The sequence below is a fragment of the Erythrolamprus reginae genome, unplaced genomic scaffold (genome assembly GCF_031021105.1).
Source record: "Erythrolamprus reginae isolate rEryReg1 unplaced genomic scaffold, rEryReg1.hap1 H_59, whole genome shotgun sequence".
Classification (NCBI taxonomy): domain Eukaryota; kingdom Metazoa; phylum Chordata; class Lepidosauria; order Squamata; family Dipsadidae; genus Erythrolamprus; species Erythrolamprus reginae.
The window spans coordinates 1402-111944 of record NW_027248516.1 but is presented as its reverse complement, the minus strand read 5'-3'; the positions used below and the strand labels follow the sequence as shown (position 1 = coordinate 111944).

General features: G+C 45.1%; 1 protein-coding gene and 1 long non-coding RNA gene across 2 annotated transcripts; one reads left to right on the top strand and one right to left on the bottom strand.

Annotated features, from left to right (window-relative positions):
- The first annotated feature begins 25751 nt into the window (after nucleotides 1-25751).
- On the top strand, nucleotides 25752-82014 carry LOC139155788 (uncharacterized). Its single transcript, XR_011557117.1, has 3 exons — nucleotides 25752-25871; nucleotides 29901-30062; nucleotides 81997-82014. It is a non-coding gene; the product is annotated as an uncharacterized lncRNA (long non-coding RNA).
- Nucleotides 39575-105191, bottom strand: LOC139155786 (signal transducer and activator of transcription 4-like). The gene is given in 18 exon segments (XM_070731060.1): nucleotides 39575-41817; nucleotides 44243-44434; nucleotides 61626-61678; nucleotides 71419-71527; nucleotides 74633-74716; nucleotides 75589-75633; nucleotides 76332-76425; nucleotides 76523-76540; nucleotides 78127-78186; nucleotides 80852-80944; nucleotides 81177-81335; nucleotides 89770-89921; nucleotides 92605-92690; nucleotides 93604-93682; nucleotides 94628-94720; nucleotides 100024-100122; nucleotides 102972-103116; nucleotides 105064-105191. Coding segments are annotated over 18 exon segments (2064 nt in total). The 3' UTR covers nucleotides 39575-41442.
- Between the last annotated feature and the right edge of the window lie 5352 nt (nucleotides 105192-110543).

The following is a 110543-nucleotide window of genomic DNA, read 5'->3' as shown; positions in this document are numbered from 1 at the left end:
TAACTTTAGTCTCGCTATATCTTAGAACATGGTGACACACTTAACACGACAACAATAGAGACACCAGCTGCACACCACTTCACTGTCATGCTTCATCAGGACTGGAAAGGCTTTTCAAAAGGCCAGGAAGAGAACCAGACAAAAAAAAAATACAGAATACTCTTTCCTTCCCAAATGCAACAAGCAACAGATACGTTTAACCAGGGGTCCCCAAACTTGACAACTTTAAGATTTGTGGACTTCAACTCCCAGAATTCTCCAGCCAGCATAGCTGGCTGGAGAATTCTAGAAATTGAAGTCCACAAGTCTTAAAAGTTGTCAAGTTTGAAGACCTCTGCCTTTAACCAATGGCACAAGCAGAGTAGTACTACTCTTCAGCAGTTAACACACCCTTTCCTGAAGCTTTGTTAAGCCAGCATCGTTTGCCCCTAAGGATAATCTCTTCCTTGCTCTCAGATCACTAAATTCTCTTGCTCCAGGGAAGTGAAGCTACTTCCTCACCCTTGAATGGCAAAACCTAGCAGATAATTTTAAGCGGGGGAAGGAGGCAGAAGGAAGGACCAACAAAGCCTTTATGACCGGATCCGAAGCTGAAGAAGAAATCCTGCAGGTGAAGAGTGGTGGGCCACTGGAATAGGACAGGCTGCCAGCCTGTGGAGATTCAGTCCTAGTTTGGAAAGAGAGGTCTCTGTTTATCCAGCTGCCTCCTCGCCATGCTGCAAATCATGACAGCTCTTTTTTAAAACAACCAAGAGCACTTCCTCTTACAGCAGCTACTAGTGAGGGATGCTACTGCTAGAAGGGGCGGGAATGGAAAGCCGGAGACGTGCAGGCTTACTGATCTTGGCTAAGCTGGGGCAAACGGTCTTTGCTGAATTAAGGCTACATGCAAGAGCTATGCTAACGTGAGATCAGATTAGTTATATTTTGTCCGCTCCTGTTTTTAATACTATGGAAGCTCGCAGCTGGCAACTGACTGCGGGTTACTCACGAATCCAATGTAAGAGAAAAAACCTCAGACAAGAAACTTAAAAACAACTTTTTCTCTTTGGTGGGGCAACCTGGATTTTCTCTCTGGTGAAGCAACCTGGATTTTCTCTCTGGTGAAGCAACCCAGATTAAATCCAGGATGACCCTTTTATTGAAAGCAAACAAAGAAAGGCAGGCTTCTGTGATGCTACATTTCACATGGGTCTGTTACACCAATTCAAATTTATAACGTATTAAGCGTACAAAATATAACCAATAAAAATCACACAACTTGTGCTACATTTCAAAGTGCTGATTCATGAGAAAAATGAAGCAAGAGCGAGAGAAGGGCCCCATCAGCCCACCTCATGATATATAATGTTGCACTTTTCTTAGGCTAGCAGCAAGGAAAGCAAGATAAGAGTGCAGGGAAGGAGAATGTTGCTAGAGAAACTGGGTCATCATACGTGTCATGCTCAAGGTCTATGCTTTTCGCACACACATTCCAAGACACTAGTTCCCGCGTTCCCACATCTCCCCTGTTTTTATTTTTTAAAAGATAGACTTTTTCTCCTTGCTGGGCAGAGAGAAAGGTTGCTTCTTTGATATAGCTTCCTGCTGATGCAATTGGGCCTCTATGTCCAGAAGGGGTTTAATTTCCCTAGTGAGAATGACCTTCCTATTAGAGGGCAGAAAACTTTTAAAGATTTGTAGTAATGATGGAATGCATTGAATACAGCAGCAAAGTGTTACAGGAACTATTACCACAACAATCACAGCAGTTAGGATAATACGTAGCCAAGAGCCATCTGGAAGCCAGGACCAAAGGGCATCCCACCAGGAAGGTAACACATCCTCTCGAATGTGAGATGCAAGATCCTTTAAGTTGTCCAATTGCTTTTTTATCAAATGTGAGTTGTCTGAGATGTTAAAGCAACACATGTTTTTTACAGACTCACATCCTAGATGATGTAACAATAATAAAAAGTCTATAGCAGCTCTATTCTCCAAAATTGCATGTCGGAGCTCTATTTGTTCTTGTGTTAATGCAGCAATGGCTATTGATGTAGCGTTAATGGTTTTTGCTAAAGAACAGGCAATGCGATGCGCTGTTCGTTGGTTGCCTGCGGCCAAACCAGGTACCCCCACTAGGGATACCGAAAGTGAAACATACTCAGCTTTGCTCAAAAGTTTTATCTCATCATTGCATGAAGCGTCAAGGGGTTTAGAGGACCTTTTTGTACGGGTAAGGATGTCTTCCTTTTTGGGCAAAACTGCTGTAAGTCTACTCAAACAACACTGAGTGTTAGAAAGATATGAAGGAATATAATTAAATGTACGTTGGCCACATGTGAAAAACCAACCAGTGGGCAATATGATGTGTGCTCTGTTGTAAAATATGGTTTCATAGTGAGAGCAGTTCCATAAAGCATGGCCAGTTTCTAGACAGTGTGCTTTAGATGGAGAGGATTCACAACCTATGACACGTGCACAGGAAACATGTGCACCACTGGCAACATTTGGTGTATAAAGAGATACTGCAAATGAGGGAAGGATCCTAGTAATAGGACCCCAATGTGGTGAATCACGATATCGAATTTCGCGATTCTTCAAAAACATTCCCAAGGTAGTGTCATTGAGGATTAGAGAAAGAGGAGTACATACAGGAATTAAACAATTGCCGAGCAATGTATGCATGTCCACAGTTTCACTTAAACAAAATGTGGATACATTAATTTGTTGAGCCAAACGCACCCACAGGTTATAGGTAAGGCGTTGCGATAGCTCATGAGGATTAGAGGACATGTGTGGTTGAGGAATATGTCTTCTTACTCTATTGAGGGACCCATTGGGGTATGTGAAGAGCTTAGAACCCACCAGACCCCTCTGTTCTATAATGTATAATATTGCATAAGAAAAAAATAGCAAAACTAACAAACAATTCAATAAGAACACAAGGGAAAAAAAGGAATGATGATTAGGTGTTTTTTGATGAAGCAACAAATATCCCTTGGGAGATTCTTCACGTTCTTCGTAAGGCAGTGGTTGTGGGTGCCCCTGCCCAGTCTCCAGGTCAGGCAGGGGGTCAGCCAGTTGTTGGAGTGCTGTCATCTCTGGAGGTTCCCGCAGGAAGGGGAGGTGTGTGTGAATGTCCATGTCCCCCTTTTGTGCCTGCATGTTTAAGAAGATATGGTCTTACGTGTCTTCCTAGTACCCACAGCACCCGATCGTCAAGCTGTACTGCAGCGTAGCCTCATCACCAAGTGATGGTGACAGATAGGAATCAAAAATGGAAGAAACAATTTGAGTGACATACAAACTGTCAAGAATCAAATTAAAAGGTTCCTTAGAAAAAATTGTAAATGCCAAAATAGATGCAGCCAATTCAGCCCTCTGAGCAGAGGTCTGAGGGGGAGTAATTTTTGTTAACCACTTACCCTCGTGCAGCCAGGCACATGCCCCATAAGTCTTGCTACCATCTGCGAATACAGTGACAGCGTCAGAAATGGGATCAGGGGACTGTGGGGAGCACCATTGAAAAGAGACTGTCCTTACAAGTGACAGTCTTGGGTCAGGGGGCGCATGACAAGAGACCTCCCCAGGCCAATCAGCCAGTGAGAACTGAAGATGATCAGAGTTCACAAACAAAGGATCCCATGCTGATAAAGAAAAGGGTATATATAACACAGAAGGTTCAATTCCAGCCAACAATTTTGCTCTGTGCTGGCATTTTGACAATGAGTGTAGCAAAAAGATGAAGCTTCTGAGAGACAGTGGTGCGTGGGGTATGAGAAAGATGAATCCATTCCAGAATTAATAATTTTGAGGACTTTTGTGCAAGAACTGCAGTGGGGAGACCCACAGTGTTTAATAAAATCATGACAAGAGGAAGATTGGCTTCCATCCTGTCCACCCACATGTGCTGTAAAGCAGCATTGACTTGTTGCAAGGCTTCTAAATGAATGGCAGTTAATTGAATGAGATCATGGGGTGCTGAACCCAAAGTGAGTGCAGAAAATAAAGGAGCCAATTGAGAGGTGGTAAGTCCCACATAGGGACGCACCCAATTTATGGATCCCAAATATTGTTGCAATTTAACCAAAGTAGTGGGTGAAGTTAATTTCAAACAAGGTAACTCAGGAGAAGCATGAGAAGCAAGCAATTTGTGACCCAAATAAGAAAAAGGTTCAGATTTTTGTATTTTTTCTGGAGCTATGTGCAAACCATGTTGATGTAATATGGCTGTTAATTCTTTTAAGGTTTGCTGTACTAAGACAATCAACAAACACAAATAACAAAAATGCCTTTTTAAATGCAGGATTAGTGCAAAATCTCACCCCACATGTTAACATGCAAAGGCAAAACAACAGGTTTAATGTAAACAAATAATGGCAAAGCAGGAGGAAAAGAGACAGCTTCTACAATCTTGCTAGCTACAAACAAAACAGAGACCAAAGAAGGCTCATATGACATAACAAAAACAATCTTTGGAGCGGGCTGACTGCATGCCCCCCCCCCTCTTCTAGTTTCCCAATTAAAACCCTTTTTGCACCGGGATATACAGTTTTTGGCTTGCTAGTTTTTAAAGTGCCTTTAGCAGCACCTCCCCCGGGGGCTCTGCATTGAGATTTCCCCACATTTTGCAGTGCCAATGCAAGTGTTTCCATATTATAAGCAATAGTTCCAACTGTATGATACATTTAAATGTAATCAGCCAAACCCACATCAATTTTACTAAGCAAAGTTTAAATTATGCATTTGTAACAGTTTCAATAAGACCTGAGACATAATGATTAGTGATTCCACACAAAACATATTAGACAAAATAAAATAATAAAATAAAGCTACTGCTTGCTTAAAATCTCTAATTAGTTTCATAAGAAACAGCTCAATGTTAGTAATTCTCTAAAACATAGAAAAACAATAACTATATTCATCCACCAGCAGCTCCCCCATTTCTTTTGCCTGTTGGAAACCTTGTCTCACTTGTTTTTCCCTTCAGAACAGAGGCTATCAGGGAGCTTTCAGCAGCAGGGGGCAATTTAGAATCAGATTTAGAGTCAGATTGATAGGATGGCAGAGTGTCCGAAACCCTGTTTAGTGCACTGTCGTGAGACTGAAGACAGTCCATGACTACCCTCCAAGTGAACAATACCTCATGAAGGCATGTTCCCAATTTAGCCCAAACAAAAGATTTAAGAGAGCCTTTCTCAGGATAAGCAAGACAGTTTTTATAAATATATTTGAGAAGGCTTTTGAGGTCAGTTTTAGAGGGACTATACAAATTTTTCCCATTAGGTTTTAAAATTATTGAAGCCTTGACTAATAGTCTAAGTTCTTGAAGGTGCGCAACCTGGGGCTTAGAAAATGGTGCCCCCATACTCACGTAAGGGTTCTTCGTGCTCTGACGACCGGCCCTGGGTGCGGGAGAAGGGCCCCATCAGCCCACCTCATGATATATAATGTTGCACTTTTCTTAGGCTAGCAGCAAGGAAAGCAAGATAAGAGTGCAGGGAAGGAGAATGTTGCTAGAGAAACTGGGTCATCATCCGTGTCATGCTCAAGGTCTATGCTTTTCGCACACACATTCCAAGACACTAGTTCCCGCGTTCCCACAAATACAGACAACAAGTGGTCAAAATAGGAAGCACCATATCCACCCCCGTCCCAGTTAAAAGCGGTGTTCCCCAAAGTAGTGTACTGGGACCAACGCTCTTCATTCTCTACATCAATGACCTTTGCGATTACATCACAAGCAACTTTGTCCTGTTCGCCGACGATGTGAAACTCTTCAACACCACCGATAACACAACTACTCTCCAAAAAGACCTTGACGCTGTTTCTGAGTGGTCTAACACATGGCAACTCCAAATCTCAACTAGCAAATTCTCTGTCCTACACATTGGGAAGAAGAATCTGAACTCCAAATACGAACTGAATAATCAAATTATCACAGATAATCCCCACTCAGTTAAAGACCTTGGTATACTAATAACAAAAGATTTAAGTGCCAAAGCCCACTGCAACAATATAGCCAAGAAGGCTTCAAGAGTTGTAAACCTAATCCTACGTAGCTTCTGCTCTGGCAATCTCACACTACTTACCAGAGCTTACAAAACTTTTGCCAGACCCATCCTCGAATACAGCTCATCTGTTGGGAACCCATATCGCATCTCAGACATTAACACCCTTGAAAATGTCCAAAGATACTTCATCAGAAGAGCCCTTCACTCCTCCACTCGAAATAGAATACCCTATGAGACTAGACTTTCAATCCTGGGCCTAGAAAGTTTAGAACGGAGATGCCTTAAACAAGATCTAAGTATTGCCCACAAGATCATAGGCTGCAACGTCCTGCCTGTTGGCAACTACTTCAGCTTCAACCACAACAACACAGGAGCACACAACAGATTTAAACTTAATATTAACCGCTCCAAACTTGACTGTAAAAAATATGACTTTAGCAATTGAATTGTCAAAGCGTGGAACTCATTACCGGACTCCATAGTGTCATCCCCAAACCCCCAACACTTTACCCTTAGATTATCTACAGTGGACCTATCCAGATTCCTAAGAGGTCAGTAAGGGCTGAGTACAAGTGCACTAGAGTGCCTTCCGTCCCCTGTCCTATTGCTCTCCTATATCTCCTATACTTTTCTTCTATTCCTATATCTCTTCTTCTATTCTTTCATTGATATGTTCCATTACTATATCTTCTTTTCTATTATTTCTTAGATATATTTTACTATGAGTATCTCCTCTATAACCTTCATCATGTATTTTACTATGTGTATATAGATATATACCCACTAAAACCCTCATTGTGTATTGGACAAAATAAATAAAAAAATAAATAAAAAAATAAAAAAGTAACGTAACATAAGAGGAAGTGAGATATAATGACGCATATACCTCCAGATACATGTCTTGATAAACTTTGCAGACACTGCACATTACAAAGGAAAAAACCTAATTCCCAGGACTACATATCGTAGGATTTCGCTCCCGTGCTTTTGGGATACTTTCATTTTCCGGGTTTTGAAAGACTATACTGGAAAGTCAAAGGGGTGTGTGTGTATACCAGATAGTGAAGTGGGAAAAAAATCCCAAAACTATCACAAAACGGTAAAGGCAAAAATGAAGTCCTCCTTACCTAATTCTTCTTGCATTGAATATCCGCTTTTTCTTCTTGTAAATAGTGCTATAACTTGACCTGATTTTGCCTCAGTAAAAGGTCATCCTCCTACTTCATTTCCGTTCCTCTGTGAGCAATTCTTCCATTTAAACAGACCCTGTTATCAATGACAACAGCTATTAGCAAGCGAAGCTATTGCTAGAAGGGGCGGGAATGGAAAGCTTATCAGCCATGCCTTTTGATCTTGAAAATGAGCAGATTATTCTATTTGGGGAAAGCAAGCCCAAATAGCATCACACCCTAATACATTATTTCTTGGTTCTAAATACACCGTAGTAATATTTTATTTTCTGTTATCAGGATAAACAATAACAGATGAACTAAGTCTAAACCAGTGTTTCCCAACTGTGGCAACTTGAAGATATTTGGACTTCAACTCCCAGAATTCCCCAGCCAGCGAATGCTGGCTGGGGAATTCTGGGAGTTGAAGTCCAAATACCTGTATCTTCAAGTTGCCAAGGTTGGGAAACACTGGTCTAAACCACTGCATCAGCAACCCCTCCAATTCCAAAATGCCATGGGAGAGCATTTGTTTTCTTGAAGGCCCCTTCATTCCCTCTTCTGATGTTTCAACTCATTTTGCAGGTTATTTGGGGCAGACTGGTTCATTTCTCTCAACAATGAAAACATGGATTGCAGTGTGTGCCAAGCATATTCTAGGTGGAAAAAGGATAATGTGCAATTTGCATCTCATTTGACAGTTATGGCCATGTGGTTCTTAAAGACTGACATGTTATCACAAAAGATTTCTTGAATTATCATCCACTTCATCATTCAAATATGTGTGTATACATATTCTTTAAACATAACAAAGTGTTACAAATTAATCTTGCATGAGTTTTATTTAGTGAAATGTGCACAAAAAGTGTTTTCGAATAAGCTTTATTCCACCTTTCCCCCAACCTTTTTCTTCTTTCTTCTTTATCAGTATGTATATTTTAGAATAGAATAGAATAGAATTTTATTGGCCAAATGTGATTGGACACACAAGAAATTGGTCTTGTTGCATATGCTCTCAGCGTACAAAGAAAAAGATACATTTGTCAATTTTACATTTTGATACATACACTGATACATTTTATCAGTGCTCTTCTCAAAAGCTTCCTTCTTTATTAAATATCAAAACATTTGTATTCTTTGATAAGGAAAAAAAACCCACATGGGCCTCTCTGCACGTGTATTACCCTTTTTGTAGAGCGCTGAGCAATCTTATATTTTCAAAATCAGATAAATAATCTGTAGTGCGGTATCTAAACATTGAAGTTTCCCCAAAATAATTTTTCCAGCCTTTTAAGAGAAAACAATTGGAAATATTTTTTGTGCCGCAACAGGCATAGCTGTTTTTTTTGCTATGCATGTTAGATCATTACAGTAACATGTCTTGTTAACATGTGCATGGAGTACAAGAGAGACTTGCAAAAAAATGCCTAAAATGCATCTCCCCCTCCCCCTCCAAAAAAGATTCTGAGTATGTTTTCCCCTCTCCCTACACTGCTTTCAGAAATGCCCAATTTTGCATCTGCTCTTAAGCATTAAGTATAAATCTGGGGTGACACATGGTAACATTATTCATCTTACTATTTTGGTCCTGGGTTTCAAATCCAATGCACCAAATTTGCTATTGGAAGCAGTGGTCACATGCATATGAATATATCTTTACATAATTTGGGGGGTGAAGCACTGGATGTTATCATAAATATGTGGTGTTAAATTCTGAGTAACTCTGAGGTGTGTGCTGCAGTCACATTTGTTCCAAGAAACATTCAACATGGTCCCCTTTGTAGCACCATCTAGCAATCAGAAGTTGAGTGGTTGGAGACAAGTTATTACTCAGATTTTAAACATTTCATATTGCCAGCGACATTCATTTGGGAAAAAAGACTGCTACGAAGTAGGAATTTTTTTTTCAATTTTGCTATTCATTTTAACAGATTAAGACTAGGATAATATATACTAATGTACCTTAGAAAGGAAAAAGGTGGGGGTCCCTCATAAATAAGCTATGTGTTAAAAAAGCCATCATACAATGTTAGCAGTGAAGGGCTGTAAAAAAAAATTTCTACCACACTGTGGGCGTGGCTAATTGTGTGGGTGTGGCTTGATGGTCATGTGACCAGGTAGGAGTGGCTTGACAATCATGTGACCAGGGGTTACTTAAAGGTCATGTTTCTGGGTGGGAGTGGCTTACTGACCAAGAATTTTTTTCAAATAGGTGCTTGGATTCTTTTTCAGTTGATTAAATCACATTATTTGAATAGCCACAAAAAGGACAAATGATAGAGAGCATTATTTTTTGAGGAGCCCAGTAACATTTTAAGGTTTTGTACTGAACCCAGAAGGTTCAGCATGATAACAGATTAGGCAAGTAGCTCATTGTTCTTTAATTTTTTTAAATTTTCTCTGAGTCCTCGGAGAGCGGCAGCATACAAATCTAATAAATTATTATTATTATTATTATTATTATTATTATTATTTGCTATAAAAGTTCAGTTCTAGATAATGATTAAAATGATTAAAGCGCTTATGGGTAAAAACATACTATCTAATTATTTCCTATTTTAAAAGTAATTAAGGATCATACTAAGGTACTAGAAAAGGAAGGACAATAAAAAAAAACTATTAAGTATTCAATAAATAGTGTATAAACGTACTAGCCCCACTGCGTGTGTGTCCCCCACCCCACCCCATAGTGGCAGCAGTCCATTACTGAATGTTAGCTAGGTTAGTTAGCTAGATAATAATCCCTAAGCCTATCACAGACTGGACAGAATGGAAGCTCTTATTCTCTTCCTACCAAATATAAGGGGAGAAAAGGTTAGGCAATCAAGCAATTATCATGGCTATGTTCCACAGGTGAACCTGGTAAAGAGAATCATTAACCTAAGTAGAGAGATGGATCCAGTTCTAGAGCAGTTAGCATTATATAAGAATAAACAATACCAAGTGAAAATATATAATGCTACAGTAGTAAAAAGCCAAAAGCCATTTTCACATCATTTGATGAAGGCTGCCAGTGCAGGATGCAAACAATCTTTCATATTCCAGCTAACAGTTTCAAGAAGATAATACTTTTGCTTATTAAAAAAAGGAAGTGTAAAAAAAGATACACTCCACAGATTTCTAAAGTCCTCTATTCTGTATAAAAATTTGATATACCCTTTCTTATATTTCTTTTTCTGTTGCATATTCTTTTTTCTCTTGCTTTTTTTAAAAGTTTCTTTTTTTCCATTATTTTGTATTTTATGAGTTTTGAAAATTCAGTAAAGCTATGTTTAAAAAGGGAAGTGTGTTACCACCCAGAGAAACAGCAAACAGAAATGGTCTGTTAATTTTTAAAATCGTTTTATACTGCCTTTTACAAGTCAGTTCACAATGGGTCTTAAAAACAATAAAGAATTATTAGATCTTTAAAAAGTAACATAACAAAAGTTGCTGATAACAGAGCTACCCTAAGAACCATCACGGCAAAATTAAACAAAAAGCACACACTCAAAATAAGAATGAAAACCTATAAACATATCGTCAGCATCATCTGTAGAGTTTTTCAAATGGTAATACCACGATAAACACGCCCTTTCCTTGTAGCCAACCCACCTCTCCTTAGACTAACTTCACGAAAAGGGCTTCTCAATGTAATACAGCACGTTAATATGGGGAAAGATTTAATTAAGATAGCAAATCTAAAATGATCCACATGGATCAGTTTAATGAAAAGTAAATACATCAAATGTTAGATGGATACAGGACCTTTCTTGATGTTCATAAAAATTGGACTAGTGTAATTATCTCATTCCCAATTCAGATAAAGCCATTTTTCGGATTCCGTTTTCAAATTCTGAGATAAGGAAATAAAATAGAAGATAATGGAATTCTGAGCATATTTTTTATTGTCACTGTGACAGTTGTCTTGTGAGGAAAAAAATGCAGCTAGAAAAAAATATCTCTGCTTCCTTCAGACTCTTGTCCTGGGGCACTGGTGACAATGAAGCTTCCCTATGTAACCTACTTCGATCACAATTGAAATAACAGGAATAAAGTTATATTAAAAGTGGGATGTTATTTTCATTTTCTTTCTATCTCCTTTTCCATCTGTGGCACGTCTTTTTAGACTGGAAGCCTGAGAACAGGAAATGCCTGTCTTTTATTATTAGATAATCTGCTATGGAATGTAATAACAACAACAACAACAACAACAACAACAACAACAACAACAACAGAGTTGGAAGGGACCTTGAAGGTCTCCTAGTCTAATGTTTTTAAAAACATTTAAATAATAATAATAATAATAATAATAATAATTTATTAGATTTGTATGCCGCCCCTCTCCGAGGACTTGGAGCGGCTCACAACAAACAATACAAAACCAATATTAAAAAAAAAATTAAAAAAAACCCTTATAAAAAACAATCATACAGTTCAGACAAACCATAAATCGGAACAGCTAGGGGTATGTCAATTTCCCCATGCCTGGTGACATAAGATGTGTTTTCAGGAGTTTGCGAAAGGCAAGGAGGGCGGGGGCAGTCCTAATTTCCGGGGGGAGTTGATTCCAGAGGGCCAGGGCCGCCACAGAGAAGGTTCTTCCCCTGGGTCCCGCCAGATGACATTGTTTTGTTGACGGGACCCGGAGAAGGCCAGCTCTGTGGGACCTAATCGGTCACTGGGATTCGTGCGGCAGAAGGTGGTCCCAGAGGTATTCTGGTCCAATGCCATGTAGGGCATTATCGGCAGCTAGTGCAGGCCACTGAGTGTTGAAGAGACATGAGCATAACTAGGAAGGCCCATGATTGCTCTTGTGGCCGCATTCTACACAATCTGAAGTTTCCAAACACTTTTTAGAGGTAGCCCCACGTAGAGAGCGTTGCAGTAGTCGAACCTCGAGGTGATGAGGGCCTGAGTGACTGTAAGCAGTGACTCCCTGTCCAAATAGGGCCGCAACTGATGCACCAGGCAAACCTGGGCAAACGCCCTCCTCGCCACAGCTGAAAGATGGTGCTCTAATGTGAGCTGTGGATCGAGTAGGACACCAAGTTGCGGACCCACTCCGAGGGGTTCAATAACTCCCTCCCTAGGGTAATGGATGGACAGATGGGCTTGTCCTTGGGAAGCAAAATCCACAGCCACTCTGTCTTGTCAGGGTTGAGTTTGAGCCTGTTGACACCCATCCAGACCCCAACAGCATCCAGGTACTGACACATCACTTCCATCGCTTCACTGACTGGACATGGGGTGGAGATGTACAACTGGGTATGATCAGCGTACTAATGATACCTCACCCCATGCCCTTTGATGATCTCGCCCAGCGGTTTCATGTAGATATTAAATAGCAGGGGGGAGAGGACCGAACCCTGAGGCACTCCACAAGGGAGAAGCCTAGAGGTCGACCTCTGACCCCCCACTAACACTGACTGCGACTGATCAGAGAGGTAGGAAGATAACCACTGGTGAACAGTGCCTCCCACTCCAATGCCCTCCAGCCGGCACAGAAGGATACCATGGTTGATGGTATCGAAGTATATCAAACAAATATACTGCTCAAAAAATTAAAGGGAACACTCAAATAACACATCCTAGATCTAGAGACTTCGGAGAGGGGCGGCATACAAATCTAATAAATTGAATAAATTGAATTGAATGAATGAAATATTCTCATTGAATATTTCATTTGCACTACTATTCAACTGCACAACAGCATGTAAAATTGACTGTCAATCAGTGTTGCTTCCTAAGTGGACAGTTTGATTTCACAGATGTTTGATTTACTTGAAGTTATATTGTTTTTTAAGTGTTCCCTTTATTTTTTGAGCAGTGTACATTTCCTTAAATATTCTAAGCCGATTCAGTAACTCATAACTGCTTTTGCTTAAGGTTTCAAGGAGCACAGGGGAAAGGGGAAAAAAAAGAATTGTATAGACAAAAGCAAATTATTATATCTCAACTCATCTTTATTCATCTCTGTGTCCTCATGATGTGTTGGCTGTGCCAGCTGGGAATTCTGGGAACTGAAGCTGAAAACATCTGGAGAACTCTACAGCAAGCCCTAACAACTCACAGAGTTATAAAACGGACAGTTTCCATGCAGTTTTCCCTGAGCATCTGGGGAAGAAGAAAAGGTTTGTGGACCTGGTGAGCAACGTGACTGCCAAAGCTGGCATAAGCAAGCTTTCACTTGACCTTTTCCAAACCTCCACCCTCTTTTCCCCAAATGAAAGAGGATTATGCTGGGTAAACAGATCTGTGGTTGACTCATCAACACGCACATTTCAGAGAGAGATTTTCTAAAAGAACAGGACCTTTTTCTTTTAAAGGTCTCATAAAATTCAAGAAGTGATAGTAGAATTTTTTTCCTTGGTCGAAGACTCAAAATAAAATAGCAGCAAGGACAATAGAAAAGAGAAAGTGCATTCCAACCATCCAAAATTTTAACCCATAAAAAACACTAATTGGATTTGTGATATCCATAACATTTTTAGCATACAGGCATACCTCAGAGAAGTTTGCTGGTTCTACTCCAGATCACTGCAATAAAGCGAATATTGCAATAAAGTGACTCACACATATATAGTTCCTATAAAAATATGTTTACTCTATACTGTAATCTATCAAATGTGTAATAGCATTTATTCTAAAACACAATCTACATACCTTAATTAAAAATACTTTGTTGCTAAATATGGCAAGTCATCATCTGAACCTTCACCGAGTTGTAATCTTTTTGCTCCTGCCAATACAGTACTTGCCAAAAGCAGTAAGGCAAAGCACAATAAAATAAGATAGGCCTTTACGTGAATGTCCTAAAGCAGTAGAATAGGCAACTTTTTAAATATCATAGTTGATGCATAGTTGGCCTTTAAGCAGTGTGCTTAAAGGAGCTCATTACAAAACTTGGAGGGATTGAGACAAAAACTATAATTTTATTTGATTTCATTATAATTAAATAGTTAGTAGAATTACTCACATATGTGGCATTTAATCATTTTCTTATGTTATGTAACAAATTACTGTAATGAGCTTTAGAGTCCTTGGGGGCACTTTCAAGACTTCTCCAGGTTCCATGCCACTCTGGGGCCTTAAACTATACATCTAAAGAAGGAACTGAAAGATTACCACAAAATTAATTCATGAGTTTGTAATTAACATTTTTCAGGAATAATTATGTTTAAATAATAATTTAAATAATTATGTTTAAACAAAAATAAGCAAGAAATCCATATGTACATAATGCATACTGAAAAGGATTGGATTTTTCTTTATACATTTATTAACCAGTAGAAAATAGGCATATTGTCAACATTTTAATTAGGTTATGTTTTATTTAATTAGCCCAAGAGTTTAAGTTAAATCATAGGTAATTCAGGAAAAAGATGAAATCTGTACTAATTATTCATAATTACATTTATTTGCATATTGACTTGACTAGGATCATAGGGACTGAGCTCATCATAGTTTGCACAATAGTTTAATTACAATAACCATAATTATATTCCAAAGGTAAAGTAATTCAGTATTTCCTGACTACCTATGTATATGCTAGATTTCAATAATTTCTTATGGTCTTACAAACATCCTATTATTAATATCAGATCCACCACAAATTAAGGAAGTTCATGAATACATATATTATTGTACTTTTAATTTAGCCGTGTAATAGTTACTATTATTAGAGGAGGACAAAATAGAAATAATTTGCAAAGGTTGATATAGCAACCTACTTTCCTTTCAGAAAGAACTGTATTAGTTATATTTTTATCGCATCTTTCTCCAAAAAGCTCAAGGTGACATACATACAGTAGCATCTCCTCCTCCAATTTCTTTCCCTTAAAAGAAAAGATTCTCCCCAGGATTTACCTCCCAGGATTACTACCATATTATCTGTGCAATGAAAGGAAACGGTGGGAAGAATAAGAGTTCCACAGAAAAGCTGAATATTTTTCCTTAAAAATCCATTAATTTTTCAATTGCTCCTTAAGCATATTTAACCTGGAGGTAAAATTAAAGTTAGTCCTTTTCCTTTAAAAAAACAGCAACAAACATTTATAGGTTGGATAGAGACTGAAACTATACTGCTCAAAAAAATAAACGGAACACTCAAAAATCACATCCTAGCTCTGAATGAATAAAATATTCTCATTGAATACTTTGTTCTGTACAAAGTTGAATGTGTTGACAACATGTGAAATTGATTGTCAATCAGTGTTGCTTCCTAACTGGACAGTTTGATTTCACAAAAGTTTGATTTACTTGGAGTTATATTATATTGTTTAAGTGTTCCTTTTATTTTTTTGAGCAGTATACATTTTCATCTCTTAAATCGCTTGTACAAGTTGGAGAAGAAGAAAAAATCCACAAGACTTAACAAATGATTCCCTAAATAAAATGCAAATTGGAAACAACTTCCCAGATATGAAGGCCAAGATGTAATTCTCAAAAAATTTATTTTTATTTTATTTATTTATTTATTACTTGGATTTGTATGCCGCCCCTCTCCGAAGACTCGGGGCGGCTCACAACATGTAGAAACAAATCATAAGTAATCAAACAATTTAAAATTTTAAAGATTTAAAAACCGCACAAACTAACAGACACACACACAAGCATACCATATATAAATTAAACGTGCCCAGGGGGAGATGTTTCAATTCCCCCATGCCTGACGGCAAAGGTGGGTTTTAAGAAGTTTACGGAAGGCAGGAAGAGTAGGGGCAGTTCTAATCTCCGGGGGGAGTTGGTTCCAGAGGGCCGGTGCCGCCACAGAGAAGGCTCTTCCCCTGGGGCCCGCCAACCGACATTGCTTAGTTGACGGGACCTGGAGAAGGCCCAGTCTGTGGGACCTAATTGGTTCGCTGGGATTCGTGCGACAGGAGGCGGTCTCGGAGATATTCTGGTCCAGTGCCATGAAGGGCTTTAAAGGTCATAACCAACACTTTGAATTGTGACCGGAAACTGATCGGCAGCCAGTGCAGACTGCGGAGTGATGGTGAAACATGGGCATACCTGGGTAAGCCCATGACTGCTCTCGCAGCCGCATTCTGCACGATCTGGAGTTTCCGAACACTTTTCAAAGGTAGCCCCATGTAGAGAGCATTACAGTAGTCGAACCTCGAGGTGATGAGGGCATGAGTGACTGTGAGCAATGAGTCCCGGTCCAGATAGGGCCGCAACTGGTGCACCAGGCGAACCTGGGCAAACGCCCCCCTCGCCACAGCTGAGAGATGTTGTTCTAATGTGAGCTGTGGATCGAGGAGGACGCCCAAGTTGCGGACCCTCTCTGAGGGGGTCAGTAATTCCCCCCCCCAGGGTAATGGACGGACAGATGGAGTTGTCCTTGGGAGGCAAAACCCACAGCCACTCCGTCTTATCCGGGTTGAGCTTGAGTCTGTTGACACCCATCCAGGCCCCAACAGCCTCCAGGCACCGGCACATCACTTCCACCGCTTCGTTGACTGGGCATGGGGTGGAGATGTAAAGCTGGGTATCATCCGCATATTGATGATACCTCACCCCATGTCCTTGGATGATCTCACCCAGCGGTTTCATGTAGATGTTAAATAGCAGGGGGGAGAGGACCGACCCCTGAGGCACCCCACAAGGGAGAGACCTAGGAGTCGACCTCTGTCCCCCCACTAACACCGACTGCGACCGGCCAGAGAGGTAGGAGGAGAACCACTGAAGAACAGTGCCTCCCACTCCCAATCCCTCCAGCCAGTGCAGAAGGATACCATGGTCGATGGTATCGAAAGCCGCTGAGAGGTCAAGGAGCACCAGGACAGAGGATAAACCCCTGTCCCGGGCCCGCCAGAGATCATCCATCAACGCGACTAAAGCGGTTTCCGTGCTGTAACCGGGCCTGAAACCCGACTGTTGGGGACCTAGATAATTGGCTTCTTCCAAGGACCGCTGGAGCTGGAGTGCCACCACCTTCTCAACAACCTTCCCCATAAAGGGAAGGTTGGAGACTGGACGGTAGTTATTAAGCACAGCTGGGTCCAGGGAGGGCTTCTTGAGGAGGGGGCGCACAAGCGCTTCTTTATAGAGTGATGGAAAAACTCCCCTCCCCAAGCAAGCGTTGGTAATCTCCTGGGCCCAGCTCCGTGTCACCTCCCTGCTGGCCGAGACCAACCAGGAGGGACACGGATCCAGTAAGCAGGTGGCGGAACTCACAGCTCCAATGGCCTTGTCCACTTCATCAGGTGTCACCAGATCAAACTCTTCCCAGACAGGTGGACAAGTACGTGCCCCAGTCACCTCAACTGACTCGTTGTCAGTCGACTCTGCTTTACAATTGGAGTCGAGGTCGGCCCGAATCCGAGCGACTTTATCAGCGAAAAACGAGTTAAAGTCCTCGGCACTACTCTGCAAGGGCTCCCCAACTCCCCCCTGATTAAGAAGGGAGCGGGTCACCCTAAACAGAGCGGCCGGGCGGGATTCCGCTGATGCAATCAAGGCGGCATGGTACGCGCATCTTGCCACCTTGAGCGCCACTTTGTAAGTCTTAATAAAAGCTCTTACAAGTGTTCGATCAGATTCAGACCTACTCTTCCTCCATCGCTTCTCTAGACGTCTCTTCTGGCGTTTCAACTCCCGGAGCTCCTCGTTGAACCATGGAGCTCTACGGGGTCTAGCGCCACGGAGAGGTCGCAAAGGCGCAATCCGGTCAAGGGCCTCTGCTGCAGCCTCGTTCCAGGCTTTCGCAAGAGACTCTGCCGAACTGTGGACAAGTGCCTCTGGTATAACCCCAAGCGCCGTCTGAAAGCCCTCTGGGTCCATCAGGCGTCTGGGGCGGAACATCTTAATTGGTTCCGCCTCCCTGCGGGGAAGGATTGGAGCCAGGAAGTCAAGCCGTAGTAGAAAATGGTCTGACCATGACAAAGGCACTGCTTCTAAGCCCCTTAGTCTCAGACCATTACTCAATTGCTCGGAAAGGAATACCATGTCGGGTGCGTGCCCCCCCTCATGAGTCGGACCCCGTACTACTTGAGTCAGGTCCATGGCTGTCATGTGGCCATGAACTCCTGTGCCAACCCAGAGGTTTCGCCGAGTGACGGCAGGTTGAAGTCCCCCAAGACAATAAGTCTGGGGAACTCCACCGCCAACCCGGCTACCTCCTCGAGTAGCACAGGCAGGGCTTTTGACACACAGCTGGGAGGCAGGTACGTGAGAAATAAGCCCACCTGAACCCCTAAGTCCAACTTCATCAAGAGTGACTCGCAACCCGCAATTTCCGGAGCAATGAGTCCACGTAGGCAAAGGCTCTCCCTGGCTATAATAGCCACTCCTCCCCCCCTTCCCTGGGGTCGAGGTTGATGCCATATCTGAAACCCGGCTGGGCAAATTTCAGAGAGAGGAACACCTCCCTCTGGGCCCAGCCAGGTTTCAGTAATACATGCCGTTCCAGTAATACATGCCGTTCCAGGGAAAGGAGGGATCGCTGCTTAGTAGCAATCCCTTCTTCCGGCTCCATGAGCTTAACTCAAGGCACTGGTGATGAGTGTGATTCTGGCCCTGGGCTCAAGTTGTTGCTACTCAATGCCAGGTCGGTGGTAAATAAAGCTCTCCTCATCCGGGATTTAATCCTGGATGAGGAGGCCGACCTGGCTTGTGTGACCGAAACCTGGCTGGGCCCGGAGGGAGGAGTTCCTCTCTCTGAAATTTGCCCAGCTGGGTTTCGGGTCTGGCACCAACCTCGACCTCAGGGAAGGGGGGGAGGAGTGGCTATTATAGCCAGGGAGAGTCTTGGCCTGCGTAGGCTCATTGCTCCAGAGGTTGCGGGTTGCGAGTCCCTCCTGGTGAAGTTGGACTTAGGGGTTCAGGTGGGCTTGTTACTCACGTACCTGCCTCCCAGCTGCGTGTCAACAGCCCTGCCTGTGCTGCTCGAGGAGGTGGCCGGGTTGGCGGTGGAGTTCCCCGGACTTATCGTCCTGGGGGACTTCAATCTACCGTCACTCGGCGGTTCCTCTGGACTGGCACAGGAGTTCATGGCCACCATGACAGCCATGGACCTGACTCAAGTAATTCAGGGTCCGACTCACGAGGGTGGACACGCACCCGATATGATATTCCTCTCTGAGCAACTGAGTAATGATCTGAGATTAAGGGGCTTAGAAATGTTGCCTGTGTCGTGGTCAGATCATTTCCTACTGCGGCTTAACTTCCTGGCTCCAATCCTTCCCCGCAGGGAGGCGGAACCAATTAGGAGGTTCCGCCCCAGACGCCTGATGGATCCAGATGGTTTCCAGACGGCGCTTGGGGTTATTCCAGATACACTCGTCCACAGTTCGGCAGAGTCTCTTGCTGAGGCCTGGAACAAGGCTGCAGTGGAGGCTCTTGACCGGATTGCGCCGTTGCGACCTCTCCGTGGCACTAGACCCCGTAGAGCTCCATGGTTCAACGAGGAGCTCCGGGTGTTGAAACGCCAGAAGAGACGTCTAGAGAAGCGATGGAGGAAGAGTAAGTCCGAATCCGACCGAACACTTGTAAGAGCTCATATTAAGACTTACAAAGTGGCGCTCAAGGCGGCAAGATGCGCGTATCATTCCGCCTTGATTGCGTCAGCGGAATCCCGCCCGGCCGCTCTGTTTAGGGTGACCCGCTCCCTTCTTAATCAGAGGGGGGTTGGGGAGCCCTTGCAGAGTAGTGCCGAGGATTTTAACACGTTTTTCGCTGATAAAATCGCTCGGATCCGAGCGGACCTCGACTCCAATTGTAAAACAGAGTCGACTGACAACGAGTCAGTCGAGGTGACTGGGGCTAAACGTCTTTATCCATCTGTCTGGGAGGAGTTTGACTTGGTGACACCTGATGAAGTGGACAAGGCCATTGGAGCTGTGAGTTCCGCCACCTGTTTACTGGATCCGTGTCCCTCCTGGTTGGTTTCGGCCAGCAGGGAGGTGACACGGAGCTGGGCCCAGGAGATTACCAACGCTTCCTTGGGGAGGGGAGTTTTTCCATCTCTCTATAAAGAAGCGCTTGTGCGCCCCCTCCTCAAGAAGCCCTCCCTGGACCCAGCCGTGCTTAATAACTACCGTCCAGTCTCCAACCTTCCCTTTATGGGGAAGGTTGTTGAGAAGGTGGTGGCACTCCAACTCCAGCGGTCCTTGGAAGAAGCCGATTATCTAGGTCCCCAGCAGTCTGGATTCAGGCCCGGCTACAGCACGGAAACTGCTTTGGTCGCGTTGATGGATGATCTCTGGCGGGCCCGGGACAGGGGCTTGTCCTCTGTCCTGGTGCTCCTTGACCTCTCAGCGGCTTTCGATACCATCGACCATGGTATCCTTCTGCGCCGGCTGGAGGGGCTGAGAGTGGGAGGCACTGTCCTTCAGTGGTTCTCCTCCTACCTCTCTGGTCGGTCGCAGTCGGTGTTAGTGGGGGGTCAGAGGTCGACCTCTAGGTTTCTCCCTTGTGGGGTGCCTCAGGGGTCGATCCTCTCCCCCCTGCTATTTAATATCTACATGAAACCGCTGGGTGAGATCATCCAAGGACATGGGGTGAGGTATCATCAATACGCTGATGATACCCAGTTGTACATCTCCACCCCATGTCCAGTCAACGAAGCAGTGGAAGTGATGTGCCGGTGCCTGGAGGCTGTTGGGGCCTGGATGGGTGTCAACAAACTCAAACTCAACCCAGACAAGACGGAGTGGCTGTGGGTTTTGCCTCCCAAGGACAATTCTATCTGTCCGTCCATTACCCTGGGGGGGGAATTATTGACCCCCTCAGAGAGGGTCCGCAACTTGGGCGTCCTCCTCGATCCACAGCTCTCATTAGAGAAACATCTTTCAGCTGTGGCGAGGGGGGCGTTTGCCCAGGTTCGCCTGGTGCGACAGTTGCGGCCCTATTTGGACCGGGAGTCATTGCTCACAGTCACTCATGCCCTCATCACCTCGAGGCTCGACTACTGTAACGCTCTCTACATGGGGCTACCTTTGAAAAGTGTTCGGAAACTTCAGATCGTGCAGAATGCAGCTGCGAGAGCAATTATGGGCGTTTCTAAGTATGCCCATATCACTCCAACACTCCGCAGTCTGCATTGGTTGCCGATCAGTTTCCGGTCACAATTCAAAGTGTTGGTTATGACCTATAAAGCCCTTCATGGCACCGGACCAGAATATCTTCGGGACCGCCTCCTGCCGCACGAATCCCAGCGACCGGTTAGGTCCCACAGAGTCGGCCTTCTCCGGGTCCCGTCGACCAAACAATGCCGTCTGGCGGGACCCAGGGGAAGAGCCTTCTCTGTGGGGGCCCCGACCCTCTGGAACCAGCTCCCCCCTGAGATTAGGACTGCCCCCACCCTCCCTGCCTTTCGTAAACTCCTTAAGACCCACCTCTGCCGTCAGGCATGGGGGAACTAAACATCCCCCCTTGCCCATGTTGTTTTGCCATTGATTGATTGACTGTGTGTCTGTTTTTATATATATCGGGATTGTTTTATAAATTTATTAATTTTAAACTGTAATTAGATTGGTGGGCATTGGATTTGTTATTATGTACTGTTTTATTGTTGTTGTGAGCCGCCCCGAGTTTGCGGAGAGGGGCGGCATATAAATCCAATAAATCTAATCTAATCATCCAGGATCAGATCCCGGATGAGGAGAGCTTTATTTACCACCGACTTGGCATTGAGCAGCAGCAACCTGAGTCCAGGGCCAGAGTTACACTCATCACCAGTACCCAAGATTGGGCTCACGGAGCCAGAACAAGGGATCGTTATTAAGCAACGGTCCCTCGTTCCCCTGGAACGGCTAACTCCGCGGCCCCCGCCATATCTGCCTCTCCCCAGCAACACAGGAATGTTCCGACCTTCTGCCACCCCAGAGATCGATGCCCCATCCCCTCCCGCCTCTTGAGCGTCAGGTGGGCCAAATCTAACATTCATACTCCCACCATTCATCTCATCCATACCGTGACCCCACCCACCCCAGTCATCCCAATCATACCAGCCATTCAGCTCATGCACACAAGTAATTCTGTCCCAGTCATCCATTTAAATTTAGAACCCCCAATACTAAAAATAGATTAAATTGATAACAGTTTAAAACACTAATAAATATGTAAAAAATGCAATTCCCAGTTAATTAATTAGTTAGTTAAATATTAAACAGATAAAAATATAAAAATATAAAAATAGCTAAGAATAAAATGTATTAAGATGTATTAAAAATATAGAAAAATATAGAAAAAAGGAGCCAGTCAGCAGTTCTTAAATAGTCAATAGCGAGGTGGTACCAAAGTCTAGGTAAATGGCTTCTTAAGATTTTATATAATTGTCCACTTAGCAATTTTCCAGGTTTCTGGGGAAAAAGATCACCAAAGTGCTGGCCCTGACCACTGACCAGCATCCCCAGTCCAAGTCTATATGGTTTAGTTATTGTTTCCCCCAACTTCCTCAACCTTATGTTCTTCTTTTTTCTTGTCGTTTGTTTCAATTGCCTTCCAATGCCCGCTGTTCATCCTGGGTGGCATCTCCCCTCACAATAGTCTCTCCGGCTCCAGGCCTGCACCATGGCCTCCGTTTCAGTAGTCCCCCTGACGACGGGCGCCCCCACCATTTGGCGCCACAGCGTCCCGGGACCAGATTTAACACTGAAGGGTCCAGCCTTGTTCAATCTTGGTGCTCAGTCTCGGTAGTATTTCCCAACAACAACCACCCGAAAGACACTCCAGAGCCGCAGGTATCAAGGTCTTATTGGGGGTGCTCTCCCTCCAGCCTCCAAATCTCCCCATCCTATCGAGCGCGGCAACAGAGGAAGGCAACATGCAGCGGGTGGGGGGGGCGGCTGAGTTCTAATTTGCCGCCGCCATTCCCGCTTCCCAGCTGATCGGTCTGACGGTCTTTACAGCAAGGAGACAGCGAAGAAGACAGAAGACACGCAGTAAATTTTCACCCTCCGAGCCACCGGGCTGCAAACGAGCTGCAAACGGGCTGTCCGATGCCTCCGACTCCCTCCCGACAGCACAACCCAGCTCAGCTGTAAACAGCAGCCGCCATTCCGCCGCGTCTCTGTCAGTCCGGCTCCAGGCGTGTTCGCGGCCAAACAGCTCACCCCTGTCGCGAACAACGCCGAATTCAGGTCTTCAGAAGCAGGGACACCTCACCTCCAAGCAGGTTGCTGACTTGACGTGGAGGGGTTTCTATATTCTCTATATTTTCTGATGTTTCAGCCGTAGTCCGGTGGAGCTATGATTCCACCCTCCTTCCCCCACCGGAACCGGAAATGGTCATAACCCATAAATGCATGGGTCTTACCCAGGACAACCAGATATTGATGGAATAGTGTAACTACACTCTTTTAGACAAAGGTAAAACTGTCATATATTCATTTGCATCTGATCTCCTACAAATGTGCTGCAGTTATTTTTGCCACACTCCACATGCGAGTAAAACTACACTGCTAACTTCATGAAAGAACTGGCCTTATTTTAAAGCATAAATAAATGCAAAACAATAGCTTTAAATAAAGTTGGCTCAAAGGAATTGTACTTTTTATATAATATATTTTTTTATTGGACAAGTGTGATTGGACACACAAGGAATTTGTCTTGGGACATATGCTCTCAGTGTACATAAAAGAAAAAGATACGTTTTTCAAGAACCATCTGGTATATAATATAGCTTTTTAAAAATACATGCACATTCAACAAATATATTTTAATTATATATAGCAGATGGGCAGGATTGTTCTGTGCTATTTTTATTAGCATACAGGATATGGCATAACCATAGCTGTCTCTTTTTAATCCTCTCTTTAGTTTTTAAAAGCTGCTCTACAAATTGAATTTATTCCGCACATTGGGATATTTCCAAGGACACATTTAAGCACTCAAGTTACACTGTGCAACATATTATCCGTTCCATTGAAATTTTTTTTGCAAGTGATAATACAAATAAGCAAACAAAAATCTAAGGCAGAAATTCCATGCATGCTGATTTGAGAGTTAAGACTGGTTCTTATTCCATTCTTAAATTTTCTGAACATTATTAAAATTAGAATTTAATACTGAACACTTAATACAACCAAGTCAAGTGATGCACTGACCAAATATAAAGAAACCTGGTTGTTACAAACTCCTTTGAATGTTCCATGTCATGTTCTTTCCTTTGATTCTAACAAGCAGGAAGAAAAAAAAGAGTGTTCCAGAAAACTGGTACAGTGGTGCCTCTACTTACAAACTTAATTTGTTCCGTGACCGGGTTCTTAAGTTGAAAAGTTCATAAGAAGAAGCTATTTTCCACATAGGAATCAATGTAAAAGCAAATAATGTGTGAGATTGGGGAAACCACAGGGAGGGGGGAGGCCTTGTTTCCTCCAAGGAGATTCCTAGAGAGGCACCACAGAGGCTTCTTTCCGCCTTTTCCGGCCCTGTTTCCTCCTAGGAGATTCCTAGAGAGGCCCCACGGAGGCTTCTCCCTGCCTTTTCTGATTACAGCTTCAGAGGCTTGTAAGTGGAAAATGGTTCGTGAGAAGAGGCAAACAAATCTTGAACATCTGGTTCATATCCAGAAAAGTTTGTAAAATTTGTATAGGCATTTGTAGGTAGAGTTAACATTGTATAGATCAAATATAATACATAAATGTAATATAATACCAAAAATGGGTCACAGGGGGGCCTGCCGTACCCCATATGCCCTATTTTGGGCCTAGTAATCCTCCCTACAGCCTCTTGGGACCAAAACTGGGCCATAAACAGGCACCGAATCCTCCCCCCACTGTTTTGGGCCTAGCAGGCCTCCCTGCAGTCTCCTGGGATCAAAAGGAGGGTCGTGGGGGAGGCTGTCCCCCAGCACTCCCCGCACATGTGCATATGACTCCTACTCCCAGTACACACACTTGTCTCCTGCATTTGCTCTGCCCTTTGCGCATGTGCGGCAGAGACCCCAAAATCAGCTGAACGGCGGGAAGTGGATGCGCATACACGGTGGAGCTGATCTGGGTGACAGCTCGTGTGCCCACAGAGAAGGATCTGCATTCGGCATCGAATGGCATTGGACCAGATTACTTACGGGACTGCCTTTTGCTGCATGTATCCCAGCAACCGGTAGATCCCACAGAAGTGGTCTTCTCCGGGTCCTGCCAACTAGACAATGTCATCTGGGGGGGCCCAGGGGAAGAGCCTTCTCTGTGGCAGCCCCGGCCCTCTGGGATCAGCTCCCTCCAGAGATTCGCACTGCCCTCACTGTAATAAGTGCGATACACAATTTCTAAGTATTTCTTCTTTTATTCACAGCAGGAGGTTAACAAGCGGCTGTAACACTTTCGCTTAGGCGCGCTCTCTACAGAAGACGCGTAATACCAGAAGCCGTCCTATTTATAACATTTAGCCCAGCAACAAGCGGCGGCTGACAGCTATCTGATCTTTGCGCCAAATACAACGACCAATAGGAAACAGGTAAACATTTTACATTACATTTGATGCTTTCTGCTTAACAACAACTATTAGAAATGTACCTAGATACAATTCCTTATTAATAACTTCGGACATAACACCCCTCCCCCTTCTGGTTAGTTTTTTGTTACCGATTATTCTGACAAATAAGTAATGTAATCATCCAACCGGGCAGGTCTTCTGGGTGTCCTTTCTGATCGGCGAGGATCATGGGATACTTGGGTGTCTACGGAAGAGGAGGGTTCCTCCTGTCCTGATGAATACGATCCTCCACGGCTGGCATGCGGCGGAGAAGGGGCAGCACTGGAGAGGTCAGTGTGCCCAGGTAAGTCCCAGTCTATTTGCTCTTGGTTTCTGCCCGGTCTGTTATAACTCCCTGCGGGGAGTGAAGGAGTAGAGACCCCATTATTATTATTACCCCCATTTTGTCTCATACTGGCTGTCTCCTGTCTTCCCCTTATGTGATCTATGTGTCGTTTCCATAGGCGTCCATCAGTTAACTTGATCATATAAGTCTTTGGGCCAGATTGCTCGGTCACCGTGCCACGTTCCCATTGTTGGCCCCTGTCAAAATTTTTAACAAATACTGGTTGACCTATGCACATTTCCCTTTCTGGCATAGACATATTTACATTTTTGAATTGTACAAAAGAGGGGTGCAGTCTGTCCAGGGGAGACCTCAACTTCCTCCCCATAAGCAGTTCAGCTGGACTCTTGTTGGTGGTTGAACTGGGTGTAATATGTTGAGTAAGGAGAAAGGTATCCAGCCTCTCTTGCATCTCCCCTGGTGATGATCTTTTAATGGCCTCTTTGGCCACACGGACATATCTCTCTGCCATCCCATTAGACCACGCTGCGTGGGGCGATGTCAAAGCATGTCTGACCCCTAAATGTGCCAAAAACACCTCAAACTGCCTTGAAGTGAATTGGGGTCCATTGTCCGACACTAGAACGTCTGGACACCCATGTATTGAAAATAATTTTCTTAAAGCAGTTATAACAGCAGTGGAGGTAGTGGACCCCAACAAAAGAATGTCTAACCACTTAGAATATGCATCCACTACAATTAGAAACATATGGTTGCCTACCGGTCCTGCCAGGTCTATGTGTACCCTTGACCATGCACTTTGGGGCATGTCCCACTGTGCAGGGGTGGTTTTCGGTGGATTTGGCCTAGTTTCTTGACACTGTGCGCACATGGCAACCCAATCCTCAATTGTTTTATCCAATCCTGGCCACCATACATAGCCTCTGGCCAGGGCTTTCATCCTGACCACTCCCGGGTGACCCAGATGTAGCATCTTTATTACCTGTAGCCTTAGAGTAGTGGGAATGACTACTCTGTCACCCCACAGAATACAATCATGCATGACTGACAGCTCCAACCGTTTAGCTTTGTATTCCTCCACCCCGGGGTCTTCTCCATTGGGTGGCCACCCTTTTAAAATATATTGTAGCACTCTGTGTAAGGTAGGATCCTTCTCCGTTTCAATAGCCACTTCTTTGGCCGTAACCAAGGGGTCAGTATTTAAATCTAAGAGGAGAACATCAGCTGCAGGGGCTGGGTCGTCTACCCTCTGACCTAAGGGGCAGCGGCTAAGTCCATCTGCATGGTTTATCATTGAGCCTCCTTTATGAATGAGAACATAATCATACCCAGCTAAGAATATTGCCCACCTAGACATTTGGGGGGACATAAATGGAGGAGTAGGGCGAGCAGTGGCTAGCAGACCTAATAGAGGTTTGTGGTCAGTGACCAATTGGAAGGGTCGTCCTAATAAATAGTGGTGAAATTTCTTCACCCCAGCCACCAGTGCCAATGCTTCCCTGTCAATCTGGGCATAGTTCCGTTCGGCCATGGATAACGTCCTTGAGAAATAAGCCACTGGGGCTTCTTGTCCGTTAGGGAATACATGGGCGAGTATCCCCCCCACACCGTATGGTGAGGCATCGCACGTGAGTCTAAGTGGTAGGGTCGAGCTGTATTGAATAACAACACTATTCGATGTCAAAAGATTTTTGACAGCTGTGAAAGCTAGATGTTCTTTTTCACCCCATTCCCAAGCTGCCCCCTTGTGGAGGAGCCGATGAAGCGGCTCAGCTGCAGATGCCTTTTGTCGTAAAAAAACGGAATAAAAATTTAATAGCCCCAAGAAGGCTTGCAGCTCTGCTTTTCATGTGGGGGCTGGTGCATCCTTGATAGCCTTAATTTTATCGTCAGTGGGGTGGATGCCTTGTGCATATATACGGAATCCCCAAAAATCAAGGGAGGGTGTCTCCCACACACATTTCTCAGGCTTAAGTCGTAAATCCTTATCCCGTAGACGAGAAAGTACTTGTCTAATTCTACCATGCAACTGCCCAGGGTTGTCCCCACAAATTAGGATGTCATCAAAATAGGGGACTACCCCTTTAAGTCCACTTAGCAGTCTTTCCATCAACCTTTGAAAAATACCAGGGGCCACACTGACCCCGAATTGTAACTGTGTACACTTAAAGGCACCTCGGTGCGTAACAATTGTTTGTGCCATTGCTGTGGCATCATCGACGGTTAATTGCTGGTATGCTTGGGCAAGGTCCAGCCTTGCAAACAATTTCCCAGCCCCTAGGGTATGCAGCAACTGCTGTACAACTGGGATGGGGTAAGAGTTGTGCTGCAACGCTTTGTTAAGGGTCGATTTATAATCTGCACATACTCTGAGTGAGCCATCTGGTTTTAAGGGGGTCACTATAGGGGTCTCCCAAGGGGCATGTTCCACAGGGACTAGAATACCTTGGACCTGTAGTTTCTGTAATTGTGCATCTAGCTTCTCCAATAAGGGCAGTGGTACCCTCCGTGGCTTTAAACGAAGGGGAGGAACAGTGGGATCCAAGGAAAAGGAAATAGGAGGACCCTTGTACGTACCCAAACCTTCTTGAAATACCTCCGGAAACTCGTGGATGAAATTAGGCACCCCCCAGGTGGTTATTTTGTGGAGGCCAGTGACAGCCAACCCCAAGGGAGCCATCCAATCTAGTCCCAACAAGGAGTGATTTGCCCCTTCAATAACTAAGATTGGCAACACATGGTGGACATTTTTAAAAGTGACAGGTATTCTGGTTCTCCCCAATATCTGAATAGGGTGTCCCTGAAAGTCATTAATGGCAATGTCCAGTGGCTGTAAAGAGTTTCGAGACAACGCTGGCACATAGAGCCGCAACTTATGCCACGGCATTAAAGTAAACTTTGAGCCAGTGTCAAGTTCCATGTGGCAAGGCTGGTGATTTAAGAGGAGTGGGACAACAATTTTATTAGGGGGGGAGAAATAGGTGCCACAGTCGGTGTATTTTTTGTTACCTCGGGGGTTCCATGGACGTCTGTTTCCTCTGCCTTGCTGTCTGAAGGGGCGATAATAGCGCTGGGAAGAAAAGGCGGGTAGCAAATCTTGGTTGCTAGAGAGGTCATCAGGTAGAGTGGCCCGGCAGACGGCGGCAATGTGGCCTCGCTTGTCGCATCGGTGGCAGAAGGCGTCCTTGAAGGGGCATCGGGATCTTGAGTGCTGGCCGCGGCATCTGGCACAGGGCTGGAATGGTTGACGGGGCTGCCTCGCTGGTGGTCCACGAATTTGACAGCAGTAATCTTCAAAGGTGTCGAGGTCTTGAGGATGGTAGTCATGGGGACGTGTCCCTGGGGTACGAGGAGCGTCCGAAATTTTACAAACTGTTGGCAGCTTGTCGTTGGATTTCAGGTCAGCTGCAGCGGCTTCGGCTACCTCAGCTGTTTGAGCAGCTTTGATGACATCCTGTAGGGTTGACTCCTCCGCTGCCAGCAGTTTGTTCCTAATAGTGACATTTCGCATGCCAAAAATGATGGCATCCGTTAATCGTGCTTCAGGATTCTCGAATTGGCATTTTGCTAAAACTGTCCTAAGACGAGTAGCAAATTGGTTGATAGACTCGCCTTCAGCCTGGGCTGTGCGCGAGAACTGATGCCTGTAAACCCTTGCAGGTTTCGTGGGTTTGAAATGAGATGCCAATTTTTCCCTCAACGTGTCCCATGGCACGGAGTTAGCGGGTTCTGGATCAGTCAGGGTATCCGCTAAATCAAAAATTTGGGAGCCGCAGTAATTGAGAAATAAAGCTCGTTTTCTGCCGTCTTCAGCATCCTTCATTCCTGCTGCCTCAAGGAATATTTCAAATTTTGCCATATAGGCAGTCCAAGTTGACCTCTCGGGGTCAAATAGCTCAGGAGGTTGAATGATCGATGGGGTCGACATTATGATTTTTTGTGGGAAAAAAAATCACCTCTAGACCCTCGTCGCCACTGTAATAAGTGCGATACACAATTTCTAAATATTTCTTCTTTTATTCACAGCAGGAGGTTAACAAGCGGCTGTAACACTTTCGCTTAGGTGCTCTCTCTACAGAAGACGCGTAATACCAGAAGCCGTCCTATTTATAACATTTAGCCCAGCAACAAGCGGCGGCTGACAGCTATCTGATCTTGGCGCCAAATACAACGACCAATAGGAAACAGGTAAACATTTTACATTGCATTTGATGCTTTCTGCTTAACAACAACTATTAGAAATTTACCTAGATACAATTCCTTATTAATAACTTCGGACATAACACTCACCCTCCTCGCCTTTTGCAAGGGCCTCAAAACTCATTTATGTCGCCAGGCATGGGGCAATTAGATCAAGGTCCCCTCCGTTTATGAGACGTAATGTGTGGTTGTGAATGAATTGGTTGACTGTTTTTTATTACATGGGATTTTAGTAGTAACTTTTAATTAATTAGATTTGTTGCTGTGTTGCTTTTGTACCCTGTGAGCTGCCCCGAGTCTTTGGAGAAGGGCAGCATACAAATCTTATAAATAATAATAATAATAATAATAATGATAATAATAATAATAATAATAATAATAATAATAATAATAATAATAATAATTCCACCCGTGGCATGTATGCCATAGATTCGCCATCATGGGTAAAGACTCTCTTCCACTGCTTGAAAAGAATTTTATTGATTGATTGATTGATTGATTGGACTTCTATGCCTCCCTTCTCTGTAGACTCAGGGTGGCCCCCCTTCCCAAAACCAAACTTGGAATATAATGTCTTTCTAGGCTTCAGAAAAATCCTGACTGTGACTAATAACTGCCACTAGTGCAGGTGCTACAGAGTTAACTGCATTGACCCTAATAACAGGGAGTTCCCAGGAGGGAAGCAGACAAGTTCTCATTAATGGCTTCCTTTTTTTAAATGAACTTCCCCTGAGACCAAGCAAGGCTGAGTGTCAAGGTAGAAGCTAATGAATAAACGCTATAGAAGGTGCTGTGCTCTACCAAGGAATCCAACAGTATCCTCCTCTCTTCTCAGGGAGGCATCTGCAGGGATTTCCCCCCATAGGACTCATTCTGACAATGACCTGACTCTGTTAAATGAAGAAGGAACAAAGAAAGGTGTGACTAGCTATGAATACTTGAAAGGAAACAATGATTAATGCAGCGAAATTATGTAATGTAATGCATTTGATCTCAGCCTCTGTCTCTCTCCTATCTCATTGCCAAACTGGTAAGGTAAAAACACTGCTTACCAGAACACTATATTGTTGAAGACAATAACAACATCTTTGCTTTTGATATTAAAATAAAACCTAACCTCTCAAAAAAGGTCCATATAACTGAATAGGATTATTCTCCCTCTAGTGTTTAAAATTCAGAATTACACCTCCCATCACATTTCAAAATTAACAGCAGGGAACTCTTAAATCTTTCCCAACCCGATATCCTCCAGATGTATTGGGACTGCGAATCTCAACATCTCATTAGAGCTCTGTAGTATTGATTTTGTTTTCTGTTCTACACACTGATGAAATCGCAACTCCAGCTGTCCTATGACAATAAAATATGTGTGTGTGTGTGTGTGTGTGTGTGTGTGTGTGTGTGTGTGTGCACCCTTCCTTACTGGGATTCAACCTGGCAGTTTCTGCCTTGTAAGGCAGAGAATTAACAGTTGAGCCACCAGACCTTGATCCCTCCAGCTCTGTACCAGGGAGGGGCTATATGTTTTTTTATGTCGGATCACCCTGGTATATTTGATACATACAGAATATAGTTGTCGTCTATGAATAAATTAACTGCCTTGAAATGGTCCTGGGTTGGGCCTAGAGGCAAAAAGGAGCTGTGACGTTCCTTCAATATACCAGGGTGATCTGACATAAAAAAACATATAGCCCCTCCCTGGTACATATTTTTATTTTATTTATTTATTTATTTTGTTCAATACACTATGAGGGTTTTAGTGGGTATATATCTATATACACATAGTAAAATACATGATGAAGGTTATAGAGGAGATTCTCATAGTAAAATATATCTAAGAAAGAATAGAAGAGAAGGTATAGTAATAGAACATATCAATGAAAGAATAGAAGAAGAGATATAGGAATAGAAGAAAAGTATAGGAGATATAGGAGAGCAATCGGACAGGGGACGGAAGGCACTCTAGTGCACTTGTACTCGGCCCTTACAGGGCTGCGTTTGAGTTGCTACTGTCAGAAAGCACAGAATTATGCTGTCGTAGAAAAGGTGATCCAGAGGGATTTATGATTTACAGCATGAAAAAAAAATCCAACGAGATGCAGAAGAAGTAATACTCCCCTATGCCCATTTCCTGGCATCAACACAGAGCTGTTCCCATCCTGAATCTTCTCTGGAAAGCAGATTGGAACAGATCTAAAGCACTGGTTTCCTTCAAGGCTGCCAGAAGCTGAGATACTAATTCATTTTCCGTCATTATGCTGAAGAAATGAATGTTTTGACATTGGCGGTAGATATCTTCACCATACATCATACACCCCCCCCCCCTAGGTACAGATTTTACCACTGGATTTTAAAACAGCAAGACTTACGGTTTTTATGAGCCAAGCAGGTTTTGAGAAATATACCCTGCACATTTTACACAAACTGAAAGATACCTAAAGCAATATATCCACATAATGTCTAATCTGCATCCATTTTTTGGCTTGATTGTACAATGGCATATCCAAATAAATGTGATTAGTGGACTTTCCAAGAGTCAGTCAATATATCACCTGAGCATCTATGAAAAGATCTTAACTGCTAGCCTTGGTTATTAGCATTCTGCTGATACTAGGATAAGCAAAGGAAGAGGAGAGAGTTGCTACTAACCCCCCCACCCGAAAAAAAGTATTTTAGTAATTCTACATCGCTGTTTGATTCTGCTTATCACAAAATGTCTATCATTCGTGCCCTAGAAATTGACCCAGTTGTTTTACTGTCATACCTCTACAAAATACCAGGAAATGTATGTGTTTCCATAATGGGTTGAGAAATGTTTTGATTGATTGATTGATCCATCCATCCATCGATCCATCCCATCTCTACCCCACCATCTCACCTACGTGATTCTGAGTGACAACAAACGTCTCATAATATAAAACATATATAAGAAACAAGTTAAAACAGAATGAAAAAGATTACAACAAAGATATTTAAATATCTTTTAATATCTATTAAAAATATTAAAAGTTAAAAAGTGAAAAAATTTAAAAGGCAGAGAAAACATCACACGACACCATCCATCACCAGGTTTTTATAGCACTGTCCGAGCCCCCAGGCCAATTGGCAGAACCAGGCATTCATACTCTTTCTGAAAGCTAGAAGGGGTGGGGGGCTGGTTCCCCTCTGGGAGTAAGTCCTTCCAAGGGACATATCTTTGGCTGGACTGTGCCAGTCAAAATCCTATAACTGATGTGGGATCCATAACAAACCCTCCCTTCCTGACTTGGAATGGATTGATATAATTGGGACAAGACTGTTTATCAAGTAACCTGGTCCTATGCAATGAAGGGCTTTAAAGGTGACAACCATCAATCACCCTGAATTGGACCCAGAAACAAACTGACACCCAATGTAGCTTGAATAGCAGAGGTCTCATATGCGCAACCCTAGGGGCACCCTAGGGTTGGGAAAAAAACCTTTGGAGGGAGGAGGAATGGAAACAAGCCTGAAAAGACTTAGGGCTGGGGGGAAAAACCTTCTTTGGAGAGAGTAGGAATGAAAAAATCCTGCAAGCAGAGAAGAGCATTTGCACCTTGTTAGGGCTGAAAAAAACCTTTTTTTTTGGAGGAAGGAGCAATGAAAACAAGCCTGCAAACCGATTGTTAGCACCTCATTAGGGCTGGGGGGGGGGGGAAGAAAGCGTTGGAAAAGCTACATTCGGAGTGTAAGACGCACCCAAATTTTCAGGCTCCTTGGGGGGGGGGGGGAGGTACATTAACCGAATGAATTAAGCATCTTCCAACAAAATATCCTTAACAATCAATTGATCATGAATTCAAACATAATTCTACAATTTTTAAAAAAATGTACATACATAAGCACAAACACACACACACACTTCAAATCTGCATGTTTAACTCTGGCACTGAATACTGTGGCCTGACCCGAAAGCCAGCAAGACATGCAGAGTCCATAAAGCGTCTTTGGATCCAAGCCCCCAGTTAGTAGTGCAGGTTCTAGAGCAGTGTTTCCCAACCTTGGCAACTTGAAGATATCTGGACTTCAACTCCCAGAATTCCCCAGCCAATGAATGCTGGCTGGGGACTTCTGGGAGTTGAAGTCCAGATATCTTCAAGTTGCCAAGGTTGGGAAACACTGTGCTAGAGGGGTGCAGAGCTTTGTTCAGCAGGAGCTGGAACTACAGAGAGCAGCATTACAAAGCTTGGGCAAGCTAGTAAAAATACCACATACTTATACATTGCTGGCCTGTGCTTTATCCTGTGGACTCCCCAATGACCAGGTTGGTTGACCTGAGGACAAGATAGGACATCCCTGTGGAGTCTGAGAATACAAAGAGATAAATCACCATAGCCACGTCATGTCCCTTATTCTGACAAACCATTTTCTTACTGTGAGCACATCCATGTATACCAGTGGTCCCCAACGTTTTTTCCACCAGGGACCAGTTTCAGCAAGACAATTTTTCTATGGCCCGGTGGGGGCGGAAAGGGGTGTGGTTGGGGGTGGGATTAAGCATGGGGGTGCTGGTCCTCCCTGCCCCTCTTTCCCACCATCGCCCTGTTGCCGGCAGAACCTGCCTCCCAAGCCCTCTTGCCCAGCGGGAGCTAAGCGCTGGAGAGAGGGGGTCAGGCTGGCCCTCCTGCCTCCCCCCAGCCAAAAACGCAAAAGCGCCCCGCCGCAGAAGCCAAAAGAGACTTGAGCCTCTCGATCCTTCCCACCCCTCTGTCCCATCCATCGTCCTGTGGCCGGCAGAACCTGCCTCCCAAGGCCTCTTGCCCGGCGGGAGGCGAAGCGCTGGAGGGAGGGGGTGGCGGGATGAGGGCCGGTAGCTGCTGACTCCATGGACCGGTGCAACATGCCCTGCGGCCCGGTACTGGTCCACGGCCTGGTGGTTGGGGACCCCTGATGTATACAACACACACACACTAACATAATACAGGAGGAGTACAAATCAGCAGACAATTCTCTTTTTCTGTTCTGAATTAAGACTAGTTGTTCCCTACTCCAAATACTCCCAAACATAGTTCCCTCTAAGCTGAGCAGTGAGCAATCGCTCACTTAAAAATCATCATCAACTCAGAGTTTTCCAAACCTGCCCAGAAGCCGAGAGGGAAAGAGTGAGAGGGAAGGAGAGAGAGAGGAAGAGAGGAAGAGAGAGAAACAGATAGAAAAAAGAGAGGAAGGAAAAGAGAAAAAAAAGAATGGGAGTAAGGAAGAGAGAAAGAAAATCAAAATCTAGTTTGAAACTAGCTCAACTATTTAAGTGGCATTTTGATATTGATAGAGTTGCCCTATTATGAGCTCACTGTTATAGACACACAATACAGTATTTTATTTTGAAATTCCCTGAGGCAAAACAGGGTGGGTTTTTTATTTGTTTGTTTGTTTATTTATTTATTATTTCTGTGCCGCCCAGTACTGCCGCTCAGACACTATACTTTTCTGCCCACCCACCCCAAAAATTAGAGGGAACACTGCTCCCAAATAAGCACCCCTAAACTAGAGGTGTCCAACATCAGTAACAATAGGACTATACCTTCAATGGCTAATTTTCTGAAGTGTTAAAAGAGGCCATCTGCTAACATAACATACGGTCTTTTAATTTTGCTGCACTGACAGTTCAGGATGAGAAAGGGAGCAAGAAGGCCCATATGGTGCATTATCCTGGGATGTCAGAGGCCATCTGATGCATTATCTTGTGAGGCTAGGCCAGCGGGGAAGCGAGGAGCTACATGTGGCTGAGGGTTGCCAACTTTTTATTTTACCAAAGAAAATCTCTTTTGAAATTACGAGGGTTATCCGGAAAGTAAAGTTACAAGGCACGTAGCTCTCGCGGGGAATGTTCGCAGGGGAAGTTGTTATTATTAATTGTTATTAATATCTCCAGGAGCGCCTTCTGCCGCACGAATCCCAGCGACCGGTTAGGTCCCACAGAGTGGGCCTTGTCTGGGTCCCGTCGACTAAACAATGTCGTCTGGCGGGACCCAGGGGAAGAGTCTTCTCTGTGGTGGCCCCAACCCTCTGGAATCAGCTTCCCCCGGAGATTAGAATTGCCCCCACCCTCCTTGCCTTTCGTAAACTTCTTAAAACCCACCTCTGCCATCAGGCATGGGGGAATTGAGACATCTCCCCCGGGCCTATACAATTTATGCATGGTATGTTTATGTGTATACTTTGCTTTTTTTTAATAAGGGTTTTTTTTAGTGATTTTTAAATTATTAGATTTGTTGCATATTGTTTTGTTGTTGTGAGCCGCCCCGAGTCTATGGAGAGGGGCAGCATACAAATCTAATAAATAAATAAATAAATAAATAAATAAATAAATAAATAATTATTGTGTAGCCAGCGGAAGAGAACGAGCAGTGCCAGTGGTCAGTAGATCATCGACTGGCATTGGGGTGAAGGTTAGAGATGAGCATTCTCATTCCGTTTCCCTCCAAGTGCAAAGTGGGCGCTGTAATACGCTACCTCAGCTGTCCCCAAACTACGGCCCGCGGGCCGGATGCGGCCCGCTGAGGCTATTTACCCAGCCCGCAGCAGCGTACAAGATTTTACCATATATAATATACTAAGTTCCCGAATCTCCCCTCCACTCTGCTGCTGAGCGTCTGGCGGCGGCAAGGAAGAGGAAAGCCAGGGGGCGGGGAGGAAAGCACCCTATGGCAGAGCAGCAACAGTTCCTCTCCCTAAAGGTGAGAAAGAAATTGGCCAATTGCTTTCCTCCCCGCCCCCTGGCTTTCCACCTCCTCCTCCAGACGCTCAGCTGCAGATCGTCTTGGTCCCTCCAGTGCCGCTTTTTTGCTTTTTTTTTTGCACCGGTGAGGTTTGCGCGCGTTTGGGCACTTTTGGTGTTGGGGGGGTCTGCTGCGGAGAGGGAGAGAGACAGAGAAAGAGGGAGACATAGAAAGGGAGTGCGAGAGAAAAATAAAGCAAGAAAGAGAGGGAGAGAGAGAGCGGGAGAGTGCTGCTTTTTTGCTTCTTCGCTGCCCTGCAGGGAGCCTGGAAGCCCTGTAAGAGCGTCTGGAGTGGGCAGTAAACAAGCCATCAGGACCCCCTGCGCACTAACTTGTTAACAGCCACACCGTCCTGGCCAGGCGACAGGGAGGCCCTCCCGATACTTGCCCGCCGCCCAGGCCCTGCGCTTGGAGCCGGGGGCGACGGGCCTAGCCTCGGCTTACTTGGCCCTGGCGCCGCCGAAGCGCGGGGTGGAGTAGGCGGCGACGGCTGCTTCAGGCCCGCCCCCGAGCTGAGCTTCCTTTAGCTTCCTTCGAGGCAAAGCTGCAAAGCTCACCTGCCGCCTTGAAGGAAGCCAAAGGAAGATCAGCTCAACGAGGACCGGCTGTTCGTCCCTTGAAGCTGCTGCCGCCGCTGCCCACTGCAGAGATCCCTTCGCCCAAACGGAGGCGGCAGGCTCAAAGGACCAAGAGCCGTTCTTTCTCGGCGCTGAATTGTTGCAGCCTCTGAGGCCGCCTCCGCCTCCGGGTGAAGGGATCTCCTCGGGAAGAAAGGAAAGAAGCCAAAGGAAGCTCAGCTCAACGAGGACCGGCTGTTCGTCCCTTGAAGCTGCCACCACTGCCACCGCCACCGCGGAGATCCCTTTGCCTGAACGGAGGCGGCGGTGGGTTCAAGGGACCAACAACCGGTCCTTTTCGGAGCTGCATTGCTGCAGTCTCCGAGGCCGCCCACCGAGGAGATCCCTTTGCCCGGAGGCTGAGGCGGCCTCAGAGGCTGCAACAATTCTGCGCCGAGAAAGACCGGCTCTTGATCCCTTGAGCCCGCCGCCTCCGTTCGGGCAAAGGGATCTCTGCAGTGGACGGCGGCGGTGGCAGCTTCAAGGGACCAACAGCCGGTCCTCGTTGAGCTGAGCTTCCTTTGGCTTCCTTCGAGGTGGCAGGTGAGCTTTGCAGCTTTGCCTCGAAGGAAGCCAAAAGAAGCTCAGCTCAGGGGCGGGCCTGAAGCAGCCGCCGCCGCCTACTCCGCCCCATGCTTCGGACACACCGGGAGTTCTGGTGGGCGCGGGGCAGCAGGGCAAGCCACGAAGGTGGCGCAGCGTGGGTCAAGCGGGAGGGCACAGTAGTAGTCGTAAGGCGGCGGTGGGGCGGTTGGCTGCAAGGCACCAGCGGCGGCGGCTTGATGTTTTGCAGGACGCCGTACATTGCTGGCGCTGTGCTGGGCATGGAGCTGGCACCTCCATCCTGGGCCAGCCAGTGGGCAAATGCCAGCCCCGTGCCCATGCCGAGCGCAGCTCCAGCAATGTACTGCGACCCGATGTCGGTGCCACCGTCTTGGGAGCTTCTGCTTGCAGCCGACTGCCCCGCGGCGTGTTGCAGGGCAGGAAAAAAAAGAAGAGAGGAAGGAAGAGAGAAGAAAAGGAGAGAGAGAGAGAAAGAAAGCAAGAGAGAGAGGGAGAGAAAACAAGTGAGGGGGGGAGGGAATGTGAGAGAGAAAAAGAGAAAAATGAGAAAATGATGGAGGGAAAGAACGAGGGAGACGGAAACAAAACAAATGAGAAAGAAGGAAAAAAGGGAGAGGGAAGAGAGAAGTGGGAAGGAGGGAGGGAAGGAAAGAAGGAGAAATGGCAGGAAAAGGAAGGAAGGAAGGAAAGAAGGAAGGAAGGAAGGAAGGAAGAAGAAATGGAGGGAACAAGGAAGGAAGGAAGAATGAAATGAATGGAGGGGCGGAGGAAGGAAGGACTTTTTTTGGGGTGTGTGTGTAAATTTTTTAAAAATTTTCTCTCAACATACATTCAAACAATACAATGTACCATCTAATTTTCCCTGAATAAAATGCGGTATTTTTTCAGTAACTAATATCAATCATCAAAAAAGTTGCAAAAGTTTTTTTTTTAATCTTGTCATCCAGGTACATACTTTTCTTTTAATTAAATTCCCTCCTTAATGTTCCTTCAAAAAGTACAACACCAATTATATTTCTAACTTACTAATCATTATGCCAAAGTGCTTCCTTCTTTATATATTTTTCTATAAATATTTTTATACATTTTTCTATAAACCAAGAAAACCTTGTATAGCCAATCAGATGTTAACAAAAGAAAATTAAAAACACAACATAAACATGTATGAATTTCAGACTTCTTCCCCCCCCCTCTAAATAGTACATTTCCATTTTGTTTTTGTATGTTAAAATAAGGTATGTGCAGTGTGCATAGGGATTTGTTCATAGGTTTTTTTTATAGTTCGGCCATCCAACAGTCTGAGGGACAGTGAACTGGCCCCCTGTGTAAAACGTTTGGGGACCCCTGCGCTACCTGAATGCTAAGGGCATGAATGCTGCTGTGATTCGTGGTGAAATTATTATTATTATTGTTTATTAGACTTCTATGTCACCCCTCTCCGAAGACTCATTTCAGTTTATGGAGAGGACATAATGTTAAGACAGCATATGACAAAACGGGTCAATTTTCTGCACCACAGCATCACTCACAATGGACAGATGTCCACTTACCCACGGAAGCGGAGTAAAGACGCTGAGACATATTGCGGATTAAATAAGGGTCATTTTATTAAATTACCATAAATTTAAATAAATTTAAATGAATTTGCACACGCCAATTTAAATATTTAAATCAAAACGAACTAGGGACCTGCAGAGGCAAAACTAACGGGGCGGAAATTCCTACCAGAAAATTCCTTGGCAACATTGGGCAAAAACTCCTTGCTGAACCAGGTGAAGGTACCACCTTCACCTGGATCCAAGCCACGCCCCTTCATCACGTGGGAGGAGTTCACCCTCCAATCCCCGTGGGAAATTGGATCCGGTGATTCCCATGGACATCCCCTCTCCAATCCCCAACGTTGTTCCAACCTCTAGTTCCTGGAGAGAGGCAGTCCATCACCCTTTAAGGATGCCCAAAGGAGCATGCGCAGTCGCTTCTAAATGCCCATTTCCGCCCCTAACCTGCCAAACCCCAATGACCAAAGGGAGGCCTATACAGATATCTAAGTGCGCCGCACCCCCTAACCAATCCAGTCCGCACCGCCAGTGTGGAATAGGCGAAAAAACGTCCGCCTCTAAAGGGGAGGCCGCAAAAAAATTCCTATTTGGCCCCGAGGTGACCTCCTCAGGACACACTGATAATAGCGGAGGGTGGGCGGGTGTTCGCTTCGAATTAACCAGCAAGGGGGAGGTCATATCCGGATCGCCCTTAAATAGGGCGATCTCAGACCTACCCTGGCCAGCAGGCAGCGCGCTTTCCTGGCGCGCTGCTAGAAGCCGAACTTCCGGGTTCCGAAGAGACCCGGAAGTAAAGAGCTCAGGAGAGCGGCCAGCAGCGTCCCCCAGCTCCGTGAGTAATTTCGACCGGCGGTTTTAGGCCGCCAGTCGTGCATTTACCCACGGAAGCGGAGTAAAGACGCTGAGACATATTGTGGATTAAATAAGGGTCATTTTATTAAATTACCATAAATTTAAATAAATTTAAATGAATTTGCATACACCAATTTAAATATTTAAATCAAAACGAACTAGGGACCTGCAGAGGCCAAAACTAACGGGGCGGAAATTCCTACCAGAAAATTCCTTGGCAACATTGGGCAAAAACTCCTTGCTGAACCAGGTGAAAGTACCACCTTCACCTGGATCCAAGCCATGCCCCTTCGTCGCGTGCGAGGAGTTCACCCTCCAATCCCCGTGAGAAATTGGATCCGGTGATTCCCATGGACATCCCCTCTCCAATCCCTGACGTTGTTCCAACCTCTAGTTCCTGGAGAGAGGCGGTCCATCACCCTTTAAGGATGCCCAAAGAAGCACGCGCAGTCGCTTCTAAATGCCCATTTCCGCCTGCCACGGAGGGTGGGTCAGATCTCAATCTTGGCCCCCCGACCCCCACCCAGCCTCCTAAACCAATTCCTGGAGGCACCTCTGCAGGTCCGATAGGGAAAAAATGGCGTTCGCCCCATCTGAGAGGTGAACACCGTCGGCCCAGTAGGGCCTGGGCTATACAAATTTAATCAGGGGATGTTACTATGCATCCCCCCAACTCCCTAACAACATTCTTAACGGCCCGGCTGACCCTTAACCTGGCCGGTTAACAATTTAGAACACAGCGTTCCACCAGACCAGTCTGGGGAGAGTCCAGACCACATGCCAAGTGTGTCTGGAGAGCAGCAGCGATGGCCCAGAGGTCATTGCGGGCTTGGATGCTCAGCCAAGCCCTCAGACCACCGAGGTTGTAGCCCCCAAGGTGGATCCCAACAACTCGGGGGCTCTCTCGGGACAGCACCAGCCAGAAAACCATGGGGGAGTGGCCCCTGCCAAAGCAGACCCCTGCAGCCCAACAAGATGACCTCCGTCTTCAGGTCCAGGGACAGCTGCGACCCAATGGGGGACTTCGCAGCATAAAACATCAGTCCATAAAAAGAAAACTGCGGCCACAGATCCAACATCGGGCCAGGAACCAGGTACAGCTGGACCAGCGGCAGGGATGACCCAGGAAATCGCGGGCTTGGATGCACCAGCCAAGCCACTCAGGAACCGAGGTGGTTGCCCCCCACCCAGGTGGATCATCAACGAATCGGGGGGGGGGGGGTGTTCTTCCGAAACGGCACCTGCCATAACCAGGGGGAGGCGCCCCTTCCCTGCAGTCCACTGCGGCCCATCCATACGACTCCCTCTGCCAGCCCAGGAACAGCTGCGATCCCACGGGAGCCTCCCAGTCAACGTCCAGCCCTAAAACGAGACTGTGGTCACAGAGCCAAACCATGGGCCGGGAACGAAATGGCTGAAAAACAAACAGAACCATTAACCCAGCCTATAATGGGGACCCTATTGAGGGGGCCTTACATGGAAGATAAGGCGGCGGACGTCCAGCGGCTGATGGCCATGATGTGGCAGTCAGCAACACCAGCAGTTACAGCCGCAGTAGCGGCGCCTATACGAAAATGTGTGCCGAACCTGGAGAGGGCCGCACCAACTTGCTCTAGGGCCCCTGATGTAACTGCCCCAAGTTGTACTTAGTCAAAAAAAGGGGGGGCATTACAAACAAATTCACATGCCTTAAACGCGATATATGCAGAAGGCAGTCAGTGTGTCACCGGGCATATTGCCCTGCCCTGGTTGGCGCTAAGAGATCTCCGTGCTGCGCCCGGCTAGTCCTTTGGACTGGCCAGGCGGATGGGAACCTGTTCCCTGAAGGAGCACGTCGCTCCGTTGGAGCGCGCGCCAGCTAACATCCCATAAAGGTGGCCCCAAAACCTCGCTTACCCTGAAAGCCCCGAAAGAAAAGTGTTGTAGCTGGCGCGTGGAAAAGGCAGGCTTCGACGCAAAGTACACAGTCTAACCCACGTTTGCTTAAGTTGACAGCAACAATAAGGACAATGGTTGCTGGGCGTCAGCCGTTGGTCGTGGCCGTTCCCAGGACCATCCCTCTAAATCCCTTAACGCGAAAATCTCCAAGTGCAAATAACCCCTGGGCCTTGGCGATGAGTGCCAGGCCCGCTAGCTTACCCTGATGGTTTACCTGTAAACCATGTTGGTGTAACCGCACCCGGGGCTCTACAACTGATCAACTGGTAAAGGCCAAACCTGTCTGTAGCCCTTACTAGCCCTAAAGTCCCAACTCCTTACTTGCCCTGTGGTGAGCAGCCCAGGTGCTGGGGCTACCTAATCGGCTGGCCATGATAAGTGGCACCACCTATCCTTAATATCACCCCAAAGCCAAGCAGCCGAGGCGTCGGAGCCAATTGCAAGTCTGCTTGGGAAAGCAAATCTTGCTGCCAGAAGGAACCCAGATAAATCGGGCTGGGAATGTCTGCCACATTCGCAAGTCTTCCCTGGCTCCTGCATTGTGCTGCACACGAAGCTAGGGGCCCGATATACCTTTGGGCTTTCTTATACACTACTCCCAGGGGCGGGTGGGGAAATACCCGCAAATTTGGGTACTGATGGGAGGAAGGGGTCTTAGCACCCTTCCCTCGTTAACCTTCATCCCAATAAAAGACCTGCCGGACCCTGGTAAGGAATCCTAAACCCCAGAAAGTCCTGCCGGATAGTAAGCAATATCCTTGCCTGGATTTGGCCAAGCGATCAAGCTTGACCGGACTGGGGCCCTTTAGTCGTAGGAACGGCTTGTTCATCCCTCTTCCTGTTGTCCCTAAATCTGTTGGGGCGTATACACATGTGTGTGGCGTGAGAGCCCCAACACTTGGCACAGGCGTGCCAAAAATTACAGGAGGAGCGTGCGCATGAGCCCTTGGCGCTGAACTCAAAACAAATTTGGGTGGATAGAACCCCCTGTCCCGCCACTGTGCGGGGAGCAGCCGGCTCCTCCTCCTCCATCAAGCGACCACTATCGGTCCTTTATCCTGTCCCACTCCTCTGTGCTGCATGGAACCAGAGGTCGGGCACCTCCCGGTCCCAGGGGAGGGTGCTATCGTAAGCCACCCTCATCCGGAATGATTCATCATATTTTTGCCAGGCATCCCCGTTGACCTCAAAATACGCCATGGCAATGAGGTCGATATGTTTGAGTAATGCTGTGGCCCTGCCCGGTTCTTTCTGAATAATAATGGTGGCATAGGTCAGGAAGGCATAAAGCCAAGACCTGAAACACCTTGGCACCTTAACTTTTTTGGCCCGGTCCGTCCGGGCCTCCTCGACCCTCTCCTTCTTAGGAACTTCCCTATTCAACAGAGTATATAGGTTGACATATTCCCCCCGCCATATCTTCTCCCTGATAGAGGGGTGCAGGTGGTATCCCAAAGGAGTGGATGGGAGGCCCACAGGGACCGCCCCCACGGCCGCTGCCACGGGGTCAGTCGAGGTGGCCATGCTGTTACTGGTGGTCCCTACTGCAGAAAAAGTGACCGCAACAGGGGCAAATCCCGGCACAGCCACTGAACCACCTGGGTCCCCACACTGCCTATCGTGTTATGCGATGCTACGGCTGGCCCTGAAGATCCGGGTAGCGGTTGAAAACGCTGTGCAGGGGCACAAATGCCTCGTCTCCCCCCTGCCGTGATTGCTGTGTTCACCATTAGCGCCCCGGCGGGGACCAGAGCTGGTTGGACGGTAGCACCCCAAACTTGGGAGCTCACCGCAGGAGTGCTGGACCCCAAAGAGGGGCCCAGACCGGTTGGCCCCGACGGGGGGGGTTAAGGTGGGTAACCCCTGTAAAACCGGTGTAGGTGCATTGGCAACTAACTCACCCCTGCCATCCACTGTGGCCCCGAGGGCCATGGCCGCTGAACTGGAATCCCGTGTTGTAGGGGCGCTATGGTCTGGAGCCGAGTCTTGTGCTTCCTCATTGCCCGGAGGTGCTCCAAACGCCGCCAAAGATCTGGATCCACTGTGTGCCCCAAAGGTGGCTTCCCAGTGGGCATCCATGCAACCCAGACGATCTAACAACGCAGAAAAAGATTGAGCAGAAATGCCGAAATCGGGGCCTATGGCGGCCTGGTTTCCCAGAGGGGGTTGCCCCCTGGGGGTAGGGGCTGCCACCCTTGCCCGCATCGAAGGAGCCCTGGCCCTCCGAGGGCGAGGGCCCTGGGAACCCAGGGTAGAGGCTCACCTCTTGGGGGCCATGCCGGTGCAGGCCCTGCAAGCAGAAAAATTCCAAAATTGGAGGTAAAGTAACTGATAGACCCAAAACAGGCCCAGATCACCCCAGCCACCCGGATGGGAGGTCCTGGGGGCCCCAAAAAGGGGGAAAACCCCTTTTTTACCGATTAACCCTGGTAAAATTAAATTAAAAACCCAAAAACCAAAACCAAAAAACACCCAACGGTAGGCCATGGGGGCCCTGCCCCCGTTCTTAAATCAAAAGCCCTGACCCCTTAAGGGGATAGCCTGATAGGGCAACAAAAACCTTGCTGCCTTCCCAAAAAAGCCCTTCCTTACCTAAAAGTATGGAGGGGGGGGTGACGACCAATACAGAGGGGGAGGGACTATTAAGGCCCCTTGCCACTGCCCCACCCTACAGAAAACCCCCACCCAGGCTCGCTTAAAATTGGGGAGGCACGCGGGGGGGCACGCGGGGAGGGCGGATCGGCTCCCACCCCTCCCAAGGGAAGAAAGGCCAACCCTTAAAACCTTACTTAATGAAATTAACGAATCAAAGGCCAAGAGCCTCTGATTCAGCAAAATTCCCTCCACAAGCGAAATAAATGAATCGGAGGCAGCCAGCCTCCGATTCTGATACAACCTGGGCGAGACCCCGCTAGGCCCCGCCACGTGGAAGCTTCCTGGAGCGAACCGACAGGCGTCTGTTCACTTCGAATTAACCAGCAAGGGGGAGGTCATATCCGGATCGCCCTTAAATAGGGCAATCTCAGACCCCCCCCGGCCAGCAGGCAGCGCGCTTTCCTGGCGCGCTGCCAGAAGCCGAACTTCCGGGTTCCGAAGGGACCTGGAAGTAAAGAGCTCAGGAGAGCGGCCAGCAGCGTCCCCCAGCTCCGTGAGTAATTTCGACCGGTGGTTTTAGGCCGCCGGTCGTGCATTTCTGTCTTCATCATGAATTTCCATCCTTCTGAAATTGAAATTTCGTACCCATTTTGCACTTCGCATTTCTAGGGAAATGGAACGAGGACACTCATCTCTAACCAGGGTGGAGCAGCAAGTAGAGTGCAGTACTGCAGGCCACTGAAGCTGACTGTAGATCTGCAGGTCAGTGGTTCAAATCTTATCATCGGCTCAAGGTTGACTCAGCCTTCCATCCTTCCGAGGTGGGCAAAATGAGGACCTGGATTGTGGGGGCAATATACTGGCTCTGTTAAAAAGTGCTATTGCTAACATGTTGTAAGCCACCCTGAGTCTAAGGAGAAGGGCAGCATAAAAATCGAATGAATGAATGAATGAATGAATGAATGAATGAATGAATGAATAACCTTCATCACAATGCCAGTTGATAATCTACTGACCACTGGCACTGCTCTTTCGCTTCTGCTGGCTTTCCGCTACACCATAGTAATACCAACTTCCCCCACGAACATTCCCTGTGAGAGCTACATGCCTTGAAACCTATCTTTCCAGATAACCCTTGTATTTCAGATATTCAAAGGATACAGAACCTCCAACTGGACTAAAGGTACAGAAAAGGAGAATGTTTAAGGAAAACAAAAGAAACAGGTGGTCCATAGCTAGTTCTGTCTCACCTGCTGTTGACTTCAATCTCATACACCAGTGGTCCCCAACCCTTATGGCATGGAGGTCTGGCTGGGGTGGGGGGAGAATGGAATGAGTGGACCAATGTGCATGCGTGTACACTCAAGCGAGTGGTGGGCCGGCAAACATTTGTTCATGCACCATCCTGCCACTTTTACGCATGGAAATGCCTGTGCGTGGGTGTGCCAGACTGCCACTTGCAGGGTGTAGTTTCAGGACCCCTGCCTCCAATGGATTATTCCCACAAAGCTATAGGGCTGAAATAAAAAGATTCTTCCTCCCCACTTTATCTAGTCAATGTTTTGTTTCATAGTGGCCAACCACAATACCTCTGAACCCACAACACTGATAAACATATCCTGCTTGAATTTTAAAAATATGTAAAATAACCAGTGGGAACAGTTTTCCTATGCATTCTTAAGAGCAGGGGTGGAGCAGCAGGTAGAGTGCTATACTGCAGGCCACTGAAGCTAATTGTAGATCTGCAGGTCAGCGGTTCAAATCTCATCACCGGCTCAAAGTTGACTCAGCCTTCCATTCTTCTGAGGTGGATAAAATGAAGACCCGGATTGTGGGGGCAATATGCTGGCTCTGTTAAAAAGTGCTATTGCTAACATGTTGTAAGCCTCCCTGAGTCTAAGGAGAAGGGTGTCATAAAAATTGAATAAATAAATAAATAAATAAATAAATAAATAAGAAACGTTGCCTTTTATCTATATCACTTTTTTATTTTTGTTTTTTTGTTACATGACCATACAGGCAACTCTAATGGAAGTATTCAGAGCAAAACGCTAATAAATATCTAGAATACTATAAATTTCAAGTTTACATGTAGTAGGATTACAAACTACCTATCACAGGTCTGGGATTGAATAAAAAATTTAGACTAATTAATCATACATTCCTGAACATTTTATTTCCAATAATGTACTGAAACCTCTATCTTCAAAAACTGGACAGAAAGTACTTATTGAGAAATGGTATCTTCTCCTGCTACAAAAAGAATATTTTCTTTTTCTAAGCTGTTGTTTGATGAACTTGGTGCATCATATTTAAAGACTATATTTTGGCTCCAGATCTATTGCCATGACACAAGTAACTATAACTTGAACTATAACTTGAACAATTAATCCACTATGATCAATTAATATCCTAATTCAGCTGCTGAAAGAGCTCATAAAGGACAGTAATGTTTTCCCTTCGGGGAAAGAATTCCAGCTGCTTTCTTATAAATCCAAACCCAACACAGAATGCAGTCGCAGTTAATAAAATCATAGCGGAAGAAACAGAAAATGCTTTTTCTGGCCACCAGGTGGAGGCAGTTCCCGCTGAACTGATCGTGCCCGAAAAAGTAAAATCTGCCAGCTGCTCTGTTTACACATGTGAAACCTCTTTTAACCTGAGCATGTGACCCAGATACCTCAGAAAAGAGCCCACAGAAGAATCAGGTGGCCACTTTAATAGGAGACAGTAAACTCCTCTTCCGCCCCCCCCCCCCATGCTCTGATCATTACACCAGCTCCAACTTCTTCTGGTTATCATCCGTGGCATTGATACTGATTTGCGCTTTAATTCAAATACACTGGGACAAGCTCTCAGGCCTGTCACTGTTTGAAGTGACCCTGAAGCATTGCCTAACCAGAGCTTGTGCAAACAAAACCAAACTAGTGACACTGCTTTTGATCAACAAAAAAAAAAGTTCCATCTGTAACGTACATGTACACTCAATTTAAGACAACAGATTTTAATCCCAATGTTGCACTAAAACTCCAATGTGACTGAACTATTTTAACCAAAGCCAGATGAAGACTAATAAGTTAATAAAACCCTCTATGTCAGAGGTCTTCAAACCTGACAAGTTTAAGACTTGTGGACTTCAACTCCCAGAGTTCACCAGCCAGCTGGGAGTTGAAGTCCACAAGTCTTAAACTTGCCAAGTTTGAAGACCTCTGCTCTATAACATAACTACCTTTATTCCCTCAAAGAGGAGGAATATCATCTATTGCCCATGTAGAGAGTAAGAAAAGTATCTCTACATGGGGCTACCTTTGAAAAGTGGTTCGGAAACTTCAGATCGTGCAAAATGCAGCTGCGAGAGCAATTATGGGCTTCTCTAAGTATGCCCATATTACTCCAACACTCCACAGTCTGCATTGGTTGCCGATCAGTTTCCGGTCTCAATTCAAAGTGTTGGTCATGACCTATAAGGCACCGGACCAGAATACCTTCGGGACCGCCTTCTGACGCATGAATCCCAGCGACCGGTTCGGTCCCACAGAGTTGGCCTTCTTCAAGTCCCGTCGACTAAACAATGTCGTCTGGCGGGACCCAGGGGAAGAGCCTTCTCTGTGGCGGCTCCGACCCTCTGGAACCAGCTCCCCCCTGAGATTAGGATTGCCCCCACCCTCCTTGCCTTTTGCAAACTCCTTAAAACCCACCTCTGCCATCAGGCATGGGGGAACTGAAACATCTCCCCCTTGCCAATGTTGTTTTGGTGTTGGATTGATTGTGTGCTTGTTTTTTAATATTCTGGGGTTGTTTTTATGATTTTTTTAGCTTAAAATTGTAATTGGATTGGTGGGTATTGGATTTGTTACTATGTACTGTTTTGTCATTGTTGTGAGCCGCCCTGAGTCTGCGGAGAGGGACGGCATATAAATCCAATAAATCTAATCTAATCTAATCAGTGACCAAAAATTTGCAAGAATCATTACCACGACAAAGAGCTAAAGTGTTTTGTTTTAACCCTGAGAATAAAGATAATATTTGGAGGCAGCTTGGACAGGGGGCCTTCCTGATTCAATGGAATATGAGAAAGAAGAGAGGTAAACACAACCTGATTTTTCAAAATTCTCTTATAACCAAATTCAATAAAGTATAAATTCTGCTGTTCTCATGGAGTTGATTTTCTGCTCTGACCTATCTAGCGGGGAACTGACACTTCATGAGTTCTTAAGAATAATTTTCATCTAGGGATTAAAAGGCAACCTTTGCAAATTAAGAACCGGGCTTATACATAAGAGAATTTGATTACATGATCAAGGGATTGATACAAAGGTCATAAGTTTGAAAAGTGGTCATAAGTTCCTATTTTCACTGCCATTGTAACTTTCTACAGTCACTAAATGAACTCTAAATGAACCATAATGACTATTTGTCCTATGTCTACCTAATCCTGTTTCCAATATTTTTAATTCTCCCATTACAGGAAGAAAAAAACTATAGCTATATGATACAATGGATATTTTAGAACCCAAAATGCAAAATTGAATTTAAAAGAAAGTCTGAAATTGTTCGATTTCGTGAAGCATGTGATTTCATATTTCATTGTACAGTAATACCTCATGATACGAACTTAATTGGTGCAAGGAGGAGGTTCGTAAGAAGAAAGGTTCGTAAGACGAAACATTGTTTCCCATAGGAAACAATGTAAAGTCAATTAGTCCGTGCAACCAAAAAAAACCCAGCAAAAAAACGGCTTTGCGGGTGTTTTAAAAGGTGACAGCTGGCCTGGGGGGCTTCCCAGCACCCCCCGAAGGGTTCGGGGGGGTGCTGGGAAGCCCCCCAGGCCGGCTGCGACCTTTTAAAACACCCGCACCGCTTCGCAGCTGTCTCCCGAAGCCGAACGCGGAAGTTCGGATTAGCATTCGGCTTCAGGAAACAGATGCGAAGCGGCGCGGGTGTTTTAAAAGGTCGCAGCCGGCCTGGGGGGCTTGCCAGCACCCCCCCGAACCCAGGTTCAGGGTTCGGGGGGGTGCTGGGAAGCCCCCCAGGCCGGCTGCGACCTTTTAAAACACCCGCACCGCTTCGCAGCTGTCTCCCGAAGCCGAACGCGGAAGTTCGGATTAGCATTCGGCTTCAGGAAACAGATGCGAAGCGGCGCGGGTGTTTTAAAAGGTCGCAGCCGGCCTGGGGGGCTTGCCAGCACCCCCCCGAACCCAGGTTCAGGGTTCGGGGGGGTGCTGGCAAGCCCCCCAGGCCGGCTGCAAACCGGGCGGTTTCAGCTCCCCATTACTCCACGTCACTTTCTCCTATCCTGGCTAAATCGTGTGGCAGCAAACATGCTTTGGGGTTTTGGCTGGGGGGGAGAAGTAGGACCTTCCTAACTCACTCCCTCCCCCCCCAAAAACATAAAGCCAAGCAGCCCCCAGCCCCCATGTCCGGCAGAAGCTGCTGCCCGATTGCTCTTAGCCAGCGGGATGCAAAGTGCTGGGGTGGGGGGTGTCCTGACAGCCCCCCACCCCAATGCTTCACCTCCCGCCGGGTTCAGGGGGTGCTGGCAAGCCCCCCAGGCCGGCTGCGACCTTTTAAAACAGCCGCGCCACTTCGCTGCTGTCTCCTGAAGCCGAACGCTAAAGCCGAACTTCCGCGTTCGGCTTCAGGAGACAGCTGCGAAGCGGCGCGGGTGTTTTAAAAGGTCGCAGCCGGCCTGGGGGGCTTCCCAGCACCCCCCCGAACCCCGAACCCGGACGTTTGGCAAAAGTTCAGGGTTCGGGGGGGTGCTTGCAAGCCCCCCAGGCCGGCTGCGACCTTTTAAAACACCCGCGCCGCTTCGCAGCTGTCTCCTGAAGCCGAACGCTAAAGCCGAACTTCCACGTTCGGCTTCGGGAGGCAGCCGCGAAGCGGCGCGGGTGTTTTAAAAGGTCACAGCCGGCCTGGGGGGCTTCCCAGCAACCTCCCGAACCGAACCCGGGGTTCAGCAAAATTTTGCCTCTTCTTACGAAACACTTAGGCTGTATGGGGCCCCCAAATTCCTGATGGCAGCCCTGGCTCCACCCCTCCATAACCCCACCCCCATATGACCAAAGCCCCCCCCCCCCACCGGGCCATGGAAAACTGGTCTAGCTTAAAGCCGGTCCCTGGTGCAAAAAAGGTTGGGGACCTCTGTTTTAAAACACCCGCGCCGCTTCGTAGCTGTCTCCTGAAGCCGAACGCTAAAGCCGAACTTCCGCGTTCGGCTTCGGGAGACAGCTACGAAGCGGCGCGGGTGTTTTAAAAGGTCGCAGCCGGCCTGGGGGGCTTGCCAGCACCCCCCCGAACCCCGAACCCGGACGTTCGGGGTTCGGGGGGGTGCTGGCAAGCCCCCCAGGCTGGCTGCGACCTTTTAAAACACCCGCGCCGCTTCGCAGCTGTCTCCCGAAGCCGAACGCGGAAGTTCGGCTTTGCCGTTCGGCTTCAGGAGACAGATGGGAAGCGGCGCGGGTGTTTTAAAAGGTCGCAGCCGGCCTGGGGGGCTTGCCAGCACCCCCCCGAACCTGGGTTCGGGGTTCGGGGGGGTGCTGGCAAGCCCCCCAGGCCGGCTGCGACCTTTTAAAACACCCGCGCCGCTTCCCATCTGTCTCCTGAAGCCGAACGCGGAAGTTCGGCTTTGCCGTTCGGCTTCAGGAGACAGCTACGAAGCGGCGCGGGTGTTTTAAAACAGAGGTCCCCAACCTTTTTTGCACCAGGGACCGGCTTTAAGCTAGACCAGTTTTCCATGGCCCGGTGGGGGGGGGCTTTGGTCATATGGGGGTGGGGTTATGGAGGGGTGGAGCCAGGGCCGCCATCAGGAATTTGGGGGCCCCATACAGCCTAAGTGTTTGGGGGGCCCCCTCCCCGCCATTTTAAAACTACTTTATTTTGCGACATACCAATTATGTATGAAATTTACCTTCTTTGGGAAGGGGTGAAAGGGGAGAGTAAGAGAGGAAGGAGTGAAAGAAGGGAATGAGGGAGGAAAGAAGGGAGGAAGGAAAAGGAAAGCAAGAAATGGAGGGAGGAAGGAAGGAAAGAAAGAAAGAAAGAAAGAAAGAAAGGGGAAAGGGACAGGAACAGAGGAAGGAAGGAAGGAAACTTATGAAAGGGGAGAGTAAGAGAGGAAAGACTGAAGGAAGGGAGGGAGGGAAGAAGGTAGGAAGGAAAAAAGAAAAGAAGAAATAGAGGAAGGGAAGGTAAAAGAAAGAAAGAAAAAGAGCAAGAAAGAAAGAAAGCAAGAAAGAAAGAGAAGAACCGTTGTACATACCTGAACGGTCTTCTCAGTGCTCTGGAAGGAGAGTCCATCATGGGTTGTAAACCAATCCTATTGGTAGAGACTGAGTTAATTTAAATAATTAATTAACTGGCACCGCCCCCTTAGCAGCCCCCATGAGCCAGTTTTAAAAACGAAGACAAAGTACAATTCAGAAAATTTTATTAACTTCATAACAAAGCATAAACTTGAACAATCCCAACACTCCGGCGACCAGGCCAAACACCATGCCGGGTGGGTATGGACTCTCCTTCCAGAGCACTGAGAAGACCGTTCAGGTATGTACAACGGTTCTTCTCCATTGACTCTGGAAGGAGAGTCCATCATGGGATATACCAAAGATCAAATCCCCTGGGAGGGAAAAGGCAGGGCCGAGGTCGGTGGAGTGACACACACTCGCTGCAAGACACGCCTGCCAAATGAAGCCTCTGCAGAAGCCAATGAGTCCAGCTTATAGTGGCGTATAAAAGTAGAGGGTGATGCCCAAGTAGCAGCTCGACAAATCTCTTCCAAAGAAGCTTGAGTTGACCAAGCCGCTGAGGTAGCCGCACTTCTTGTGGAATGTGCCATCACACCGGTGGGAGGAGATTGAGAGCTTGATGAATAAGCCTCAGCAATGCAATCCCTAATCCAGCGACTAAGCGACTGGGAAGAAACTCCAAGACCCATCGTGGCTTGAGCAAAGGAAACAAAGAGTCTTTCAGTCTTTCTAAAAGATGCTGTCCTCCTGATATAGAGCTTCAAGGCTCTTCGAACATCAATTTTGTGCCAACGAAGTTCGGAAGGATGTTGACCACGTGCGCAAAAGTCCGGTAGCACAAGCTCTTGTCTTCTGTGGAAAGTTGAGTTTACCTTCGGGATGAACGAAGGGTCCAACCGCATCACCACTCTGTCCGGATGGAACACACATAAGTCCGGTCTGATGGAAAGTGCCGACAACTCCGAGACCCTTCGGGCAGAGGTAATTGCCACCAGAAACAATGTCTTGATGGATAACAATCTGTATGAAATGGACCTCATGGGCTCAAAGGGAGGTCCTGTGAGTGCACGTAGCACTAAGGAAAGATCCCACGTAGGGAATCGCCGTACAGGAGGAGCGTGTTGATTAATAGCTCCCTTGAGGAAATCCCTCACCCATGGATGGTGAGCCAAGGACCTAAAGTCTGATACCTGAATTACAGTGGACAGGGCAGCTACTTGTCGCTTCAGGGTATTAGGGGCCAATCCCCGCTCAATCCCTGATTGGAGAAATTCCAGAACTACAAGAAGCGAGGCTTGCCTTGGATCACAGTGGCGGTTAGAACAAAAGGTGCAGAAAGCAGCCCATGTTGCCTGGTATATTCGCACCGTCGACGGCCTCCGAGCCGCCTGCATCGTTGCAATGACCGTGTCCGGAAGGTGTTGCTGCGTCAGTTTCTCCCGCTCACACGCCAGGCGGCTAACTGGAACCATTGAGGATCCGGGTGACAAATGGATCCTTGAGTGAGGGAGACGAGCTGATCCGGTATCCTCCAAGGAGGGGACACCGAGAGGGCTACCAGGTCTGCGAACCACGGCCTTCGGGGCCAGTATGGAGCCACTATGATGACCTCGGCACTCTCCCGGATTACAATGTCCAGAACTCGTTGAAGCAGACACGTCGGGGGGAATGCGTACAACAGACCTCTGGGCCATGGGGACAAGAGGGCATTGACCCCTTCTGCCCTTGGTGTTGGAAACCTGGAATAAAACCTCTCCAGCTGCGTGTTGGTTTGTGACGCAAAAAGGTCCACCAGAGGGGTCCCGAAGCGTCGAACTATCTGATGAAAGACTCCGGGATCGAGCTTCCACTCTGATGGGTCTAGAGTGGACCTGCTCAGCCAGTCGGCTTGGACGTTGCTGGTTCCGGCAATGTGTTCCGCCGACAGAGAAGCTAAGCGGGGCTCGGCCCAGGTGAAAAGGGCCGCTGACTCCACCATCAGACGGAGGGATTTCGTTCCCCCTTGATGGTTGACGTGGGCCCTGGTGGCCACATTGTCGGTTAAAACCAACACATGCTTGTCTTGAATCCAAGGGGAAAAGGCCTGAAGAGCCAGAAAAACTGCTTTGAGCTCCAAGTAGTTTATGTTGATCGGGCTCAGATCCTCCGGAGACCAAAGTCCCTGGGCCATATGCAGTCCCATGTGGGCCCCCCAGCCCGACAGACTGGCATCTGTTGTGAGGATTAAGCGGTCCCGGTTGCAGAAGAGTGACCCCTTGTGTAAGGCCGGGGAAGTCCACCATCGCAACGACACCTTGACATCTGAAGGGAGCCGCACTAACCTTTGTGAATGACTCAATTTGGCCTTCTGCCAGGGAAGAAGGAACCATTGTAGTGCCCTGAGATGATGACGAGCCCAAGGCACTATGCCAATAGTCGAGACCAGGGTCCCCAGTACCTTGGAAAGGAACGCGAGCGACACCCGCTGTTGACGCTGAAGCTGTAAGATTAGTTGACGAATGTTTTCCATCCTTTCTGGGGATAAGGTCACAGTCCCTGTGGAAGTATCTATTATGGACCCCAGGTGTAACAGTCTGACTGTTGGGGAAAGATGACTTTTTTCCTCGTTGATCGTGAACCCGTGGGATTCCAACGTCTGTCTTGTGACTGCCAAATCGGCCAGCGCACTCTGAGAGGAGCTGGACAGGATAATAAGATCGTCCAGATATGCTAGGATTCGAATTCCCTGGGACCTGATATGGGCAGTCAATACGTCGAGAAGCTTTGTAAATGTGCGAGGGGCCGAAGAGAGGCCGAACGGCATCGCCCTGTATTGGTAATGGGAGCCGTCTAGGTAGAATCGGAGGAACCTCCGATGAGCCGGTAGGATCGGGACATGCAAGTAAGCCTCTTTTAAGTCTATTGATGTCAATAGGTCCTGTCTCCGGATAGCAGTCAAGATGGTCGAAAGAGAATGCATCCGGAATCGTCGATACTTGATGTAAGTATTGAGGTTTTTCAAATTGAGGATCATGCGAACCCCTCCCGATGACTTTGGTACAAGGAAGACCCTTGAATAAAAGCCGGTACCTATGTCTTGCCTGGGCACTTCTTCTATTGCCCGTATTTCCAAGAGATGGGCTATCTCCTTCGAAAGTTGTAACCTTTTTTGGGGGTCCCTCTGAACTGGGCACTGAACATAACGGTATGGTGGGGGCTGGAGGAACTCCAAACACAAGCCCTGGGAGACAGTTGCTAACGCCCACCTGTCGGAAGACGTAGTCCGCCAGGAGGCCTCGAAAAACTGGAGCTTGCCTCCCAGGTGTTGATGGATAGAGTCATTTAGGGCGCTTGAAGCCCCTCTGGTTTCCACGAAAGGGCCGCCTCGCCTGTTGATACCCTCTCTGGCGATCCTGAAAGGGCGCTCTATCACCCCGGAACGTGTTAGAACCATACTGGGGCTGGGAATAGGGTCTAGCATTCTGACCCGCTGGAGCAGAAGAGTCCCACCGAAAGGAAGGTCTGCGCTGGTAGGGGGTATAACGACGCTCCTGGCGCCTGTAAGCTCTGGGGAGGGACTTTTTCTTGTCCTTGTCTTCCACAAGGACGGGATCTAACGCTTCCCCAAAAAGCTTTTCCCCTTGAAAGGGCGCCGATGCCAAGTTCCATTTCGATTTTAGGTCTGCTGGCCAGCTTCTCAGCCAGAGGAGGCGCCTTGATGCCAAAGTGGCCGCCATACTCCTTGCCGAAAATTTTGCAGCATGCAGAGTGGCGTCTGCAGAAAACTCCGCTGCCGCCAACAGCTTTCCCAAATCCTGTCTCAGGCGGCTTTCATCCGGTCCCAGCCGGGCCTGCATCTCCTGCAGCCATACTATAGATGCCCTGGTGAAAAAGGAAGCAGCCGCCGCTGCTCGAAAGCCCCAGCTCGCCATCTGGTGCGTTTTCCGTATCAACACCTCTGCCTTTCTATCCTCAGGCTTCAAGCTATCGCCTGTCTCCGAGGGTACGAAGGACTTGGAAATCAGCTGCATGACAGGCTGATCTATAGGAGGGAATTCCAATAATTTCTCCACCTCCTCATCACAAGTATAGAACCTTCTTTCTACGGCAGAGGGCCCTTGCGCTGCAGCTGGGTGTTGCCAGGGCCTTTTCACACTTTGCACAATGATGTCAGAGGATGGAATGTGCTCTGACTCAGGTTGGGGTTCCTTGAACAGGACTGTAGCTGGTTTGGTCCCATCTGAAGTGTCTGATTTTGCAGGACCTGGTAAGTCTACAGTTAGCTTGTCCTTACGAAGCAAGACCCTGAAAGTGGAGGCTTTAAAAAGTCCAGCAGCTACCAGCTGTTCTGGTGGTGTCTCATCGTCAGACAGTTCATAATCTTTGTCAGATTCCTCCAAAAGGTTTGCTTCCTCAGTCCAAGACCCCATACCTGAGGGGGGCGGTGCACACCACAGATTCTTTGACTGCACTGGGCGGGGTTGCTGTGTGACTTGTTGCACCCCCGCTGCCATCCCCTGAGAATAAGCATTGTTAATCAAATCCTGGACTGATGGGGACATCTGATGCCAGGAATCAGGTTGTGTTCGCAACCCTGCTGCTGTGGGTGTGAAAGTAGCAGATGGTCCCTGGCAGCTCCTCACTGAATGTGATGCAGAGCCAGGCCTAGGCCCACTGTGGCCTGGAGATGGCAAGGCCGGATTGATGGCAAATTGTCTATCAGGAGACCATTCTTTTTCAGAGAAGGATTCAGCAGGCCTCATAGTAGGTAAAGGAGACACAGTTTCTCTGGTCATAGTGAAATGAGAAGGCGCAGAGGACACTGCTGGGACATGAAGAGCAGCCTCAAGTCTCTGCTCTAAGGCCTTGATACGCCTCTCTGCTTCTTTAATTGAGGAAGAAGAGGCCTGAGAAGTCCTAGATTTTTCCTTGGACTTAGAAGTTTTGGCCTTCTCTTTGGGGACCACCGAGGGAGAGGTCACCTTATCAGGTGTAGCGTGACCTTCCATAGTACTCACTAGAGCTGCTCACAACACCACAGACTTCAAAAGGACTGCTCCCTGACACTCGCTTCTCTCACAGAGGGACAAAATGGCGATCGGGAGCTTTGCAGGCACTGCACATGCGCAGAACTGCCTTCCTTGTTCTATCGCGCCTAATAAATAGGCGGAGAGGAACGGCGCAGCCTCTCGGGCAATTAGAAAGGGCGGGAAAGTTTCCCTCGTCTTTAGGCAGCCCGAAAATGGCGGCGCTCTGAAGCGATAATTTTTCCCTGCTTGCTGTGAGGAACCGAGGTTCCGACAGCGACACCACAGCCAGCGATAGGCACCTCCAAAAAAACGGCGTTAAAACGCCGCCCGCAGCAAGCGAAACGGCTCTGACAAGCAGAAGGCGGCTGCGGCCGCCGCGGCTTTAATCCTAGCCGCCGAACAGCTGAGAGGCGCTGGCAGGCGTCCAAATCGCTTTTTTCCAAGCCGCGCAAGCAGGGAATCGCCGATTCAAAGCTTCCCAGTGGGGGGGATGGACCCCCCCCACCTTCAGCTCGCAGCCGAGTCTGACCACGGAGGTCAGGGACCCTGGGCTGTGGTGCTCCTCGATCAGGGTGGTACCCGCTGAGGGAAGGGGCCCCCGAGGAGATAACGGTGGGGGTGGTGCCCGCGGAGGGCAGAGACCCCTTTGGAAAATCTTCTTCAACCTGTAGTGGAAACAAAAGAAGAAAAAAATTAAAAGGCACCACTTTAATAACAATTAACATTCAAAACATAACATTTCAATCACTCAGTACAGAAACTACAGTCTCTACACTTAGACTGAGTTTTTAAAAACTGGCTCATGGGGGCTGCTAAGGGGGCGGTGCCAGTTAATTAATTATTTAAATTAACTCAGTCTCTACCAATAGGATTGGTTTACAACCCATGATGGACTCTCCTTCCAGAGTCAATGGAGAATGAAAGAGAAATAAAAATAGAGAGGGGGAATGAAAGAAATGGAAGGAAGGAAGGAAGGAGAGAAAGAAAGAGAAAGAAAGAAAGCAAGAGAGAGAAAAAAGAATGAAAGAGCAAGAGAGCAAGAGAGCAAAAGAAAGAGAGAAAGAAAGAAAGAAAGAAAGAAAGAAAGAAAGAAAGGCAACTTCAAAGAAAGGCTCACTGAGCATCTCTCACTCTCTTTCTATCCCTCTTTCTTTCTCTCTCTTCCTTTCTATCTCTCCTCTTCCTTTATCTCCTCTCTCTCTCCCTCTCTCTTTCTCTCCCCCCTCTCTCCCCCCTCTTTCCCTCTCTCCCTCTCTTGCTATCTCTCCCCCCTCTCCCTCTCTCTTTCTCTCTCTCCCTCTCTCTCTTTCTCCCCCCTCTCTCCCTCTCTCTTTCTCCCTCTCCCTCTCTTTCTCTCTCTCCCCCCCTCTCTCCATCTCTCTTTCTCCCTCTCCCTCTCTTTCTCTCTCTCTCCCCCCTCTCTCCCTCTCTCTTTCTCTCTCTCCCTCTCTTGCTATCTCTTTCTCTCCCCCTCTCTCCCTCTCTCTTTCTCTCTCTCCCTCTCTTGCTATCTCTTTCTCTCTCTTTCTCCCCCCTCTCCCTCTCCGTCTCTCTTTCTCTCTCCCCCCTCTCTCCCTCTCTCTTTCTCTCCCCCCCTCTCTCCCTCTCTCTTTCTCTCTCTCCCTCTCTTGCTATCTCTTTCTCTCTCCCCCCTCTCTCTTTCTCTCTCTCCCTCTCTTGCTATCTCTTTCTCTCTCTTTCTCCCTCTCCCTCTCTTTCTCTCTCTCTCCCCCCTCTCTCCCTCTCTCTTTCTCTCTCTCCCTCTCTTGCTATCTCTTTCTCTCCCCCCCTCTCTCCCTATCTCTTTCTCTCTCTCCCTCTCTTGCTATCTCTTTCTCTCTCTTTCTCCCCCCTCTCTCCCTCTCTCTTTCTCCCCTCTCCCTCCACTCACCCATCCCGGGGGTCTTTTTCGGACTTCCCAATCCAAGTCACGCAGCCTTGCGGACCTCCTGGTGGTCTCTCATCCCCGAATCAGCCAGGTAAACACGGCCCCCCTCTTCCTTGGCCCGAAACCAGCGAAGGTTGGGGGAATTTCTTGGCAACCCCGGCCACTTTCAGGGTTAAATTCCTCTCCCCGCCCTCTCCGCACCTCCGAAGGGAGCAGGGCAGCGTTGCTGAGCTGGCCAATTCTGGGCAGGGGGGCGAATTCCTCCCGGGGGGGTGGAGGTGTGGATGTGTGCATGCGCCCGGAAGGTGTCCGAACTTTGCCCGGCGGAGCTCTGCAAACACGAGGCAGGGAGGGAGGGAGGCCGTTGCCCAGCGAGCGGGGCACCAAACAGGGCAGGGCTCCATGGGAGGGGAGGGGGCACCTCGCGGCTGGGGGCTGCCTGGCTTTGTGATTTTGGCTGGGGGGGGGAGTTAGGAAGGTCCTACTTCTCCCCCCCCAGCCAAAAACTCAAAGCCTATCTGCTGGATACGGGCGATGAGTGGGACAGAGCGGCGCGGAAGCCTCTTGCAGCAGCTGCCACAGCCACCGGCTTCGGTGCCGCTCGTCCCGCTCATCGCCCGTATCCAGCAGATAGGCTTTGAGTTTTTGGCTGGGGGGGGGGGGGGAGAAGTAGGACCTTCATAACTCCCCCCCAGCCAAAATCACAAAGCCAGGCAGCCCCCAGCCGCCAAAGGAGCCTCCTGATTCTCCCCGCCCCTGCCCCGACGCCCCACCCTGTCCTGCATAATGTCCTCTGCCAGGAGGGCAGCGGCGCCGCGGACCGGCTGGAAAACCCCAACGGCCCGGTCCCGGTCCACAAGACCGGCGGTTGGGGACCTCTGTTTTAGAAGGTCGCAGCCGGCCTGGGGGGCTTGCCAGCACCCCCCCCGAACCCTGAACTTTTGCCGAACTTCCGGGTTCGGGGTTCAGGGGGGTGCTGGCAAGCCCCCCAGGCCAGCTGCGACCTTTTAAAACACCTGCGCTGCTTCGTAGCTGTCTCCCGAAGCCGAACGCGGAAGTTCGGCTTTAGCGTTCGGCTTCAGGAGACAGCTACGAAGCGGCGCAGGTGTTTTAAAAAGGTCGCAGCCGGCCTGGGGGGCTTGCCAGCACCCCCCCCGAACCCCGAACTTTTGCCGAACTTCCGGGTTCGGGGTTCGGGGGGGTGCTGGCAAGCCTCCCAGGCCGGCTGCGACCTTTTAAAACGCCCCGCGCTGCTTCGTAGCTGTCTCCCGAAGCCGAACGCGGAAGTTCGGCTTTAGCGTTCGGCTTCAGGAGACAGCTACGAAGCGGCACGGGTGTTTTAAAATGTCGCAGCCGGCCTGGGGGGGCTTGCCAGCACCCCCCCGAACCCCCGAACCTTTGCTGAACTTCCGGGTTCGGGGGGGTGCTGGCAAGCCCCCCAGGCCGGCTGCAACCTTTTAAAACACCCGCGCCGCTTCCCATCTGTCTCCTGAAGCCGAACGCGGAAGTTCGGCTTTGCCGTTGGGCTTCAGGAGACAGATGGGAAGCGGCGCGGGTGTTTTAAAAGGTCGCAGCCGGCCTGGGGGGCTTGCCAGCACCCCCCCCGAACCCCAGAGTATAAGATGCACCCTTTTACACCCCCCCCCCCCAAAAAAAGAGGGTGAAAACTTGGGTGCGTCTTATACACCGAATACAGCCCCATCCAACCAACCAACCAGCCCCTTGGACTCTGCCTCCCAGCAATTTACCTCCTGCAGCAAACAGTGCAGAGCCTGATTAGCAGAAGCAACTGATTATTGGCTTCTCCACCAGCAGCCATTCAGGCTAAAGAAAGGCCACATGCTAAAATGAAAGTGAAACCAAACCTGCAAGGAGGCAAATTGGTGGGAGGGAGAGGCAGAGGCAGAATTTTATTTTCTTGCGCTAACAAGTTGCTGAAACTGGATGCAAAGTGGTTAGTCAATAACTATAAATGTCTAGAATTTTCAAATTATTAGACTAAAAAAAAAAAGACTGCTTTATTATTGTTCTCGAAAACCTAACAAAATGAAGAAGCTTTTTAAGATAAATGCTTGATCTGAAGAGGCCCAGTGATATTGTATTTTCTTTTAAATATCAGAGAGTAATGTATACTTCCTGAAAGTCACGTCAATTTTAATAGAATCTGTACGAGTATAATCTGAAATTAGCAGTGTCTTGTTTAATGTTAAGATAAGGCAGCTGAGTTAAACCCTGACTTAGTCATGTTTGGAATAGATCTATTTAAATAATTGGGAGGAGTTAGTGTGACTACATTTAAGAAAACTTTATGGGATTAATATACTGCCATAATGTACATTTCTCAGATTCTTTCCTATTTCTATGGGTCAGGCACACATGCACAGAAATACACAGAAAACAGTGTATGTCATCTGTGTTTACTGTTTGATGGGAGGAAAATTGCTGTGAGGGAGGCAGATTTCCCCCCTTTGTTTTCCTCCCCAAAGCTAAGGTATGTCTTATACTCTGGTGCATCTTATACTCTGAAAAATATGGCATACAGTACCTTATAGAACTTTGACCAGGAAAGCTGATAATCTCCAGAAGTAATCTGTTGTCCTAAAATATAAAGAAAAAAGTGTGGGTAACATTTTTTTAAAAAATCAATTGTTTTCAAATGAAGTCATGATAGTTTAAAAAGACAAACCTGTTTTCTTAACTGAAACTTCAAAGCAAAATATTCTTTTCTACCACCCTAATTGAAACTCTCATGTCCATGTTAAACAGTGGATGGGAAATTGTATACAGTGATCCCTCGATTTTCGCGGGTTCAAACTTCGCGAAACGGCTATACCACGGTTTTTCAAAAAATATTAATTAAAAAGTACTCCACGATTTTTTTCCCTATACCACGTTTTTTCCCACCCGATGACGTCGTATGTCATCACCAACAGTCACTTCTCTCTCTCTTTCTCTTTCTTTCCTGTCATTCTCTGCTTCAATCATTTTCTCATTTCTCTTTTTTTCTCCCTTTTTCTATAATTTTTTTTCTCTCTCTCTCCTTTCCACTCTCCCCCCTCTTGCTCTCTCTCTCTCTCTCTCCCTCTCCCTCTCTGTGAGAATGCCTGCCCCCACCTCTCCTGCAGCCCCCTCGCTGACAGCTGGGACGAAAGCGCTCTCAGCTAAGGGACTGTGAGAGGGGGCGGAGCGGGCATTCTCAAAGCGCTCAGAGCGACTACCGTCCGAATGAGAAGGATGAGAAGCCGTAGCCGCCAGCGCTGCTGCAGGAGGACCCGGTGGATCGGGCGGGCGGACGGTAGCGGCGAGGGGGCCGGAGGCACTGGGGGGGCGGGGGCAGCCGACATTCAAAGCAATCTTTGCCGGCCTCCGCACTTTCGTCGCTCCCTGCCCTAATTTCAAGCCCGGCTCCTTGCGCTGCCTTGAAAAAGGGTGTGTGGGGGTAGATTTTGGCTAAATATCTAAATGCAAATGGCTGGCTGTAGCTCTATGGTACTTTTTCTAATTGTTATTTTGATTTACCAATTTCACTTATGGAGTATGCAATAGTAAGCCAATGGCTTTACTAGATATTCTGCAGCCTTAAAAGAGAAGAACCGTTGAACTTACCTGAACGGTCTTCTCGATGCTCTGGAAGGAGAGTCCAGCATGGGTTTAGCTCTAGTCTTATTGGTAGGACTGAGTTTCAAATTAACATAAATAAATAATAATTAGATACCGCCCCCTTGCTGCCCCAAGAAGTCAGTTTTAAAAAACAAAGGTAAGAACAACAACAATTTATTGAACATCATGAAATCTGAACAAGTAACTGAACTGAAAACTCCCCATGGTTCCAGGGAGGGTATGGACTCTCCTTCCAGAGCATCGAGAAGACCGTTCAGGTAAGTTCAACGGTTCTTCTCCCATGCTTCTGGAAGGAGAGTCCAGCATGGGATATACCCAAGTTCACTGCTCAAGGGTGGGAGTCTGATGAACCATGGGTTGCGTGTCCACGCACACCTTCTGAAGTACCCGTCTGTCAAAAGCCGCCTCCGCTGAAGCAAAGGTATCTAATTTGTAGTGACGAATAAAGGTTGTGGGCGTAGTCCACGTTGCAGCCCTGCATATATCCTCAAGGGGCGCCTGTGTCGCCCAAGCCGCAGATGACGCCGCACTCCTCGTCGAGTGTGCCTGGATTCCAGTAGGTGGGCTTGCCGAACTCGCCTTGTAAGCCTCGACTATGCATAGTCTCACCCATTGACTAACGGTGTTGGAAGAAACCTTGAGACCCAGTCTAAGGGAACTAAAAGACACAAACAAGGCCTCAGTCTTCCGTATCGCCTTTGTACGTCTGATGTACAACTTCAAGGCTCTGCGGACGTCCACCTTGTGCCACTTAAGTGCTAAAGGATGGCCGCCCTTGGCACAGAAATCCGGCAATACCAACTCCTGAGCCCTGTGGAAGTGTGTGTTTACTTTCGGGATGAATGTAGGATCTAACCGTAACACCACCCTCTCCGGAGAAAATGTACACAAATCCGGTCTGACCGACAGAGCAGACAATTCTGACACCCGCCGGGCCGAAGTAACCGCTACTAAGAAAGTCGTCTTAAGAGAGAGGAAACGTAACGAAACTGTCCTCAAGGGTTCAAATGGGGGTCCTGTGAGGGCCTGGAGAACCAAAGTCAAATCCCATGTGGGAAAACGTCTTACTGGAGGAGGGTGTGTATTTGTAGCCCCCCGGAGGAAGTCCTTAATCCAAGGATGATGGGCCAAGGGGCCCCCATCCTCTCTTTTAATAATAGTAGCCAAGGCCGCCACATGTCGTCTCAACGTGTTTGGCGCTAGGCCCTTGTCCAAACCTGTCTGTAAAAATTCCAGAACTGTAAGAACTGAAGAATCCTGAGGTTGTAAATGCCTGGCAGAGCAGAAGGATGCGAAAGCGGCCCATGTCGCCTGAAAAAGTCGGGTCGTAGAAGGACGTCTAGCAGCCTGAATTGTGGCAATAACGTTGTCTGGGAGTTGACAACTCCTTAAGCTGTCCCCCTCAAGTGCCAAGCGGTTAGGTGGAACCATTGTGGGTCCGGATGGCGTACAAATCCTTGGCTGAGGGAAATCTGGTCGTCCGGAATCCTCCACGGTGGGGAGACAGAGAGGCCAACGAGGTCTGCGAACCAAGACCTCCGAGGCCAATGCGGTGCCAACAAAATTATGTCTGCCTCCTCCACGAGAACCTTCCCTATCACCTTCGGGAGAAGTGGAAGGGGAGGAAAGGCATAGAGTAATGTCTTTGGCCACGGAAGATGAAGTGCATTGACTCCCTCGGTTCCCGGTGATGGAAACCGGGAGTAAAACCTGGGAAGCTGGGTGTTCTGGTATGTGGCAAACAGATCCACCCGGGCCGGCTCCCCAAAGCGATGGACAATTTCTTGAAACAGGAGGGGATCGAGTCTCCACTCCGCCAGATCCAGTTGCTGTCGGCTGAGCCAATCCGCCTGCTGGTTGTCCTCTCCCGCTATGTGCTCTGCATGGAGAGAGGCAAGGTGAGTCTCTGCCCAGTCGAAAAGCAAGACAGTTTCTGTCATGAGTCTGAGGGACCTCGTCCCGCCCTGGTGATTTAAATGTGCCCTGGTGGCAACATTGTCCGTGCGGACAAGAACATGATGCCCCTCCAGCAGGGGTGAAAAGGCTAGGAGTGCCAAACGGACAGCCCGCAACTCCAGGAAGTTGATATTGACCGGGCGTAAGTCCTGGGGAGTCCAGAACCCTTGCATCACCTGGGAGTTGACGTGGGCGCCCCACCCCAGGAGGCTGGCATCTGTGGTAAGAATGGTATATGAAAGGTGTCCGAAGAGGGAGCCCTGACGTAGTGCCGAGGACCTCCACCATTTGAGGGAGGACCTTAGCTCCTGTCCCACGGAGATCAGCCGGTGTGTATGGCTTAGGCGCCGCCGCTGGTAAGGGAGTAGAGTCCACTGAAGCATCCGGTAGTGGTAACGGGCCCAAGGGACAATGTCCACGCACGACACCAGCGTTCCCAGTACCTTGGACAGCAGGGACAATGGGGCTTCCCGGTGTCGTTGAAGCCTGTTCACCAGTGCGCGCACGTTGAACTGCCTCTCTGCGGAGAGGTACACCTTTCTGGAAACAGTGTTGATTACCGCGCCCAGATGAGTGAGCCTGGTCGCAGGCACCAAATGACTCTTTGGCACGTTCACCGTGAAGCCATGGCGTTGTAGTAAGGCTAACGTGATCTGCAACTCCCGATGTGCCGTTCTCTGGTCGCCGGACAGAAGGAGAATATCGTCTAAGTATGCGAGGATCCGGATGGACTGGGATCGTAGCTTTGCCATCAGCGCATCCAAGAGTTTCGTGAAGATGCGCAGGGCCGATGAAAGGCCTAATGGCATCGCCCTGTATTGGTAGTGGGTATTGTGCAGGCAAAATCGAAGAAATTGTCAATGCGCCGGATGTATAGGGACGTGCAGATAGGCCTCCTTCAGGTCGACTGAAGTAAGGAAGTCCCCGGACCGAATGGCAGCCAGAATAGAATGGAGGGAGGCCATCTTGAACCTTCGGTAGACAACGTATTGGTTCAGACGTTTGAGGTTCAAGATGAGCCTGCAACCCCCTGATGATTTGGGTACGAGGAACACCCGGGAATAAAACCCCGTACCCACCTGACTGCACGGCACCGGCTCGATTGCCTGAATCTCCAAGAGGTGTAAAACCTCTTGTTCCAAGAGGTTCTTTCTTGCGGGGTCCCTGGGTATAGGACAAGCTACAAACTGGTGAGGGGGGCTTTGCAGAAATTCGAGTCGCAGCCCCCAAGATACGGTTGCCAGCACCCAGGAATCGGTGGTAACTGCTTGCCAGGCTCCGCTGAACCGCTGTAATCTGCCCCCCAAGGGGACGTCGTGTAGGCAGTCACTTGGAACGCCGAAAGTTTCGCTGCTGAGATCCTCGGAATGGACGTCTGGTTTGTTGGAAGCCTCTGGTCCGATCCTGAAAGTAGGATCTGTCACTTCTATAAGGCGTTGAAAAGTTACCCTGGGAATAAGGTCTGGTCGGTTGTGTTGTGGACGGAGACTGGTCCCACCGAAAGGACTGGCGACGAGAATATGGTCCAGTCCTACAGTCCTGGCGCCGGTACGATCTAGGGAGGACCTTCCTCTTATCCTTATCCTCCACCAACACGGGCTCAAGAGCCTCCCCAAACAGCTTTGAGCCCTAAAAGGGGGCTGAGGACAATGCCCACTTTGATTTGGCGTCCACCTGCCAGTTTCTCAACCACAGAAGGCGTCGAGATGATATGGTGGACGCCATAGCCCTGGAGGCGAATTTAGCGGCATGCAGAGTGGCATCCGTCGAGAATTCCGCCGTCGCCAGAAGCTTATTTAAGTCTTGTCGCAAGCGGGTCTCCTCAGGACCCAGTCGGGCCTGGACCTCCTGGATCCACATGATGGATGCCCGACTGAAAAAGGAGGCAGTAGATGCAGCTCGAAGAGCCCAAGCAGCCATCTGATGGGTCTTTTTCAAGAGAGTCTCCGCCCTTCTCTCGTCTGGCTTCAGGCTATCCGCATTATCTGAGGGCACAACCGCCGTGGAGACCAATGTGGCCACTGGCTTGTCCACGGGGGAAAACAGCAACAAATTTTCCATGGCATCGTCGAATGTATAAAATCGGCGCTCCAAGTTTGAAGGGCCCTGTGCCGCAGCCGGATGTTGCCATGGGCGCTTGACGTTCTGAAGAAATATCTCTAACGCCGGCACCTTGTCTGACTCCTTAACGGGCTCCTTGCACAACGTGGCCGATGTGCGCCGGCCATCCCCTGATTCCGCCGGGGCTGTCGCCCCCGGCACGTCCAAAGCCTGTTTGGCCTTGTGCAACAGAACCCGGAATAAGGAGGGCTTGAACAGACCTGCCATTGCCGGTTGCTCGGGAAAGGTAAATTCGTCATCCGACAAGTCCATCCCGTGGTCGCTGTCTTGCTCAAAATTGGAGTGGTCATCTGCCATGGAACCCAACCCAGTCGGGGGCGGTGGAACTGACCAGAGATCTCTGGGTTGAGTGGCTTGCGAAGGGAAGGTATGAGAGCGCTGGGTAGCTGCTGCTATGCCTTGGGTGTACGCATTGGCTACCATATCTTGAATAGCAGGTGAAAAAGCCTGCCAAGCGTCTGATTGCTCTCTCAGCCCAGCAGCCGTGGGTGTAAAAGTAGAAGAGGGAGCGTAAGCTGTCTGCATCCCAATCTGTGGCATGGCCTGACTATGCGAAGATGATGGCCTTTCAGACCTGATGGTAGGTGAAGGCAAAGGAGGGCACTGTGAGGCCTGCCTGTCAGGTGACCAGTCCCTTTCAGTTGCAGTCCCCTGAAACCCCATGGATATACTGGGTGAAAGGGAGGGTGGAGGAAGAGGCTGGAATGGATTTATAGTCAGTCCCCCTTGAGTGGGGGGGGGGGGACAAGGCCGCTTCTAAACGCTGTTCAAGGGCCTTAATTTTCCTCTCAGCTTCACGAAGCGATGAGGCTGACTGAGAAGACTTGATCTTGGGTTTGCCCGAAGATTTTTCCTTGCCCTTTGCAACCACCTTGCTTGGCTGGACCTGCACTTCCTCCCTAGCGACCTCAATTTTGTCAGCCATCATAAGATAGGGGCAGCGTACTCACAATCACGATCACAAGCAATTAGACAAACGGGCTCTGCACTGAGAAGCTCACTCGCAAGTGAGACTGTGTGTGCAAACTGACAGCTAGCCACGATTCAATTGGCAGTCAGGCCTCGGTGTCAGCCTCAGCGACAGTATCGAGGCAGAATAGGAGCCCTGCGACAGTCTGGCAGCCTGCCAGGTTCGCGCCAATTTGACAGCTGAAGTGAAGTTCGCGCCTTCGGGAGTTCAAAAATGGCGGGCGCGACTATTTTTAAGCCTCAGGAGGCGAATCAGACACACACAGGGACACCGAGAGACCCTCGCTGCTGTCTCCCTGACAGGTGTCCCTGATCGGCTTGGAAACGCCGCCCCGATCCACTCTCTGCGTTATCGGAGCGATCAGCTGTTGAGCGGCTCCTAATTAGCCGCCGCGGCGGCGTCAATCTCTTGCCGCCCCCGTCAATGGGGGAGGGCGGACCTCCCCCATCTGGGGTGTTAGGGCTAAGTATGGCCTCGGAGGTCAGTGACTTGAAGCCCTGTTGCTCCTTCTCAGGGCAGTACCCGCGGAGGGAAGAGGCCCCATAAGGAGGAACGGTGGGGGCACTGCCCGCGGAGGGCAGGAACCCCAATCCGATCACGAACCTGTGGCAAAAGAAAGAAAAAAGATTACAAGGTTCAAGTACAATTTTAATAATTTAACACATTATTTAAACATATACTTATCCCGGAGGAAAAAAACTCAAGTCCTTAACCTCGACTGAGTTTTTTAAAACTGACTTCTTGGGGCAGCAAGGGGGCGGTATCTAATTATTATTTATTTATGTTAATTTGAAACTCAGTCCTACCAATAAGACTAGAGCTAAACCCATGCTGGACTCTCCTTCCAGAAGCATGGGAGAACATGCACTTTTATAAACACTTTTAAATTCATATTTTTATTTTACCAACAAGGAAAAGCAAAAGACAATTAGAACATTTGCCCTTCAACAAGGAGTTGAAAAATAGCTTACAAAAATATTTATATTAGGAAAAGGCATGCAGCAATATGAGGATAAATGAACAAGAACATAAAGAGATATAAAGGAAACATACCTATTGTAAAAATGTGAAGCATAAACATGCATACAGATTTTGTAAACAGAATAGTTATCTTCATTTGCAAAACAGGTGATATGTTTTTTTCTGTTGGATGAGCTGATGAGGCCAGAACAAGGCTGAAATAGCGCTATCCTAGCCTCCCTTAATTTTAAAAATTCAGCAAAAACATGTGATACATATATATGTGTGTGTGTGTGTTTTCGTAGCTTTTCACAGGTACAGGTATGAAGGTTTGGCATATTTGGGTTTCTTCCCATGTAGGATTCAGAGATTTCTGGTGACATTTCGACGAGGTCCCACTCGTCATCTACAGGCTGGTGCTTCAGTTTCCAGGTGGTCTTTGTCAGCTAGACCACCTGGAAACTGAATTACACAGTCTCACAAATGTATTAATTTCCAATGTATTCCAAAGAGAGGCAATCACCAACCTAATCCGAAAGGAGACATCCTCCAAGAACCAAGATACAGAACAGGACAACAGCATCGCCCTCCTCCCTTACATCAAAGGCACCACACATAAAATCAGCAAAATTCTCCACAAACACAACATCAAGACAGCCTTTGGCACAGATAAAAATATAGCCAACATTCTAAGAAACCCCAAAGACAATATCCAGTTAGTAAACCAAGGAGTTTATCAAATACCATGTAAAATCTGCCCAGCCACATATATTGGACAAACTAATAGGAGGGTAAATGCACATGTTGCAGAACATAAGAACGCATTAAGAAAAAAAGAAAAAACTTTCTCCCTTTTTCAACACTTCAAAACTACAGGACATGAAATTGATTTTGACAGAACTAAATTAATTTCCAAAGCAGAACGCTACAACAAAAGAATAATCATGGAAGCCATTGAGGTACAAAAACACCCTCACAATATGAACAAGTGTGATGATACTTCCCGCCTACCAGACATCTGGAAACCAGCCCTAATTAACAAATATATCCCAGCCATACAAACTGAAACCAGACCCAGAACAACAAAGTCAAGTAGCCTGCAAGCTCCAACTACTCACTGCATTGCAGAACATGCATTGGCTCACTGCATTGCAGAACATGTGAATGCAGTTAAAAAAGAAGAAAAAACTTCCTCCCTTGTCCAGCACATTAAAAAAACAGGGCACGAAATTGACTTTGAAAAAGCTAAAATACTTCACAAAACAGAGAATTTATATAGAAGAATTGCTCTAGAAGCCATAGAAATTGAGAGGAGCCCCCTTTGTATAAATAAAAGAGATGATACGTCCCGCCTACCAGAAATTTGGAAACCAGCCTTAAACAAAAAAAACACTTCAAAAAATCACCTTGTCAATCCTTCTAATAATTATGAATTTGGAATTTTGAAACTTGGAAACCAGCCTTAAACAAAAAACACTTCATAAATATCACCATGTCAATCCTTCTAATAATTATGATTACACCAACCAATCAGATCACTAAAACATAATCACCCAATCTATTTGCTACATTCAAACCAAATCTCCACCCCCACACTATATACTAGGAAGAAATGACAGTTGCAAACATTCCATTTTACAACAGCACGAAGCTTGGAAACTTCAGCCTGATGATGGTGAATGTGATTTCACCGAAACGTCGCATAGACATGCAAAATATTACACAGGGCAAAACCCGAACTCAGAACAATCTACACACACACACACAGATATATATATATATATATATATGTGTGTGTGTGTGTGTGTGTGTGTGTGTGTGTGTGTGCTGAATATTTAAAATTAAGGGAGACTAGGATAGGCCTTGTTCTGGCCTACACATACATACATACATACATACATACATACATACATACATACATACATACAAGGCAAAGGCTGCAAGTTCAAATCCAGTGAGAGGGTATGGCTAGCTGATGAGGCCAGAATAGGGCCAAAATAGATCTATCCTAGTCTCCCTTAATTTAAATTTAGCAAAAACAAAAAAGAAAGAAAGAAAGGCAGGCAGGCAGGCAGGCAGGCAGGCAGGCAGGCAGGCAGGCAGGCAGGCAGGCAGGCAGATATAGATATAGATGTATATCTTTTTTGCTGCTCAATGGACTACAGGTAGTCCTTGATTTCTGATCACAATTGAACCCAAATTTTCTGTTGTTAAGAAAGACATTTGTACTTTACTAAGTAAAGTATAAAAGGTGCAAATTAAGACATTGGTTTATGTTTTATCAAATAGAAAAGTAAAATTATGTGTATTTTGTTAAGAATGAAGGTATTTGTATAGATGTACTGGGGAGAAAAACAATAAAAAAATTATTTTAAAAAAGACATTTGTTAAATGAGTTTTGCCCCCTTTTTATGACCTTTCTTGCCACAGTTGTTTAGTGAATCACCACAATTGATAAGTTAGTAACATGGCTGTAAAATGAATCTGGCTTCCCCACTGACTTTGCTTGTCAAGAGCTCATATTAATCAATTGCCAAGCACCTAGATTTTAATCACATGCTACAAAGTTCCTAAGTGTGAAAAACAGTCATAAGTCACTTTTTTCAGTGCAGTTGTAGATCCAGGACTACCTATACATCATAGGAAAGAAGCCTAAAGAGGCTTACTTGCTTTTATACTCAGCTTGTGAAAAATATAATTGGCTATGTACCAAAATGTACCTGGAGTTCACTTGTGGACAAGTTGTACCAGATGACCGAAGCCCAAGCATTAGGCAATTGGCTGACATTAGAAATCATCACAACTGGTAAACAGCTCGTCTGTTGAGAAAGATGGATAAAGAAATCAATGTAGACCTAGAACAGAGCAGGATTTAATAGCCCAGGGAAGAGGTTGCAGTTCTACAACAACTGCATTGCAAGAAGTATTATAATGTTAGAAAGGAGAATATTCTGAGCATGTGTTCTCTCAAATTTTTGCAAACTTTTGCAAAAATCCTTGCAAAGGATTGAATATTGAAAACTGGATATAAAAAACCCAGAGTCGTCGCCCCCGTCCCCCCGGTTGGGTTATTCTCAACAGTTTATACAAATGTAACATAATTTACCTTGTAAGCAAATTTTGCACTCGAAATAAATTAAGACAGTTGTTGAAGTACCGTATGCAAGTGGGTTGTTTTTGCTGAGAACTTACAACTAATGCAGTTAATTTTGTTAGCTATGTAATTTTCAGTTTTGTTTTCAATATGGGATGAGAAAGAAGAAGTAAGGGGCAAATTTATCAGAAGGGGCAAGTCTGCACAGAGCACAAAATTCTTACTGAACTTTTCAACCCATCAGTAGTTGGTTTTCAAGTAGACATTCCTAGCAGAGAATCTAGGTCACTTCATATCAGAAGTCATACATACAACCCCCCCCCCCCCCCCCAAAGAAATGAGAACTATCTAAGATCTGTTCATGTCATTTTATAGTCTCTCCTATATTGGGCTCCAAAAAAAGAGAAATATTTTAACTACATTTACTTTCCTGCACCTAAAACAAGTATTTACTTGTTCAAGCACCACATATGTTGCCAAATACAAGATGATTCCTTATTTTGTAATAGAATTATAACAAAGAAAGTCAGGGATTTTATTGTAATGAAATATTAACCATTATGGCAGTCATATAGCACCTTATCTACATTATAAATTCAATGACTCATCTAATCTGATATTTTGTTGACAATGATATTAGGCAAAGTTTCCCATGAGTTTATGAGAAATCCATTTTTGCTTAACTGACTTGGTTCAGGCAGGCAGAGTTGTCCATTGATGGAAAAAAATTAATCATATTGGTCTATTGACCAGCAATTAAGAATCGGGCTTCAGTGAATAATTAGGTAGAATTTGTTTTTCTTTGAAAAGCAGCAATTATTTGCAATTAGATTAACTGCTATATCTATTTGATAGAGATCCACTGATGAAGTGGACAAGGCCATTGGAGCTGGGAGTTCCGCCACCTGTTTACTGGATCCGTGTCCCTCTTGGTTGGTTTCGGCCAGTCGAAAGGTGACACGAAGCTGGGTCCAGGAGATTGTCAACGCCTCCTTGGGGAGGGGGTCCTTTCCGGCTCCTTATAAGGAGGCACTTGTGCGCCCCCTCCTCAAGAAGCCTTCCAGCCATGCTACCGTCCAGTCTCCAACCTTCCCTTTATGGGGAAGGTTGTTGAGAAGATGGTGGCGCTCCAACTCCAGCGGTCCTTGGAAGAAGCCAATTATCTAGGTCCCCAGCAGTCTGGATTCAGGCCCGGCTACAGCGCAGAAACTGCTTTGGTCGCGTTGATGGATGATATCTGGCGGGCCTGGGACAGGGGCTTGTCCTCTGTCCTGGTGCTTCTTGACCTCTCAGCGGCTTTCGATACCATCGACCATGGTATCCTTCTGTGCCAGCTGGAGGGGTTGGGAGTGGGAGGCACTTTTCTCTCTTGTGGGGTGCCTCAGGGGTCGGTCCTCTCCCCTGCTATTCAATATCTACATGAAACCGCTGGGCGAGATCATCCAAGGGCATGGGGTGAGGTATCATCAATATGCCGATGATACCCAGTTATACATCTCCACCCCATGTCCAGTCAACGAAGCAGTGGAAGTGATGTGCCGGTGCCTGGAGGCTGTTGGGGCCTGGATGGGTGTCAACAAACTCAAACTCAACCCAGACAAGACGGAGTGGCTGTGGGTCTTGCCTCCCAAGGACAATCCCATCTGTCCGTCCATCACCCTGGGGCGGCGGATCCACTGACCCCCTCACAGAGGGTTCGCAACTTGGGCATCCTCCTCGATCCACAGCTGACATTGAAACATCATATTTCGGCTGTGGCGAGGAGGGCGTTTGCCCAGGTTCGCCTGGTGCACCAGTTGTGGCCCTATTTGGACAGGGAGTCACTGCTCACAGTCACTCATGCTCTCATCACCTCGAGGTTTGATTACTGCAATGCTCTCTACATGGGGCTACCTTTGAAAAGTGTTCGGAAACTTCATATCGTGCAGAACGCAGCGACGAGATTCACCCACGTTTCCTCAACACTCCGTGGCTTGTATTGGCTGCCAATTAGTTTCCGGTCACAATTCAAAGTGTTGGTCATGACCTTTAAAGGCCTACATGGCATTGGACCAGATTACCTCCGGAACCGCCTGCTACCACACGAATCCCAGCGACCGATAAGGTCCCACAGAGTTGGCCTTCTCTGGGTCCCGTTGACTAAACAATGTCGTTTGGCGGGCCCCAGGGGAAGAGCCTTCTCTGTGGAGGCCCCGGCCCTCTGGAACCAACTCCCCCCGGAGATTAGAATTGCCCCCACCCTCCCTGTCTTTCGTAAACTACTCAAGACTCATTTATACCACCAGGCATGGGGGAGATGAGATATTCCTTCCTCCTAGACCATTACAAGTTATGCATGGTATGTTTGTCTGTATGTTTGGTTTTATTATAATAGTTTTTAGTTGTTTTATTATTGGATTGTCACATGCTGTTTTTATTATTGTTGTTAGCCGCCCCAAGTCTACGGAGAGGGGCGGCATACAAATCCAATAAAAAAAAAATAATAATAATAATAATAATAATAATTATTATTATTATTATTATTATTATTATTTAACTGAAGGTTCAAATTATATTTTTGGTTACTTGAGGCACTGATGTCTTCATCACTGGAGGCTTTCAAGAAAATATTGGATTGCCATTTGTCAGAAATGATTTGGGTCTCCTGCTTGGGTGGGGTGTTGGACTAGATGACCTACAAGGTTCCTTCCAACTGTTAATCTAAGGTCTTCAAAATAGTCTTACTTGATCAGCCGAGTATAATCCGTTACCACAAACAGCTAGTGAGTAGTGTGCATTATTTCTAATCCAAATGTTTCCCATTCATTCAGCCTGGTTCAAAAACACTTACTTCCAAATCTATAGTCAGCCCACATAAGCAGATTTGTGTTTCAAAAGTGATTGAATGTAATTCTTCAGTTACCACTTGAGGAATCTGAAAAGTGGAAGAATAGTTTTTAAAATGACATGGATTGGAATTGTTAAGGTTGAGAGTATGCCTGCCTCATGATATTTAAGCATAATGATCAGGAAAATTCAAAGGCTGCCCCATTGAAAAAATGTTGTTCATATCCTCAAATCACAAAAGTGGGACTAAAGCTGAGACAACAGTAAATTTATTTATTTGTATATTTACTACATCTATATGCAACCCACCTCACTCATCAAAGGGACTCTTTGTGATTCTGCATATTGTTATATATTAATTTCAAACTCAAATTTAGAAATATTATTTTAGAAATACTGTATTATTTTATATATTCATTTGGTAAATTACAGATGACAAAAAAGACCAGAAGATGGAGCCACAAAGCTATTTTCTTTAATTAAACTTAAATGGGGAAAAATGATTTGAGCATAATAAACATTTTAACAATAACATTTTAGTAAGACTTTGTTGTTTAAAAACTGGTTATTCAGATCCTTAGGCTCCATGTGTACAATTTTTTTCTCCTAAAATAGTTTTTTGCCAAGTTTAGGATTCAGAATGTTCCCCATTAAGACAAATTTACCTGTCTTCGAACAAATACATAGAACATTATAACAAATAGTAAAAACATTGTGCCATTATATGTGTCTAGAATCAATTTATCCATTTTAGGTAGTTCCCTTTTAGATAAAAGGCCTTAGGAAAGATTAGCATTTATGCTTCAAATATTGCAGTATTATTTAGTTCCTTAGGTAATAAGCCTTAGGGAGGATTAACATTTATGTCTCAAATGCTATATAAAGTATTATTTTCTTGGGTCTAACAAAAGTTAATGAAATTATGCTACAGCCAGAGCTCAGACCATTATTTTTTCCTACCTCATTTCCTTTGTTTGTACCACTTGCTTTCATTTCTTTTGGCTGCTAGAAGAATTAAAATATAAGATTAACATCAATATGCAAAATGTATATTCACAGATATATTTAATGATGAGATTTAATATTTACCAATAAATATTATAGAACATTACTGTGAAAGAATATATATGGTCTAAATAAAGCAAGTTCCGCTGGTGACAACAAAATCTTTTCCTTCCAAAAAATTCTACTATGTACATAAATTTGAAGCAAATTCTGTTTCTGTCAAATAAAATTTTGGTTTTGTTACAATAATTCACAGATATTTCTTTTTTAAATAATAAAGAAAAGTGTTTCTATATTGCTGTGAATTTTTTGTCCTTAAAATACTGCAGTGCTAAAAGGCTATGAATTGCGATTTCTACAGAAAGCTAATAATTGTCTCAGAAGATTAACAAGCCCTGCATACAGAAAGGATACTATGTTCTATGCGACTCAGTGAATCTCTCTGTATTTGAGGAAATAATTTTTTACCCCTCAAAGAAGGAAATGCAACTCTGTCTTCATATTTAAGAATGCAGTACTGTTTTCCCAAGAAAATAAGCATTTGGCCCCTGTTCATAAATTTGTTTTTCTTGTTTAATTGAAAAGTTCAAGGGAAACTCTCAGTACACAGTTAACAGGAATGTCATATCCATAAATGCTGAGAAACACACAAGGGTTTCCAATTTCTACATCAAAATAAAAATAAAAAAGTGATTTACCAAATGTCAAAATTCCACTGAAAGGTTCCCGTTTGCAGACTCATCCATGTTCATTGCTTTTATATGAGTCCCACACAGAACAAATCTGCGGTGGCTAGAAAACATATCCCAGTAAGGTTGAGAGCAGCAGGTAAAATAATAATAAGCAAAGTGTGTTTATACTTAAAACTCCATCATTTATATTTTCTTACCTTATAGTAGAAGCATTCCTGGGTTTTAAAGAAATAAAAAAGCAAGTTAATCTTATGCAAGCAAGTCTTCGAACATACAAAATTCTTGCTATATGCTAGCTACTGAAATTTCTTAGCAATTTAGAATAAAAACTTACAATATAAAAAAAAGTCACCAATTGAAAAAAAAACTGCATGCATTTAAGGCTCTTTAAAATAATCAAATCAAAGCTTATTACAAAAGCTATGCTTTTAAACTTCTTTTTTTAAAGCCAATAGATATGTCAATCATCTCAATGTTGTGTATGGTTGGGATGGCTTCAGAAAAGACCTGAGTTACTAAGAGATGAATCTAGTGAAAAGCCTGGGGCACAAACTGACATGGGTAAAAGATACTCTGGGTCAAAGAAATCTCAGTCTAGAAGAACTTCCCCAGTTCCTTCTGGGAGAATGTAACTTTATGCTAGGAATATCCAATTATGGCAACTTTAAGACCTATGAACTTCTTTAACCCTTTTCAGTTCAGATACTCAAAAACCCTGAAGGCAGAATCAGCCTGAAAAGGCCACATTTACAATAGAACTCTAAGGAATTTGCCTAGCAATACCCATCCCATTACCACTGCTGAACTCTTAGCTAGTTACCTGAGATCCAATATCAAAAGAAAGCTGTGTAAGTTTATTCAAACACTGCATCTTTAAGTCTTCTAAAAGCACCAACATTTTATTACACTATACTATAGTTATTATAGTTGTCATACGTCTGACTAAAACCTGTCATCAGCTTCTTGTATGAAATCTAACAAGTTATCAGGGTGAACCTCAAGGGGATTCTTTGGCTTTTCAACTTTATGCTTTAGGATGCTGACATCTCTGAGTTGCAGGTTCACACCGCAAACAACATGAAGAGAACTTCAATCAAAACTGTCTAGTTTTGTTGTGGAGCAACAACAATGGCTCAAAGCAGTGGAAAGACTTTGATGAGTCTGAGTCTGATGATTCAGTTGCCAACTACACTTACGTGTTGAGTTATTCTTTTATTAGTCATGCTTTCTATCATGTTTTGATTTTATGCTGATTTTCTTTTTACCATAAATGTTTTAAACTTCTTTTTCTAAATTGTGTTAACCCCCAAGAACTGTTGGATTGTTATGATAAACAAATAAATAAACAATGCCATCTTATTACATTTCTATCACTACCTTGTCTTATTTTGTTAAGTCTCTACAAATCCATTTTTGTGCCTTAACAGAAAGTGTCTAATTATTTGTGGATGCACAATTTTGATTAAAAAAAAAATGTAAGTTACATTGGCAACTCATCTTTCATTTTTGCAAGAAAAAACTACAATGGGTTCTGAAGAAAATATTTCAGGAACAAAACAACATTAGAAGCCTGAACAATATTTAGAAGAGAGATACAGTAATATTGGGATTTGCATACAAAGCTAAACCATCTTTTTTAAAAAATATGCTTTGTTAAATGTAAATTGAAATAAAAGTGTATTCTGATCATTTAAAAATCTGAAGCAAATCCACTTGGATTTAGTTAGTTTCAAACATTTTCAAAGTATCTTGAGAATTTTTACTAAATATTATAATGATCCATTAAAAAAATCTTACATACTTGTCAATAGTAGCTTTCACTTTAATCTGGTAGTTCAGCTCTGGCAATTTAATTAGTAGCCTAGAAAGTTAAAAGTTTGGAATTTAATATGACAAAATACTGCTCTCCATAAATGATGTCTCAGGCACTGCTCAGACAACAAGGTAATTTTGTAACACTGAAAGCAAATTAGGCAGTCTGTATATATAATATCAACCAGATTCACAATGTTACTGGTGGACTGGCCACCAAGCATATGCAACTGGCTGGTTATGGCAAAGTTGGGGATCAAGGAGGGAAGTTAATGTTGATGTTAATGTTAATGTCAAGGTTGTGAAGAAAATAAGGAAATAAATTTGGATGCTAGGGTTCTAGTTGCGTAGATCTGCAAGTGAAAGAAGTCCAAGCAAAGGAAATGGCCAAGGTGACATGAGACTAGAACCAGGTGGTGACCAATGCTTCATTGATGGAGGGGTCCTTCCTGTCCCCATTCAAGGAAGAGGTGGTGCATTCACTCCTCAAGAAGCCTTCCCTTGATCTGGCTATTTTGTATAACTATTGCCCTGTCTCCAACCTTCCCTTTCTAGGCAAAGTTGTTGAGAAGGTGGTGGCACTCCAGCTCCTATGGTCCTTGGATGAAGCTCATTATCAGTCCGGTTTCAGGCCTGGCTACAGCACCGGAACTGCTTTGGTTGTGCTGATGGATGGTCTCTGGTGGGCCCGGGATAAGGGTTATTTCTCCACCCTGGTGCTTCTTGACCTCTCAGAGGCTTTCAATACCATCTGCACTGATTGGAAGGGTTGGGAGTGGGAGGCACCATATTATGGTGATTCTCTTCCGTCCTCTCCAGGTGGTCACAATCGGTGATGGCGAGGGGGGGGCTAGAGGTCGACTCCCAGGCTCCTCCTTTGTGGAGTGCCTCAGGGGTTGGTTCTCTCTCTGCTGCTGTTTAAATGACATGAAGCCGCTTGGTGAGATCATCCGACAACACGGGGTGAGTTACCAACAGTACCCTGACGACACCCAGCTGTACATTTCTATCCCGTGTCAATTCAGTGAAGCAGTGGTGATGATGTGCCAGTGCCTGGAGGCTGTGAGGGAGGCTGTGAATGAGTGTTAACAGGCTCAAGCTCAACCCTGACAAGACGGAGTTGCTGTGGTTTTGCCTCCCAGGAACAATTCCATCAACGGGGGGGGGGGGGGGGGGGGGAGGCTTTTGACCCCCTCAGAGAGAGTCTGCAACTTGGGAGTCCTCCTTGATCCACAGCTGGGGCTAGAATAATATCTCTCAGCTGTAGCAAAGGTGACGTTCTCACAGGTTCGCCTGGTGCACCAGTTGCGGCCCTACTTGGACAGGGAGTCTCTTCTCACAGTTATTCACGCCCTCGTCACCTCGATTACTGCAATGGTCTCTGCATGGGGCTATCTTTAAAGAACGTTGGAGACTGCTGTTAGTCCAAAATGTAGCCATATAAGCCATTATGGGTCTACCAAAGTATATCCATATATCACCATCACTCTGCGAGCTGCATTGGCTACTGACTTGTCTCTGAATGCAATTTAAAGTGCTGGTTATTACTTATAAAGCCCTGCATGGTTTAGGACAAATTACTTACGGAACTGTCTCCTGCCTTATGTATCCCAGCGGCCAGTCAGATCCCAGAGTTGGCATTCTCCAGGTCCTGGCAGCCAAGAAATGTCACCTGGCAGGGCCTAGTGGAAGGGCCTTCTCTGTGGCAGCTCCAGGCCTTTGGTATCAACTCCCCCCAGAGATTCGCACAGCCCCTACCCTCCTGGCCTTTCGCAAGGTTTTAAAAATATACCTTTGCCGCCAGGCCTGGGGCCGTTGAGCGCTGATATTCTGCTCTGGCTGATAGTATGACTGTGATTGGATGAATCTGTTTGAATGATTTTAACTGTTTGGGGTTTTAGACTTAGGTTTTATGCTTGAGTTTCATAAATTTTGTATCAATTTTATCTTGTAATCCGCCCTGGGTCCCTTGGAGAAGGGCGGCCTAAACATACAAACAAACAAAATCCTCAGAGAGACTAAGAGAAAGAGATAGAGATAAGGGAAAACATCTGGTGGCATCTGGTTGACAATGTAAAATCAGTAAGGAAATAATTATTGGGGGGTCTGTAGATGGGAAGGAAGTCCCATCTCTATTCTCAAGGAGTAAAGAGGAAAGAAATACCTCTTTGAATTAATAGGCTTATTTAAAGTAAATTGTATAGGAGCTAGGAGGGATCCTGTTAGTTCCTCTAAACCCAGAACAACTGTTGAATTAAAATAGGATGTATCCATGGAGGATCTAGTTAATTGTTATAGTCAAAAATTGCCACCTGAACATTTTTTCCCTCCCCCCTCATTCCACTGTGGTTTTGAACATAAATATTACTAATCTTACAATCAGTACCATCGGGTAAATGCTGCTGAAAATGTAAACACACACCAACAAGTAGAAAAGTGCAGAAATGGAATATAATAGGGACAATAATATTAGTAAAAGCAAGAGGGGAAATTATTTGGCTTGCTTGAAAAGCTCAAATTTTAACTTTAACTTCACAGCTATTTGCATGGAAGAACTCATTTGGAGGCTTAAGAATTATCTAAAAATATTTTCTTCCCGAAAGCAAGCTGTTGTACCTGTTTAGGAATTTGGTCTGGGAAACATGAGAGGTTTTAAGAAATATGCCAAAACATTCAACTAATCAGATAAAAAGCAAGCAACAACCTTTACTCACCGAAGTTTAACTGTAAACTGTATCATCGTTTTAAGAACCAAAGGCCTCTGAGGATGAGTTGGCATGGAAGGCTGTCTCTCCACTACAAATGAACTAATGAGAAAGGAAATAAGTGTCTGCAGTCCACAAACAATCCTGGTGCAATATTGGAAGATTGCAAGCAGCTTCATTTCTTCAAGATAGCATGAAAAAATTGTTTACTTTATCCAATCCAATTTTCAGAAATTTTCTTGCACAATTAAATATTTCCATGGCTGAGATTAAAGAGTGTTAAATAATAGTTTCTGATACAGCTTCAGTTGAAAATGAAAATTAACTTATATACCTTTGGAAAAGACTGTAAAGTAAAGCATTTATTCTTTCAGACAAATGCGGTCTTTGTAATGGAATGGGGTCTCCTTCATAGGTGAGTTTTATCAAAAGTTCATTCAGCTTCTCCAGCTGTCTTCTTATTTGGAAGAGACTCTCAGCCATCAGGGTGAAACTAAATAAACGCAAAAGAGAGAGTCAAGACGTTAAACTTTGACTGGCGCTAACCCAGAACGTTCTTTACTTTAATGGTACTCCCCCTTCCCCTAATGAAGCTACATGGTGTTCAAGATGAACAATTATTATTTTGACACCTGCCACAGAGAATACCACAAAAGTACTGTTTTCCTTCCTGGTATGAAAAAAAAGGCCTGATTTTTAGCAAGCAATTTTCTGCTCTTTCATGATATAGAAAATCAGCTACTGAATTAGAAGTCTTCTTATGTTTAATGATAAAATTAAACTTGCTCTCCCATCCATGCTTAGAAAATTATTCACAGCAACCTACATCCAGCAATTCTCTGCTTCAAATGAAAACAGCCTTAATTCTGTTTTATCACAGGCACAACTATGAAAGGAAGTCAAATTTGCTCAATTCCTAACTCAAGTTCTTCTACAGCAGTCGTTTCCTAACCAACCCTTCAAGAAGAGATCTGCTTTTAGTCTGAAGACCTAATGAAATTATGAATGTCACTTTACAGCATTATAGGAAGCTATTAATGTATTATGTGCACATGTGCTTTAATTGTGTAGTATTAATCTTTTGAAACACTCAATGTTTAAGATTGTAATAAATGCGATACACAATTTCTAAGTATTTCTTCTTTTATTCACAGCAGGAGGTTAACAAGCGGCTGTAACACTTTCGCTTAGGCGCACTCTCTACAGAAGACGCGTAATACCAGAAGCCGTCGTATTTATAACATTTAGCCCAGCAACAAGCGGCGGCTGACAGCTATCTGATCTTGACGCCAAATACAACAACCAATAGGAAACAGGTAAACATTTAACATTACATTGGGTGCTTTTCTGCTTAACAACAACTATTAGAATTTTACCTAGATACAATTCCTTACTAATAACTTCGGACATAACAACCCTCCCCCTTCTAGTTAGTTTTTTTCATACCCATTTATTCTGACAAATAAGTAATATAGTCATCCAACCGGGCAGGTCTTCTGGGTGTCCTTTCGGATCGGCGAGGATCATGGGATACTTGGGTGTCTACGGAAGAGGAGGGTTCTTCCTGACCTGATGAATACGATCCTCCCCGGCTGGCATGCGGCGGAGAAGGGGCAGCACTGGAGAGGTCAGGGTGTCCAGGTAAGTCCCAATCTATTTGCTCTTGATTTCTGCCCGGTCTGTTATAACCCCCTGCGGGTAGTGAAGGAGTAGAGACCCCATTATTATCATTACCCTCATTTTGTCTCATACTGGCCGTCTCCTGTCTTCCCCTTATGTGATCTATGTGTCGTTTCCATAGTCGTCCATCAGTTAACTTGATAATATAAGTCTTTGGGCCAGTTTGCTCGGTTACCGTGCCACGTTCCCATTGTTGGCCCCTGTCAAAATTTTTAACAAATACCGGTTGACCAATGCACATTTCCCTTTCTGGCATAAACATATTTACATCTTTAATTTGTATAAAAGAGGGGTGTAGTCTGTCCAGGGGAGACCTCAACTTCCTCCCCATAAGCAGTTCGGCTGGACTCTTGTTAGTGGTTAAGCTGGGTGTAATATGTTGGGTAAGGAGGAAGGTGTCTAGCCTCTCTTGCATCTCCCCTGGTGATGACCTTTTAATGGCCTCTTTGGCCACGCGGACATATCTCTCCGCCATCCCATTAGCCCACGCTGCGTGGGGTGATGTCAAAGCATGTCTGACCCCTAGATGTGCCAAAAACACCTCAAATTGCCGTGAAGTGAATTGGGGTCCATTGTACGACACTAGAACGTCTGGACACCCATATATGGAAAATAACTTTCTTAAAACAGTTATAACAGCAGTGGAGGTAGTGGACCCCAACAAAAGAATTTCTAACCACTTAGAATATGCATCCACTACAATTAGAAACATTTGGTTGCCTAATGGTCCTGCTAGGTCTATGTGTACTCTTGACCATGGACTTTGGGGCATGTCCCACTGTGCAGGGGTGGTTTTCGGTGGATTTGGCCTCGTTTCTTGACACTGTGCGCACGTGGCAACCCAATCCTCAATTGTTTTATCCAATCCTGGCCACCATACATAGCCTCTGGCCAGGGCTTTCATCCTGACCACTCCCGGGTGACCCAGATGTAGCATCTTGATTACCTGTCGCCTTAGAGTAGTGGGAATGACTACTCTATCTCCCCACAAGATGCAATCATGCATGACTGACAGCTCCAACCGTTTAGTTTTGTAGTCCCCCACCCCGGGGTCTTCTCCATTGGGTGGCCACCCTTTTAAAATATATTGTAATACTCTGTGTAAGGTCGGATCCTTCTCCGTTTCAATAGCCACTTCTTTGGCCGTAATTAAGGGGTCAGTATTTAACTCTAAGAGGAGAACATCAGCTGCAGGGGCTGGGTCTTCTACCCTCTGACCTAAGGGGCAGCGGCTAAGTCCATCTGCATGGTTTATCATTGAGCCTCCTTTATGACTGAGCACATAATCATACCCAGCTAAGAATATTGCCCACCTAGACATTCGGGGGGACATAAATGGAGGAGTAGGGCGACCAGTGGCCAGCAGACCTAATAGAGGTTTGTGGTCAGTGACCAATTGGAAGGGTCGACCTAATAAATAGTGGTGAAATTTCTTCACTCCAGCCACCAGTGCTAAGGCTTCTCTGTCGATTTGGGCATAGTTCCGTTCAGCCATGGATAACGTCCTGGAGAAATAAGCCACTGGGGCTTCTTGTCCGTTAGGGAATACATGGGCGAGTACCCCCCACACCCACACCGTATGGTGAAGCATCGCATGTGAGCCTAAGGGGTAGGGTCGAGCTGTATTGAATAACAACACTATCTGATGTCAAAAGATTTTTGACAGCTTTGAAAGCTAGATGTTCTCTTTCACCCCATTCCCAAACTGCCCCCTTGTGGAGGAGCCGATGAAGCGGCTCAGCTGCGGATGCCTTTTGTCTTAAAAAAACGGAATAAAAATTTAATAGCCCCAAGAAAGCTTGCAGCTCTGCCTTACAAGTGGGGGCTGGGGCATCCTTGATAGCCTTAATTTTATTGTCAGTGGGGTGGATGCCTTGTGCATCTATACGAAATCCCAAAAATTCAACGGAAGGTGTCTCCCACACACATTTCTCAGGCTTAAGTCGTAAACCCTTATCCCGCAGGCGAGAAAGTACTTGTCTAATTCTACCATGTAATTGCCCAGGGTTGTCCCCACAAATTAGGATGTCGTCAAAATAGGGGACTACCCCTTTAAGCCCACTTAGCAATCTTTCCATCAACCTTTGAAAAATACCAGGGGCCACACTGACCCCGAATTGTAACCGTGTACACTTAAAGGCACCTCGGTGCGTAACAATAGTCTGGGCCATAGCTGTGGCATCATCGACAGTTAATTGTTGGTACGCTTGGGCAAGGTCCAGCCTTGCAAACAATTTTCCAGCCCCTAGGGTATGCAGCAACTGCTGTACAACTGGGATGGGGTAAGAGTTGTGCTGCAAGGCTTTGTTAAGGGTCGATTTATAATCTGCACATACTCTGAGTGTGCCGTCTGGCTTTAAGGGAGTCACGATAGGGGTCTCCCACGGGGCATGTTCAACAGGGACGAGGATACCTTAGAGCTGTAGTTTCTGAAGTTGCGCATCCAGCTTTTCTAATAAGGGCAGTGGTACCCTCCGTGGCTTTAAACGAAGGGGAGGAACAGTGGGATCCAAGGAAAAAGAAATAGGAGGACCCTTGTATGTACCCAAACCCTCTTGAAATACCTCTGGAAACTCGTGGATGAAATTAGGCACCCCCCAGGTGGTTAATTTATGGAGGCCAGTGACAGCCAACCCCAAGGGAGCCATCCAATCTAATCCCAGCAAAGAGTGATTTGCCCCTTCAATGACTAAAATTGGCAACACATGTTGGACATTTTTAAAAGTAACAGGTATCTTGGTTCTCCCCAATATCTGAATAGGGTGTCCCTGAAAGTCATTAATGGCAATGTCCAATGGTTGTAAAGAGTCTCGAGACAACGCTGGCACATAGAGCCGCAACTTATGCCACGGCATTAAGGTGAACTTTGAGCCAGTGTCAAGTTCCATGTGGCACGGCAGGTGATTTAGGAGGAGTGGGACAACAATTTTATTGGGGGGGGAGAAATAAGTGCCACAGTCGGTGTATTTTTTGTTACCTCGGGAGTTCCATGGACGTCTGTTTCCTCTGCCTTGCTGTCTGAAGGGGCGATAGTAGCGCTGGGAAGCAAAGGCGGGTAGCCCATCCTGGTTAGCAGAGAGGTCATCAGGGAGGATGGCCCGGCAGACGGCGGCAATGTGGCCTCGTTTGTCGCATCGGCGGCAGAAGGCGTCCTTGAAGGGGCATCGGGATCTCGGGTGCTGGCTGCGGCATCCGGCACAGGGCTGGAATGGTTGACGGGGCTGTCTGGTTGGTGGTCCACGAATTTGACAGCAGTAGTCTTCGTAGGTGTCGAGGTCTTAAGGATGGTAGGCATGGGGACGCGATCATGGGTTGCGAGGAGCGTCCGAAATTTTGCAAACAGTTGGCAGCTTGTCGTTGGATTTTAGGTCAGCTGCAGCGGCTTCGGCTACCTCAGCTGTTTGTGCCGCTTTGATAACATCTTGGAGGGTTGACTCCTCCGCAGCCAGCAGCTTGTTCCTAATGGTGACATTTCGCATGCCAAAAATGATGGCATCCGTTAAGCATGCTTCAGGATTCTCGAACTGGCATTTCGCTAAAATTGTCCTAAGACGAGTAGCAAATTGGTTGATAGACTCGCCTTCAGCCTGGGCTGTGCGCGAGAACTGATGCCGGTACACCCTCGCAGGTTTCGTGGGTTTGAAAAGGGATGTCAATTTTTCCCTCAAAGTGTCCCATGGCACAGAGTTTGCGGGCTCCGGATCAGTCAGGGTACCCGCTAAATCAAAAATTTGGGTGCCGCAGTAATTGAGAAACAATGCTCGTTTCCTGCCGTCTTCTGCATCCTTCATTCCTGCTGCCTCAAGGAATATCTCAAATTTTGCCATATAGGCAGTCCACGTTGACCTCTCGGGGTCAAATAGCTCAGGAGGCTGGATGATCGATGGGGTCGACATTATGATTTTTTGTTAAAAAAAAATCACCCTTAGATCCTCGTCGCCACTGTAATAAATGCGATACACAATTTCTAAGTATTTCTTCTTTTATTTACAGCAGGAGGTTAACAAGCAGCTGTAACACTTTCGCTTAGGCACGCTCTCTACAGAAGATGCGTAATACCAGAAGCCGTCCTATTTATAACATTTAGCCCAGCAACAAGCGGCGGCTGACAGCTATCTGATCTTGGCGCCAAATACAACAACCAATAGGAAACAGGTAAACATTTAACATTACATTGGGTGCTTTTCTGCTTAACAACAACTATTAGAATTTTACCTAGATACAATTCCTTACTAATAACTTCGGACATAACAAAGATGATACATGGAAATATAAAAAGTAGGCATTATTGCCTAAGTGCATTGTTAAAAATCCGGAAATGTTTTTGTCTGCCAGCCAGATGTATTTCCCAAGGCAATGCCAATACTGTAAAATTTAGTTGGAAGAGCCTATCACAAAAGTGTTGTCTGTCCAGCTTGCATTGAAACTGCAGTGTGGAACTACAAACTACAACTACTGTCTTCTGTTGCAGCTACAAATGTAGCTTAGAAATAGAAATCTGAATTGCATTTGTTCTGCAATCCAGTTTCAGAGAGAACAAGTGACAAAGAGCATGATTGTTCCTTAAAGCAGCAGTCTCTGGGTTCGTGGTAAAAAACATGTCTTATTATGCTTTTACAGTTGCTGTTCCTGCCCTCTGGAGCCTCTCAATTTTTCTCCCAGGCCTTGAGCTTATCTGGATAGTGGGGTCCTTAAGCCTCTCTTGCTTTTGCAATATTATTATTATTATTATTATTATTATTATTATTATTATTATTATTATTATTAAACATGAAACTCAGGCAACTGAACATTTAAAAATGTATCACAAATATCACTGATTGGCTCTGATGGTTGATACGGGTTATTATTATTATTATTATTATTATTATTATTATTATTATTAATTAGATTTGTATGCCGCCCCTCTCCATAGACTCGGGGCGGCTCACAACACAATAAAACAGTTCATGACAAATCTAATAATTTACAATTTAAAGTATTTTAAAAAACCCATTATTAAGCAAACATACATACAAACATACCATACATAAATTGTATAGGCCCAGGGGAGATATCTCAGTTCCCCCATGCCTGATGACAAAGGTGGGTTTTAAGGAGTTTACAAAAGGCAAGGAGGGTAGGGGCAGTTCTAAGCTCTGGGGGGAGCTGGTTCCAGAGAGTCGGGGCCACCACAGAGAAGGCTCTTCCCCTGGGGCCCGCCAACCGACATTGTTTGGTTGATGGGACCCGGAGAAGGCCCACTCTGTGGGACCTAATCGGGTTGCTGTCAGCATCCTAGATATCGACCAAGTATCTTCTTAGGAAATAATAATAATAATAATGATGATGATGATAATAATTTCTTTTATTATTAAACTTGAAACTCAGACAACTGGACATTTAAAAATGCATCACAAATATCACTGACTGGTGCTAATGGTTATTATGGGTTGCTGCCAGCGTCCTAAGTATCAACCAAGTATCTTCTTAAGATGTATGATGTTCCAAACAGCACAGTTTTTTGTAGCTCCACTGGTGTTATTGCATGAAGCTGCAATTTCTTGATGTGTTTTGTGAAATTTTTGGACATGGTACCAAGTGCCCCAATAACAATGGGTATCACTGTTACATGTTTCATCCATAGCCGTGTAGTTTCAATGGCCAGGTCATGATATTTTGTAATTTTTTTCCAGTTCTTTTTCTTCAACTCTGGCATCTCTTGGTGCAGCCATATCAATAAACTGTACTCTTCGGCCCTCGACAACCATGATATCTGGCATGTTATGTAACAAATAATAATCTGTTTGTATTCAAAATTCTCATAAGAATTTCACTGTCTCATTTTCAGTACCTTTTTCCACTTTGTGCTCCCATGACTTTTCCGATACAGGTCTGTCACATTTTTTACATAATGACCAATGGACTAGTTTGGCAACTTGATTATGTCTAACTTTCTAATCAGTTTGTGCAATTTTGCTGCACACATATATTAAGTGTGAAACAGTTTCAACTTTCTCATTGCAAAGTCGGCAGTTTGGATTGTCGGTGGTTTTTTGTATCTTTGCTTTAATGGCATTAGTTTTTAGTGCTTGTTCTAGCGAGTATTAAACTTTCTGTTTCTTTCTTGATGGTTCCTATTTTAAGCCATGCCCCTGTAAAGTTGTCATCACATTTTCCTTCAAGGTTTTTCAAGTGTTGTCCATTCATCATCATCATTTTCGTCATTATAGAAACATAGAAGTCTGACGGCAGAAAAAGACCTCATGGTCCATCTAGTCTGCCCTTATACTATTTTCTATATTTTATCTTAGGATGGATATATGTTTATCCCAGACATGTTTAAATTCAGTTACTGTGGATTTATCTACCACGTCTGCTGGAAGTTTGTTCCAAGGATCTACTAATCTTTCAGTAAAATAATATTTTCTCATGTTGCTTTTGATCTTTCCCCCAACTAATTTCAGATTGTGTCCCCTTGTTCTTGTGTTTACTTTCCTATTAAAAACACTTCCCTCCTGGATCTTATTTAACCCTTTAATATATTTAAATGTTTCGATCATGTCCCCCCTTTTCCTTCTGTCCTTCAGACTATACAGATTGAGTTCATTAAGTCTTTCCTGACACGTTTTATGCTTAAGACCTTCCACCATTCTTGTAGCCCGTCTTTGGACCCGTTCAATTTTGTCAATATCTTTTTGTAGGTGAGGTCTCCAGAACTGAACACAGTATTCCAAATGTGGTCTCACCAGCATTCTATATAGCGGGATTATTATTATTATTATTATTATTCACAGAATAAACTAGATTACTATTCTGTATCACAATAATTTTATATAATTGCTTTTTGCCACTCAAAGTCATTTAGAACTACTTTTGTCATATGCTAGAAAGTGTGCTACTTGCTGGGCTACCAAATAATCATAGTAGAGATATCACAGTTGGCTAATAGTCTGACAATGGTGTCACAATTTAGTGAAAACATTATATAATTCAACTTTGGGCCTTTTATTTCTATTTTTGCTGCTAAATAGTTTCTAAGAATCGGAGGAGTCAGGAACAGAGACATCATTTAAAGAAGCTTTAATTGTGGCCAACTAATGCCTCTTTAAACGATCTCCGTTTCTTACTCTTCTGATTCTCAGAAATTGCTCAACGACAACTTCTGTTAATCTCTCAGAAGAATTTTTTTATTGACTAAACTGAGATGGAAAAGCCACATAGCATCATACTTCCTGTCGTGTCATAAACTAGCGATAACACTTTACCAGTTTTGCAGCTGATCAAGTCCACTGTGTAGAGGGCCTCCAATGCAAGCGATTTGTTGCCGTCTCTTCCAGTCCAATAACTCTTCTATTAATATGTTATTCACCAAGGCATCAACCTCCCTTACGATTTGTGCCATTTTATTGAGAACGTCCTATAAAGAACAGGATAGGTGTCACAGTTGGAAACAGTAAGAGATAATTCATAAATGGAGAAATATCTGATTTGAAAAACAACTTAAGATGTGATGTTCTTTAGCTTAATTTATACACATGGTTTTCTGCTGGTTAATTTATCACCATCCAGCATCAAAGCAGTGGTTAGTTTATGAAACTATTCGTCTTCCAAGAAAGCAACTTGAGTACAGGAGCAACCACAAACCAAAGCTGCTTCTATACCTTTAACTTTATTTTAAACTTCAACTACTACTGGTTTGAAAGGAAATACATACAGGGAAAGACAAGACTTCCACAGATCTGTATATGATGCCCTCCCCATCCCAAGTAGGAACATGGAGGGGCTTTTTTCTTATTAAATAAAAAAATAAACCAGTCTGTCAGCCTCCGCTTTTCCACTTTACCTGCTTGACCCAGATGTCATAGTAATGTGTGTGTGTGTGTGTGTGTGTGTTAGTTAATCGGGAGGTTAGGAATTTGGGAGAGGGGAAGAGTGCTAGTGGTTGTCCTGTTTGTAGTGAAATAAATGGCTACGGAGGAATTTTCTCATCGCTGTCTACCCGGTACAGCCATGGTTCATGGACAAGTTTACAGCCTGCTCAAGGTTAACGGCTTTGAAAGCCCGGATGTGGAAGACCAAACAGCTGGTGCACCCACCTGACATCTTGGGACATGGAGATTGGATGAATTGCCCAGGGGGAAAGATAATTTGGGAAGGTTTGGTGTTTCTTTGTATATGCATTTTGCACACCTTTTGCCTCAGAACTTGCTTTCCTTTTGTTGTTGTCACATCTTGTCTAGTAAAAGTACTCATCTCTATCAAATGGAGTTGGGGGTCTTTCTTTCCTGGACATTGATGGAAGCACACCTGACAGTCAGAAAGTGCTGCCCAATCAGACCATTCACCAAAACAATGGCGAGAGACAAACTGAATCCAGAGACCTGCATGGTTCTCACCTCACAGGCCTTCAGAAACTCCAGCCTTGGATTAGGGCAGGGGGAGGCAAAGTTGGCTCTTCTATGACTTGTGGACTTCAAATCCCAGAATTCCCAAGCCAATCATGCTAGCTGAGGAATTCTGGGAGTTGAAGTCCACATGTCATAGAAGAGCCAAGCTCTAGTCTGCTTTTCTCCCTTGGGTGGGGAAGAGCGATGGTTAGGTTTCCCCCACCTTCCAGATAACACCATCTTCTCAAGTTTTATTTTGAGGTTTTAAGTAAGAAATATCAGGTGACATTTTGCTTGAAATTGACTGCTATGTGTATTGAAATGAACATGCACATACATTTTAAAATACACATACATTTTGAAAAAGCTTTAGATCGGACAAAATATCAATCTAAGCTTTCAAAGCAAATATACACTGAAGATTTCAAAATAATGACAAAGAAAACATTTGGAAAAATAAAATGTTTGGGAAATCTTCTGTTGAAAGTAACTAACACTCTGATATTAGGTTGCTGAAATTAAGCAGCAAATATTGTTCTTTTCTTTTTGAGTTTAAGCTGTGGAAAAGATAGATTAGGCTCTAAAGGGATCCCCTTATCTATTTTTTTTGGGGGGGGATCCCAGGCTCATTCTTGAAAATATTTCCAACCAAGTAAAAAAAAGAGAGATTTGCCCACTATAGCAACATGACCTGATCATCATTATATCCTTCTGATGCCTTTGAAGATCAATTTTTTTGGGGGGGGAAGGACAGCCCCAACCAAAAAAGTTTGCTTTTACTTCTGAAGTGTCTAGTAATTCTATATCTTTTAAATCCTTCACTTATTCTATGTAGCAATTAAACATTTGATGTATGTGTTCTTGCCTAAGATTCACTGTATTATAGCTACCAAAGAGCAATACAGTATATTGCAATATACAGTACGTGTATATCTAAATCAGTGTTTCTCAATTTTGATAAATGTAAGATGGGCAGAATTCAACTCCCAAGACTGGTTGGGAAATTCTGGGAAAGTCCATGCAACTTAGCTCTATCCATCTTAAACTTGCCAAGATTGAGAAACGTTGGTCTAAATGTTGACATGACCATAGTGGCTCTACGATGGAAAGAAATAAGGCATTGCTTCAGTGTTGTGTGGAGACATCTGTTATGTCCTCCCCTTCCTCCCTTGTTCCTCTATTCGAGCATTTAGAGCATTCTCAGTTCTTACTGGAAGTCACCCAGAAAATAGGATAGGATAGGATAAGATAGGATGGAATGGAATGGAACGAAACAGAACAGAATGGAATAGAACAGAATTCTTTATTGGCCAAGTGTGATTGGACACACAAAGAATTTGTCTTTGATGCATATGCTCTCATAAATAAAATATAAAATATATTCATCAAGAATCATAATATACAACACAGTGATAGTCAAGGATACTAATAAAACAATGAAATCATATTAGGAAACAATAAAACAATATTAATTATAATTAATATTAATGGTGGGAAGAGATACTGTAGGTACTAGGAATGGATGAGAAGAATAATAGTAATACAGTCTTAGTAAATAATTTGACAGTGTTGTGGGAATTAGTTATTTAGCAGAGTGATGCCATTTGGGGGGAAACTGTCCTTGTGTCTAGGTGTTCTGGGGTGCAGAGCGCTACAGCATACTTAATGCCTTTAAGTCAGCAAAGTATATAAATGACAAACAACTGAACCAACCTTTCTCTTGTAGTCTATGGTATTGAGCATTTCCTGCAACATCAGCATTTCCTGCTTCATCACAGAACTATTTTTGTCATTCTGTTCTAAAAAGGAGATATGTAGAATATGTACAAAGCATAAAAGTGGGGAAACCCATCAAGTAGTTTTAAGGCAGAATGTTTTCATTTTTTCCCCTATTACACTTTTACTTTGCTTGCAACTAATATTAGATAAACATCACAAATATAGCAGGTTTATCTCTACTTCTAAATTGGGTGATTCAGATAAATGAACCATTGTTGTTTTATCATTAACAATTCATTAACTTTAGTTGGATTGAACCATCCATTGTAAAAAGACAAACTACACGGAACTCTAACCCTGTATTTTCCTGCCATTTTATCTAAGATTTTTTAAAAAAAAATCTTAGGATTGTTAAAGCTGAAAATTCACATTTTTTCTTCTAGCCACAACCTGTATTCTTTTATATTTGGGCAGTATATAACTAATGTTACATATATAAATAAAAAATTCTGTTAAAAACTAATTAATGAAAGAATCTTCCTTCCCCTATTGGTCTGACTCCATCCTTCTGGAGTTCATTTAAATTTTTAAAAAAGAAAAATAAATTACGGTACTCATGCAAAATATTACAGCCACAGTGTGAATTAAAGATTAAACTGATAGAACATGAAGATGTATCTTCATACATAAATACATACCACTAATTTTAGGGATACTTGTCTCCAGGTTAAAATGCAGAGGGGCACAATCTTAGCTGGATTAATATTATGCACCCTAAAGAATACATTAGACTAAGAAGTTGTGCATATTTTACTTGGATTTTATTTTGCATGGAGTATGTATCAATAGTAGTCTGAGTCTTAATGAAATCCTGTCCTGTGGATCTTCAGTGAAAACCTATAGCCTAAGTATAGAACTAATAGTCAATTTTAATAAATATGCAAGATTGAAAACCACAATTTTTCCTTCATAGCATTGTGTGGAAAAGCTTACCTATGTTGCATAGAGTTTTAAATCTGAAGTCAAACTCTTCTTGTAAATCTTCTAGATATTTGACGTCTTGTTCTGTCATCTGTTTTCAGATTAAAAGCATTGAGTAGTAAGTGGATCTAATATAGTTCTTAGCATATAGCAAACAATAATAACATTTCCTAAAAAGCTTTAGTTTCTCTGAAATGAAATGGAAATGCTACAATTGCTATCTGCTTCCTTAGTGGGAAAAATAGCTGGAATTACAAATCGTACTAAAACAAAAAGTGGATTGATTTTTACTCAGCCAAACAATTTTAAAAGCAAAACACTGTAAATGTACACTAAGTGTATCATGCTGTGTCACATGCTGTAAATATACAGTTCATCTATGCATGTCTATTCAGAAGCAAGCCCAATTTGTTCACTGGTGTTTAGGCTTAGATACGCATACACAGAACTGCAGTCTTAAATTTCCCTTTTGTGTCTTTTACTTTTTAAATCAAAAAGTACAGCTCATACGCTAGTTTCAATGAGGTTTTTCAATCAGCTGAATTCAAGAGGGCAGTGTTGTGCATTCAAAAGGATTTTGCAGGGGTTTATAATTCCAAAGAAGCCTCCCCAGACTTGGATTAATTTGCCAGCTCCCTAGAGTGAAACAAAATTAGTGGACAGCATTCTCAGGTGCTGGGATACAGTTGTGGAGAAACCTTCTACCCCAGATAAATTAACAACAATATTTTCAGGTCAAAGCTCTGAATGGGAACATTCAAATGAGGTATCTCTCACTTGTACTGTACCTTAAAAAGGGCAACAGTCCAATTTCTTTCACATATCATCTCATTCTTGAAATAAATGATATATGATAGAAATTGGTCTGCTTTGTGATGGTTGTTAAGCAAATTAAGTGGTTTTGCTGGAAACTCGGTTGTAAGTACCTTTTGGGGTGGGGGATGTCTGTGGTAACTTTGAACAGTTGTTAAGGGGGGACTTGTTATGTTAGATTTTGATATATCAAATATTAAATGCACAAACTGTAACAACTTGCCTGTGTGCTGTTCTTAATTTCAGAACCCTTGAGTTCGATTTTTCTTTGCCTTTCTGAACCCAAGTAGTTTTGTAGTGACTTTTCTAGAGGTCCCTAGAAAAGGAATTTTGACAGATCAGTTTATTAATGCTATCACAATTTGCACAGATTACTGTATTTTTTGGAGTATAAGACCCACTGGAGTACAAGACACTTCTAGATTTTAGAGGAGGAAAAGAAAGAAAAAAGTACAGTGATCCCTCGTCTTACAAACCCCTCGTCATACAAACTTTTCGAGATATGAACCCAGGGTTTAAGATTTTTTTGCCTCTTCTTCCGAACTATTTTCACTTTACAAACCCGCCGCCGCCGCTGGGATGCCTGGCCTCCGGACTTCCATTGCCAGCCGAAGTGCCCGTTTTCATACTGGTGGGATTCCCCTGCTGGGATTCCCCTGCAGCATCACAAAATCTGGAGGTGGGGAGCCTCAGGGGAATCCCACCAGTGCGAAAATGGGCGCTTCGGCTGGCAAAAGAGGTGAATTTTGGGCTTGCGCGCATTAATCACTTTTCCATTGATTCCTATGGGAAACATTGTTTCGTCTTACGAACCTCGTCCTGGAACCAATTAAGTTTGTAATACAAGGTATCACTGTATTCTGAACCAAATGGTGTAGTAATATATTATTTAATAAAATACCAGCATAGCAGAATACTTTTCACAACCATGTATACTTTTCACAACCATGTACACTTTTTACAAACTTCAAACTTGACAGCTGTGGACTTCAACTCCCAGAATTCCTCCTCCTCCAGTAATGCTAGCTCAGGAAAGAGAGTTGAAATCCACAACTCTCCCAGGGGTCCTCAAACTTGACAGCTTTAAGATTAGTGGACTTCAATTCTCAGAATTCCTTCTCTAGATGGGATAATTTTTGGGGCATTTTTTTCATAAAAATAGAGTAGACAGAGTCTGTGAAGCCTGCAGAGAGTTCCTGGGTGCTTGGGATTGGAAAAATGCCCCAATTTGTGTGAAAAATGGGCAAAAGCCAGCTCATTTTTTTGCAAAAACAGGGTCATTTTTGCCATCCCCAGTACCCGGGAGCTCTGTGCAGGCTTCCCAGACCCTCTGTCCACCCCGTTTTTGTGAAAATGGGCCCATTTTACATTAAAATGAAACATAGTGTGGGGCTTTGGGAAGCAAAAAAAATGGCTGTATTCATTGTATAAGATGCACCAATATTTCCACCCTCTTTTGGGGGGGGGTGCGCCTTTTACTCTAAAAAATATGGTATTTAACGGCAAGTTTTAGTGAGAGGGGATGGACTAAATTCAATAAGGCCAACTGATAATAGTTCCATTTGCTCAGCTTTTTCAAAGGCAAAACACAGATGTAGGAATCATTTAGAAAAACATATTCCTGGTAATGCAGATAATTGGACTGCCACAGGTATATTAATTGTTCATCTAAAAAACAGCCGAAGGAAAGTTTTACAAATGATGAGTGTTCAGTGACAAATCAAGGTATGTTGAGGAACCTAAGACCTGTCTGTAGTACAGAATTTATTTCAAAGCCAAAAACTTAAAATCAGCAGTGTATCTTCTTGTCTTTCAATTTAAAAAAAAAGGAAACAGGGAAAATACAAATATTCCATGAAACTTCAGTTGATCTATGGCATAGACACCTCTCTTATATATTTTTATTTTGTTTGACATACAAACATTTAGATATCATACAATACAACATTGAACATCTACGATTTATATATTTACAAGATTTACAAGATTTACAAGTTTTCTATTTCCAGCTCATCAGCATCCCTATTGTACTGTACTAACCAAAACTGGACATAACTTTTCAGGTGCAGTTTGATCAGTACTCTATCAAAGCAGAATGATCACAAGACTGCAGCTGAGATTGCATTGACTTTTTTGGGGGGTGGGGGAGGTTGTAAAAAACTGCTATCCTATGCTCAATTTGAGATCCTTGTAGATCTTTCTCATAGTTTCTTCATTTACATGTACAATTAGCACAGGTGCCCCCCAAGGCTGTGTACTCTCACCACTTCTCTTCTCTCTATACACTAATGACTGCATCTCAAACGACCCATCTGTTAAACTACAGTGTTCCCTCGATTTTTGCGGGTTCAAACTTCGCGAATAGCCTATACCACGGTTTTTCAAAAAATATTAATTAAAAAATACTTCATGGTTTTTTTCCTATACCACGGTTTTTCCCACCCAATGACATCATATGTCATCGCCAAATTAATAATTTTTGCAAATAAATAACAAAAAAAATATTTATTGTTAATAAATAATTATATTTATAAATATCAGGATCACTAAGTGTCTTATTCAATGGTGAGTACCAGTAATAATGGTGAGTAAATGGTTGTTAAGGAAATGGGAAATGGTAATTTAAGGGTTTAATGTGTTAAGGGAAGGCTTGTGATACTGTCCATAGCCAAAAATAGTGTATTTACTTCCGCATCTCTACTTCGTGGAAATTCGACTTTTGCGGGCGGTCTCGGAACACATCCCCCGCGGAAATCGAGGGAACACTGTACTGAAGTTTGCAGATGATACAACAGCGATCGGACTCATTCGAGACAATGATGAATCTGCATACAGACGGGAAGTTGAACAACTATCCTTGTGGTGTGACCAGAACAATCTAGAACTGAACACACTCAAAACCGTAGAAATGGTGGTAGACTTTAAGAGAAACCCTTCCACCCTTCCACCTCTCACAATACTAGACAACACAGTATCAACAGTAGAGACCTTCAAATTTCTAGGTTCTATCCTATCTCAAGATCTAAAATGGTCATCTAACATCAAAAACATCATCAAAAAAGCACAACAAAGAATGTTCTTTCTACGCCAGCTCAGGAAGCTCAAACTGCTGATACAGTTCTACAGAGGAATCATTGAGTGTGTCATCTGCACCTCTATAACTGTCTGGTTTGGTGCTGCAACCCAACAGGATCGACACAGACTTCAGAGGATAATCAGAACTGCAGAAAAAACAATTGCTGCCAACCTGCCTTCCATTGAGGACCTGTATACTGCACGAGTCAAAAAGAGGGCGGGGAAAATATTTACTGACCCCTCACATCCTACCCTCAAAACGTCGCTACAGAGCACTGCACACCAAGACAACTAGACACAAATTGTTTCAACTCCTACCCTCAAAACGTCGCTACAGAGCACTGCACACCAAGACAACTAGACACAAGAACAGTTTTTTTCCGAACGCCATCACTCTACTAAACAAATAATTCCCTCAACACTGTCAGACTTTCTACTAAATCTGCACTTCTATTCTACTAGTTTTTCTCATCATTCCTTTTACCCATTTCCTCCCATGTTGACTGTATGACTGTAACTTGTTGCTTATATCCTAAGATTTTTATTAATATTGCTTCTTCATTGCTTATTTGACCCCTATGACAATCATTAAGTGTTGTACCACATGATTCTTGACAAATGTATATTTTATATTACCGTATTTTTCGCTCCATAAGACGCAGTTTTTTTCCTCCCAAAGTAGGTTGAAAAATCAGCCTCGTCTTATGGAGCGAAGATGCAGGCAGGGAGGGAGGGGGAGGCTGCGAACTCGGAAGCGCCATCCCATCGGCAGGCTGGCTAGCTGCTGCCTGGCCCACCGTTCCCCGTAAGCTGCGCGCACCCCCAAATACACCCGTGCGCGCCCTTTTCCACGGGCTCCCCATCCCCCTGCCAGCCCGCTGGGAAGTGGGCGGGGGCGGGGAGGTGTGGCAGTAGGAGTAAAGGGAGCCGCGGCCGCCCCTGCCTCCCCATGGTGCCTCCGGCCAAATGCGCCCCTGGCTTCTCCACCCTGCCCTATTGCCCGCCCGATCTGCCTCCTCTCCTCCTCTCCACCTCCTGCCTTGGGGCGCGATCTGCCTCCTCTCCTCCGCCGCCTCCTCCTGCTTTGGGGCGCAATCTGCCCCCTCTCCAACGTCGCTGCCTTCTGCCTTGGGGCGCGATCCGCCCCCTCTCCTCCGCCGCCGCCTCCTGCCTTGGGCGAACAATTCGGGAGTCCGGGACTGTGTGGCTTTGCGCCATGAAGAGAAAACGGCCGACTTTTCCCTGCTGCCGGAGCCGTTTCCTCTTCATGGCGCAAAGCCACACAGTCCCGGACTCCCGGATCGCTCGCCCAAGGCAGGAGGCGGCGGCGGAGGAGAGGGGGCGGATCGCGCCCCAAGGCAGAAGGCTCGCTTCTCCGGTCAGCAAAGCCATCTGCCCAGACAGAAAGAAAACAAGAGAGAGAAAGTGAGAAGAAGAGAGAGAAAGAGGGGGAGAGGGATAGAAAGAGAGAGAGAGTGAGAGATGCTCAGTGAGCCTTTCTTTGAAGTTTCAAGCAGGGGCCGGCTGTTTTCCCACAACCCGCCGAGTTAGGATGCGGGGAAAGCCTCAAGGGTTTTTAATAAAGCTCCATAAACCGAACTTGGTTTGAATCAGGCTTCTTTATTGGAGGGCTGGGGGGAGAGGGGGAAGCTGCAATCCAACCCAGTTCGTTTCTCTGATGGTGCGACGGAAGCCCCATCCCCGCCGAGAAAAATTCAATAACCGGTTTTCGCGTATCGTGGGAAAGGTAGCCAACGGGACTCCATTCCGTGTCTTCGGGAGTTTGGGCCGGGCCGTTTGCGGCCGCGCTCTCAACTTTGCCAAAAGTCTCCCCAAATTTAAGCTTGAAGCGAAGTCGGGCGTCTTGGCTACCCGGGACACCCAATTTGGGAATCCCGCGCGGATGGAGGGCAAAATTCCCGCTTTCCCTTCTAACGTTAGGGGTAGGAAAGAGCTCGGCCAACCTCCGTGGGCCCCAGACCCCCCCCAAAAAGCCTTTTCTGTGACCCCGTGCGCGAAGGGTGGTGGTCGGGGGGATGAACAACCCGGAGAAGATCAAGGTTGCAAACCGGGCTGGTGGCGCGGCTTCCCTTCACACATATCAAACTCGGGTCTTACCCCGGTATTTCCCCACACTCCCCGTTTTTCTTTCCTTCCTTCTTTCCTTCCTTCCTCCCCGTTTTTCTTTCCTTCTTTCCTACCTTCCTTCCTCCTTCCCTCCCCCTCCATTTTTCCTCCCTCCGTCTGTCCCTCCCTCCCTCCCAGTTTTTCTTTATTTCTTTCCTTCCTTCCCTTCCTTCCTTCCTTCCTGCTTCCCTCCCTCCCTCTTTCCCCCTCCGTTATTTCCTTCCTTCCTCCCTCCCTCCTTTCCTCCCTCCCTCCGTTCCTCCTCAGTTCTTCCTTCCTTCAGAGCGAGAACCTTCGCTTCAAATCTTTCTTTCTTTCCTTCCTTCCCTCCCTCCTTTCTTCTCCCTCTCTCTCTCTCTCTTTCTTTCTTTCTTCCTTTCTTTCCTTCCCTCCCCTACGTCATTATCATAAAATTACCTGAACTGGCATACTTGCTGAAGCCAATACTCTTCTTTCTTCTCTTAAACAGTTTGAAATAACCAGTGCAATATGTAGAGGGTTACTTTGATATTTTGCCTGAAAAACAAAATTAAAGAAACATAAGAAAGATCTAATCCATATCCCAATAGCAAAAGTTGGCCACATACAGAACAGCCATGGACGCATTACAGAAAATTAATGTCTCTTCTTGATATGTATGTAATATATGGGATTGCATACTTGAAGTCCATCTCTTTGCACAACCATGGTCTTTTCTATCATTTCTTTATTTTCCCTTTTTGTCTGTGCTGTTTCTCTCAATCTTATATTTGGTTCGCTAACAAAAGGAAGATAGACATTCAATATCTGAAGTTTTCACGATCTTTGTATAGATATGCTGCAATATGTTTCTTACCCACTTAGTCTTTCATAAAAAATGCTTACATGAAGCTCAAAAGATATTAAACCCTTTAAGGGGATTTTACCCTTTAAGGGGATTTTACAGCTGGGGCATTTTACCAATGAACTTTAGTAATTGTTGTGTACATAACTGAAATGTTAATTCTTGGCTTTCCTTATGTGTGTTCTCCCATATCAGAATCGGACTAATAGAAAGGTCTTTAACAGACACAAAATATAGCAATAGCAATAGCACTTAGACATATATACCACATCACAGTGCTTTAAAGCAGTGATTTTCAACTTTTTTTGAGCCGTGGCACATTTTTTACATTTACAAAATCCTGGGGCACACCACCAACCAAAATGACACTCTAAGATACTCTCCTCTCTTTTTCCATCCCTGTCTCCTCCCCCCCTGTCTCCTCCCCCCTTCCCCGTGTGTCTTGAACCATTTCCAAAAACAGGTGACGGCTGGGGGGATTTTCTCTCTTATTCTTTGGGGGCTTTTTATCATATGCTTTAGATCAAGAGTCACTTCTCTCTCTCTTATTTCTCTCTCTTTCCTCTCATTCTCTGCCTCAATCATTTTCTTTTTTCTTCCCTTTTTCTCATTTCTCTCTCTCTCGCTCCCTTCCTCTCCTTTTTTCTCTCTCACTTTCTTTCTCTCTTACTCTTGCTTTCTCTCTTACTCTTGCTTTCTCTCTCTCACTCTCTCTCTTGCTTTCTTCCTCTATCTTTCTTGCTTTCATTGCGAGACTGGAACCTGAGCTTCCTTCTTCATGGCACACCTGACCATGTCCCGCGGCACACTAGTGTGCCGTGGCACACTGCTTGAAAAACACTGCTTTAAAGCACCCTCTAAATGATTTACATATTGACCCCAAGAATCTGGAATTTGGAAGGATGGAAGGCTGAGTCAATCTTGAGCCTGGTGAGATTCAAACTGCCAAATTGCAGGCAGCTGGCAGGCAGCAGAAGTAGCCTGCAGTACTGCATTCTAACTACTGTGCCACCATGGCTCTTGATACCTTAATATAAGAACGTAGATGGTGCCCTGTTGGATTGGACCCTTGATCCATCTAATGAAATTTGTTTGTTCTCATAGTGGCCAACCAATCATACAAGGAAGCCCTCTATTCCCCCAATAGATGACCTCCAATGGCAGTCCAGCTCCAATGGTATGTAGTAAGGAGGTTCCTAGGGAGGAAGTTGCCTTCCAAAGGTGTAAGTAGCAAATCAGTCCAAATATTAAGTGTGAGAGAATGAAGAAGCTCCTTTTTAAAAATTTATATACTGTAGATGAGACAAAATGTCAAATCTGTCAAGCAAATTTTTATATATAAGTGTTAAACAATAAATAACTAATCTTGGAAGATTAACCATGTATCATTCTTGGTTTTGAGCTTGACGCCTGCTGCCATCAAGGCCAACAGTTATTGATCCTCAGCAGAACAGAATGAATTATCCTCATGTATTTAAGATTAAGGTTTATGGCTTTTAGTTTAGTTACATTTCTAACTTGTGGAGAAGAAGTATACTGCTGAAAAAGATTCAGGCACATAAAAAAATGATTTTGCACATCATGATAAATATACTCATTACTGAATGTATAATTTGAGTAAAAATCTTATCTCTGCAATCTTTTGTCTGTTACAAAGCCCTGCTGCTGTTGCCAAATTTTGCTCATTGTCCTTTTTGATCAGAATTCTAACAAATACTTCAGTTAATGAACAAATCCCTCCAGTAATGTTCTGTGCTTGTTTTTGCAATCTTTCTGAAATCTTCTGCAATCTTTAAAGGTCTTTTTCCAATTGTCAGGCAAAGTTAATTATCACACACATTTTTAAAAAAAGTTTCCTTTCTACTCCATAAACGAAGCACATCCACTTTGCTACATTTCTGTGGCTACATTACAAATCACTTTTTTCAATATTCTATTTTCATCATCATTTATTACTTCCTTTTTATCAGGTTTGACTTGGTCATTCACACTCATGGCATAGCATTCATTCTAATTTCGCACTGCAACACACCACATTATAGTGTTTATATAATGGATATGTACAGTACTCTATTAATAACAAAGACTGCATAGTTTGTTTCACATCTTTTGATTTCAAAATGTAAATCTCCTTATTTTAAAACTGAAACACAAAGGTTGCCTTATTATTAAATATTGCTTTGCCCCCATAGCATTCAGTAGATGCTATGATTATGTCACACACATAATATTATTGTATAATGCAAATCAAATATGGTAATTTGAATAATTTTCTACATGTCTGTCTTGGTATCTTTTCTATATTCTGGATTGGGTTTTTTTAAATCTGATTTCTTTTTCTACCCATGTTTCATTATAAACTTCATGCTGAAAAAGAATAGTTTATAATTCACTGTGCTGTTTGATCAAATGTTTAAAATCAATGAATCCAATAACTTCTGTGCTCTGGTTGGCATAAATATCCTTACACAAAACCTTATATAGCAGAACTGACACAATAGTTGGTGCAGAAGGTTTTTTTGCGATTCTTTCTTAAACTCACCTGAAAAGTTTTCCTGACTTTCTTTAGGTTATGTATCAAAAGGAGATTCTTCTCCTGAGAAACACGCTCTAAATGCTCGTCCAGTTTTATGAATAAGTTATGCAACAGCAGAGCTGCTGTAGACTCATTGCTATATGCAGATTCCCTTTGCAACAGGAAATAGATAAGAACAAAGTACATATATCAAAAATAGAACTGTTTTCAAAATCATTTGTTCGAGAGAAATATTAGGCTCTAAATGAGAGGCCTACAAATTGGTTATACAGATTCTGTTTTTATCTCAAGAAAATATTCAGTATATAATGTAACTTATATTCATAATATTATTATAATATATCAATAACATTATAATAAAATAAAATGATATAAGTAAATATAGGATTGAAAGAACTAATAACTCTGTTTAGTTTTTAAAAAGCTCTCTCTTCAGCTTCAAAACAGCACACATGTATTTAAAGATGTAATATTTACATATTCGTACATATATGCAGTATATAAGTAAGCACCTTTTATTTTTTCAATGAAATGTTATTGCAAGTAATCCTAAAATTAAAATGCAAAGTTGATAAACTGCTTATCTGATTATAAATGAAGAATATTATCAATATACTGTCTTCTGTCTATGTAGGAGTGAAGAAAGGACACATAATTAATTTCAAATTAATCATTGAAATTAATTAACAATAGCTGATAGGTATTATCTAGTGTTTTGTATTTAAAGTATTATTAATTCTGTAGATTTTTTAAATTACTTGTTATATTTATTGAATGGTTCCTGGTTAAATGCTGTTAAACATGTACAGGCAGAGATTGTGATGCAAAACAATATTTTATTTTTATTTGATAATAAAATAACCATATTCTCAAAAAGAAGAGTTTTTCCCCCCTGCCCAGGACCCCTGCTTGAAGGGGGTTGGGGGGTTGGACTAGATCAGTGGTCCCCAACCTTTTTTCCACCAGGGACCAGTTTCACCAAGACAATTTTTCTATGGCCCGGTGGGGGCAGAAAGGGGTGTGGTTGGGGGATGGGATTAAGCATGGGGGTGTAGCTTATCGTTCCACTGCCTCTCTTTCCTCCCCCCCTTTTAATTTTGCAGGGGAGCCGAGGTGACAGAGGGAGGAAGGCTAGGAGGGTATGGTTTCCTTTCCCCTCCCGTTCACTCGGGACCGCCGTTTGCCTCCAGCCGAGGCGGTCCACCTGAGGGAGAAAACTTTTGCTTGCTTGCTTCGTTCCTTCCATCAGTTTCAGAGGAACCCCCCCCCCCCGGCTGCTCCGGCTGGGTTTGCAGCAAATAATCCCAGAGGTGGGGGAGGTGCCTCCACGGACACAGTCGCCTTCCTTTGCAATCGCTGCCTGCTTGGAGCGCCCACCACTGCCAGGTCCGGTAATTTTCTTGAAGCAAGGAATCCTTCCAAAAGAAAATTACCAGAGCTGGTGGTGGGGGCTTCATGGCCACACGCACACCCCTGGCTTCGCTCCCACCCAGGCCCCCGGGAAAGCCTAGCAAAAAAAGAGCTGCACAATGCCAAAGCCTTTCCGTCTGAGCTGCAGGCAGAGCGAGGGCTTTGCGAGGAGGAAATAGACCACTTTCGATGAGGGAAGAAAGACAGGAAAGGAAGGAAGCAAGCAACCCGAGGCAAACAGCGGTCCCGAGTGAACGGGAGGGGAAAGAGACAGGAACAGCTTGGCACTCGCCAGCTCCACAGCAGCTGCTAACTCTGCGGACCGGTGCAACATGCCCCATGGCCCGGTACTGGTCCACAGCCCGGCGGTTGGGGACCCCTGGACTAGATGATCTACAAGGTCCCTTGCAACTCAAGTAGTAATCTAATCTATATCTGTATACAACACTGTTTCTCAAACATGGCAGCTTGAAGATGTGTGGACTTCAACTTCCAGAATTCCCAACCAGCAAGTTGTGGAATACTGTACTGACTAAGGTATTCTGGGAGTTGAAGTCAATGTATCTTCAAGTTGCCAAAGTTAAGAAACACTGGTGTACAACAGTAAATATAACGCGATCTATATCTGCTTATTCAGCAATCCCCTAATACTCAAGGCAGAAGAGAAAGAAAAATTGTCTGAACTTACCAGTCCTGGATTTCGATCCACTGTGCTAAAAGATGTCTAATTTCCATGGGAAAGATGTCATCATAAATCTGGTCTATTTGCTCTAAAAAACAGGGTTCCAACTGCTGCACTTGATTCCACTGAGACATGCTAAAAAGAAATACGCTTGCTTTTTGAGACACAAAAAATGAGATCTTTCTAATATGTTGGATTACACTTTCCAAGAGGACTTAAAAGCCATTCTCCTTTTCCAAACAAATGAAACTTATTGGTTACAGATGAATTATTTATTTATTTATTTATTCATTCATTCATTCATTCATTCACTCATTCATTCATTCACTCATTCATTCACTCACTCATTCATTCATTAGATTTGTATGCCGCCCCTTTCCGAAGACTCGGAGCAGCTCACAACAAGAATACAAATACAACTGAAAGGCCGGCTGCCCTAGCAGCTGGCTGACATTTGCCGAAGGGGCTGGATAAACAGGACACCAGCTATTCAGTGGAGGGGCGATTGCGATCATTTACAACAGCTTGGGCACCTCCCAAATACAAACCCAATGATTAAAACAGGAAAACAGTTAAAAACCCTTGATTTAAAAACACTCATACAACCCAAACAAACCATACATAAAATGGTGCAGCCAAGGGGAATCAATTTCCCCATGCTTGGTGGCAAAGATGTGTTGTTAGGAATTTGTGAAAGGCAAGGAGGGTGGGGGCAGTCCTAATCTCCGGGGGGAGTTGATTCCAGAGGGTCGGGGCCACCACAGAGAAGGCTCTTTCCCTGGGTCCCCCCAACCCGACATTGTTTCGTCAACGGGACCCAGAGAAGGCCAACTCAGTGGGACCTGATCGGTCGCTGGGATTTGTGCAGCAGAAGGCGATCCCAAAGTTATTTTGGTCCGATGCCATGAAGGGCTTTATAGGTCATAACCAACACTTTGAATTGTGACTGGAAACTGATTGGCAACCAATGCAGACTACGGAGTGTTGATGTGACATGGGCATATCTGGGAAAGCCCATGATTGCTCTCGCAGCTGCATTCTGCACAATCTGAAGTTTCCGAACACTCTTCAAAGGTAGCCCCATGTAGAAAGCAATATATGAAAGCTTGAAGAGAAGGAGCTTTTTCATATTTTGTCCCAGTTTTCTTTGTATTAAGGAAGTTATATTGTTGAATTTCATAATCTACCACTTTAAGAAATCTATTAATTGCCAAAATAATTTCATACATTGTGCAATTCTGGCACTTTAAATGTTATGGATATAATCTGCTACAGTCTAACAAACAATAACAGTCCATTGTTCTAACTTAAAATCTTTACTTTAATTACTTTATTGTAGTGGCATGATGGTTAGAAAACAGTATTGTAGGCTAATTCGCCCAACTGCCAACAGTTTGATCCTGATCAGCTTGAGACTGACTGAGCCTTCCATCATTCGAAGGTCAATAAAATGTGGACTCAGATTGTTGGGGGCAAGTATGCTGACTCTGTAAACCATTTAGAAAGTGCTGTAAAGCTCTATATAGAGTGGTATATATGTCTAAGTGCTTTTGCTGTTGCTACTTTATTATTCTGCAAACTTTATTTGATATCTGTGCGTGTTACTCAAATACTTCAAAACTTGGTGCATGCTGAGATCTATCTATCTATCTATCTATCTATCTATCTATCATCTATCTATCTATCTATCTATCTATCTATCTATCATCTATCTATCTATCTATCATCTATCTATCTATCTATCTATCATCTATCTATCATCTATCTATCTATCTATCTATCATCTATCTATCTATCTATCTATCTATCATCTATCTATCTATCATCTATCTATCATCTATCTATCTATCTATCATCTATCTATCATCTATCTATCTATCTATCTATCTATCTATCATCTATCTATCTATCTATCATCTATCTATCTATCTATCTATCATCTATCTATCTATCTATCATCTATCTATCTATCTATCTATCTATCATCTATCTATCATCTATCTATCTATCTATCATCTATCTATCATCTATCTATCTATCATCTATCTATCTATCTATCTATCATCTATCTATCTATCTATCATCTATCTATCTATCATCTATCTATCATCTATCTATCTATCATCTATCTATCTATCTATCTATCTATCATCTATCTATCATCTATCTATCTATCATCTATCTATCTATCATCTATCTATCATCTATCTATCATCTATCTATCTATCTATCTATCATCTATCTATCTATCTATCATCTATCTATCATCTATCTATCTATCTATGTATCATCTATCTATCTATCATCTATCTATCTATCATCTATCTATCATCTATCTATCTATCATCTATCTATCTATCTATCATCTATCTATCATCTATCTATCATCTATCTATCTATCATCTATCTATCTATCTATCTATCTATCAATCTATCATCTATCTATCTATCATCTATCTATCATCTATCTATCTATCATCTATCTATCATCTATCTATCTATCTATCATCTATCTATCTATCTATCATCTATCTATCTATCTATCATCTATCTATCTATCTATCTATCTATCATCTATCTATCTATCTATCTATCTATCTATCATCTATCTATCATCTATCTATCTATCTATCATCTATCTATCTATCATCTATCTATCATCTATCTATCATCTATCTATCTATCTATCTATCTATCATCTATCTATCTATCTATCTATCTATCTATCTATCTATCTATCTATCTATCTATCTATCTATCTATCGGGATTTATATGCCGCTCTTCTCCGAGGACTCGGGGTGGTTTACAACATATAAAAAGCAATACAACATCATAATCCATTTAATTTTAAACAGTTACCGGTAATCTAAACCCCCCCCCATAGTATTAAAATCAGTCATTGCCATTCACACAACAAACATACACTACATTGGTTGGCTAGGGGGCTAGGGTCTAATGGCCCCAAACCTGGCGGCACAAATGAGTCTTGAGACTCTTGTGAAAGACAAGGAGGGTAGGGGCAGTGCGGATCTCGAGGGGGGCGCTGATTTCCAGAGGGCGCCCCCCCCCCCAGAAAAGGCTCTTTCCCTAGGTCCCGCCAAGCGACATTGTCTAGTTGACGGGACCTGAAGAAGGCTGATTCTGTGGGACCTAACCAGTCACTGGGCTTCATGTTTTCTTTTTCCCCGTTTTGTTTTGAAGAAAAGAACAGTAGTATACAACTCCTAGAAGCATCAATAGTGGAAAAATAGAGAATAGGCGTTGATCGCTTACCTGAACGCCTCTTCTCGTGCGGTGAGCGGGTACGGCAGTCACGTGGGTTGCTCATGTCCAATCCGGTGGAACTGAGCCTTGTATTAAAAAAGCCTGCTGGATCCGCCCCTTCCCAGAATTCGCGAATCCGTAGACTTAGGCTCAGATGTGAAAGCTCAAGTATGTTCAACTCTCGTGAAAAAGAATAAGGTTAGGTTATAGAAGATAAGAAGAGAAAAACACATAAGGGAGGGAAGTGACTGCCGTACCCGCTCACCGCACGAGAAGAGGCGTTCAGGTAAGCGATCAACGCCTATTCTCCGTGCTAAAGGAGCGGGTCCGGCAGTCACGTGGGACATACCCAATAGATAGGTCCCTAGGGAGGGTTCAAGTTGTCATTGTGAGAAATAACGGATTGGAGAACCCTTCTACCGAAGGCCGCATCTGCTGAGGCATATGTATCGATTTTATAGTGTCTGATGAAGGAATTAGGTGAGGCCCAAGTGGCTGCTTTACACACTTCTTCCAACGGGGCTTGAGTCGCCCAAGCGGCCGATGTGGCAGCACTTCTGGTAGAGTGTGCAGTAATATTCTTTGGAATGGAGAGAGAGGCTGACTCATAGGCTTTAGATATGGTTCCCCTGATCCAACGGCCTATCACTGTTGAAGACACTTTGGCGCCCATGGATCTGGGGTGATAGGCCACGAAGAGTGCTTCAGATCTCCGAATGTGGCCTGTGCGCTGGATGTAAATTTTCAGCACTCTAGTCAAGTCCAGAGTGTGCCATCTAATAGCTAGGGGATGATCCCGTTGGGAGCAGAAGGAAGGTAAAACAATATCCTGAGATCTGTGGAACATGGAACTGACCTTGGGTAGGAAGGTGGGGTCCAAGCGTAGGACCACCTTGTCCTGATGGAACTGGCAGAGGTCCTGTCTGATTGAGAGAGCAGCCAATTCAGAAATGCGTCGGGCGGATGTAATCGCCACCAGGAATGCTACCTTGAAAGATAGGTACCTGAGGGACGCTGATTTCAGGGGTTCATATGGTGCCTGAGTAAGGGAGTGAAGAACCCGAGGCAAGTCCCAGGAAGGGTATCTGTGGACCTTAGACCAGCGGTCCCCAAACTACGGCCCGCGGGCCGGATGCGGCCCGCTGAGGCGATTTATCCGGCCCGCAGGGAGCCCACGAGATTTTATCGATAGATATAATAAGCTCTCGAATCTCCCGTCCATTCACCGCGGAGGATGAGGTGAGGAGGAGACGGTGCAGAGGCAAGGGGCGGGGAGGAAAGCGGGCCTGCAATTGGCCCCTTGCAGGCCCACTTTCGTCCCCGCCCCTTGCCTCTGCACCGTCTCCTCCTCACCTCATCCTCCGCGGTGAATGGACGGGAGATTCAGGAACCCCCCTGAATTTGCCCGAATGGAGGCAGTGGCGGCTTCAAGGGACCTGGTCCTTCTCGGCGCTGCGTTGCTGCAGCCTCCGAGCTCCGCTGTTGTCCCCGGGCACTATTACCTCAGCTGCGCTGAGAGAGAAAGAGAGAGAGCGTGGAGGGCAGCTTGCCGGTCCACGGCCCCCTGGATGAGCGGCCCCGCATGGCCCCAGCACCGGACTTCGCCGTCGCCTCTGCCCCCGTCCGGCTCTCCAGCAAAGAGTCCACCCCTTTGCCCTCCCTGGCGCCCGGCCCCAGGCCACCGCCACCTCCTCCTCCGGGTAGCGCACCCGAGCTCTTCCTGCAGGAACGGGTGGTGGGGTGGAAGTGGTTGGACTTATCTACACGCGCGCCTGCTGATTGGGAAGAGGGGGAAAAAAATCTGCGCCTCCAAAGAGGGGAGGGGGGGGAAGAAAGAAAAAAAGAGTTCCCACTTGGCGGAAGGGAGAACCGAGCGTGCTGCAGCAAGTTTGCTTGGCTTTCTGGGGCTTTTTTTTCTCCCCCCTTCCACCACCCCTGTCTGAATGTCATTTGCAGCTTAGGAGTGACCTTCTCTCGGGCTTGTTGTGGATGCGGCGCGGATGAGGGGGAAAGCCGTAAGCGCGAATTAGCAAAACCAGTTCAACCTCTTCTTCGCCTCCTTACCGACTACTGAAGAAAAAAGAAGCTTCGTTGGGATTTTGGCTCTCCACAGAGACTTTCCAAATGTGCTTTTCAGGGCAGCCGGGCTTTTCCCCTCATCCACGCCACATCCACAAGCCCGAGAGAGGGTCACTCCTAAACCGCAAACGACATTCAGACA